Source organism: Somniosus microcephalus, chromosome 6, assembly GCF_052327205.1.
Source record: "Somniosus microcephalus isolate GS21.2 chromosome 6, FLI_Smic_1.0, whole genome shotgun sequence".
NCBI classification, from domain to species: domain Eukaryota; kingdom Metazoa; phylum Chordata; class Chondrichthyes; order Squaliformes; family Somniosidae; genus Somniosus; species Somniosus microcephalus.
In genome coordinates this window covers 44,646,836-44,791,014 of record NC_140992.1, presented here as the reverse complement: position 1 = coordinate 44,791,014, position 144,179 = coordinate 44,646,836, and the positions used below count along the sequence as shown (strand labels likewise).

The 144,179-nt window shown below is 43.2% G+C and overlaps 1 protein-coding gene and 1 long non-coding RNA gene across 3 annotated transcripts; one reads left to right on the top strand and one right to left on the bottom strand.

Moving 5' to 3' along the window:
• Positions 1-7,637: 7,637 nt before the first annotated feature.
• LOC147115668 (uncharacterized) lies at positions 7,638-18,847 on the bottom strand. The gene is made up of 2 exons (XR_015078583.1): positions 18,724-18,847; positions 7,638-7,853 (listed from the first exon to the last, which is right to left on the bottom strand). It is a non-coding gene; the product is annotated as an uncharacterized LOC147115668 (long non-coding RNA).
• A 17,057-nt stretch (positions 18,848-35,904) lies between these two features.
• Positions 35,905-138,035, top strand: ccdc39 (coiled-coil domain 39 molecular ruler complex subunit). 2 transcript variants are annotated; one of them, XM_085990126.1, is made up of 20 exons: positions 35,907-36,103; positions 50,045-50,164; positions 56,964-57,110; positions 59,407-59,565; positions 63,636-63,728; positions 63,952-64,080; positions 66,046-66,237; positions 69,228-69,331; positions 74,834-74,966; positions 88,008-88,202; positions 92,088-92,252; positions 94,805-94,942; positions 101,720-101,928; positions 106,720-106,843; positions 109,936-110,095; positions 112,620-112,726; positions 114,521-114,661; positions 120,810-120,989; positions 123,223-123,314; positions 137,648-138,035. In XM_085990126.1, exons 1-20 carry the CDS (start codon positions 36,014-36,016, stop codon positions 137,820-137,822), a joined length of 2,853 nt encoding a protein of 950 aa, XP_085846252.1. In that variant the 5' UTR covers positions 35,907-36,013; the 3' UTR covers positions 137,823-138,035. The 2 variants fall into 2 exon arrangements, with proteins under 2 accessions (XP_085846253.1, XP_085846252.1); XM_085990127.1 differs by lacking the exon at positions 120,810-120,989 and having other exon boundaries at positions 35,905-36,103.
• The last annotated feature ends 6,144 nt before the right edge of the window (positions 138,036-144,179 follow it).

Below are 144,179 nucleotides of genomic sequence, written 5' to 3'. Positions count from 1 at the left end.
TTCTTCCAACTCAGAACAAGTATTGTAAGCCTAAGCCTACCATTTGAAGAAAGGAACAACCTGAAGCAGTGACTGTAATCTGGAGAAACAGGTGTTTCTCAGTATTAGTGCCATGGAAACTGCAATGTTTTGCTATTTGTTATTGCTTGGGCAAAGAAGACAATACTTGTAATGATCTCTGACGATGTAACAGAACTCACAGCACTTCATAAAGTAATTCACTGCGTGAAATGATTTGAGAAGTTTTGATGAAGTGATTAAGTTCCTGTAATGCAACTATTTATTTCTTTAAAAAGAGCTTCTATAAATCACAATCTTTGCATGGGACCAAAAAAGTTAGAAACCTGCCCAAGGTTTCGCAAGGGCACTGAGTAGTTGCCTACACGCATAGCTTGAGTCGAGAAACTTATAATGGTGGCAGCATGTGTAATGTACCATTTGTTTGAAACAATTTGTGCAATTGCACGTGTACCGGACAAAGACTAGCAGAAGATTCCTCCCACAAATTAATTTGCTGAATGGACTTTAAAGGCTAGGCTTTCCATTTGCCTCCCACCGATTCTTCAGCAGATCTGGGGCGAATGCAGTTGGAAACAAACTCACAGAAACACTTTTCTCCGTCTACCTCCCCACTGTTTATCGTGGGCCAGTTGCGACATGAGAAACTGCACCCAGCCATATATGGATGGGCGCAAGCTAATGAAATACCAATGAAGGAAACCTTTGCACTGTCGGAATGCAGATTGCTGGGGCCACCCGTTAGGCCCCTGCAACCAGCATTCAGAAGTCAGTGGAGCAGGTGCCGGGGCTGATCTGAAAGAGGTTATGCGAGCAGTCTAAACCCAAGACTCCACCAGCCTCATCAGGTCAAAGGAAGCTTCTCTGTAATTTTTTTTTTTTACTATTGGTAGTAGCACGCTGGCAACTCCACATTTCTGTTCCCAGACTAGCACAACTTCCCAATAAAGGCCAGGGAGCCTGCCTCCCAGATGTTAAATGACCCTAGGGTCAGGAAAAACAGAAGTACCTGCCCACCATACGTCCGCCAGCACCATGGCCAAGTGGAAAGCCAAGGCTACATTTCTGAACCCGTTTTAAATTATTGAATTAAATGTTATTTTCAGCCAGTATTGAAAGGAAAATTATTTATGTTGCTGAAACTAATTATTATAAATGTATCTTACTGAAATTAAAACAGTTGAACAGAAATTTGGTGCTAATTGCTTAGTTTATTTTTGATTTTAAGTTTACCACTGAGCCATCAATTGCAATAGCAGATTGTTGTAGCATCTCTATAAACCTGCTGTTGAACTTAACTAAACTCATTAATCAATTTTTCATTCCTTCATAGAACTTGATTAAAAATGTTCAGCTGAAAATGTCAATTCCCCAACTACTACTTATGACTTATTGCCTAAAATTATGTTGAAACTCTCAAACCTGCTCTTTCATTGTCCACTGTTTAGAATAAAAAGTTATTGTCTTTAGATTATAAATGATTTACATTGTTCTAAAAATGTAGTTATATAATATTTATACTTTATGCATTGCAAGTGTAAACCATGCCACGTGACTTTCAGAATAATTTGAATGTATACTGTCATGTAGGTGGTTAAGCAGGGAAATTAAAAAACTCTTTAGCTATATTTGTACTGGCACCCAGATTGACTTAGGCAGGCTTACTCTAAGTGCTGTGCCATGGCTGGTAGCATTTATAATCTGCCACAAGTCAGTCCAGCCATACAGAAACATCAGTGCTGTGCCATCAACGTACAGCCAAGAAAAACCTGAGGTCCTAATTTTCCTCCTTTTATTGCACCTGCACAAAAATATACAGTGTGGTACTTGTATTCAAAATAATAATCTCCTACAGTGCATCATTTCCTTATACATTTAAATGAGCATTTTAGTTGCATCATAAGCAGTATCCTGTTGTCATTAGTCATTTCAATATCTGTTCATGAGAGGAATGATTGGGTGCTGACCACCCAGTAAGTAATCCATCACCTTCCATTATTTTCTGCATTTATCTAACACTCTCTATTCCTTTCTCTCTCTCTCTCTCTCCCTCCCCCCATTAATATACTTCACTTTCATGAGAACCAACATCCCTCATTAACAAATTGTTTTTGAAAAACATCAAAACAGAAATTGGCCCATGCATTGCTAAAATCTGTCAGGAGTAGGTCCCGTCTTCATGACACTTATAATGACAACCAGATGGGCAAAAATAATTCATGTTTAGTAAATGCCCATTTCTGTTGGAACAAGCACATTACCTGGAGGTCACCCACTAGTTTTCTAGTACACTGCAGTCGAGGTTTAGATATTAATCAAGGTAATAGTAAGTTGTAAGGTGCATGTAGCAGGCACACAATATTGTCCATGTGCAGTGGTTGTGCACTGCTACACAAGTGTGAAATTGGAACATAATTTGCATTTGCATGGCACTTTTCAAAACCTCAGGACGTCCCAAAGCACATTACAGCCAATGAAATACTTTGAAAGGATCGTCACTGGTGTAATGTAGTCAGGCTGCAGCCAATTTGTGCACAGCAAGGTCCCACAAACAGCAATGAGATAATAACCAGATAATCTGTTTTAGTGATGTTGGTCGAGAGATAAATATTGGTCCGGACACTGGGAAAACTCCCCTGCTCTTCTTCAAAATAGGGTCATGGAATCCCTTACCGTCTCATCTAAAAGATGGCACCTCTGACAAGTACAGTGCTTAGGGAATGCTGCACTAAGTGTCAGCCTAGACACAGTCTCTGTGGAACCTGAACCCACAACCTTCTGAATCAGACGCTAAAGTGCTACCACTGAGGCAAGGATAATGTAGTGCTATACAATGATTTTGAAACCAAATTTAAACGGTACCAACATAATTTAGTCGTAAAAATCACAGTGCAAAGTTACTGAATCGCACTCCAATTCAACTGGACTAAAACCCATGCAAGTTGCTATCTGAACATTAGAGCAGTGCTGTGTCAGCAACAGTACAATACCTGGAGTCAGTTCAGTGACACACACCGCAATGAATGTCACTGTGTCATAACAAGCACTGTAACCACATTCTATCTTCTTTTCAGTGCAAGTCGAATCCTTAAGACTGACAGCATTTTCCCTGTAAGTAGATTTAACATGTGTGCAGCTGGGTTATAATCATAGCACACAGCAAGTGCTCTGGTTGTCTCTGAAACTTGGAGCACAATTGCACAGGAGCACCCTGTGAAACTGGAGAGGATAATTTGCTCTTAAGGAGGTTTTCCTAATGTGCCTCACTCACACAGACAAGTGAGTATAACAAATAGGTTAGAATGCTGTGCCAGCCATAGCACTTGTGCTGTTCATATTTGGTTAGCAAAGTAAAGGCTAAAGGCAAATTCCAGACTCAAAATCAAAACCATATTTATACACCACACTGAAACTAATATATGAGACCCACAGCTAAAAGGGTAGGGTTGACGTCAGTCTGAGGGATTTATACCAGTCTGCTCCAGACTTCAACCGGCAGAATTCAATCCAACAAATAATTTCGAGTTAAATGAAGTTATCGGATGCTAAAAAGTGATTTGCATCCAGAACATCATACTCTAGGCCCCTACATATCAACAAAGTTTTAATAAAATTCTTTGGTTTTATACATCTTCCTTCCACTTCCCATAAAGGTACTTAAAAACATAAAACACCATCAGCTTGCACGACCGTGTATTTCGGTATCATCTGGTATGGTACAACTACTGCAGATTCAGATTAAGTTTTACCTTGCTGAAAAACAGGAGCATAATATAGTTCATGCAACAAAGTACTGTAACTACCACTTAAAACGTTATCGATTATTATATAATAAATTTGGTACGTGGAGCATGCAATTCATTGAAAACTTATTAAGTACCTGCAGTACCTGTTACTCCCGTTGGTAGCGCTATCATAAGTATTTTCACGAAATGGACGGCGCAATACAACCGCACGCCCAACGACGTCGATCCAATGTGCCTCAGTCATGAAACCGGTGAGCTGTGGATACCACTCCGGACTTTGGGGATTCCGACTGGTTCCAATACCGAGCCAGTTCGCATGAGGAGCTCTCCTGGCTCCAAAACAATAAAAAAAACATTCCCTACCTTTTTGTGGGCAGCCCCTGTAAGCACCGCTGGTTAGACCACTGAACAGTCGGAACAATTGGGCAGAGCATTCGTGGTGAAAGTATCCTCAGTTGATAACTAATTGGGGTCCTTCAACCAGCATTCAGGAAGTCGTCGGCTTCCAGTTTGACAGCTGCCGTACTTCTGGCGACGATCAGGTGCGAGAGATCGTGACCCAAAATTCATCCATCCAACCTCATTTTTTGCCCAAAAACCGAGTGAATCGATGTTGAATTTCTACATAATATCTGCTATTTTATGGTGAGAGTCTATACCCTGTCTTGCCACTGGGTTTCCACAATTTTTTTCCTCAGTAACTGACATTTCAATTGATCAAAATAAGGGTTTTGTTTTCTGTTCTATAAATTTTTTAAACTGTATTAAACTGAGGGGAGAGCAAGAGAAACTGGAATTGGGTGGTCAGAGAGCATGTCTACCTTTGTTTTGACAGAAAAGGTAAATGCTAAGGCACAGATTCTAATTTCGAACACCTACTGGACAAACTGAGGAAAACACAAATAGAGAAATAGGCAGATACTTTTCTTATTCTAATTTGATTTTTTTTAATTGAATTCTGAAAGCAAACAAAGCCACTGTGAGGGAAACAGGATGGGAGCAGAAGAGGAAAAGCAAATAAGGGGACCTTTGGCCTCTTAGGGATGTGAGTGGGGAAAAATGGATGGAAGGTTAGGGTGAGGTGAGTGGCAATGCAGCAAGGGGGAAGGGAGAAAACCGGTTGAGTGGGTTGTTCAAAGGGCAGCGGTGATTGGAGTGAGGGGGTGGCAGGAAGTGCAAGGGGTAGTGGGAAGGTGAAGGGAATGCAATGGGAGGTGAGGGAAAGATTGATGGAGGACCCATTGAAGACCACATTTTCCCTGCAGTCCCATTCCAAATGCAGCCTGCAGCTGTCAGTGGTTCCTTTCCCAATCACATCACGTAATACCATCCACTATTTCCCAGCCAAAAGAGAAGAAGACAGAGAGAGATGCAGAAGAGGACAGAGAGGAAAAAGGAGGGTTCAATTGATGGGTACAGTAGTGTAGTGGCTATGTTATTGGACTAGCAATCCAGAGGCTTGGAGTAATAATCCAGAAAACATGAGTTCAAATCCAACCATGGCAGTTTGAGAATTTGAATTCAGTTTTCAAAAAATCTGTAAATAAAAAGCTGGTATCATTAAAAGTGACCATGAAGCTGTTGGATTGTCATTAAAAAAAAACACTGATTCACTACTGTCCTTTAGGGAAGAAAACCTGCTGTCCTTAACCAGTCTGGCCTATATGTGACTCCAGTCCCACACCATCATAGTTAACTCAGCTGTGACCTAGGCATTAAATCAGGACACGACAAAGGTACACCCAGCCCAGTCGACCCTACAAAGTCCTCCTCACTAATATTTGGGGATTCGTGCCAAAGTTCGGAGTGCTGTCCCAAGACTGGTCAAACATAGTAATACAGAATCATACCGATCAGCCAACATCCCAGACTCCTCCATCACCATCCCTGGGCATGTTCTGTCCCATCGGCAGGGCAGACCCGCCAGAGGTGGGGGAACAGTGGTATACACTGGGGGGTGGGATTGGCCCTGGGAATCCTCAGCATTGAGTCCTGACCTGATAAAGTCTCGTAACTTCAGGTCAAATCTGGGGAAGGAAACCTCCTGCTGATTACCACCTATTGCCCACTGGAGTGGAGCTAATTTACAGAACAAATGGGAAACTGTTCAACCTCCGTCGCCTCCAGTCCAGATCCAAGGTCGTCCCATCCTCTGTTGTCGAATTACAGTATGCAGACGACGTTTGCGTCTGCGCTCACTCAGAGGTCGAACTCCAAACCATCGTCAACACCTTCACCGAAGCGTACAAGAGCATGGGCCTTACACTAAACATCCGTAAGACAAAGGTCCTCTACCAACCTGCCCCGCCACACAGTACTGCCCCCCGATAATCAAAATCCACGACAAGGCCTTGGACAATGTGGACCACTTTCCATACCTCGGGAGCCTACTGTCAACAAAGGCAGACGTTGACGACGAAGTCCAACACCGCCTTCAGTGTGCCAGCGCAGCATTCGGTCGCCTGAGGAAGAGAGTGTTTGAAGACCAGTACCTCAAACCCGGCACTAAGCTCATGGTCTACAGAGCGGCAGTGATACTCGCCCTGCTGTATGCCTCAGAGACATGGACCATGTACAGCAGGCACCTCAAAGCACTGGAGAGGTACCACCAACGCTGCCTCCGCAAGATTCTGCAAATCCATTGGCAGGATAGGTGCACCAACGTCAGTGTTCTTGCTCAGGCCAACATCCCCAGCATTGAAGCTTTGACCACGCTCAATCAGCTCCGATGGACGGGTCACATTGTCCACATGCCTGATACGAGACTCCCAAAACAAGCGCTCTACTCAGAGCTCCGGTACGGCAAGAGAGCCCCAGGTGGGCAGAGGGAACGCTTCAAGGACACCCTCAAAGCCTCCTTGAAAAAGTGTAACATCCCCATCAACACCTGGGTATCCCTGGCCCAAGACTGCACAAAGTGGAGGAGAAGCATCCGGGAAGGCGCCGAACACCTCGAGTCTCTTCGCCAGGAGCAAGCAGAAGCCAAGCGCAAGGAGCGCACGTCAACCCAAGCACCCCACCCACCCGCCCCTTCAACCACCGTCTGCCCCACCTGTGACAGAGACTGTAGGTCCCACATTGGACTAATCAGTCACCTGCGAACTCATTTTTAATGTGGAGGCAAGTCATCCTCAGTTCCGAGGGACTGCCTAAGATTGCCCTTCCTCAGCTGACGAATTAGTGCTCCTCCGTGTTGAACATCACTTGGAGGAAACACGAAGAGTAGCAAGGGCACAGAATATACTCTGGGTGTGGGGCGTCAATGTCCATCACCAAGAATAGCTTGAACTACCACCACTGACTGAGCTGGCCCAATCCTGAATGACAGAGCTGCCTGACTGGGCTGGTGGCAGGTGGTGAGAGAACCCAACATGAGCGAACAACCTACTTGACATAATTCTCACCAATCTACCTGCTGCAGATGCATTTATCCATGACAGTATAGGTAGGCGTGACTGCCGCACAGTCCTGGTGGAGACCAAATCCTGTCTTCACACTGCAGACACCCTCCATTGTGTTGTGTGGCACTATAACCATGCTAAGTGGGATACATTAAGAACAGATATAGCAGCTCAAAACTGATGTGCTGTGGGCCATCAACAGCAGCAGAATTATATGCCACCACAATCTGTAACCTCATGGCCCAGCATATCCCTCATTCCTCCATCACTATTAAGCCAGATGACCAAACCTGGCTCAATGAGCAGTTCGGAAGAACATGCCGGGAGCAGCACAAGGTATACCTGAAAATGACGTGACAACTTGGTGAAGCAACAACACAGGACTACATGCGTGTTGAACAGTGAAAGCTGCATGTTATAGACAGAACTAAATAATCATAGGGTGGAATTAATAATTCACAAGAGATCCAGCTAAATGTAACTTCTGCAGTGATGCACACAGTTTAATGAAATGGTTCCAGTTTAGAACTGAACCTCAGGGACCAAGAACAAACAAATGACTTCAGACATTAAAAACAGCATCCCAGTGCAAATGCAACCATGCCAAGATACCTCAATGTACTCCTCCCACTAGCATTTTGTAATCAAAATGCACATGACTTCAAAATATGGATGTGAATGTAAACTGCTGAAATACAAAGAGAAAAGAATTAGCAATTCAATCTTCATAAAACATAAAGTAAGCTTCAAGATATACTTTACAAGTTAGCTGTCACTTAAAATGCTCTTTTACAGAAAACAAACAGGCAAATAGTCTGAATGTAATAGTGTTTTCTCTTCTTGGTGCGTACTCCATTTTCCCCCAATCTACAAGCCATTTATAGGTATAATTGAAAATTAGCAGTACAGCTGTTTTGGGGGAGTAATTTATCACAGTGCATTGTTCATTACTGACACTTAGCCTTGGCTCTAACAAGGCAATGGTTGCTGGGGTTGAGACATGGAAAGCACTTCTGCTGCGGTGGTGGGTTTTCACTGCTTTGTTGCTAATTGTAGCCTCTTTCTATTGAATTGTGAGCAGAGTAAAAGAGCTTGTTTGCTTGGTGCAGCAAAGCTGCCAGGGCTGCTCAAGCTATTATCAAAGATACTCTTGATCTTTTGAAAGCAGGAAATAGAATTTTTTTCCAACAGAGAAAGTAATTTGCGATGCGTCCATTAGTTCTTCATTAAAGCAAGATTAAATTGCACAGCAAATCACATCTGTGTTTGGATGATTAAAGGGTGGCATTTTAGAGGCCAAAACTAATTACTAGTCAAAATGAATGAGAGTGAAAAAACAGACATGTTTTTACATTAGATAGCACGGCTTGTAATTAGATTCTGGCTAATTCCACTATTTCTTCTCCTTTAATGAGATGAGCCTGTCCTCATCTTTTTGTAGGCTGTGCTAACTGCTCAAAATGCATAATTTTGATATGCCTAGAGTTTATTTTAATGAAATTTCTCAGCTACCTGCCATAAATGATGTTCTTTCTAGTGGTGCTCGATTATTCAGAAAAACATGAACTCTGTTATATTATAGAAACAATCTACTTAAAAGAAATTCTCCTGTTACTGTTCAGTAACTTAGAGATCACTTATTTCAATCTTCAAGTTAATTACATTAGTGACAAATGCAAAAAAAACTGTAAAGCAAATAATAACTTTAATTTACTTTGAAAACTGCTAAATAAAGGTATACCCATGCCTAAATGGCATTTTCCAGTTCAGTGTACAAAGCACATAATAAAGTGACTCTGCTGAAGCACTACTGAAATTACAGTAAGTTAAAGTTTTTGTAACATTACTTCTTTGTATTTGGCAGCTTTAGAAAACAAGAGTATGCTTATGCTTCAAAATACAAATAATTAAAAATTCCACACCTAAACAATTTAAAAAATAACAGGATTATACAACTTTAATTCTTAAATAATTGATAAATCTACCATTTTGCAAATCTTGACTTGCTCCTGACAAACTGGAAGTGATAACATTGCTGAAATATAATCAGTAAATAATACGTCAGCAGCAGGCAACGTCAGGCATAATGAAGGCAAGCAAATTTCATTCTTTATGCTGCTGTATCAAAATATTGGACCTGGTAAGCTAGGAGTGTGAAGATTCTTGTTTCAGTTTTGTTATAAATGTGACTATTGGCTAATTATATTCAGGGATGAATTGAATGAATTAGTAGTGACTTTGGTGTCTCAGAGCCCATTTATAAAAGAATCTTCTAACAATAACCCCCCCCCCCCAAAAAAAAAAATTAAATGACAATTACTCATATTCAATGCAGAAGCTAATATTGAACATCATGGAAATCATTATATTGTAATAGTTCTATCTCTCTCTTTAAATATTAAATCTTGACACAAGCACCTTTTTGGCCAAGTCCAAATAAATGATGATTCTTACCAAGTCCCACTTTTTCTCCTTAGTAGAAAATGATATAAATGTTCTATTTACAAAAGTCTAGTTAAACAAAACTTTTCTGTCTCCCAAACTGTTACCTATGACCAGATCTCAAATCTGGTCACAGGTAACAGATGCTAGTTAGCATTACGGATTTGGGGAATGGATATTAAATATCGTCATCCCCAAATCCTTGGATCATAATGCTAGCATGATTTGCTAAAGAGCCTTTAGCTTTAGAAAATAGCTTACAGTATTACTGGGCAGGTGCTAAGTAATAAGTTTTCACTAAGAGTGTTCCACTATCAATAGGGCATACAGCTGCCCACTAAAATCAGAAACCACATGTCATAACCTGCCTAATATTTTGTGACATTTGCAGTTTTTAAATAAATGTAATCTAAAAGTATAATTTAATAAATATTGATTGCCGTGTTTGGGCAAAAATTTGAAAATTACTGCACCTTCTGTTACAGAAATTACTTGAATAGGAAACAGTGCAGAAATCAAAGGCTTTGGATATCAAAAACACTCTTGGGGTGTATTTTACTCCCTGCTAATTTTATCAAAAAAGTACATTTTAGTACCTGCTTTATATTCACATCTAATTTTTTGCTAAAATTAGCAAATGGAGTAAAATCTTCTTGTTACTCCTTCAACTGGAAGAGCACGAGCTTACCAATTATGCATGACAAGTTCAGTCAGTATATGTTTTATTATATACCCATAAATTAAAGCAATGTTTTGTAAGTTACTCACCACATGAGTATATATTTTTTAACTTGTCGGAAACAACTTTTCACACATTAAAAACTACTGCTTAAACTGTTCACAGAAGAAATTACTCCAAAATAAATCAAATAGACCTTTGGAGTAGACGAGAGGCTACAAATGGTGGAAGAGATGCAACAAGCCAGATGCACCCAAAACAAATGAATGGAGACAAAGGGATACATTTATTGATGTTATAAGATGGTGGGTTGCTTTGTATTTAAGTTCACCAAAATTGGGAAACAATTCTCCTCAGAAAACTTTTCTGCCCTTTATCCTTGGGCTAATAATTTATTAGCCTTCAACTGAAGTCCAAATTTACATAATAATACACTGATGATTAGAAGATTAGATGGGCTCGATTTTCTGCCCATCGGACTAGAAACGAGTGGAAAATCTATGGGCTGGGCTGAGCTTACAGCCCTCCGCCTGGTGGCAATGGGGCAGTAGTGCCTCGAAAATGGTGGGCAATGACTGTGGCCACGGTAATGTTCACTGGGGCCTACTACTGGGCACCTGGAGCACAAAATTAATAAATTTACATTTCCCCCCATTGAAATTAAACAAAGGTAGTTAAATGTTTTTAATAATACAATGGTTGCATCATTCATTCAGGTTCACCGTGCTGGCCCACATGATCCACCCCGACCAGTCCTACATGGTCCCGGGCCGGACCATTCACGACAACATCCATCTGGTCCGGGACCTGGTCCACCATTCCCAGAGGGCTGGTCTGTCGGTCGCCCTCCTTTCCCTGGATCAGGAAAAGGCGTTCGACAGGGTGGATCACGAGTATCTTTTCGGAACTCTGCGCACATTCGGGTTCGGGACGCATTTCATCGCCCGGATCCGACTTCTGTACGCTGCCGCGGAGTGTCTGATCAAAGTTAACAGGTCTTTGACAGCGCCCCTTCACTTCGGGAGGGGGGTGCGTCAGAGATGCCCCATGTTCGGTCAGTTATATGCCATCTGCGTGGAGCCTTTCCTGCGCCTCTTGCGGAAGAGGTTGATGGGACTGGCTCTGCAAGGGCCGGGCGTGGAGGTCGTCCTCTCGGCTTACGCCGATGACGTGCTCCTCATGGTCACGGATCCCGTCGACTTGCGGAGGATGTGAGAATGCCAGCAGATTTACTCGGGCGCATCCTCCGCCAGGATCAGCTGGGAGAAATGTTCGGGACTCCTGGTGGGCCAGTGGCCGGTGGACTCCCTGCCGGAGGAGTTCAGGCCTTTTGCCTGGAGCACCACGCACCTCCTCTACTTGGGAGTCTACCTCAGCCCCGCCGAGGACGCCTGGCTGGCGAACTGGCAAGAGCTGGAGGCCAAAGTCACCGCTTGCCTAGGACGCTGGACAGGACTGCTCCGAGTGTTGTCCTACAGGGTTCGAGCGCTGGTCATAAACCAGCTGGTGGCCACCATGTTATGGTACCGGTTGGTCACTTTGGTCCCTCCCCCTGCGTTTGTCGCCAAGATACAGAGGAAGTTCATCGACGTCTTCTGGGACAAAAGGAAGCACTGGGTTTCTGCCGCAGTTCTGAGTCTCCCGCTTAGGGAGGGTGATCAGGCGCTGGTGTGCCTACGCACCCGGGCGGCGACTTTCCGTCTTCGGACGCTGCAGAGATACCTGTATGTGGAGAATCCTCCCCAATGGTGTACTCTGGCGATGTATTTCTTCCGTCAGCTGCACGGCCTCAATTACGACACGCAGCTCCTGTTTGCGGAATTGGGCGGTACACGTGCCTACCTGCGGGAGCTGCCTGTCTTCTATCAGGAACTGCTATGGGTCTGGAACAGCATCGCCTCAAGGCGCAGTTCTCCCCCGTCAGGAGTGGCGGCTCTCCTTCGGGAGCCGCTGCTCAGGAATCCGCACCTCCACGACCGCCAGCTCGGGTGGTTGACTGGGTGCAGGGCTGTGCGTGGCAGGGTGACTAGAATCAGGGACCTGCTCAGTGGCGGAGGAGCAGGCTGGATGGCGCCAGAAGAGCTGGCGCAGCGCCTGTCATTGGCCAACGTCCGGCGCGCGGCCAAAGCCATCGAGTTGCTGAATGCGGCACTGGGCCCTGACTCCACTAGGTATATCGAGGAGGCTCAAGCACGTGGGGCGATCCCATCCAAACTGACCCACGTTCGGACGGAATTCCCCATTGGCTCGCGGCCCCGAAACCCCTCTTGGGAACCGGCACCTCACAACTTGAGCCGCCTCGGGGAAATGCCCTCCGTGCCCTTTAGCTCTGAGCGGAGGGGTTTCCTGTACGGGCTGCTCCTGCATACTCTCCATTTTGTCATCTTCGCCTGCCGACCGGACACGGCCATCTTGCCGTCCGGCGGAGGCAGAGGTCCCCAATGGGGGCTCTCTATGCGTGAGTCCCCCCCTTTTCTATTGGGGACTTGGCCTGGAGGGTGTTGCACGGAGTAGTCCCGTGCAATAAAATGTTAAGTAGGTTCACGGACTCCCAGGCCGCCTGCCTATTCTGCGGCTTCGAGGAGTCCGTGTTCCATGTTTATACTCAGTGTGAGAGGTTGCAGCCCCTGTTTCATTACTTAAAGGGGCTGCTCCTCGATTTTTGGTTGCACTTCACTCCCACGCTCCTGATCTTCGGTCACCCGGTGCGGAGGGGAGCAGGCAGATCGGAGGACCTACTCGTGGGACTGCTCCTGGGCCTGGCCAAAGTGGCCATTAACAGGTCCAGGCAGCGGGCAGTCAAGGGGGTCATCTGGCCCGATTGCCTGCCTCTCTTCCGCGGCTATGTTCGCGCCCGGGTGGCCCTGGAGATGGAGCACGTGATGTCCGCTGGCACACTTGAGGCCTTCCGAGACCGGTAGGCGCCGCGGGGACTGGAGTGCATCATCACCCTGGGCAATGTAATTTTAATTTGATTTGATAAGTTTTATTTTAAGTTCTAGTTAATTTACAGTAATGTGGTTTTCTATAAAAGAGGATCATTCATTCAGGTGATGTGTTAAAATGGTATTTTCAAATTGACATATATTCTATTGATATTTTACTGTCTTCTGCTACCATAAAAAGGTTATTATAGTACTGGTCACATGATATCCAGGTACTGAATCACTTTTATCTGTACTGCTCTATGCTGCAGTTATTCAGAAACTTAACTCCTGAAAGACTAAAGAACAATACTGACAATTTTGGAAAGTATTTCAAATAACCTCTAGCAATAAATATAAATATTACTTGGTGTATATTATTAAAAATAAATTATGATTGGTGGAGGCACAAGGCAGTAATTGAATCTTTAGGTTTTGATGACATTGAAAAGTGCTTGAAATTCATTATCATGGTTTATGACATCCAGAGCTTCTTCATTCAATTAATATCCAAAGATAAGACTTTTTTTTAAGGACCAAGAATCAGGTACCATTATTTTGTTTTGATCAGGGAAAACTAAAATTTTCATATTACTTGTTATAAGTTAACTTCAGAGGATTAATAATAGTACATATAACATGTTTCCAAATTCAAATTTAACAAAGTGAGAAGTTTGAGAGACTGTAGCCCCAAATTTCCTCAGGAACTAGGACACACCCCAGCGGAGGGGCTGGATAATCAGGTGGGATCTGGAAACATTCCTGTGAAGGGGGCAATTTTCATCTGCCTATTGACCTGTTAACACTGAAATATGGAGTGGGTAGCAGATGAACAATTTTTTCAAAATGTCCCACCCACTGGCCGCCCAAGACCTATCCAACATGATTTTTGAGCACTTCTTGAAATGGGCAGCCAGTGCTCCAGCAGGAGCCTTATTTAAATCGGGATTCTACGCTGGTTGTAGAATTTCTATTGAGGTCTTGGGTGGGCCAAGGCCCTGCCCATCCATAAAGGGTGCATTATGTCAGTAGGAGGTGGGGCCAGCAGGATGGCATCCCCCACTGGAGTTCCTGTGGCCCTCACCTCCTATGCTCTCAGCGATCTGGATACCACAAAAAAATTGGCATCTAGGTCCATGGAGGGTGCAAGTGGGTGCAGGGTGTCCAGACCTGGGTTTTGGCCTTGACACCCCAGAAGTCTGCTAGCAGCAATATAGAATATCAGCCCTCATAATGGGGTCAATTACCAACAGTTTGTAATCTTTTAAGTTGATATGACCAGCTTCTCCTTCACCAATTGGTTGCCAGTGGCACCTCTTCCTTCTCCCCCACCCCAGCAGGCACCCAAGATGCATCCATACTGGCGTATGGTAATATTTAAAGTGGTTGGAACGGAAGTCAGCAGCACACAGGATTTATGTGCTACTGTACTTTAATGTAGGGAAGTGTGAGATCATCATCAAATCCTGGCAACCATAGACCAGTGGGTTCAACCTCTGTGGTGAAGAAGTCAATGGAAAGCATCATTAGAGATGTTATAAATGATCAAGTATAATGTACAGGAATGATAGCGGATACTCACCATGTCTCCAGAAAACAGAAGTCATGTTTGACAAAATTGATAGTTTTTTTAAAGAGATTACTAGAACACTGGATCAAGGAGATGGGATACACATCATCTACTTGGATTTCCCAAAAGGTTTTGATAAAATGCCTCATAAAGGACTGTGTGTGAAAATTAGGTCTCATAGTGTGATGAATGAATGACAAGATGGATAAAAATATTAGCTAAGGGACTGCAAACAATGGGTGTTTTTTAAATAAGGTTGCTTCCCAATGGGTAGTAAGGTACCCCTGGGTTCAGTGCCAAGTCTCTTTCTATGGATTACTGTCATTAATGATCTGGAGGAGTGCATAGACAATACAGCAATTATATTCACAGGTGACACTCGATTGTGCAGTACAGTCAGGAAAGAAATTACAAAAGGATTTGGTGAAATTGGTAAATCGTTTTCAATATAGATAAGTGGGCAGTTGTGCACATAGTTGGACAGAATAGGGGTATAGAATATAACATGAGTCAGTGTAGCATAAAGTGACTTGGACATTGATCACTCCCATAAAGTTCAAGCACAAAGTCCGCAGGCTACAGCCAAAGCAAATAGGGGGTTCCTGGGCAATGTAAAAACTATGGTCACGATGATGGGGAGGCTTTGTAAGATCTCATTTGGAGTACTGTGTACAAATCTTCCCCTCCCCCACCAGCTCAGGAAGTACATTGTGGCTCTATAGAAGGTGCAGAGAAAAGTAACAAGGATGAACCTCAGCCTCAGTTCACTGAAATAAACTTAATGCCATGGGCTTGTATTTTTCAGAGGGAGTAAGGTGCTGAAATTCCTGGGACTGGAGAGGCTGCAAGCCACAGTTACACATGGGGAGCCCTATTGGCCGGATCCCGGCTCCCGGCTCCATTAAGGTTCCACCCCATTTAGACTGGACCTTGAAATTCCGGCTGGGGACCATAGATGGATCTTCTGCCCACCGCTCCCATGTCAATGGGGCATCTGGGGAGTACTCCCTTTAAGCCGTTGAAAGGCCTCAGTGGATCTCACACCAGTTGAGACCTGGCATGAGACCCTTTGATGCTGTTGAAAGGCCCCAAACCTTTACTAGAGTAATGCAATCAATCCTGGAGAGGATCAATTACCTTCTCTAGTTGTAGGAGTAGAAGAGTTTATTTTTAATTTCTTCAACTCATTTGGACCTCAAGCGAATTCTGCTTCACATTAGAAGGTGGATTGACTCGGGGCAGCTGCTTATGGTACACGCTTACAGGCACCAGTGGCCCGTTCATCTATGCAAATTATCCCATTCTTCTAATTTAGGATGGGGTCTCTTGCCTTGAGCAAGGGCAGGCATATGCCTTGGTGCACCATCTTGCCATCCAGAGGAGATGGTGTTCCCCAATGGAGGATTCTCTACACAGGAGTCCTCCCTTTATCTATTGGGTACTTGGCCTGGAGAGTGTTGCACGGGGCAGTCCCATGCAATAAGTTTTTAAGTCAGTTCACAGACTCCCAGGCCACCTGCATTTTCTGCAGCTGGAGGAGTCCGTGTTCCACATATACACAGAGTGTGAGAGGTTGCAGCTCCTCTTTTACTATTTGCTGGGGCGGCTCCTCAATTTTTGGTTGCACTTCAGTCGCACGCTCCTGATCTTTGGTCACCTGGTATGGGGGGGGGGGCGCTGCGGGAGGGGAGCGAGCAAGTCAGAAGACCTCCTCATAGGACTGCTCATGGGCCTGGCCAAGGTGGCTATTAACAGGTCCAGGCAGCAGGCGGTTGAGGAGATCGTTCAGCCCAACTGCCTGCCTCTCTTCCACAGCTACATTTGCACCCAGGTGTCCCTGGAGATGGAGCAAGCAGTGTCCACCAGCATGCTTAAGGCCTTCCGTGACCGGTGGGCACCGGAGGGACTTGAGTGCTTCATCACACCGGAAAATAGAATTTTGATTAAATTTGTTAAGTTTCCTTTAATTTTTGTTTAAGTTAAAGTTCTTATTGGTTGTGCCCCTTTAAAGGGGCAAATGCTACCTCTTAATTGGTGATGGCAATTGCCATGAGCCACTGCAATTAGAAGAGTGAGCAAGGGCAGGAAGGGGTTCCACTTCACCACACCTACGCTGGTGGAGCAGGGCCCAGGTATTTTCAGACCACAGATTTAGAGAGGATCTGATACAGGTATTCAAAATTATTATTAATGGCATAGACAACATGAAAGTAGATACTGTGTGTGCAGTGATGGGGTCAGGTAGAACCAGGAGTTGTCCATATAAACTGAGGAAGCAGGGAGTGAGATTGGCTGTCCAAATGTTTTACTCTTCTCAGAGGGTGATCGACTTGTGGAACAGAATTCTGCAGATAGTGAAGACTAACTCTTTACAGTCCTTTGAAAAGACTGTCGCATTTTGGGATATATTTATAATTTTTCTACAAACTGTATTCATACAAGTTTTTTAAAACAGATAAAAGGTGGTTAAAATGCTAATGAGCTATGCTTTGAAGTTTCCTCAAAGACTAATAGTAATAAGCAACTCTTTAACCTGTATTGGTAATTAATAAACACCTCACACCCATTGTGTTGGGAAATCTCTGGTCCTAGGTGCTTGGTAGGGGCTAACTGGCACAGGCACTCTCCTCTGTTTTTTGGCAAAATAGGTGATGACACCATATGGAAGACAAGACTATTATTCTGGAAAATAACGAATGTGTTTAAGACCTCCCAAGGCTTGCCTGATCATCTGAGGAGTCAGAGAGGAATTTTTGACAGGGGATTCCTAAATTGGCTCCAGATTACTGTCATTTTGCTTTTCCCAGGAGATAGGGAGAAAGAGGGCTGGTACATGGGAATGAGATCAGATAAAAGATGGGGTGAGCTGGTGGCCTTTTCTTGCCTGCATAATGTAACGTAACGTTACCAACACAACATAACATCTACCAGGCACTTTATCCTTTTCTTTAAAGTTTTATAATCAACTATCTAGAATTGTAATTCTAATTGTGAAATGTAGTTTTCCTTTTGGTTATTAAAATGAGATATTTTAAGGATAATGACTTACTGGATGTTTGCAGTGATGTGCAACTTTACCAAGCTTATGGTACTTTGAAAATGTTGCTGGTTATAAAAAATACCTTGAGGCTACATTAAGATTTTCACTTATTTTAATGCAACCAATGCAGTTTTTGGTGTATTTGTGTTCATCAAGGTAAGAGATGTTCTTGTTGTGAAGCGCAGCATTTTCCTATTTTTGGTAACCACTGTTGAAATCAAGCACTCCACGGTCAAGTATACTACAGTTAAATAGTGAGCAAATAGGTATTTTTTAATGCAAACATCATCACATCACTAATGATGATGCTGTCAACCTATGTTTATACTTTGTTTCATCACCAGGAAAGCAGTACCAGTTCTGGGAATTTTGGATTCACTTTGGAAATTGCGAGGTGGAATTGAGGTTGAGACTTAAGGCAGAGGTACCAATATAGTATCTGAACTAGAAGTAGATAGTACTGCCCGGGAAAACACCTTCTGCAATTCTGTGGAAGCTTTAATACATACATAAAATGGAAATGCCCATATTTCCTGATCATAATGACAGTATAACTGTCTGGATCATATTTTGTCATTATTGAGAGTTCTAAACCATAGCAGACTCTTAAGCTAGAATTATAGCCATTTACCACTCCACCCTATTGCAAAAAAATTATATTGAGGGGGGAATGGGAAGGAGTTGATAACACTCCACATAAATAAGATTGGAATGAAAGATTATTTTCTTTGGTCTTCCCTACAGGATAGGAAAAATGAAAATAACTTTCAAGGGCTAGAACTTATGCAGGTCCCAAAGTAATAAGCTAGCCTTGTGTTCTAGAATATATATAATGGCATTTGTAATATCAGTTACACTATTTATGTCCAACTGTTGTATGATGTTTCTTTTCTTAAACTTTACCTTTAAATTTAGTGTTGCTGTACATCCTTCTACCATCTACAGGTTCCGCACTCACCAATGACTGTTCAAAATGAATAAAACACTTTTAAAATACTATTGTTTTCAGCTATTCATAATTGGAAAATTTGTGTTTGTAGCCATCAGGGTTACTAAAGATAGGCAGAAACAGTGGGAACATAGATGCCAAAGTTTATGTCAAAAAATTGGAATAGAAATCTCCAACCTTGCAACATGGACTTGCACATTGATCCATGTGATATTTTTCATTAGGTAATGATCATTTTATTTTCAGCCCATAGGGTTTTGTAATTAATAGGCAATAACAGGATAATGTTGCTGAATTTGTATATAGTCAATTGGATGTATATATACATTTAATAGAGCAGAGAAACTTGGAGCGTCTCTACCATAACTGGATCTGCCACATTTTCAGAGTCTTGTTATATCAGTTCTTCAGTTATGTATACCTTGACGTCTATGTTTGTTACAGTAAATTGCACAAGCCAATCCTCTAAAATTGATGCAGCAGTATTAAAGTTTTACGATTAGAGACACTACATTTCTGCTGAATTAGGATTTCTCTTTGCAGTTTATGATCATTGCAGAAATTCAAACCTCATACCATTTCAGCTAAAGCTTATAATAAGCTTTTTAGATGTTCCTGATGCTTCTGGTGATACTGATACAGTATTTCCATAAATCAGCAGAATTAGCTGGGATCTTCAACAGTGTGGTTAAAACTGGGCAACAGAAGTCCAGAATTTGATGCACTGAATATTATGATAACATTCCTAAATAATTTTTTCTAATCTACTCAAAGCTGATGTACAGTTACATTTTATATTTATACTTTATATCCTGCACCCTATGATGCAAGTGTTGCTTAGTCAGGCCCAAGCAGAATTATTTTCATGTATAACACTATTTCCAAAAATATAAACAGTCTTTGTGCAGGTTACAAATAGTATAAAACAGAAAATATATAAATTAAACTGCATTAAAAGTAACAAGTTGATAAATTTCAATGTTACTGTATTTCAGTATAATAAACCAAAATTAGAAATTTATACATTTTCCTTTATTAGAATTATAATTAACCAATTATAGTTAAATCAGCACTAGTCACAGCATTAGATTAGGTGTGGGAGTTTCTGTAAATTCAGCAGGGTGAGGGTAAAATAATTGCAAATATTAAGAAAATATGTAAAATAATTACTGTGTACAATCACTTTAAGATAAACTTTACTGTCATCCAAAATAATAATCTTTTCATTTTCTAACCTCAAAAGTCATCAGTATAGTGTGTGTATATAATAAAACTGAATGTGTATGCTGCATTTAAAACTAATAGAAAAAAAGCATAGTGCTGACCATTAAAAAGTGAGAAATCTCTTCAGTACACTAGAAAATAATATTAAATAGAATGGCATTTACATTTAGTTTGATAGGTAGGAAGCAAAACGGCTGATACTGCTGAGGGATTCACTAATGATATTAAAGACTACACTGCATTTCAGAATATGTGTTAGTAAGATCCTAATGTCACTTATGTCAGTCTCTAATGCAAACGAAATGAGTCTTTCCTGTAATAAGAAGCTTCATGGAATTAGTTTCCATTTGCAGAAAATTGCAATAGGCAGACACTTTTATCTAAAAATTTCACTCGTGTATAAGCAAAACTCATATATTATTTGGTTACATTCCATCAGAACTAAAAATAACATTGTGCAAATTCTATGCATGCTAATGATGTATAGAAATCCACCTGCTTTCAGATAAAATGAGTTTAATTTTCTGTTGCCAACTGCCTGGTTGGCCTTTCATAAATTACTTATGCACAGCTATTATTAAAAAAGAGGAAAAGCAAATTAGAAAAGTCTTCCTATCTCTCTGCTGGATTTAGGCAACCCGTTGCTCTGACTGCTGGAGTCAGCATTTTGCAAAAAACATGCTCCCTTGAAATTCTTTGCATCTATGTGTGGTTTTGCATCATTGTTGTGATTTTTTTCCACTCAAATTTCTTCTAAATTAGTCTTAAATCTGAACATTTAAAAAAAGAAATCAGGTGAACATACAGCTAGACTCAATTGTCTCCAATTTTGTTGAAGTTTAATTTAGTATTTAATTGAAATACAATCTGTACTCAGATAAATTCATTTTTTAAATTCTATCATTTTTAGGTGGGTGGTATTAATTTAAATTCTCATGGTTTCGTACATTACCTTAGTGTGCTCTGGAGACTTCCTTCTGAAGATAGTTAAGGCTTAGAAAAATGAATCAACGTTTTCAATGAGTTGCCTGGGTTTCTGATTAAATACACTAAACCCCGGTGCTTAATATAACAAGATATTTGGCCAAATGATTGAAGACACCCCCAATCATATAATTTTTAATCCAAAGTTTGACAAAAAAAACTATATAGCATTAAGCTTTAGAGAAGACATTATCCTCACTTGATCAATTGAAAGGGTATGTTCTTAAAAAGAAAATAGTTTAATTTTCCTAATTCCTATTTTAAGTTTCAAACATTATTAAGATTTTACATTGAGCATAAACATGAACATATCACACGGGCTATGTATTTTATAACAGATGGCTGCCAGTGAGTTATAAGACAGATCTGATGACGAAATAAACTGCAAGAGTGAAGCATGAAGGGTAATGAATGCCAACAAAATATCAAGATTCAATTAGTACTTTAAATTCCTGTAGACAGTTTTATTTATAATTTGTCTTATAATTTAAAATAAGTTTTTATAACATTTTTGTTATGCAGTAAGTCTTACAGACATGGATGATGATTTAAGTAAAAGGTTAATAAGTAGCAGTGAGTTAGAAACTGAAGGTAAAAACTAGTGCTCATTCCACCACTTGTATAATGGGGCAAAAGTTGAGAAAAGGGGCTCAGAGAGGTTAGCTATGCCCACTTGACTCATTTTAAAAGTGCATGACGACATGCCTGATTTCCTAACCCAAAATAGCTGTCTATGAGGCCCTGTGTCACTACCAGGCTTCACAAAATGTACACTAATATGTCGGTCCACTGAAGCCATTCGGAAGATTAACTCACAAAATGAGTACCAACTTTAAAAAAAAACTAAACTGTATTTATAGAGTATAAAACATAAAATTGTGAATTTAGAATAGATATAGATTAAAATAGAAAATCATGAGATAATAGCGGTAACTGGAAAGAGGCTGCAGTTGGATCAAGATTGGCAATTAAATATTCTGGTTGTAAAACTTTCAGGAGAGTTGGAGGAGGTAAAAAGAGAGCAGGGTCATGGTATGAACTAGAGACAATATCATAGCATTGCAAGATAAAGACTTAAATCGAGAGGTGGTCCAGACAGAATCCCTTTGGATAGAGCTGAAGAATAACAAGGGATGAGTCGCATTATTGGCAGTATATTATAGGCAATGAAAAACAAATTGAAGATTAAATTTTATGAACACGTTAGATAAGAATGTATTAATAATAGTTATAATTGTACTCATTTTTAATGATCCAAAAATAGACTAGGATAGGGAAAATATTTGTGGTGAGAAAGGAGGTATTTTTGCAATGTGTTTTCTCAGTTAATATGTTGCTGCTCCAACAGGAAAGGAAGCACAGGGATAGGGAAAATGTTTGTGGTGAGATAAGGGCAGTAATGAAGTGGAGCAGCTAGGTGACCTAAAGATAGCGGAACATTTGAGGTGCGAGGCCATGGAGGGATTTGAAGACAAGGGTGAGAATTTTAAATTGAGGCATTGCCGGACCGAAAGCCAGGTCAGCGAGCACAGGGGTGATGGGTGAACAGTACTTGGTGCGAGTTTAGATACGTGCAGCACAGTTTTGGATGAGCCCAAGTTTAATAAATAGCTTTGGTTTATCACCAGGTGACCCACAAACAGGGAGAATTGATTTTGAATTCCAAGGGGGTGATTTTGCCAAAGGGAAGCTTTTGGAGGTGGGACTCCCACTTGTCGGGTTTCAGTCCCGCCTCCAACAACTTCTGGCCAACCCACACTATTTTCCCTTGATTGACCAGGCGGGCTTAGCAGGCCAATTAAGGGAGAGCCAGTTGCAGAGAACATCAATGTATGACGTTTCATCTGTCAAAAACTTTTAAGAACGTAAGAGCATAAGAAATAGGAGCAGGGGTAGGCCATTCAGCCCTTCGAGCCTGCTCCACCATTCAATGAGAGCATGGCTGATCTTCTGCCTCAATTCCATTCACTGGCCTTATCGCCATATCCCTTGATGCTTTTACTAGTCAGAAATCTATCGACTTCTGTTTTGAATATACCCAATGACTGAGCCTCCACAGCCCTCTGGGGTAGAGAATTCCGAAGATTCACCACCCTCTGTGTGAAGAAATTTCTTCTAATCTCAGTCCTGAGGCTGTGGCCCCTGGTTCTAGACTCCCCAGCCAAAGGAAACATTATCCCAGCATCCATCCTATCAAGCCCTGTAATAATTTTGTATGCTTCAATTAGACCTCCTCTCATTCTTCTGAATTCAAGAGAATACAGGTCTAGCCTACTCAATCTCTCCTCATACGACAGTCCCGCCATCCCAGGTATCAATCTCGTGAACCTTCATTGCACCCCCTCCATGGCAAGCATATCCTTCCTTAGGTCAGGAGACCAAAATTGTACACAGTACTCCAGGTGTGATCTCACCAAGGCCCTATATAATTGGAGCAAGAATTCTTTACTCCTGTACTCAAATCCTATTGTAATGAAGGCCAGCATACCATTTGCCTTCCTAATGGCTTGCTGCACCTGCATATTCACTTTCAGTGACTCATGTACAAGGACACCCAGGTCTCCTTGAGCATCTGCATTCCCCAATCTTTCACCATTTAGGAAATACTCTGCCTTTCTGTTTTTTCTACCAAAGTGGATAACTTCACATTTATCCACATTATAATCCATCTGCCATGTTCTCACCCACTCACTGAGCCTGTCGAGATCCCCTTGAAGCCTCTTCACATCCTCTTCGCAACTACTGCCACCTAGCTTTGTGCCATCAGCAAATTTGGAAATGTTACATTTAGTCCCCTCATCCAAATCATTGATATAGATTGTGAATAGCTGGAGCCCAAGCACCGATCCTTGTGGTACCTCACTAGTCACAGCCTGCCATCCTGAAAAAGACCCGTTTATCCCTACTCTTTGTTTTCTGTCTGTTAACCAATTCTCAATCCATGCTAGTATATTACCTCCAATTCCATGTGCCCTAATTTTGTTCACCAACCTCTTCTGTGGGAGCTTATCGAAGGCCTTCTGAAAATCCAAATACACATCTACTGGTTCCCCTTTGTCTACTCCACTAGTTAGATCCTCAAAGAACTACAATAGGTTTGTCAAACAGGACTTCCCTTTCATAAATCCATGTTGACTCTGCCCAATCTTACTACAGCTGTATTAGTTTCTAAGTGCCCAGTTATTGCATCTTTTATAATAGATTCCAGCATTTTTCCAACTACTAATGTGAGGCTAACAGGTCTGTAGTTCCCCGTTTTCTCTCTCCCTCCTTTCTTACATTTGCTATCCTCCAATCTGCAGGAACCGTTCCAGAATCTATAGAATTTTGGAAGATGACAACCAATGCGCCCACTATCCCAATGGCCACTTCTTTCAAAACCCTAGGATGTAGGTCATCCGGTCCTTGAGATTTATTGACTTTTAGTCCCATTAATTTTGCTAGTACTGTTTTTTTACTCATAATAATTTCTTTAAGTTCCTCATTCTCGCCACACCCTTGGTTTTCTCGTATTTCTGGGAGGTTTTGACAGATGAATTGTCATCGTTTGACAGCTCTGTGAAGCTGTCAAACAATAACATTCTCTGTAGTTTGATGAGGTCTTGAATTCAAGACCCCATCAAACTTCTTTCTTTTACAGAAATGAGATGGTAATTGCATTTGAGAATGCAATGGCCATCTGTCATTCCCAACGCGGAGGTCCGAGACTCTCCGAATACACACCGACTGAAGCCTGCAGGAAGAAACAAAGGTAAGTAGACTTTTAATAACAATTTGCACTTACCTCAGATATTCACCTCTCCACTCTTGCACCCATCACTTACCTTCACAGAACACTTTTGCACCCCCCTGACCCCCGCAGACCCCCTGCTCGCCTCGCTGAGCTGGCGGGTTTCGGAGCCTTCGGGAAGCCCGCACTTGTGAGGGCAAAAGGGGGATAATTCTATTTTCTGCCTGTTAACAGGCAGTTAATAGGCTTTAATCCCTTCCCGCCTCCAAGGAGACAGGACCCGGCGTGGGAAGGCCACCCGCCTCCTGAGAAGATGGCATGGAGGCAGGTTGGGCTCCCGCCCCCAGATTCTGCCATTTTACCGGCAGTCCCGCCTCCATACCCGCCTCCCCAGGGCTGGCAAAATTGCCCCCTTAGTTTTATAATAACTCTGAAAACAAAACAAGAACTTATCTTTTGTACTGAAGAGGCAAATGAAAAGAAAAATTCTGCAGAAATTTAAAAAATATACAGTGTAGATTAGCTGAGAGACTGCACCACAAAAATGCAGTGAATGAAACATTGACAAATACACTATGTGTGACAGTAATATACTGTGTCACAATTAAGGGATATGTAGAAAAAATATAAATTTCTATAGCATCTTTCAAATCCACACGATGCCTCAATGCCCTTCACAGCCAATGAATTACTTCTGAAGTTCAGTTCAGTAAGCAAACACACAAACTCCTAAAACAGCAAAGACATAAACAACCAGTTAATCTTTTTTTGGTGGTGTTGGTCAAGAGATAAATGTTGGCCAGGACACCAAGAGAACTCCTTTGTTCTTTTTCAAATAGTGCCTTGGGATCTTTTACATCCACCTATTGTTTGATGGTAATTGTTGAAGACTGTAAAGAATTGGAACCTTTGCATATTGTGCGTGTGCGTTCGTAGAGGTCCCACATTATCAGAGCCTTAGTTTTCAGGTGGTATGTGTGTGACTGATGGCATTTGTTCATTTCATTTGATGAGGGTGGAAGGAGCAGGAAGGATGTTGGAGAGTACTGCTGTTGGCAGGGTTGGTTGGGGTGGGAGGCAGGTTTGGTGGGGGTGGGGGTGGGAGGGGAGTGAACTTCATTGAAACCGCAGCTGAATGAGGTAGTCTCCAGCTGCCAGCTGGTGTTGCTGAAAGTTGTCCCCTTCGTCTTCAGCATCCTTTCCTCAGAATCATGGCTGGCTTCCTGATGTTCAATGTCTATTATGTAATGAGAAAGGATTAATTAGCAATCTTGTGCGAGGCCCCTTGGGGCGGAGCGATCATAATATGATCGAATTCTTCATTAAGATGGAGAGTGAAGTATTTGACTCAGAGACTAGGGTCCTGAATTTAAATAAAGGAAACTACGATGGTATGAGGCGCGAGTTGGGTAGGATTGATTGGGGAATGTTACTCAAAGGGTTGACGGTGGATAGGCAGTGGCAAACATTTAAAGATCGCACGGATGAACTACAGAATTTGTGCATCCCTGTTTGGCATAAAAATAAAACAAAAAAAGTGAATCAACCGTGGCTAACAAGGTAAATTAGGGATAGCATAAGATCCAAGGAGAGGACATATAAATTGGCCAGAAAAAAGCAGTAAACCTGAGGATTGGGAGCAGTTTAGGATTCAACAAAGGAGGACAAAGGGATTAATTAAGAGGGGGAAAATAGAGTATACAGGGAACATAAAAACTGACTGTAAAAGCTTCTATAGATATGTGAAGAGAAAAAGATTGAAGTCAAGCGTAGGTCCCTTGCAGTCAGAATCAGGGGAATTTATAATGGGGAACAAAGAAATGGCAGACCAAGTAAATACATACTTTGGTTCTGTCTTCACAAAGGAGGACACAAATAACCTCCCAGAGATGTCGGGGAACATAGGGTCTAATGAGAGGGAGGAACTGAAAAAAATCAGTATTTGTAGGGAAATGGTGGTAGGGAAATTGATGGGATTGAAGGCCGATAAATCCCCAGGGCCTGATAATCTACATCCTAGGGTACTTAAGGAAGTGGCCCCAGAAATAGTAGATGCATTGCTGGTCATCTTCCAAAATTCTATAGATTCTGGAACAGTTCCCATGGATTGGAGGATAGCTAATGTTAGCCCACTATTCAAAAAAGGTAGTAGAGAGAAAACGGGGAATTATAGACCAGTAAGCCTGACATTGGTAGTGGGGAAAATGCTAGAGTCCATTATAAAAGATGTAATAGCAGAGCACTTGGAAAACAGTGACAGGATCGGACAAAGTCAACATGGATTTACAAAAGGTAAATCGTGCTTGACTAATCTACTGGAATTTTTTGAGGATGTAACTGGTAAAATAGATAAGGGAGAACCTGTGGATGTGGTGTATTTGGACTTTCAGAAGGATTTCGATAAAGTCCCGCATAAGAGATTAGCGTGTAAAGTTAAGGCACATGGGATTGGAGGCAAGGTACTGACTTGGATAGAGAACTGGTTGGCAGACAGGAAGCAAAGAGTTGGAATAAACGGATCTTTTTCTGAGTGGCAGGCAGTGACTAGTGGGGTACCGCAGGGATCGGTCCTAGGACCCCAGCTATTCACAAGATATATTAATGATCTAGACGAGGGAACTAGATGTAATATCTCCAAGTTTGCAGATGACACAAAGTTGGGTGTGTGTGTGTGCTGTGAGGAGGATGCCGAGAAACTCCAGTATGATTTGGACAGGTTGGGTGATTGGGCAGATGCATGGCAGATGCAGTATAATGTGGATAAATGCGAGGTTATCCACTTTGGTGGCAAAAACAGGAAGGCAGATTATTATCTGAACGGCAATAGATTGGGAGAAGGGGAAGTGCAACGAGACCTGGGTGTCCTTGTACACCAGTTGCTGAAGGTAAGTATGCAGGTGCAGCAGGCGGTTAAGAAGGCAAATGGTATGTTGGCCTTCGTAGCGAGAGGATTCAAGTACAGGAACAAGGATGTCTTGCTGCAGTTGTACAGAGCCTTGGTGAGACCACATCTTGAGTATTGTGTGCAGTTTTGGTCACCTTATCTGAGGAAGGATATTCTTGCCATGGAGGGGGTGCAGCGAAGAGTCACCAGACTGATACCTGGGATGGCAGGAATGACGTATGAGGAGAGATTGGGTCGATTGGGCTTATACTCACTGGAGTTTAGAAGAACGAGAGGGGATCTCATTGAAACTTATAAAATTCTAACAGGACTAGACAGACTAGATGCAGGAAGGATGTTCCCGATGGCTGGGGAGTCCAGAACCAGGGGTCACAGTCTAAGGATAAGGGGTAAGCCATTTAGGACAGAGATGAGGAGGAATTTCTTCACCCAGAGAGTGGTGAACCTGTGGAATTCTCTACCACAGAAGGCAGTTGAGGCCAATTCATTAAATATATTCAAGAAGGAGTTGGATATATTTCTTAAGGCTAAAGGGATCAAGGGATATGGGGAGAAGGCAGGGACAGGGTACTGAATTTGGATGGTCAGCCATGATCTCATTGAATGGTGAAGCAGGCTCGAGGGGCTGAATGGCCTACTCCTGCTCCTATCTTCTATGTTTCTATGTCTATACTATAGTCATGTTGGGTGGCGATATTATGCAGCACCCAGCATGCTAGCAGCTTGCTGGAAACTTGGTCTGACCTGTATTGCAGGGCTCTCCCGAAAGATCCAGGCATCAGAAGCACTGTTTCAGGACGCTAATCACCTACTCTATCACAGTATGGGTAGTGCTGTGGCTCTGGTTGAAGCACTGTTCTTCCAGAGTATGAGAGTAACGTACTGAGGTAAACAGGCTGGTACGTTACTATCACACTCATACAAACATACGAACAATGACAGACAGGTAAAGACCATCTGGTCCATTGAGCCTGTCACACACAATTGCAATACCTTGTGTATCACAACATATACACTCCACCCCAGCCGATACCACTGATCTCCTGGGAGAGGCCAAAAACCAGATTAAAAACTCAGGCCAATTTGGGAGGAAAAAAATCTGGGATATTCTTCTCCAACCCATCTAGGCGATTGAAAATAGTCCAGGAGATCACTCTGGCCCTGAATTCCCTGCAGTACCTACCTTCTGTAAGAGGTAATCTCCGCCCCAGCCAGAAACAAATCCAGCTCTCGCTTGGAGGAATTCAGCGAGTCCGCGTCCAACACATGAGATGGCAGCCTGTTCCAGAGGTCCACTGTTCTCTGGGAAAAGAACTACCTCCTGACATCTAACCTAGATGTAGCCTTGTACAACTTAAATTTGTGTCTGCTGGTCCTGCCTAACCTATTTAATTGAAATAAACTGTCAGCTGGAACACCAATCTATTCCCTTCATTATCTTATAAACCTCAATCAAATCACCCTAAATCTATGCTTCTCTAAGGTATAGAGTCCCAACTCTTTCAGCCTATCTTGATAACGAAGATGCTTTAGACTGAGAATTAGTCTAGTGACCCTCTGGTAGAACAGTCATAGGATAGCCATTGTCCCCCAACAGGCATCCATGCACTGGCTATTCCTGCTGAAAAATTGGTGGGACATTTGACCCCTGCAATATGGCAGCATCATCACCTCCCTGTGAACCATGCACACACCTCCATAATCCTCCTGTCACAGTCACTGAGAAGCTGGACGTTCAGCAAGGAATTGCAATTAAGGAATGCAGCCAGCTCATGGGGAGATGCCCTGATGGTATGCAATCTATTACCTCTTACACTTGAGGGAAGCCAGTGATCACCGAGAAGCCAACAGTCGACTCATATTGGCTTCTGCTGTCTATGGGGAAAGAAACGTAAGAGCTTGCCTTCTTAAATAAGGAATTTGTCACCTGCGGAATGCAGGAAAGGATGGCAGATTGGATAATATCTAATATGCGCCATGCCTTCTGTTGCACCTTGGGACCGGCATCCTTTACACTGGCAAGATGCAAAACACTCGACTGTTGTAAAATATACTCAGAAAATATAACAGTGTTAAACATAGTAGGATCAAAATAGTTGTAACGCCATTGAAAAAAACTATTAAATTTAAGTCCTATATTTGATATGCATAAATCTCATTGCTTGAAATATGAGAAAGTCAAAACAAAACATGCGTGAAATAACAGAAATATTTGATTGTTCTGTCATTAAGACCATCCATTTCCACCTTCGCAATATTGCCCATCTCTGCCCCTGCCTCAACTTATCTGCTGCCGAAACCCTCATCCATGCCTTTATCCCCTCTAGGCTTGACTACTCCAACGCACTCCTGGCCGGCCTCCCTGGTTCTACCCTCCATAAACTTGAGGTCATCCAAAACTCTGCCATCAGTGTCCTAACTTGCACCCATCTCCCCTGTGCTTGCTGACCTACATTGTCTCCCAGTTAAGCAACGCCTTGATTTTAAAATTCTAATGCTGGTTTTCAAATCCCTCCATGGCCTCGCCCCTCCTTATCTCTGTAATCTCCTCCAGCCCTATAATCCCCCTAGACCTCTACACTCCGCCTATTCTGTCCTTTTGAACATCCCCAATTTTAATTGCTTCACCATTGGTGGTCGCGCCTTCAGCTGCCTAGGTCCTAAGCTCTGGAATTCCCTCCCTAAATCTCTCCAACTCTCCACTTCTCTTTCCTCCTTTAAGACTCTTCTAAAAACCCACCTCTTTGACCAAGCTTTTGGTCATCTGCCTTAACATCTCCTTATATGGCTCGGTGTCAAATTTTGTTTCTTGATAACACTGCTGTGAAGTGCCTTGGGACTTTTTTATGTTAAAGGTGCTATGTAAATGTAAGTTGATGTTAATTTTTAATGTTCTCTCCTCACTTTCGATTACATTATTATATGAAGAATCAGTGTTGCAGATGTTGTATTTACTGTTCACTTGTGAAAATGTATAGTTTTACATACAACCAAAAACAGTCTCAACAACCATGCTTATTTAATAGAAGCACGAGCTGCCATGTTTCCAAATGGTGTGAAAACACTTTAATAAAAGTATGTACTCAAGGGGCTCGATTTTCATTGAGCCGTGAAGTTGGGCTTGGAGGCGTGCGGGGGGTTAAAAATCGCAAAAATTGGCGGGCGGGGGGACCCCCCTGCCTGGTTCCTGACTCCGAGAAATTTTAACTCAGGCGTGTCTGATGGTCCCGACTCCGTCCCGCATCCAACAGGCGGGACTGGTCTTTAAGGCCCTTAATTACCGCTAAATGGCCTCTATAATCCCATTTTAAAAAGCCCGTGCGAATTTAACCCTTTTCCCACGTAAAACACGCCTGGTGGAAAACACGAATGTGAAACCTGGCGGGAGCACTATTGGATTGCTGACTATCAGGTCAACCATTAAAGAGGAGATTTGATCAGCCATCATTTGCAGGTGGCAGGACTTAGTAGTCTCAGGTCTGGGGCAACTTTTAGAAGGCTTAACCACACCTGTGGAAGGTTGGAGCCTCACACCCATCTCCAGTGCGGCCTCCTGGGAAACCCCTCTCACCACCTTCACTCAGCGCTTCCTCAACGGAGGCATATACCGAAGCATGGGAGCCATTTATTTCCTTCCCATCTGGGCATTAAAGGAGCTCGAGCACCAGCCGCGGCAGCAGCAGAACCAGGAACAACAGCAGCACCAGCAACAGCAGCAGGAGCGCCAGGCTGCTGCTCACCCACCTGAGGCTACACAGGCCAGAAGGGACCAGCACCTGGAAGCCTGTCGGCGCAGGAGATACCCCCAAACAGGGTCTACAGACACAGGGTCACCTATCTCAACATGTCTGAGCAGCAGTGCCAAAGGCGGCTCCGACTTTCGCGAGAGGTAGTGACTGACATCTGCGCAATGCTACAGCAAGAGCTGCTGCCCAGAGGACCAGGTGGACACTCCTTACCAGTGGCTGTCAAAGTCACCACCGCACTCAACTTTTTTGTCTCAGGTTCATTCCAGGGATCAGCAGCAGACATCAGCGGCATCTCCCAGGCGGCCGCACACACTTGCATCACGCAGGTAACTGATGCCCTCTTTGCCCTCGCGCACAATCACATCCATTTCACCAAGGATTGAGCAAGTGTCATAGCGCGAGCGGTTGAATTAGCTCATCTGGCAGCCTTTCCAAGGGTACAGGGCGTCGTTGACTGCACACGTGGCCCTTAAGGCACCCCATCGCAATCCAGGTATTTTTGTTAACCGCAAGGGCTTCCACTCCCTTAACGTTCAGCTGGTGTGTGACCACAAGAAGGAAATTTTGCATGTTTGTGCCATGTACCCCAGCAGCTGCCATGACTCCTTCATACTGCGCCAGTCTAGTGTGCCTCCGCTATTCAATCCGCCAGATCAACTTAATGAATGGCTACTTGGAGACAAGGGCTATCTCCGGAGGACGTGACTAATGACGCCATTGAGGAGACCATCCAACGAAGCTGAGGAGAGCTACAACTCCAGCCACATGTCCACCAGAGCCATAATCGAGCAAACCATCAGTTTGCTGAAGATGCACTTCAGATGCCTGGATAGATCAGGTGGAGCCCTGCAATACTCAGCAGCCAGGGTCTCCAGAATCGTTGTGGTTTGCTGTGCACTTCACAACATGGCACAGCATCATGGCTTGCAGATTCCTGAGGACCAAGTGGCTCCTCACATATCCTCCTCAGATGAGGAGGAGGAGGAGGGCGAAAACGAACATCCTGTAGAGGCCCATCAACCAGCGGCAGCATTACGCGAGAACATTGCTGCCCGGGATGCAAGGAACGCACTCATCCTGGCCAGATTTGCTTAGCCTAGTCAATCAAACATTTTTGCCTCGCAGCTTCTTACCAGAGCATTGACAATGGCCAAGAACCAGAGGATTCCTAGCACTCTGACCACCATACTGACAATTGCAAGTATTCCTAAGGCCTCAATGTGGAAGTCCCAATAGCGAAATGACAGACGCCACAACTGTAACATTTGCCATCAGAATTTTTATGTACAATTACGACGTGATGGCATTTTTACACTAAACACAAAGTTCCACCCAAGTGACTACCCCTGTGACTACTTGTGCTTTATCTTCCTCTTACGCGTGCTCCTACATAATGCTTCCCTTGTGGCTTCAGCAGATGTGGAGGCCCCTTGCTCACTTTCCTGCTGCTCCTGTCTCGACACCTTTAGCGGGCGTCCTCTGGGGTTCCGAGCCTGTGAGGGCTCATCAACAGTCTGCTGCTCCTGTGGCTGTGCAGGGGTTGAGATGTCTATCTCACTTGGGTGTGGACTCCGGTGTGGCTCTGACCGAGGGCTCTGCAGTGGCATGGAAGTGTGAGCACTTGGAGAGGAGCCCCCACTTCCTTGAGGTCTGCCAACACCCTCCCTCTCATGGGTCAGGTCCCCCTCATCGCCTGCAAGTGGCTGGAGAGCACCTTGCTGCACATCAGGGGGACCATGGGGACCCATATCTGCAATGGCAGTCCTACTCAGAAGGACTTCCATGAAGGTCTGGTTTCTCTGTTCAATAGATGCCCATCGCTCCTCAAGAGATGTCATTCTATTCTGAACACTCACCATGTTTTCCATACCCTGGCGACTAAGCTCCTCCATGGCCATAGCCCTCCTCTCCTCTACCGTAGCCATCCTCTCCTCTATGGTAGCCAGCCTTACGACAGAGGTAGCAAGCGTTTCCACGGAGGTAGCCATCCTTTTCATGGTGATGCATTCATGCGCCAATGACTCCACAAAGGCTCAGCTCATGTTCACCATGGACTCCTCCATTCACAGTGACCCTAGAGACAAAACCTGCCAGAGACTCCTGCATCTGTGCCTGGAGTTCCATCACCTCTGATCTTATGGATGGACCCAGAGGCAGAGGGTCAACATGCTGCTGAGCCGAGCTGGCAGAGTCCTGCGCCCTCCGCCTAGGACTCTCCACTGCTGTCCCTGTCTCCACAATCTGCTGATGCTCACTGGTGAGCTGTGATACACCAGGTGACAACACTATATGTCCCGAAGGTCCCACCGAGGTGTGAGTGTCTGCGCTGGTGCTGGGTGCGCTGAATTCTGGTGACGCTGCGCCCTCAGAGGTTGCAGCTTCCTCTGAGGAGGCTGGCTGCTCAGCCTCTTCTTCCTGGCTAGGGGGGATGGATGCTTGTGATGGTCCTGTGGGGGAGTAAAGGAAAGAGTCAGAGATGTGATGCAAAGGCTACATGCACATAGCTTTTTGCAGATGCTCATAAGTGCATCTGTTACAGCTTCACAATCATCATCAGCGACTCATGCAATGTCAAAGAGAGAGATGGGAAACTTTTCTGTCACCAGCTTGCTGTGTTGCACCCATCTGTCCGTCCCCCATGCGCGAATCATCCTCAATGCCCATGATTTCCAGGATGGCCTCCTCCCAGGGGATCAGGTGGGCTAATGAGGCTGTCCCTCCTCCCGTCCTGGCTTGCTCTCTTTTGTTGTGAGCTCTCCTTTCCTGCAATGAGGGAGACAAGTGGAGGTTGACTGAGAATGAAAGAGTGAGTGTAGAGATTGCATAGCATCGATACTTAGGAGACAAAGGTGGAGTGAGGTTGCAAGACCAAGGGCCCTCCCTGTGTGTTGTCAGTTGTGTTCAAAGCATCAGAGTGATAGGGAGTGTGAGGGCTGCATGGTGGAATAGTTATGTGAATGTGAGCATAGAAAGGGAATGGGTAAGGGTGCATGGATGTGAGTGTCAAGTGGGATGTGGAGGAAGAGATTGCTAAAGTTGAGTGCTGGTGAGGAAAGGCAATGGGGATCAGATTGAGGGTGATGGGAAATTCATACTCCCTTTTCCAGTGCGCTGAAGGTCATGAAATCTTTTCCTGCAGTGTATCCAGGTTCTGCGGGTGACTCCCAAGGAGTTGACCTCCTCAGCCACCTGCATGCATCCACACTGCCTTGGTCGGAGTGGGAGGCCTCTTCCTCCCTGATGAAGGGAACAGGACCTCCCTGTTGGCCCTAGCCCCATCGACTAATGCCTGCAGTGCCACCTCGTCAAAGCGAGGAGCTGATCTTGCCCTCCCGCTTGTCATTTTTGCTGCAGCTCCCTCACACTGCACAGTCAAGAAGCTTGGCAGTCTGCAGAAGAAGCAAGGCTTGCTGTGGACCTTAAATGCAGCAGCAATGATGACGTCATCGGAGGGGACTTTCAGTCGTGAAAAACCCATTTGCAAAGGCTTCCCACACGTTGGAAATCAATTGGCCACTTAAGTTAAAATTGCATCAATCTCCCACATCCATTTAGATTCGTGTGGGAAACACGAAATTTGGATAACACACCAACCCGCACCCGAGTTAAAATCCAGCCCAATGTGTTCAGCAATAATGGATGATTTCTTCTGTGCATAAGATACAGTGGAATCCCAAACCCCTTTTCAAAAAAATCAAATCATTTATTATTTCCCTACACTTGGCACACAAAGGCATTCTTCCCCCAATAGGAGCATATGCAGACATTTAACATCTTTGTAAAGAGCAATACTAAATAGTTTTAACAATTTTATATCATCTAATGCCCAAAACAGACTGCAGATGCGTTGATATCAATTTGTTTAATGTCTGCACCAGGGTCATATGTTTCTAATGAAAGGTCAGTGACCGTATGTTTCCCTCTCCACAGATGCTGCCTGACCTGCTGAGTGTTTCCAGCATTTTCTGCTTTTATTTCAGATATGCAGCTTTTGTTTCAGCATCTAAAATGTCTAATGTCCTGAAAGTTCTTTTAAATGTTCAAGCAGATATGAGGATGCAGTAGAAAACACGAATTTATTCCTAATGCACTATTCCCAGACTTGCCAAGTCTCAATCATTTATTCATTTAAAAAATATAACCCTTTTTATTATCTCACTATTAAAAGTAAACACTTAAATTGCCTTATCTATTTTTGTCACTTTTACTCAATTCCTGGACGTTGATTGCTCTGTCTTTCCCTACTGGAAATCGATTTGCTTTTCGTTTTCCTGAAAATTAACACGCAAAGGGTCTAATGGCAGGAGTAATGGGAGGGATAAACAAACAAACTGAAAACACAGTTCATGGGGCCGTCTCGATAGAGACTACTAGGTTTTTCATTGTGAATTATGGAACTAATATTTACACATAGCAGCTGGATAGAAACAGAAAGACAATAACTTGCCTTTCAGCAGTTGCATACAGACCCAGAGCGCCCCCCAGCGGCTTCTCCGCCTGGCCCGTCCCTGCCGGAAGTGCGTCTGTTTACAACCGGAAACTATGCGTCTCTAAGGCGGTTGCTAAGGGCGCCGACAGTAACCCAGGGAGTCCGCTGCTTCAGATCAGCATTTAAACAAATAACTGTTTTCCATTGACAGAAAGCGTAGAAAATGACGGATACTGTTCTGTGCGAAATAAATTGGGACGATGGCTTCGCTATACCAGTGGCAAACGCAGGAAACAAGACTTTGGAAGATGAAGTAAGTAGCGGGGGCATGGTTTAGAATACAAAATAAGGCATGATTGCAAATTGCTTGGTTTTCTCCTTCCCCGAAAGCACTGGCACACTGGGGTAAAATTCCACCTGGGACTGGTCATCCTCTGGTACTTCCATCTTGGCTTTGCGATTCAGTTGTGCTATTCTATGTGAAGAACAGCCATGTTTTTGGCCAGGAATTTGCGGTCAGCGGCAAAGCGAAGGCATCCGCCGCTGGCCCCGAAGTACGCTCCGCACAAAGCTCGCGATCTTTGTGTCGAGAACTTCAGGTTTTCCGACCTTCAATTTGAATCAACGGAGGTTAGTGGGAATCCCATAGTGCGAGCTGCTGTGATGTCATCTAAGCAGCCAATCAAAACGCAGAATTCTCACAGACAGCGAACCAGGAAGTGAAGAAGCGCCTTTGATTCTAACTTTTAAAAAATGTTAGAGAGAGCAAAACAAAGTTTGGGACTCGCACATGGGGAAAAGGTAAAACTGAAATAAAGATGAACAAACTTTTTTTTAAATAATTTTTTTAAGTTTCTTAAAAATTTTAATTGTTATTAAAATGGGTAAATTTCACTGCACAAAATTAAAATTCGTTTTTCAGGCCCATAACACTTGTTTATCAATCAATACGCTGTTAAAACCCTAGTTATACCTAATCCCTTTGGGTCTAACTTTTAGTGGAGAATTTAACAGTGTAATTACTGCGGAAGAGCCGAAGTTTTAGTCAGTTTCCCTGATTTGAGTGATTACACTGATTGCCGGCTCTGTGGGAGGTGAGGTGAGCGGGTGCACCGCGCAGCCTGTGACAGAGCTGTGAATGACAGACCTCAATTTCAGGATTTCTGCATGCACCTGCGCACGCGCCAAATCCTGTAGTTACAGTCAGTTTCAAATGCAGAATGACGCCTAATGCTGCCAGTTCAACATCATCCGAACTGTAAATTCCGAGCCATCGATAGGAGGCATCACAGTCCAGTCGAATCTTGCACTGAGCCTATGTCCACATACATGTACTTTCCAAGAGGGTTCTGACTCCCCATTCGAATTAGTCAGAAGGAACCCTGGCTGATCTTTTTAAACCTCATTTCTGAGGTCAAAGGTGTTGAGATCAATTTTAGTTCTCTACTACCACTATCCCACCTGATATCTGCTAACTCAGCAGAGCAAAGGAACCTGGTGCTTTTATAGCAGTACACTGGGCAATCTGTATTGTCGAAGTCTCGACTCCGAGTAAGACTCTGAAACAAACTGTACCGTCAGATAAGCAAAGCTTTATTTTACTTGCACACAAGTGTATACAAGGAGAGAGCTGCCTGGACAAAGGCTAGGCCAACATCTCTAAAGGACATCAGCGAATGCAGCATATTTATACACTCAAACAAGCAAGCGTTCCATAGATCACGTGTAATGGTATTGTATCATCTTAAACCAATTAAGAGTTTAAACAAGGACAATCAAAAGGTCAGCAGGACAGAAATGTCTTCAGACAAAGTTAGTTAATTATATTCTGTCAGGAGGTTTTGTTTGAATCTTGTTACCAAAAAATGATTTGCTCACTCATGTCTGATTATCATATTTATACAGTGAAGAACACAAGTTCAATATGATCATGCAAAAAGTTAGCTAGTCAACTCTTGTACAAAGCTATTTCAGTATTCATGCAGATAAAGAGAAACGAGATTGACCTTTAACAGAATTGTTTTCATTCTTTGGCCAGATGTCATTAGCAGTGCGGTTACCCAATAGTTCTGCAGTGTATTGTTCTGGCAGGTTGTGATTAACTTAATTGCAATAGGTCAGAAGATTAAGTTAGTTGCTGCTGACTCGGTTTTAGTCCACAGGCAATGGTACAAAAATACATTAGATGTCAAGTATCCCATCATGCACTAGTAAGGGCAAAATCATATTTCCACAGTATACCCACTGAATCTTTATAGGAACCCCATTCTTATGTTGTTGTCAAGCACCATTATTAAAAGTAATATAGGCGCTATAAAGCATAACATCACTTTTGATATAACTGGTGCTGAGAACTAGATTTATCAACTTGACAAAACATGTACATTATGTGGGTTTGAATAAAACTATATGAAATTAATTTGTAATTATGTATCCATCCAATTTATTAAACAACTAAGCAAAGTGTCTGAAATATGAGTGTACCATAATATGAGAATATTCCATACCATATCATTTATAGTGAAATTATTCCCATTAAAGCACAGATCTACATTATCTGAAATAATAAATCTGTCATATATAATTTTATTATATATGAAAATATTTTTTAATGCTTCCATCTTTCATTGTGAAATTGGTTTCTATCCAGTCAGTTAGGTGCAGTAATTCACTTACTAGTACTAACTGAAAACACAGCCATACTCATTTGGAATCAATTTATAAAGTGAATGATTGCTCTCAATTAGCAAGTACAAATGAAAATGCGACAAATTCTATTGCTCTCCAAAGGCACCTTGTCTAACAATCAGTGGAAGGAAATACACTTTTACTAAATTTTGATTTGCTGGCAGATGAAGACCAGTTGACTGTGAAAGATTATTCAAATCAGTGTGGATTTAAGAACATAAGAAATAGGAGCAGGAGTAGGCCATTCGGCCCTTCGAGCCTGCTCCGCCATTCAATGAGATCATGGCTGATCTTCTGCCTCAACTCCATTCACCGGCCCTATCGCCATATCCCTTGATGCCCTTATTAGTCAGAAATCTATCGACTTCTGTTTTGAATATACCCAATGATTGAGCCTCCACAGCTCTCTGGGGTAACATAGAAAGATAGAAGATAGGAGCAGGAGTAGGCCATTCGGCCCCTTGAGCCTGCTCCGCCATTCAATGCGATCGTGGCTGATCATCCAAATTCAGTACCCGGTCCCTGCTTTCTCCCCATATCCCTTGATCCCTTTAGCCTTAAGAAATATATCCAACTCCTTCTTGAATATATTTAATGAATTGGCCTCCACTGCCTTCTGTGGTAGAGATTTCCATAGGTTCACCACTCTCTGGGTGAAGAAATTCCTCCTCATTTCTGTCCTAAATGGCTTACCCCTTATCCTTAGACTGTGACCCCTGGTTCTGGACTCCCCGACCATCGGGAACATCCTTCCTGCATCTAGTCTGTCCAGTCCTGTTAGAATTTTATAAGTTTCAATGAGATCCCCTCTCATTCTTCTAAACTCCAGCGAGTATAAGCCCAATCGACCCAATCTCTCCTCATACGTCATTCCTGCCATCCCAGGTATCAGCCTGGTGAATCTTCGCTGAACTTCCTCCATGGCAAGAACATCCTTCCTCAGATAAGGTGACCAAAACTGCACACAATACTCAAGATGTGGTCTCACCAAGGCCCTGTACAACTGCAGCAAGACATCCTTGTTCCTGTACTTAAACCCACTCGCTACGAAGGCCAACATACCATTTAAAGAATTCCGAAGATTCACCATCCTCTGTGTGAAGAAATTTCTTCTCATCTCAGTCCTAAATGGCATACCCTTTATCTTGAGGCTGTGGCCCCTGGTTCTAGACTCCCCAGCTAAGGGAAATATTCTCCCAACATCCATCCTATCAAGCCCTGTAATAATTTTGTATGCTTCAATGAGATCCCCTCTCATTCTTCTGAATTCAAGAGAATACAGGCCTAGTTTACTCAATCTCTTCTCATACGACAGTCCCGCCATCCCAGGAATCAATCTCGTGAACCTTCGTTGCACTCCCTCTATGGCAAGTATATCCTTCCTTAGGTAAGGAGACCAAAATTGTACACAATACTCCAGGTGTGGTCTCACCAAGGCCCTATATAATTGAAGTAAGACTTCTTTACTCCTATACTCAAATCCTATTGTAATGAAGGCCAGCATACCATTTGCCTTCCAATGGTTTGCTGCACCTGCACATTCACTTTCAGTGACTCATGTACAAGGACACCCAGGTCCCTTTGAGCATCTGCATTCCCTAATCTTTCACCATTTAGGAAATACTCTGCCTTTCTGTTTTTTCTACCAAATTGGATAACTTCACATTTGTCCACATTATATTCCATCTGTCATGTTCTCGCCCACTCACTGAGCCTGTCGAGATCCCCTTGAAGCCTCTTCACATCCTCTTCGCAACTGACACTACCACCTAGCTTTCTATCATCAGCAAATTTGGAAATGTTACCTTTTGTCCCGTCCAAATCATTGATATAGATTGTGAATAGCTGGAGCCCAAGCACCGATCCTTGTGGTACCTCACTAGTCACAGCCTGCCATCCTGAAAAAGACCCGTTTATCCCTACTCTTTGTTTTCTGTCTGTTAACCAATTCTCAATCCATGCTAGTATATTACCCCCAATTCCATGTGCCCTAATTTTGTTCACCAACCTGTGTGGAACCTTATCGAAGGCCTTCTGAAAATCCAGATACACCACATCTACCAGTACCCCTTTGTCTACTCCATTAGTTACATCCTCAAAGAACTCCAATAGGTTTATCAAACAGGACTTCCCTTTCATAAATCCACGTTGACTCTGCCTAATCTTACTATTAGTTTCTAAGTACCCAGTTATTGCATCCTTTATAATAGATTCCAGCATTTTCCCAACTACTGATGTGAGGCTAACAGATCTGTAGTTCCCCGTTTTCTCTCTCCCTCCTTTCTTAAATAGCGGGGTTACGTTTGCTATCCTCCAATCTGCAGGAACCGTTCCAGAATCTGTAGAATTTTGGAAGATGACAACCAATGCTTCCACTATTCCAATGGCCACCTCTTTCAAATCCCTAGGATGTAGGTCATCCAGTCCTTGGGATTTATCGACTTTTAGTCCCATTAATTTTGCTAGTACTGTTTTTTTACTAATAATAATTTCTTTACGTTCCTCATTCTTGTCACACCCTTGGTTTTCTCGTATTTCTGGGAGGTGTTTTGTGTCTTCCTCCGTGAAGACAGAAACTAAGTATTTATTTAATTTCTCTGCCATTTCCTCATTCCCCATTATAAATTCTCCCATCTCTGACTGTAAAGGACCTACATTTACCTTCACCAGTCTTTTCCTTTTCACATACCTATAGAAGCTTTTACAATCCGTTTTTATATTTTTCGCTAGTTTGTGCTCATATTCCATTTTCCCTTTATCAATTTCTTGGTCCTCCTTTGCTGATCTCTAAAATGATCCCAATCCTCAGGCTGACCGCTTTTTCTGGCAACTTTATAAGCTTCCTCCTTTGACTTAATACTAGCTTTAATTTCTTTTGTTAGCCATGGTTGGATCACTTTTCCTTTTGGGTTTTATGCTCTAGAGGAATATATGTTTGTTGCAAATTATGCATTATTTCCTTGAATGTTAGCCATTGTATGTCCACCTTCATACCTTTTAGTGTAGTCTCCCAATCTACCATGGCCAACTTGTCCCTCATACCCTTGTAGTTTCCTCTGTTTAGATTGAGGACCTTAGTTTCAGATTGGGCTACATCACTCTCAAACTTAATGTAAAATTCAATCATATTATGGTCACTTGTCCCTAAAGGCCCCTTTACCACAAGATTATTGTTTAGCCAGAGGTCGTGGTCCATATCGGTACCAACGACATAGGTAGAAAGAGGGACAAGGTCCTGCAAGCAGAATATAGGAAGCTAGGATATAAATTGAAAAGCAGGACCTCAAAGGTAGTAATATCAGGATTACTCCCAGTGGCACGTGCTAGCGAGAGCAGAAATAGGGAGTAAATTAAGGGTACAATTCAAAAACAAAAGTTTCAGGAAACATAAGAGTGCAAATAATTGATACGGGAACAATAACTTTAAAGACCTTTGGCTGACATTATGCCCTGGAATTTGCGGTCAGCGGCGAAGTGACAGCACTCGATACTGGCCTCAAAGAAAGCTGCCCACAAAGATCTAGCGATCTCTGTGGTGTCAATTTCAGCTCTCCCGATCTTTGTTTGAATCTGGCACCAAATCAAGTGAATCTCCAGCAGCCAGCAACAGTGATATCATCAAACAGGCGGAGCAGCCAATCATATTGAAGAATTCTCACAGAGAGCAAACCAGGAAGTAAAATGCACAGATTCTAATTTATTTTTTATAAATTTTTCAGAGAGCAAAATAAAGCTTTGGACATATACATAGGATTAAGGTAGAAGCTGAAATATCATAAACAAACTTTTAAAAATGCATTATTTTCAAAAACATGTAATTCTTAATCATATTAACGGAAAAATTAGACATTCCAGAAATATCAAATTAGTTTTTCTGGGCCAGAACAGTTGTTCGGCAGTAAATACCCCATTAAAAACTCAGTTACACCTCTTTCAACGCGTCTTAACTCTTTCGGGGGGTGAGTGGGGTGGGGGGTGGTGGTTAACAGCTATATTCTAGCATAATAGGGGAAGTTTTCGTCAGGAACTGTGATTTGAGTGTATTGCTGGCTCAGGGGAGTTCCACAGCGCAACCTGTGGCGGAGCAGGGAATGACTGACCGCAACATCTGGATTTCTACGTTTATCTACACACGCACAAAATCCTGAAGTTGCTGTCAGTTTCAGAGGGCTAATGATGGCAAACACTTACACTTTCACTGTCATTACCACCGCACATTCCGGGCCAATAAAAATAAAAGAACCACATTTCCTAGTGTAACCTCTTATTCTTTTGAATGTAAATTATTTACTAAATTTATGAGGTAAATTCTGTTAAATTTGTTGGCATGAACTTTGAAAATGAAACTGGCTTTTTTTTATTCATTCACGGGATGTGGGCATCACTGGCAAGGCCAGCATTGCCCATCCTAATTGTCCTTGAGAAGGTGGTGGTGAGCTGCCTTCTTGAATTGCTGCAGTCCGTGAGATGAAGGTACTCCCACAGTGCTGTTAGGGAGCGAGTTCCAGGATTTTGATCCAGCGATGATGAAGGAATGACTATATATTTCCAAGTCAGGATGGTGTGTGACTTGGAGGGGAACTTGGAGGTGGTGGTGTTCCCATGCGCCTGCTGCCCTTGTCCTTCTAAGTGGTACAGGTTGCAGGTTTGGGAGGCGCTGTCAAAGAAGCCTTGGCGAGTTGCTGCAATGCATCTTGTAGATGGTACACACTGCAGCCACGGTGTGCCGGTGGTGGAGGGAGTGAATGTTTAAGAACATAAGAAATAGGAACTGGAGTAGGCCATTTGGCCCTTCAAGCCTGCTCTGCCATTCAACAAGATCATGGCTGATCTTCTACCTCAACTCCACCTTCCCGCACTATTCCCATATCCCTTAATTCCCTTAGTTCCCCCAAATTTATCGACCTCTGTCTTGAATATACTGAACGACTGAACATCCACAGCTCTCTGGGGTAGAGAATTTCAAAGATTCACAACCTTTTGAGTGAAGAAATTTCTCCCCATCTCAGTCCTAAATGGCCTACACCCCTTATTCTGAGACTGTGACCCCGTATTCTAGATTCCCCAGCCAGGGGAAACGTTTCCCCAGCATTAACCCTGTCAAGCCCCTTAAGAATTTTATATGTATCAATTAGATCACTTCTCATTCTTCTAAACTCTAGGGAATATAGGCCTAGTCTACTCAATCTCTCCTCATAGGGCAATCCCCTCATCCCAGGAACCAGTCTAGTGAACCTTCGTTGCACTCCCCCGAAGGCAAGCATGTCTTTCCTTAGTTAAGGAGACCAGAACTGTACACAGTACTCCAGGTATGGCCTCACCAATGCCCTGTATAACTGTAGTAAGACATCTTTACTTTTATACTCTAATCCCTTTGTAACAAAAGCTACCATCCCATTTGCTTTCTTAATTGCTTGCTGTAACTGCATGTTAACTTTCTGTGATTCATGTACAAGGACACCCAGGCCCCTCTGAATACAAACATTTCCTAGCCTCTCATGATTCAAAAAATATTCTGCTTTTTTGTTTTTCCTACCAAAGTGGATAATTTCACACTTCCCCACATTGTATTCCATTTGCCATGTTCTTGCCCACTCAGTCAACATGTCTATATCTTTCTGCAGCCTCTTTGCATCCTCCTCACAGATTACTTTCCCACCTAACTTTGTATCATCAGCAAACTTGGATACGTTACACTCAGTCCCTTCATCTAAGTCATTAATATAGATTGTAAATAGCTGAGGCCCAAGCATTAATCCTTGCGGTACCCCACTAGTTACAGCCTGCCAACTTGAAAAAGTTCCGTTTATTCCTATTGCCTGGTTTCTGTCCATTAACCAATCCTCAATCCATGCTAATACATTACCCCCAATCCCATGAGTTCTAATTTTGTGTAATCTTTTTTGTGGCACCTTATCGAATGCTTTTTGAAAATCGAAATACATTACATCCACTGGTTCTCCCTTATCCATCCTACTAGTTACATCTTCAAAAAACTCTAACAGATTTGTCAAACACGATTTCCCTTTCATAAAGCCACGTTGATTCTGCCTAATCATATTACGATTTTCGAAGTGTCCTGTTACCACGTCGCTAATAATAGATTCTAGCATTTTTCCTACTACTGATGTCAGGCTAACTGGCCTATAGTTTCCCATTTTTTCTCTTCCTCCTTTCTTAAATAGTGGGGTTATGTTTGCTACCTTCCAATCCTTGGGGACTCTCCTTGAATCTAGGGAATTCTGGAAGATTAAAACCAATGCATCCATTATCTCTGCAGCTACCTCTTTTAAACCCCATGGATGCAGGTCGTCAGGTCCAGGGGATTTGTCTCCACTTAGTCCGATTGATTTCTCCAGTACTATGTCTTTACTTATACTGATTTCTTTAAATTCCTCATTCTCTGTAGATAATTGGATCCCTATTATTTCTGTAATGTTTTTTGTGCCTTCTACCATGAAGCTAGATACAAAGTATTTGTTTAATGTCTCTGCCATTTCCTTATTGCCCATTATAATTTCTCCTGTTTCTGTCTCTAATGGGCCCACATTTACTTTCACTAATCTCTTCCTATTTAGATACCTATAGAAACGTTTACAATCTGTTTTTATGTATCCTGCTAATCTACTCTCATATTCTCTTTTCCCTTTCCTTATCAATTTCTTCATCCCCCTTTGTTGAATTCTAAAATTCTCCCAATCCTCAGGCTTACTACTCTTTTTGGCAACATTATAAACCTCTTCCTTTGATCTAATACTATCTTTAACTTCTCTTGTTAGCCACAATTGGACCACTTTTCCTGTGGGATTTTTGTGCCTTAAAGGAATGTATATTTGTTGTGAGTTATGTATTAATTCTTTAAATGCTATCCATTGCTTGTCTACCGTCATATCTTTTAATGTAGTTTCCCAATCTACCTTAGCCAACTCACCCCTCACACCTACGTAGTTTGCTTTGTTTAGATTTAAGACCCTAGTTTTGGACTTAACTAAATCACTTTCAAACTCAGTATAAAATTCTATCATATTATGGTCACTCTTCCCTAAAGGCCCCTTTATTACAAGGTTATTAATTAACCCTTTCTCATTGCACAACACTAGATCTAAAATAGCCTGTTCCCTAGTTGGTTCCTCAACATACTGATCTAGAAAACTATCTTGTATACATTCCATGAACCCGTCCCCCACACTATTACTGCAAATTTGGTTTGCCCAGTCTATATGTAGATTGTTACATGCGCCTCTAATTTCCTGATTTATACTCTGCCCTACATTACAGCTACTGTGTGGGGGCCTATAAACAACTCCCACCAATGTTTTCTGCACCTTCTGTTTCTTAGCTCCACCCAAACTGATTCTATGGCCTAGATTTTCAGTGTGCCGTGAGGCGGGCTTTTAGGTGTGCAGGGGGCTAAAATCTCGAATTCGGGGGTCCCGACACCATCCCGCCCAAAACCCGCCTCCACGTAAGTTTCAAAGGAGGCGGATACCCGCCCCGCACTGGGACCCGCCGACCCGAGGCGGGAAGGGATTAGTGCCAATTAACTGCCTGTTAACAGGTAGTTAACAGGCAGTTTTTAGTCTAATCCCTATTTTGAGGGGTGTCGTGTGGGATTCCCGACGGCTCCAAACCATGCCAGGTTAGAGTAGGCGGGCCGTCGGGTTGAAAGACTTGGAGGGCTCACGATGTCGGTGTTCAGGTGAGTGATGGGTGCATGAGTGCAAAGGTAAGTGTGTTTGGTGTGTCTAAAGTGTGTAAAGAAGTTTAAATTACCTGTACTTACCTTAACAGCCTTTCTTCCTCTAGGCGTCGGGAGTCCATCACTCAGCCGGCACTGAAAGCAGAATGGCCGCGGCCTGCAGCTTTCAGTGCCGGTGAGAGTTCTAACTGAGTATGCGTAGAAGGACTCAAGTTAGAAGTCAGACTGTCGGTGTTTGACAGCTTCAAACAGCTGTGAAACACTGATATTTCATCTGTCAACACCTCTTGACAGATGAAATTTCAGTCTGTGACGTCACCTGTTGCCGGGTGGCCCTTAATTGGCTTGCTGAGCCCGCCCAGCGGGCTCAACAAGGTCAATCAAGGGAAACTCGTGTGGATTGGCCGGACGTCGATGGAGGTGGGACTAAAACCCAAAAGTTGTAGTCCTGCCTCCTTCCCAACTGCTGAATGAAAATCCAGCCCTACTACTTGATTTTCCGAGCTAAGATCCTTTCCCTCTACTGTCTTATCCCATCCTTTATTATCAGGACTACCCCTCCTCCTTTTCCATTTTGCTTATCTCTTCTAAAAGTTAAGTATCCTGGAATATTTAGTTCCCAACCTTGGTCACTTTGCAACCATGTCTCCGTAATGGCTATTAGATCAAACCTATTAATTTCTACCTGCACTGTTAATTCATCTATTTTGTTGTGAATGCTTTGCGCATTCAGATAAAGTGCCTTTAGCTTTGACTTTTTTCTATTTTTCCCTGATGTCACCTTAGTCACTGATGCCCTATGACCTTTGTTACTCTCTCTGTCCCTTCCTGACCCACTCTGCTTATTTTTACCCAAAACTCTGCTCTGCTCTAGAGCCTTGTCATTTCTCTTGCTGCTTTTAAATTTACTCTTTCCTGAATCCTCCCACCGCCCCCCCCCCCCCTTCATTAGTTTAAAGCCCTGTCTACTGCCCCCGTTATTTGATTTGCCAGGTCACTGGTTCCAGCTCGGTTTAAGTGGAGCCCATCCCAATGAAACATCTCCCTCTTTCCCCAGTACTGGTGCCAGGTGCCCGTGAAGCGAAACCCCTCCCTCCCACACCACTCTTTGAGCCATGCATTTAACCTTCTAATCTGCTTATCCCTATGCTAATTGGCGTGTGGCTCAGGTAACAATCCAAAGATTATTATATTTGAGTTTCTGCTTTTTAATTGGGACCCCAACTCCTCAAACTCTCTCAGCAGAACCTCATGTCAAGTTCTACCTATGTTGTTAGTTCCTTCATGAACCACGACAACTGGATCCTCCCCTTCCCACTCCAAGCTCTTGTCCACTTGTGAGGAGATGTCTTTAGGCAACACAACCTTCAGAACTCCCAGTCGCGGCTGCAGAGAACAGTATCTATCCCTCTGACTATACTGTCCCCTACCACAACTACACTTCCTTTCACTCCCCCCCACTTGAATGGCCTCCTGCACCATGGTGCCATGGTCACCTTGCTCATTCAACCCGCAGGCTTTTCCCTCATCCACACAGGCAGCAAGAACCTTATACCTGTTGGATAAGGGCAAAGGCTGAGTCTCTTCCTGCACGGCACCTGGGGTCCCCTTACCTGCCTGAGTTGCAGTCACACCCTCCTGTCTCTGACCACTAACCAGACCTGTACCATTACCTAACCTAAGGGGTGTGACTGCCTCCTAGATCAAAGTGTCCAGGTAACTCTCCCCCTTCCTGATGACCCGCAATGTCTACACCTCAGACTCTAGCTCAATAACTCTGAGCTAAAGTTCCTCAAGATGCAGGCACTTACTGCTAACGTGGTTGTCCGGCATCACAATGCTCTCCACAAACTCCCACATGCTGCAGTTGAGGCACACCACCTGCATTATGTGACCTTGTTTTATTTAATTAAATTTGTATTCAAGTAACTTAATTTACAGTTTAGTTTCTTGACTACTTATTTGATTTAGATTAAGTTATGGGTAAATAAAATTAAATATCTCCCTGTAACACAAAGCACTACAAGTGGTGGGAGCAAAAAGCAGCACCTCCTTCTTCCTCTTCCCCAAATTCCCACTCTCTCCAAATTCCCAAATAAAACACTCTGTTTAAGTGCACTCCGTTTAATACCACTCTGTGCATACTGCTCTGTGCGCCTGCAGAACTGTTTACTTTTATACTCTAGGAGCCTCACCCAAGTTACAAATGTTGAGGTGGTGGATGGGGCACCAGTCAAGTGGGCAGCTTTGTCCTGGATGGTGTTGAGCTTTTTGAGTGTTGTTGGAGCTGCACTCATCCAGGCAAGTGGAGAGTATTCCATTACTCCCCTAACTTGTGCCTTGTAGATGGTGGAAAGGCTTTGGAGAGTCACTCACCACAGGATACCCAGCTTCTGATCCGCTGTTGCAGCCACAGTATTTATGTGGCTGTTCCAGTTAAGTTTCTGGTCAATGGTGACCCCCAGGATGTATTCACTGATGGTAATGCCATTGAATGTCATGGGGAGCTGGTTAGACTCTCTCTTGTTGGAGATAGTCATTACCTGGCACAAATGTTACTTGCCACCTATATACCAAGCCTGAATGTTGTCCAGGTCTTGCTGCATGCGGGCAGGGACGACTTCATTATCTGAGGAGTTGTGAATGGAACTGAATACTGCGCCATCATCAGTGAACATCCCCACTACAAAGTATTATAATATAAAGATTGTTGAAATGTTTGGGCCTGAATTTGCGGTTGGAGGCTTCCCGCAGGTGGATGCCTCTGAACGGCAAAAAATCTACGTGCCTACATGATGGTCGGGATCACGTGGGCCGGCACAACCAATGAAAGAAGGGGATCCCCATTCATGCTTCTTACGGAATCCCTATAAGCATGAATGGGGATCACATAAAAAACACATTTACATATCAAATACATTTTTTTAAATTACCTATTTAAAATGAATTAAAATACAATTTAATTAAACATTTAAAACAAAAATGTAATTTTTTGAAAAATAAATGTACATTTTTAATGGGGCTAAAAATAACCTTAACTTATTTTACAGATGTTTTAATGTTTAAATAATTGAAATAAATGTATTTTTATATTCATTTAAACTCTTACGCTGGTAAAAGCAGGCCTTACACCTGCGTAAGAATTTCATGGGCATTCGCTGGGCAGCAGTTGGGCAAATAGCCCAACTCTCCGCTCGTGGATGTCCATTTCCCGGGGATGGCAGTGATCTGTTGGAAGTTCCGGGTTTTCGCGCGTGCATTTTGTGCGTGAAAACCCAGAACTTGCAGGGCCCTTACGGGCGCATACACACCACGTACGCATCCGTAGGCACTGGAAAATATGGGCCATATGTATAGCATTTTTGTACAGATATTTTCATGGAATAAGTAAACATTTTGTATAATAACTATTAAGCAATAAAATAAATGCAGTAGTGCAGTGGGTTGTAATTGAGGATGTGCAGTGTAACTGAAGATTGAAGCAATAGGTCAAATCTTCCAATCAAGCTGATGTTCCCAGTTATAGCCTACTATACAGTAAATGTGTTATTGATACTGGGTTATTCTTTCATTAATGATATAAATATTTTGTAGGCTGAAGGTAGCTCAGAAAACACAGGCAGTAATGTAAACATGTAGCTTTATTTTAATGCTAAAATTAAACATTTTTAAAATTCAGTAGGATTGCCAGCAACATTAAATATACTTTGAATCTGCTGAACTGGCTCAGATACTGCTTCATAGCAGATAGTCATACAGCAGCGTCTGTCAAACAGAAACTGAGAACACTCACATAACCAGTCAAATACTTAACACAGACATACAAGGTAAGACATAAAGTGATCTTTTCTGAACTTATTACCATAGGTACAAAAGAAGCAGAAGGAAAAGGCTAACCTGGAAAACCAGCTGACTGATTTTGAGGACCGCATCCATGCAATGACAATGCATCTGCAGAACGTTCGTCAGGAGTTAACTAATACACAGGTATGTATTAGTGACAAAAGATAAGCTTATTCTGACCATTCCAGCAATGTTTCACACTGACTGAAATGGCCAAAGCATGGTGTCATTGTGCTAGTTTACAAGGTTCCTTTCAAATAGGCTTCCGTGAGATTATAAAGGTCTCGGATTTTAAATACAGCTGCTGCCAAATATCTATTTCAACTAAGATTTGCCGTGTAGGTTCAAAAGTTTATATGACAAATCCTATAAAAATCATCCTTGTTTAGAACCATAGCAATACAGATCCCACTTTCCTGAAAAGGAAAACAGTGCAGAAGTAACTCTCTGCACAACAGCACCTCATGTCAGCTAACCAAGGAGCAGCATTAATAATGGTCAATGTCCAGAGCTTAGACTATCCCTTTCCTTCTACCTAAATGAAGGAGCTAATCGAAAAATCACAGGAAGACATGTATTTTTTGTTTGTGGACTTTTTTTTAATACTAATATGCTTATTTTTTTCTGAGTGCATTTGTTAAAATGTGTAACTTTTATGAATCTGGCTTGTTGTGTACAAATAAAAGTTTTGTGAAAATTTTTCTCTGATTTCACTTTGCTTTAATTATGCATAACAGATTAAAATTATTAATATGTAATAGAAACATTGAAGATGGGAGCAGGAGTAGGCCATTTGGCCCCTTGAGCCCGCTCCGCCATTTAATGAGATTATGGCTGATCATCCAAATTCAGTATCCTGTCCCTGCTTTCTCCCCATATCCCTTGATCCCTTTAGCCTCAAGAAATATATCCAACTCCTTCTTGAATATATTTAATGAATTGGCCTCAACTGCCTTCTGTGGTAGAGAATTCCACAGGTTCACCACTCTCTGGGTGAAGAAATTCCTCCTCATTTCAGTCCTAAATGGCCTACCCCTTGACGTAACAAAACTCACTACACACTTGGTTTGAGCATAAAGCAAGGCTTTAATCAACTTGTTTCAGAACATGGAGGTCTAGTTCTATTTCACTAGCTCCTTGTCTTACAAAATGTCCCTGGCAAGCTGGGCCCACGCCCGAGTATTTATACTCCATGGACGGCGCCACCAGCTGGCCGTCCAGCATTATTTCATAAGTAGTTTCTTGATGATGAGATTTATAACATTCTTCCTGCCTAAAAGATTTGGAAGTCCGACGACTTCCTCTTAACGGATTAGGCGGACCACGAATAGCCGCAGTCTTTTAGATTTTTGTTTATGGCCAGAAGGCATGTCTCCCCGGACCGTGTCTTGGTCCCTGGGCCACTTGATCTGTACCGCTGGATCGACAGGGCCCGTGTTGCTCTGATCGACCCGAGGGAGGCTGGGGAGATCGTGACTCCGGGTGCGGGTCCCCACAGGCACAGAAATGGCTTCGTCCTGTTGGTTAGCCGGGGATTGACCGGCATCCTGGTCCGGGGTGGCCATCCCACGGGGAGCGCTTGGCTCCGCGAGCGGATCCGGCGGGGCAGCCGGCAGATCCCTCGATGTCCCAGGTAGGACATCATCCTCTGGGGAGCGCAGAGTGTCGGCATCATCCCCGCAGGTCCCTCCATCAGTTGGGTCCGCGGAACCGGCCGGACAGGGAGCCAGGTCCAGGAGCGAAACGGTGGACTCTCGGCCATCCGGGTACTGCATGTGTGCGTACGTGGGGTTGACATCCGTGAGTTCTACCTCGTCGACAAGAGGATCGGTTTTAGACGACCGGACGAATCTTCGGAGCAGCATGGGGCCAGGAGCTGCCAACCATGACGGTAGAGACGTCCCATGGGTGGAGCGACGCTGGAAGCTGAAGAATTGCTCGTGAGGTGTGACATTGGTAGAAGTAGAAAGGAGAGACCTGATGGAATACAACGCGTCAGGGAGCATAGTTTCCCACTGCTGGTCTGGTAGATTGCGTGACCTCAGCGCAAGACGAACAGCGTTCCAAATGATAGCGTTGTATCTCTCAACCTGTCTGTTACCAATGGGATGGTACGGTGTCGTTTTACTTGTGGTGTTTCCCCGTTGGGAGAGATAACTTTTGAGTTCGCTTGACATGAAGGAGGGACCCCAATCAGAGTGGATGAAATTGGCCGAACCGCAAAGGGAAAAGACTTGATCAAGGCATTTGATCACTGTGGAAGTAAGCATATTGGGACAGGGGAAAGCAAAGGGAAAGCGTGAATATTCATCCACCATAGTCAGTAAGTAGGTGTTCCGCGTTGAGGAAGGCAATGGCCCTTTAAAGTCAATGCTGAGTCGCTGCATAGGCTGCATAGCGTGTATGAGCGAGCCATCCGATGGACGGAAGAATTGCGGCTTTAACTCCGCACAAATTTTACAGGAGGAGCACGTTCTTTTCACATCTTCCGTAGAAAATGGGAGATTTTTAGATCGCACAAAGTGCAACATACGGGTAACGCCAGGATGGCATAAGTCAGTATGAAGATCCGCAAGAGTCGAAGTTGACATAGAAGAGCAGAATGTCCGCGTGAGGGTATCCGGGGCCACATTCTCTTTGCCAGGTCGATAATGTATGGTGTATCCAAAGGCAGCCAATTCCATCCTCCAGAGTTATATTTTGTTATCACAGAATCACAGAAACCCCACAGTGCAGATAGAGGCCATTTCGGCCCATCGAGCCTGCACCGACACATATCCCACCCGATCCCCGTAACCCCTACACCAACACATATCCCACCCTATCCCCGTAACCCCACGTATTTAATCCCCCGAACACTAAGGGTCCTTGATCTTAGTGCGTTTCCGGTTATCCAGCATGAAGGCCACGGAGCGCTGATCGGTTATAAGTGTGAAATGGCGCCGAGCGAGAAAATGACTCCATTTAGGTACCGCTTCGATGATGGCCGTAGCCTCCTTCTTGACAGGAGGATAATGGAGCTCGCTACCCTGCAAAGTTCTGGACAGAAATGCAACGGGTCGACCACCTTGATTCAAGGTAGCAGAGAGCGCCACACCCGATGCATCGCACTCGACCACGAAAGGAAGATTTTCATCAATGGAACGAAGCGTGGCTTTTTCCAGTTGTCGCTTGAGGAGGTTGAAAGCTGAAATAGCCGTTGCCTCCAATGGAAATGACTTAGCGTGAAGCAGGGGCTGGATCTTGTCGGAGAAGTGGGGTATCCATTTCGCATAATGGGCGAACATGCCGAGTGCCCGACGAAGAGAGCCGAGATTCGTAGGGGGAGGGAGCTCCTGAAGCGGACGAAGTCGCTCCGGATCCGGTTTGATGACACTGTTGCCCATCCAGTAGCCAAGGATGTTGACTGATGGTACTGATTTCACAGATTTGGACTCATTTAAGGTTAAGTTGCGATGATGGAGAACGTCAAAAAATTTCTGGAGGTTGGCATCATGCTCCTTCTGGTCATGACCAGCAATGGTGATATTATCCAGATATGGAAAAGTGTCCGTTAAGTTCTCCTGTTTGACTAGGCTATCCATTGCCCATTGAAAGACGGCCACCCTATTGGTGATCCCAAATGGAAGGCGACAAAACTGGTAAAGCCGACCATTGGCCTCAAAGGCTGTATACTTTTTGTCAGAGTCCTTTAATGGTACTTGATGATATGCACTCTTTAAATCAAAAGTTGAAAATACCTTGTAGTTGGCAAGGTTATTGACCATGTCATCGATGCGTGGTAGTGGGTAGGCATCCAGGTCGGTATACTGGTTAATAGTTTGCGAGTAATCGATACAAAGACGTTTCTTGTGTTGCTTCAGAGGATTTTTAACAATGACGACTTGAGCCCGCCAGTAAGATGAACATGGCTCAATGATACCGTCAGCTAGAAGGCGAGAGATTTCTGCCTCGATAAAGGCTCGATCATCTTGGCTGAAACTTCGTGATTTAGTGACTATGGGCTTACATTGGGGGGAAAGATTGGCAAACAAGGAGGGCTCGTTGAGCAAAGCCGCCGAAAGCGCACAAAACGGTACTTTGGAAATAGTAAGCTCTGGCTTTGACCCTCCAAACTCAAAAGTGAGTTTTTTGTGTTGTTTCTGAAAATCCTGTCCCAGGAGCATATCACTGCATAGGTTCTTGAGCACCCCGAGCTGGGTGGAGAAATAAGTGCGGCCACTGAGGATAAGGTCGACAAGACAAAAGCCGGAAGAATTGGTGGTCAGTGTCGTCAGAGCCATTGCAATTTCCCTGTCCGAGGGGTAAATACGCAGTTTTAACTTACTGACAGCCCGCTCACTAATGAAGCTGTCAGAGCTGCATGAGTCGATTAGTGCACTCAAAATGTGTCCATTTACCGAAACTTTTGTGGCTGCATGGGACAGACTTTGGGGAAAAACAGCTGTGATGGGAGGAGGGGCAGTTTTACCCTTGACAGCTGTAACCTTAGTAGTGGCTCTTGGGGGAGGAGCAGTTTTATAGATAGTAGCTGCAAAACTAACGGGAGCCCTCGACCGGTATACCTTAGAAAAGTGGCCTTTCTTACTAATAGTGGCTCTTGACTAGCATACCTTGGAAAAGTGACCTTTCTTGCTGCAATGATTGCAGGTTGCGTTACGAGCAGGACAACATTTCCTATAATGGAACGCACCTCCACAGAAGAAACACTTCCTTCCGGATTGCCAAGATACCGCTAGGGCGGGGTCATCATCAGTGTAGGTTTCTAGGGTAGGGTTGCCATCAGCCAGGTTGGAGTCGTCATCTGTGAGGGCTTCCGCCCGAGGCCTATCGAAGGAGTCACTAAAATTGATAGCAGCAGCCCGTGCACGTGGTGAAAGATAGGTATCTGCATTCCTCTTTGCTAAGTCCAGAGAACATGCCTGGTCATAGGCAGCCTGTAACTTGAGGGTTTTATTCTCCAACAGACGCTGACGTATGAAGGCAGATGCAATCCCATTAATAAAGGAGTCACGAATTAACTCCTCCTGGTACTGCTCAGCTGTAACAGCTTTAAGATTACAATCCTTGCTGAGCCTGTGAAGTTTCTGAAGGAATTCGTCAAGTGATTCCCCCGGTTGTTGTCGAGTTGTGGCCAGTAGATGCCGAGCAAAAATTTCATTTGGGGACTTGACATATAGCTGCTGTAGTATTTGGATAGCGGCATCATAGTCTACACAGTCTTCGATATGATCAAACACATGACGGAATATATAATTAGCAAGTATCTCTAATTTATCAGGAACATTTTCACCACACACCCCGAGGAAGTTGCTGAAAGTACGATACCGGTGTTTCCATACCTTAGCAGCTGTAAGTGAATTCGGGTCCAGGTCGAAATGGGCGGGGCTGAGTAGTTTCTCCATGATGGATCAATTACTTGTCTGAGTTCCCTTCTACGTTTCGAGTCGTAGCTGCCTGTTCCCGAAATCACCCAAAGCGTGGAGTCGATAGCTAGTTGATTAAATTGACGTAATAAAACTCACTACGCACTTGGTTTGAGCATAAAGCAAGGCTTTAATCAACTTGTTTCAGAACATGGAGGTCTAGTTGTATTTCACTAGCTCCTTGTCTTACAAAATGTCCCTGGCAAGCTGGGCCCACGCCCGAGTATTTATACTCCTTGGACGGCGCCACCAGCTGGCCGTCCAGCGTTATTTCATAAGTAGTTTCTTGATGAGATTTATAACACCCCTTATCCTTAGACTGTGACCCCTGGTTCTGGACTCCCCCACCATCGGGAACATCCTTCCTGCATCTAGTCTGTCTAGTCCTGGTAGAATTTTATAAGTTTCAATGAGATCCCCTCTCATTCTTCTAAACTCTAGCGAATATAAGCCTAATCGACCCAATCTCTCCTCATACGTCATTCTTGCCATCCCAGGTATCAGTCTGGTGAATCTTTGCTGCACTCTCTCCATGGCAAGAACATCCTTCCTCAGATTAGGCGACCAAAACTGCACACAATACTCAAGGTGTGGTCTCACCAAGGTCCTGTACAACTGCAGCAAGACATCCTTGCTCCTGTACTCAAATCCTCTCGCTATGAAGGCCAACATCCCATTTGTCTTCTTAACCGCCTGCTGCACCTGCATACTTACCTTCAGTGACTGGTGCACAAGGACACCCAGGTCTCGTTGCGCGTCCCCTTTTCCCAATCTATTGCCGTTCAGATAATAATGTCTTCCTGTTTTTGCCACCGAAGTGGATAACCTCGCATTTATCCACATTATACTGCATTTGCCATGCATCTGCCCAATCACCCAACCTGTCCAAATCGTACTGGAGTTTCTCTGCATCCTCCTCACAGCGCACACGCCCACCCAGCTTTGCGTCGTCTGCAAACTTGGAGATATTACATCTAGTTCCCTCGTCTAGATCATTTATATATATATTGTGAATAGCTGGGGTCCTAGCACCGATCCCTGCGGTACCCCACTAATCCCTGCCTGCCACTCGGGGAAAAAGACCCGTTTATTCCAACTCTTTGCTTTCTATCCGCCAACCTGTTCTCTATCCAAGTCAATACCTTGCCCCCAATCCCATGTGCCTTAATTTTGCACGTTAATCTCTTATGCAGGACCTTATCGAAAGCCTTCTGAAAGTCAAAATACACCACATCCACTGGTTCTCCCTTATCTATTCTACCAGTTACATCCTCAAAAAATTACAGTAGATTAGTCAAGCATGATTTACCTTTTGTAATAGAAGTACAGTATGTGAAGTGGTTCCTAGGATCTGTTTAAATGTGAACTAGTGGACTAAATCGAACATTGCAACATTGATGGAGTGTTATTAACACTCATGGTGCTCCTTTAGCAAATTGAACTTGTTGGTATTTCTCACTGTGAAGTGGAAAAATACTTTTGAACAATACAAAGCTACTGATCGTTCTTCCTTTTAGTCTTTACAAAGAGCACGAGAAAAAGAACTTGAAACTGAACAGCAGTTGAAGATTCTTGTAGAGCGGGAGATGCAACGTCTGAAACAAGAGATTCAGCGGCTTGAAAATGACTTGTCTTTATTGAGAGAGAGAACAAATATTATGGAGGTATGTGTCAATATGGTTGTCAAATACTGCATACTCATTCAGATAGTGACATTTTATGACTAATTTGAACATTGGATGAAATAAGTAATATTCTCTCTCTCTTAGGCAGTCCCTCGGAACTGAGGATGACTTGATTCCACATTAAAAATGAGTTCTCAGGTGGCTGATGAGTCCAATGCGGGACCTACAGTCTCTGTCACAGGTGGGGCAGACGGTGGTTGAAGGGGTGGGTGGGTGGGGTGCTTGGGTTAATGTGCGCTCCTTGCGCTTGGCTTCTGCTTGCTCCCGGCGAAGAGACTCGAGGTGTTTGCCACTTTGTGCGGTCTTGGGCCAGGGATTCCCAGGTGTCGGTAGGGATGTTGCACTTTTTCAAGGAGGCTTTGAGGGTGTCCTTGAAGCGTTTCCTCTGCCCACCTGGAGCTCTCTTGCCGCGTCGGAGCTCCGAGTAGAGCGCTTGTTTTGGGAGTTTCGTATCTGGCATGCAGACGATGTGACCCGTCCATCGGAGCTGATCGAGCGTGGTCAAAGCTTCGATGCTGGGGATGTTGGCCTGAACGAGAACACTGATGTTGGTGCGCCTATCCTGCCAATGGATTTGCATTAGTGTCATGATCAGTGGCAAAAGTGTTATTTAGAGGTACAGAAGGCATTCACTGTATTTAATTCTCCATTTATTAACAGTCAATGGAAAGTAAAATGGAATGGGGTGTTAATGGGCAATTAATCTGATCATGTCAATTTCCTGCTGCTGTTCAGTGTCATCCTGTTTTTATACAAAGAAGCTGTGACTATGTGCCTAATGAGTTTGCACTAGCTATGTAAGTAGCTAAATAAATGCTCTGTCCTTTTGAACTTCTGAAATAACTACAAATATCATATTTCCCATTCTTTAACATTAAGTTATCAAAGCACAGTTGCCAAAAACCACTGGATGCATCTTATTTGGAGAAAAACCTTTGGTTCTCGCAAACTGACATAATTTCTTCTTATGTGGGTCATTTGTAGTCGTCTCTCTATAGTCTTGTTCAAATTGTGCTGATCAAGGTGCATGTAGAACTGTCCAATTGCTTTGTGTACAATCACAAGGGAGTGACGATACGTTCATAACACAAGTCCCCACCTGTGTACCTTCAGCACAGCCTTTCAAAAATATCATCACCTCTTTGTTCAATTTGGAATATTCCTTGCCGCTGAGATATATCATCATCCCATCAATTTAATGGTTGAGCACACAGATGTCCTCAACAGTGTCAGCGTGGCTCATGCTGAATGTCTCCTTTAGCTTTAATTCTGTTTTAAGTTTATCGTTCAGGGTAAACAGTTACTTTCTACAAAGTTCAGCTACTGGCTGTACATTGTCTGACAGATGATGCTGTGTTCTTCAGGCAAACAATCAAAATTTTGAAACAAGTCATTATACTCACTGAACATTGAAGCTGAGTTTTATTTTGTTTCTCTCACTTGGTAAAGAAAATGTTGGCTGCAGTGGGAAACAAAAAAATTGTATCACTTTCCTTGAGTCCAAGAGGAAAACTAATATTTTAAATTTGAATTATCCACCAAGAAATGTTGATGGTAACCACTTGAAGCATTAGTTTAAATCTGACTAACCAATCTGATTAGCAAGTTTTTACTCATTCCAATTCCAGGTTAATGTGAGCACAAAGTCTGGGTAGCATAGAATATTGCAGAGTATTACGTGGCTAATCACGGAGTCTTTAGAGGTTAATAAAAGGACCAATAGGGTGGCAGCATGGTATTTTCAGCAGTGGAACATTTGATTTCCGTGTCAAGGTTCCAACTTTAAATTCCAGCTTTGACTGCCATGCAAACTGAGTTATTCTCACTGCCTATATTTAGTTGGTTCATTATGTCTTGTATGCTATCAGATGTTAGTGATTTTACTTAAATCTCCATGCTTTATGCTGAAATGATAAAAATATAATTATTCCCAGTCTATTGGGCTTTCTCACAAAACTATTGTACGTATTTGCCTACAAAACAATGATGCCTACATTTCAAAAGTAATTAATCAGATGTAAAGTGGTTTGGGACATCCTGAGGCTATGAAAGATGCTATGTAAATGCAAGTGGGCTCATTCTTTCTTAAACATAGGCACAAATATATTATTATACTAGACAGGAATCATTGGATTGCCCCTCTGCAGATTACTAATGGCAGTGGACTGAGCACCATTACATATTTGAATATTACTCGCTAATATGAGCATAAAGTCAGTGTTGGTGTAAAACAGGGAGACTGGAGAAAATATACATAATTGTTCATTATTTTTAGAATAATATCTATAGGTATACGCAGAAAATTGAGGATTTGAAGTGTCAGTTGAACTGGGACAAGCAAGCTTTGGAAGCCTGGCTGGAAGAGTCAGCCAAAACAGATGAAGATGCAATCACCATCCAGAAGTATGCACAAGAAGATGAAGGAAAAATCAGGGTACTTTTGTTGTGTTACTGTTTGTTTACTCAGAAATATAAATGTGTCACATCAGCTATTTTCATAAACCGAAGGAGAAAACACAACACAAGTGTGAACTAAAACAAACACAAGGGAACTCTTCTGATGGATAAGTCAATAAATGCACTTTCTCTTGTGACACATCTGAGGTTTGATCCATGATCTGTGCTAAGTTAGCTGGTCTGTGCCACAGTGGATGTGGGAGTGTTACAACTAGCTTCACTGGTCTGAGACTGGAAAGGCGAAGAAATCAGCTAATTTCTGTTTCACTTACTACACATTGATCATTGCTGGAAAATACATGTGTGCATGTTGGATGAGGATAGAATTGGGCTGTAACATCCCACGGAGTTGAGTAGTCTGCTAAGTCATTTGGGCTAGGTACCTGTGGGCTGTTTCTCTTCCTGGACGCCAGGCTAGCTGACATTGTAAATGGTTCCCTCACCTCAGGTACTGTTTCCCTCCCTTTCAAAAATGCCATTATTACCTCCCTCCTCAAAAATCCCATCTTTGACTCCCTGTTCTTGCAAACTACTACCCCATCTCCAACCTCCAAAGTCCTTGAACGTGTTGTCACGTGCCCATCTTTCCTGCAACTCTCTGATTGAATTTCTCCAATCATGTTTCTGCCCCTGCCACAACACAGCCCTAATCAAAGTCACAAATGACCTCCTTTGTGACAGTAACCATTATCCTTCATTCTCCTCCTCAATCTCTCTGCAGCCTTTGATATGGTTAACCACACCAACCTTGAACGCCTCTCTTCTGTTATCTAGCTCAATGGGACCCACTTGATTTCTCTCTTACCCATCCAATCATAGCCAGAGCATCACCAGAAATAGCTTCTTTTCTGTCTGCCACACTATTACCTCTGGAGTCCCCCAAGGAGCTATCTTGGCTGCCTGCTCTTTATCTACATTACTGGCCCATCAGTCTACTCTCAATCATCAGCAAAGTGATGGAAGCAGCACTTGCTCACCAATAACCTGCTCACTGACGCCCAGTTTGGGTTCCGCCAGGACCACTCAGCTCCAGACCTCATTACAGCCTTGGTCCAAACATGGACAAAAAAGCTGAATTCCAGAGGTGAGAGTGACTGCCCTTGATATCAAGACAGCATTTGACCAAGTGTGGCATCAAGGAGCCCTCATAACACTGAAGTCAATGGGAATCGGGGTGGGAGGGGGGGGAAACTCTCCACTGGCTGGAGTCATACATGGCACAAAGAAAGATGGTTGTGGTGGTTGGCGGTCAGTCATCACAGCCCCAGAACATCGCTGCAGGAGTTCCTCAGGGCAGTGTCCTAGCCCAACCATCTTCAGCTGCTTCATTAATAACCTTCCCTCCACCATAAGGTCAGAAGTGGGGATGTTCACTGATGACTGCACAGTGTTCAGTGCCATTTGCAACTCCTCCGATAATGAAGCAGTCCATGCCCTCATGCAACAAGACCTGGATGACGTTCAGGCTTGGATTGATAAATGGCAGGTAACATTCGCAACACACAAGTGCCAGGCAATGACTATCTCCAACAAGCCAGCATCTAACCACCGCCCCTTGACATTCAACGGCATTACCATCGCTGAATCCCCCACCATCAATATCCTGGGGTTCACCATTGATCAGAAACTTAACTGGACCAGCCACGTAAATACTGTGGCAACAAGAGCAGGTTAGAGGCTGGGTATTCTGTGGCAAGTGACTCACCTTCTGACTCCCCAAAGCCTTTCCACAATCTACACCATCTACAAGGCACAAGTCAGAAGTGTGATGGAATACTCTCCACTTGACTGGATGAGTGCAGCTCCAACAACACTCAAGAAGCTCAACACCATCCAAGACAAAGCAGCCTGCTTGATTGGCACCCCATCCACCACCTTAAACATTCATTCCCTCCACCACCAGTGTACTGTGGCTGCAGTGTGCACCATCTACAAGATGCACTGCAGCAACTCGCCAGTGCTACTTCGTCAGCACCTCCCAAACCCGTGACCTCTTCCACCTAGAAGGACAAGGGCAGCAGGCGCATGGGAACATCACCACCTCCAAGTTCCCCTCCAAGTCACACACCATCCTGACTTAGAAGTATATCGCTGATCATTCATCGTCACTGGGTCAAAATCCTGGAACTCCACCCCTAACAGCACTATGGGAGTACCTTCACCACACGGACTGCAGTGGTTCAAGTAAGCGGCTCACCACCACCTTCTCAAGGGCAACTAGGGATGGGCAATAAATGCTGGCCTTGTCAGTAATGCCTACACCCCATGAACGAGTAAAAAAAACATGCTGTCTCCTGGCAACATCATCCGAAGACATGGGGTCAGCTTCAACATGTACGCTGATGACACCCAGTTCAACCTCTTCACCATCTCTCTCAACTCCTCCACTGCCTCATGTATTGTCAGACTGCTCTAGTCTTCAATAAGCTGCAATTTCCTCCAGTTAAATATTTCTACTGTCTTTGGTCCCTGCCACAAACCCCATACCCTTTCAAGCGATTCCGTCCTCCTCTCACCCACTATCTCAAGTTGAACCAGACTGTTTGCTACCTCGATATCCTGATCCGAGCTTCCAATCCAATATTCTCTTCCATCACCAAGACCACCTGGTTCCACGTCCATAACATCACCTGCCTCCACACCTGCCTTGGCCCATTTGTTGCAAAAGCCCTCATCCATTCCTTTGTCACCTCATTACTTGACAATTTCAACATCTCATGGCCAGCCTCCCATCCTCTATGCTCCCTAAACTTTGGCTTATCCAAAACTCTGCTGCATGTATCCTATTTCACACCAAGTCTCACATCACCCATGTCCTTGCTGACCTACATTGACTCCCAGTCCCTTAACATCTCAAATATAATATTCTCCAGCTCCTGTTTAAATACCTTCATGGCCTCACCCCCTCCTTATCTCTAGAATCTCCTCCAGTCCTACAATGCCCCCCCCACCCAGAACTCTCCCTTCCTCCTACTGTATCTGTTGTGTACCCTCCTTTGCCCCACTGAGTCAAGATGGCGCCCGAGACGGTCCGGCGCTAGCGCGCTCTCCCTGCTTCGGGCGGCCTGCTCTCGCCGCTTGCTCCCGCAACCGGAGCGAGGTGTTTGGCGAGTTGGGCGGAGGCAGCGCAGTGCATCGGGACGCAGCAGCAGCCACGTCGACCCGCTAGGGCACGTCGGCCGGCTGCTCCTCAGCGGGAAGGCATTCCTGGGAGGAGGGGAGCTGAGCATAGCGGCCAGAGGCCGGACCGGAAGCGGGAGAAGCAGGCCCGGGCCATCGGACCGTGGAGCCGGCGACGGTGAGGTGGAGGCCGCGGCGACCGGAGGATGTGTTCGGCAAGTTGGGCGGAGGCAGCGCAGTGCATCGGGACGCAGCAGCAGCCACGACGACTCGCAGTCCGACTGGGAGGAGGGGAGCCGGGAATGGTGGCCAGAGGGTGAGCGGGAGAAGCAGGCCACCACACGTGGAGCCGAGCCGGCAACAGTGAGGAGGAGGCAGCGGGGACGAGGAGACGGAGCGGCTGAGGGACATCGTGCTCCCACTGCCACTGGATGCTAAAGAATTGACTTTCTGGAACACGGCGCTGTAAAAATAGCTGACGTGTCCCTACGGGGAGTAAGCATTCCATTGTACTAGTACATATGGCAAATAAAATTGAATTGAATTGTATTGGCAGCCATACCTTCAGCCATCTAGGTATTATGTTCTGGAATTCTGTCCCTAAACCCCTTCGCTTCTCCACCTCCCTTTCCTCTTTTAAGACCCTTCTTAAAATCCACCTCTTTACCCAATCTTTTGGTAACCCCCTTCTAATATTATCTTCATTAGATTGACATCATTTTTATCTGATTACGTCCCCGTTAAGCATCTTGGGATGTTGTTCTACATTGAAGGGGCTATATAAATTGTTCTTGTCTTTGTTGTTGCTGCTGTTGTTGAACTGTCCTCCAGTATAAATTAATGACTGCAGGAATGGAGAGAGAAAATTTGGGGAAAAAATATTGTACACAGAACAAACTTACTTGATAGTATTTCTGTTTATTACAGACTATTACAGTACGAATGGAGAGGATGACTAATGATGCAAATAAGAAACGTAAACTACTTGACAATGAAATGACTGAAACAATTGCAGCTCAGGTAAGATACACTACATAGAGCAGTATTCTAAGTTTTATTCTTATTCGATAGTACAGTATATTTGCTGTTATGACTATGCTAAATACAATCTTGCATTATATTTAAGGTGCTGAAATGTCAGTATACCTTAATTTAAAACATACTAACGTTAATGTATAGCAGCAAAGGTAAATATGGTAGATTTTTATAGAAAGCAAATTTAGAAACTTGTTTCTATCATTAGATGGAACTGGACAAAATAGCACATGACTTTCGCAGAGCCCACAGTGAGAGGCAAGAACTAATCAGACAATGGCAGAATACTATTGAACAGATGCAGAAAAGAGATCAAGAGATGGACACATGTGCATTGGTAAGGAGCTTCATTTCCACATTTGTAATCTGATTTTCAGTACAATCTCATACTGCCTCCCATATTAAAGAGATTATATATAAAGGGCGGTGGCCTCGGTCATTACATTATTTTGGCATGCTCCCCAGCCTATGCTGAGGAGACCACCTGAAGGATCGGCAGAGATCGGCTGTGGCATGCCTCAGAGATATCGCTAGTGGCCTCAGTACTGCCAGTAAATTGTTCAGAAAAAAACCTTTTTAAATTTGCTGCCTTAGCCAATATAATCAATCACTCTGGCTTTCCAGGGTATTCAATTTAAGCACCCTCTCCTCTGCCATAGCAATGCTGCAAACCGGGGCAAACAGACATCCCTTGTATCCAGCGTTGTCTTGGTTTAAATGACAGACTAGTTGTCGGATACCATATTTCTGATTATTTTAAAATGCCCCTGTCACTTCTTGTTGGAATTCCTGGATATGGCAGAGAACAATGTAAAGTTGGCAGAGCAGCCAGAAGCAATTTTCAGCCATTGTCTGTTGGAATTATGTTGGTTTCCCAGCATAATTACCCTGTTGTGTTTGTGCACATACAATCCCCACCACTTACACCATCCAAGCTTAGCACTGGTAGCTGCCTATATCGGACAAATAGCGCTAACCATCTGCCATTCCCATGGGAGTCAATTACAAAGGCGCCACTTATAACGTATTTAGCACACCGGCTATTTCGGGCAGTTCAATAAATACTTAGCCTGTATTTAGCTATTTCAGCCAAAGTCAGGTCCTGAAGCAGTTTCAATTATCTGTTCGAACCTCATTAAAGTGAGATTACTTTAGTGATGAGATTCTGGATGCAACTGTCAACAATTACAAGAGGCAATTGCTCAGTGAGATTTCCTGTTTTTAAAAAATATGCTGGTTACTTACCTTTTTGGCTTTACCGCATACCGCATGTAGCGGGAAAATCGTGTTAACTATAAGCGTGCCCACTATAAGCGGTGCAGAATGTATATCCATGAATAATATTCAGTGCAATATACATTTTAGCCACATGATGGTGCAAAGTTCTTAGTTTATTTTTCTTCACCATATCAATTTTTAAATTCGCAACAGCAAGTGACAGTACCTTTTAGAGAGTATATTTAACTTTTTGAATGTTGTCCAAGTAATTTTTTAATATTTAAGGAATGTTTTAAAAGCTGCATCCGTGCCCAGTGTGAAGGAATTTTTCTCAAAAAAAACACGTCATACTTCCAGATGGAAGAAATTCTAGGTTTTCATAGAAGGCTGAGCCCGATGGGCCCAATGGACTCACTCATCTGTACTTATCTTTGTATTCTTTGTAATTTTTTGGAATGACAAGAGCTGATTTTCAAGAAACTGCACTACAAAACATTGAAGTATAGACATTGTAAATGATGCATACTGTCTCTCACAATTTTTTTCTATATATACATTGTTTCAATGCAGCAAAGTCCACATTAAAATTTCAAGGAAGGAACAATATTCTCTGCTTTGGATGACATAAAACCATAAACTCATTCATAAAGAACGGGTTTACAATCTCACCAGAAGTACACAAAGCAAATCTTTGTCCAATATATTTTTCCAACAGCAAGTAACATGTTGCAGTATTTATCTCCTTTAGCTTTCATTCATAAGCTAAAAGGTTCTTCAGTCCTTTTGCAACTGTATAAATTTAAGTTTGACTTTGAACCTTTATTATAAACTTCCCATAGAAGAAGCTTTTTCCTCAGTCTCAGCTGAAGCTTTATTATAGTTAAAAGAGTAGCTCAGGATCCCCTCAGTAAGATGAGACGCTGTTAAGAACAACTACTTTGTTGGTTCCCATGACTGTAATTCCTTTGACATTTAATTGAATGTAATTCAAAAATAAGAAACAAAACTCCTTGTATAATTTTGATTTCAATTTAGTTCACAAAATATATTGATGATTGCATAAAACTAAAAAAAACTCTAACAGTTACTTGCAGAGGTGAAGCAGGAAATACGAGAGAAAGAAGCAGCCATCAATGAGAAAATCCAGTTTCTTAAGAATGAGACTAAAAACAATGAAGAATTTGAAAAAAAGATTTCCATAAATGAACGTCACTCAGCTAAACTTCGATTAGAGTATCAAGGCCATGAGACAAACCGTCTTCAACTACAAAATGAGGTAATTACACAATACTGTTTGTATTTTACCACAGTGGGATTATGAGGTGCTTCAATAGTAAAATAAAGGATGCAAGGAGAATAAGGGATATGTACAGGTGGAAGCTAGAAAGATTTGAATTTAGGGAAACGTGGCTGCAAATATCTTTCATGTAGATATTGAGTAATTTCGGCATAGTTATTTAGGCCGGAATTTTCCACCGTGGTAGCGGGCGCGATCGGTGGCGGGGCAGGTGGGAAAGTTGTTATTTTTGCACCCGCTGTCATCCCGCCCCCTCGCGCCTTTCCCCCCAGGCGCGTCTTGCCATCGTGGAGCTGACTCGACCGGCAGTGGCGGGCGACCTAATTGAAATCATTATCAAGTAGTTTACAGGCACTTTAGAGCCTTTTTCCACCCTGCATTTTAAATTTCCCTGCATGGCCACAGGATTCACACAGCTCGGGAACCACGTCTGTCAACCTGAGGCGGGAGTTCCGTGGCCATTGCTCCAGCTGATTACTTGACAGCATCACATGTACAGTAAAAGCTCCCACCTGACAGATGATCACTTTCCTCAGGCAGAAGTTGTTGCTCAGTTCATTTCCATAAAAATTTTGCAGGCTGCAAGTTTTTCCAGCAAAGTCTCCATTCAGTCTCACCTCATTGGAAGAGCACTCTCACCATTGACAGAATGCTTCTGTCATCTGTACTTCACCTGCCATCCATTCCATCAACATGGGTGCCGTTTATACTGTCTCAACTTGGTCCTCAGAATCAGACCACGATGAGCCCCAATACCAGCAGCACCAGGCACACCAGCAGCACCAACAACAACACCAACCTTCTCCGCAATCACCCAATGCTGCACAGGACACGGCATCAGCACCCGAGCACATTGCTGCTCGGGAGGCCTGGGATGGCCTCATCATGGCCAGATTTAGTTAACTTTACGCTGTACACCTATATGGCTGCCACATGATGCGCCAGGTTGGCACCACCCCACACCAACACTATAAATCATCCCTACAATGACTAAGCCATTTCTTTCATACTCATCACCATTGCAGGGGGTACCGTTATGCCTCACCATTCACTGCAACTCACTAAGCCACTTCCAAAGGTGCACACAAGTCTGTCCAAGACCGGAAAGTGTTGAAAATAAAGATTTTTATGTTTGACATCACATTAACAGAAACCTTACAGAAACATTTGATAAAACACCCAAGTGGCTACTCTTGTGTGTTGTTAGTTGGTATAATTGCACTAGGATGAGGCTGTGTGAGGGGTGGCTAGTGAGATGCAGATGTGATAATGTAGATAGAGAGAGAGGGATGGGTGGAGGTGCAAGGTATGTTGGCGTGAGTAAGGATGTGCAGGGGTAGGGTAGGGAAGGCAGACTGATGGGGATGTGATGAGAGGCACAGCAGGATGAGGTTGAGTGTGGCTTTGTACCAACGTTTCCTGATCTAATGAGATCATTGAAACGTTTACGGCACTGCACCCAAGTCCTCCTGATCACATCCCTGCTTGTGCTCCTCTGCAAAATGCAACCAGGCTGTTTTGGGCTCTTGGGGAGGTCTCTTCTGCCCATTGGAAGGGAAGAGGACCTCCTTGCGTGCTCAGACTCCCTCCATAAGCATATGGAGAGAGTCATCAGTGAAATTGGGTGCAGCCCACTGCCTCTGTGCAGTCATTGTCAGTGTTTGCAGCACTCCAGTGCTGTAGTACACTGACAGCACTATGTTAGATGAAATGTTAAATGTAACGTGGCCATGGTCCCTTTGAAGATCCTGGCTGAAAACGCGGCATGAATGACGTCACCAGACCTGCTCCATTTAATTGGGCTGGGTAACGCGCAGGGCGGGCTTTCCAGATGTTACAGTATCAGCTACTGTAGCCTGAGATGCAGATGGTGGGATATGATATTTGAAGATGCATTCACACACCTTGACCACTTGTGTGAGGTCATTAAACTTCTTGCAGCACTGAATCCATGTCCTGGGGACAACAATCGTAGCACTGACAGCTTTTGCTATTTCCTCCGACAGCCTTCTAGCATGCTGCCTGGAAGGCTTCCTGCCCCCCCTGCGGATAGAGGCCTGGCATCTTCTGTGCACCCCCAGGACTAAGGCCTCCAGTGCCACATCTGAGAACCTCCTTGTCCTCTCTGTTGGGCCATGGCTTCAGAGTGGCAATGTGGTGCATCTGCAACAAAGCGCCTCCCCTTTAAGAAGTACAGAGAGCCTAGGCCAAATTTTATTGGCCAGTAGACTGCACCCGATATTGGCCCCCCTGTTGAGCACGAAGCCAACCAGCACTGCGTTGAGTGCGGAGATCAGCGCTCTAATCATTATAATGAGCAGGCAGCACGAATTTTGCTTGCTGCCTACACCACTTTGATCGGGCGCAGGCATATTGCGTTTCGCGCTCCCATACTCGTTTTTGAGCTTTATTCAATCTCACCCCCATTCAGTTCAAAAACCATTTTAATGTCTCAGTGTAATAAAGTATCATTAATTTCACAAAATTTTGATTTCATATTGAAATTGCTCAACATACAAATGAAAAATAGCAGTAGTCTAAAGGTTAATACAGAGTCTGCTATTCAAACTCTGATAAAACCTAACTTGGCATCTTTCTTAAATAAAAACAGAAAATGCTGGAAATACTCAGCAAGTCAGGCAGCATCTGTGGAGAGAGAAACAGAGTTAATGTTTCAGATTGATGACATTTCGTCACAACGTTAACTTTAACTCTGTTTTTCTCTCCACAGATGCTGCCTGACTTGCTGAATATTTCCAGCATTTTCTGTTTTTATTTCAGAGTTCTAGCATCAGCAGTATTTTGCTTTAGTCATTTTTCTGAAGCAGGCTATGAAGAGTATACGCACACAGAAACTTTCTTCACAATTTGCTTATTATCTGTCCTGTATCAGAACGTTAATAGCTACTTTTAAAATATCTATTGTGATTTTCAAGTGCTGTCTAAAGTTTTTACGGTAATATTTACAGCTTGACACCTTAAAAAACAGAGTGGACAGGACTGCAACTGATCTGGAAACTGTAAGAAGCCAAGTAACAAATCTGAAACGACAAAACATGGACAAATCCCACAAGTAAGAGTTTTACTGAGTGTCATGATCTATTTATTTTGTGTATTTAAACATGGTGATGATTTCTCTCATTTAATTGTTTAACAAATTTGCTGATTGTTAAAGGAAAGTGTGAGTGGTGGGATGGGGAATAGTACTTGAGGTACAAAATATATAGAACTCCCTTAATAAATGGGTAAAATACCTTCTATCTTGTATATATCTGTGCAGTCAGCTGGTTTTAACATTTCCTAGCTCAGAAGCATTGACTTCCAGGTTAACATGTCTGTCACCTCCAGACTTGACTATTCTAAAACTCTCCTTTTATGCCTTCCACCCTCTATAAACTTCAGCTTTCCACATGTATTCATTTCCACAAAAGGGCCTGCTCGCCCTTTACACCTGTCCTCACTGATTGACTTTGCCTCACCATTCCCTGGCACATTAAATTCAAATTCCTTATAAATTCCTCCATGGCCGTGATCCACTCAACCTCTGCAATCTCCTCCAGCTCTATATTCCCTTCTAACCAATCCATTCCTCTTAATCCAGACTTCTGTGTACACCCTTTCCCTTTGTCCCACCATTGGTGATAACCTTTAGCCGTCTTGGTCCTACTCTGTGGAGCTCCCTCGCTAAACCTCTGTACCAATCTCTGCACCTTCAAAACGTCCTCAAAACTCATCTCTGACTAAGCGTTCAGTTATCCTTCCTAATCTCTCCCTTCGTGGCCATGTATGATCATCCATGCATATTTGTGAATCGCCTCAGTACATTTGTTATATTAAAAGTGCTATATAAATGCAAGTTGGTGTTGTTAACCTATGGAGCCATTTAAATATACATCCATAACCACTGTTATCTGAACAGAGTAACTCGGTGTAAAACTTAACTCTAAATGAGAGGCTGAATGAGTAATAAAACTGATATCTCCATCATAGTAGGAGACAGTTAATTAATTTTTTCATATTATATAGTATGGGGGAGTATTATGTACTGAAATTGCTCACTGTTCTGTTTTCCTTCTTCTTTAAGGATGATATTAAACGAAACTCCAAGCCAGTATTAATGCATAAATAGAATACTATTGTATCATTTTCTTATCATTGTACTTAATTGCTAAGGTGATGATTTCATTAGCATGCAATCAACAAGTGCTCTCCGAACACTGACAGCAGTGACAACCTGACGTCAGGTCCTACTCTGTGTTACGTTTTTGGTTTTTACACCGAGTATTTTTCTTGAGGTCAGCATCAGAGACCATTCCTATAAGCATGTCTTTATTCCCTCCAAACTAGAAACCTACCCAATACCCAGATAATTCTAGTGAACCCAGTGGTCAAACAGAACACCTTTGTAAATATATTTTGGCTTACTGGATAAGTCACATGGTGCAGTTTCCTTGACTTCGGAGGATAAAAGAATAAACATGCTCTCATGCCATGGCTTGAACTATAAACTACTAGGCAGATTTATTAAACCTTGAACAGATAAAGTAACAGTTGTAAGAACAAGCAATAAGCTTTCAGCAATTATCTAGTATTCTTTAGGATATATAAAACAATGAAGTTGCTCCTCTTATGCTAACACATAATGGCCCGTAATTTCCGATAGGAAGTTTCCTGCGTGCGGAAAAAAATCTACGCTCTTACCTGAGGGCTCCTGAGGTCCGGACACTTCCGCTCCTGGGCCTCTCCACAGTCGAAATGCTCAGGGCCCACGTATCCCAGGGGCGCAGGCAGTTCGCAAGCGTCCCGGGGATCATGTAGGCCAGGCCAGCCAATACGAGAAGGGAATCTCCCTTCATACTTTTGACAGATAGACCTGTCAAATATATGAATGGAGATCACCCCAAAAACACATCAAAACATTAAATAATTTTTTTTTAAATCACGTTTTTAAAATGAGTTAAAAAGTACATTAAATTAAATATTTAACAAAAATTAAATTTTTTGAAAAAAATAATTAAAGTTTTTACAGGGCTAAAAATAAACTTACCTTTTTTAAAAGTATTTTAAAATTATAATTTACTTTTTTCAACTCTTATGCTGGTAAAAGCAGGCCTTACGCCTGCTTTTACCAGGCGTAAGATTTTGAAGTGTTTTCAGCGGGCGGAGGTTCTGCAGAAAGTGGAACTCTCCCCCCACAGAGGCCGTTCTCTAGGGCAGGCATCCGATCTGTCAAGAGCATTCTTGACAGATCGGAAATGCCGGTTTCAGAGCATGCGCTTCGCATGCCTGAAACCGGCATTTCTGATGTCCCTACGGGTGAGTACACAGTGCGTACACACCTGCAGGCATCGGAAAATATGGGCCAATGTAAAACTCAACCTAAAATAAGGAAATAAGGTCCCTGATTGATTTTACATGGTGGTGCACCGCTGATCTACCCTGGAACCCAACCTGCCTCTATCTCTGATGGTTTCAGAATGACTGGTAACTTGGAGCAAGTCAGCCTAAGGTATATTTTCAAAATTCTGGGACAACTTTTGGAAAGAGCAGTGATACCAGGTATCAAGCTCCCTGCCTGGACATCACTGTGTCTCTTTCCCCCTCTTCCTCACCCTTGTTGTGTGGGTCTGTAGCCCCAATTGGCATTCTCATCATCGTGCTACATGTTCATGTTTTTATAAATGGCAAAACCGTGTCTTGGTGATGGAGTGGTTGTGTGGTCAGAAGCTCATCTCGGGGTCAAACACAACACCAAGGTTGTGAACGGTCTGGCTCAGCTTCAGACACAAGGATTACAGTTCTGTGGTTGGAAACCTGCTACACATTAATGGAGTTCTATCCTTTTCTGTTCATATATACATGGGTTCTATCTGTAATGCTCTAGATTTTTGGAAAGCTTGCCAAGTCGTAAAAGTCCTGTGCCCTCTCCAATTGCTGTATCCTTTTTAGTGGGTCAATGATAAAGGTGATTCCTCTGGCAAATATGGTGACAATCATTTTCAGAAATGAAATGCAGCTCATCTTATCTGGCACATGTCTACTATGATGGCCTGGAAGGATCTTATGGCATAGCAGCTTAATGCCATAATGACCTTGACAGCTACAAGAAGAGCTATTCCAGGCTAGTGCAAATGGCATAGCTTAATTTGTAACTCTGCAATGAAGCAGAAGTGCAAAAGACAGTTCCTAGGTGGGAGTGGCATGATCTGTAAACATGAGCCCTTGGGTTGTGGTGGGAGCGAACATACTGCCTGAGGTATCTTTCAATCTTGTTAGCTGCAAATTGTACTGCAGCAAGAATTAGAACGACTTAAGGAAGTGTAGCTTAGCAAAATAAAAGGAAGAACAAAAAATTAGCAAATATTCAATGTGGAAGTAGTAAAATGCTGCAAGCCAAAATAGCGCACTTCAACAAGAACAAGAACAAAAGGTACTTTGTTTTGGGAAGCAATCAAAAGCAGGCCTTGCCAGCTCGTCAGTCATATAATGAATTTATATGGGTCAGGCAAATGCTGTGGGCAGAACCTTGCCTGAAAACAGTTCCGTGTGGGATCTAATTTAACTAATTACATCATGTAATTGCTGGTCACATGCCTCATCTTATAACCCCAAATCGCATGCCATAAAATGTGCCACCTAGCAAATTGGGTGCACATAAGACTGAACACGATAATTTCAGGATGGGATGAGGCCATTGAGTGATTTGAAAATGAGAATTAAAACTTTTGTCAATTCTCTGGGGCATGCAGAAAATAGAGCTAAGAGAGAACAGGGATGATGAGAGTGTAGAAAGGACCTTGTATAAGTGAAGATGCTGGCTGTGGTGTTTTCAATGATTGTAACTTGTCGCGGAGGGTGGGCGGGGGGTTGGTGGTGAGACTGGCTAAGAAAGTATAAGATAAAGCGAGCTTCTAAGTGGTAAAGGCATGAATCAGGATTTTGGCAGCAGTGGGGCAATGTCAGGCAAGAGTGGCAGTGCTGCAAATGTTAAAGTGTAGAGAAAGGAGCTAAGATGGGGCTCAACAGTATGCTGAGATTCCACATCTCCTGACATAGCCTGAGGTGACAGTTGGACAGGCTGATAGGATCAAGGTCAGAGGCAAATAAACGTTGGGGGAGCCAAAGAGGATGACTTTGGTTTTGTTGGAGGAAATTTTGGATCATACAGTTCAATGTCGAACAGCAGCAGGCGAGTATAACAAGAGCCTTTAGATTCATGGAGAAAGCAGAGTAGATGTGTGGGCAAGGGAATAGAAGCCATTGGAGACAATGGCCCTGAATTTGCAGTCGGGCAGCGTTCGCCATCATGTCGCCTTTGAAACTGACCGCAACTGCAAGATTTGGCGCCGGCGCATGCAGAATTGCCGAAGATTTGGTCTGTCGGTGACCACTCCAAAACAGTCTGCGCTGTGCCCCCCACCCCCGCACAGAGCCGGCAATCAGTGAAATCTCGTAAATCATTGAAACTGACGAACACTTCGGCTCTTCCGCAGTAATTACGCTACTAAATTCCCCACTAAAAGTTAGAACCAAAGGGATTAGGTGTAACTGGGGTTTTAACAGCGTATTGAATGCTAAACAAATGCTAAGGGCATGGAAAACTAATTAAAATTTTTTGCAGTGTAAAATTTGTCCATTTTAATGAAAATTAACATATTTAAGAAATTTCTCAATTTTTAAAAACTTTTTTTTATGTTTGTCCATCTTTATTTCAGGTTTGCCTTTTCCCCATGTGAGAGCCCCAATCTTTCTTTTGCATTCTCTAACTATTTTAAAAAGTTAGAATTTTAAGGGCTTACTCACTTCCTTGTTCGCTGTCTGTGTGAATTCTGCCTTATGATTGGCTGCTTAGACAGCCTGTTGACGTCTCAGCAATTTGAACAAGGGGATCCCATTAAGTTCCATTAAATTGAATTCAAGGTCGTAAAACCCAAAGTTCTCGACAGAGGGATTGCAAGATCCTTGTGTGGTGTGTATTTCAGGACCAGCAGCGAACGCTTTCGCCTTGCTGCTGACCGCAAATTCCAGGGCAATATAATGTCTGCATTGTGACAGGTATAAATGGAACCAGGAGTGAGCAGTGCCTTGGAGATGGACAACATAGAAGAGATGCTGAGGAGGATGGAGTGGTCAGCATCAGAAAGGTTGAGGAGAGACAAACAACCACAGTCGCATAAGATGTCATTTGTGACTTAGACCAGGACAATCCCACTGCTGTGGAAAGGGCAGAAGGCAGACTGCAGGGTCTCATACAAGGAGTGGTATATATGTTGTTTTAAGGCTACAGCACATTCCAGGATTTTGAAAAGAAAGGGAAGGTTGCAGGTAAGGAAATAGTTTGAGCGAATGGAGGATTTGAAGATTGATTTCTTGAGTAGGGCATGATAACAGTCTTAAGGAGGTTTCAGTTTGATTTCTCAGTGGAATGAAGAAAGCCTTGAGCTTTGTAAATGTATTGCCTGTCTTATGAAAACAAAATGGTATCCAGTTAGTGTTTTTACCAAGACAACATAGGGTGAGTAGTAGAAATTTATTATGAAGATCACATTTCACTATTGTTTGATGTGACTTGCAGATTAATGAAGGCTAAAGAGGAAAACAAAGCCCTTGAGGGAAAACTAAAATCTGTGACCGAAACAGTGTTGAGTGCTGAGGAACAAGTGGCTAGGATGGAGAAGACACTGAACAGTGAAGAGAAAATTGTAAAGGTGAGGAAATTATAGGTAATTTTAAGGTAAAATCATAAGTTTTTAAGTGTAGGCTTTTTTACACATGCTTTTACATTAGTTTTTTTTACATTTTGCTTGTATAGCTATCTATTTAAATAAAAGCTTTGAGAGTGCCTGTCACAATCCAGATGATACACTTCGTATAAAGCTACCAACAAATCACATTGAATAATCTTAACAAAAATGGAAAGAAATCTCGTTATTTTCTGCTGATTTTTCTGATCATGAGAGAACCTGGAGAGGCTGCTGAGACAACACGGAGAGGAGCCATCCAGCTACGTATCCACAGAAATTTGCAAGAACAACAATTACCTTCGAATTGACTGCAGGATCTATTTAGACTATTTCCCCACGTTAAATGTAACCATAAAAAGACAAGAGGAAAGTAGATCTGAGGGAGAGAAAGCAGAGGGAATTTGCTCTAAATTGGAAGGAATACTTTTTAAAAATTCATTTATGGGATGTGGGCGTCGCTGGCAAGGCCAGCATTTATTGCCCATCCCTAATTGCCCTTGAGGTGATGGTGAGCTGCCTTCTTGAACCGCTGCAGTCCGTGTGGTGAAGGTACTCCCACAGTGCTGTTAGGGAGGGAGTTCCAGGATTTTGACCCAGTGACAATGAAATATCGAAGATATACTTCCAAGTCAGGATGGTGTGTGACTTGGAGGGGAACTTGGAGGTGGTGGTGTTCCCATGCGCCTCCTGCCTTTGTCCTTCTCGGTGGAAGAGGTCGCGGGTTTGGGAGGTGCTGTCAAAGAAGCCTTGGCGAGTTGCTGCAGTGCATCTTGTAGATGGTACACACTGTAGCCACGGTATGCTGGTGGTGGAGGGAGTGAATGTTTAAGGTGGTAGATGGGGTGCCAATCAAGTGGGCTGCTTTGTCCTGGATGGTGTCGAGCTTCTTTAGTGTTGTTGGAGCTGCACTCATTCAGGCAAGTAGAGAGTATTCCATCACACTCCTTACTTGTGCCTTGTAGATGGTAGAAAGGCTTTGGGGATTCAGGAGGTGAGACACTCGCCGCAGAATACCTAGCCTCTGACCTGCTCTTGTTCCCACAGTATTATTGTGGCTGGTCCAGTTAAGTTTCTGGTCAATGGTGACCCCCAGGATGTTGATGGTGGGGCATTCGGCAATGGTAATGCCATTTAATGTCAAGGGGCGGTGGTTAGACTCTCGCTTGTTGGAGATAGTCATTGCCTGGCACTTCTGTGGCGCAAATGTTACCTGCCACTTATCAACCCAAGCCTGAACATCGTCCCGGTCTTGTTGCATGCGGGCATGGACTGCTTCATTATCTGAGGAGTTGTGAATGGCACTGAACACTGTGCAGTCATCAGCGAACATCCCCATTTCTGACCTTATGTTAGAGGGAAGGTCATTGATGAAGCAGCTGAAATTGGTTGGGCCTAGGACACTGCCCTGAGGAACTCCTGCAGTGATGTCCAGGGGCTGTGATGATTGACCTTCAACCACCACAACCATCTTCCTTTGTGCTAGGTATGACTCCAGCCAGTGGAGAGCTTTCCCCCCAATTCCCATTGACTTCAGTTTTACGAGAGCTCCTTCATGCCACACTTGGTCAAGTGCTGCCTTGATGTCACTCTCACCTCACCTCTGGAATTCAGCTCTTTTGTCCATGTTTGGACCAAGGCTGTAATGAAGTCGGGAGTCGAGTGATCTTGGCGGAAACCAAACTGGACATCAGTGAGCAGGTCATTGGTGAGTAAGTGCCGCTTGATAGCACTGTCGATGACACCTTCCATCACTTTGCTGATGATTGAGAGTAAACTGATGGGGCGGGAATTGGCCGGATTGAATACTGCAGTAACTTAAGTATTTGTGAACTATGTGGATGTTTTTGATGACTGGGTTTTGATATTTAGCAATTGACCGAGTGCTCAATTGACAGCCAGCATGGTGAGAAATAAACAAATGACTGGCTTTTGTTCGGGTCAGCAGATATTAAAGCTTGAATTATTGTACTGTGTGTTGATTGGCTGAATTGTACTATATGTGTTATATGAATGTGCATAAAAGTGCAGTAAACCACCAAAAAGTTTTAAGCATAAGAGCAGAGGGAATTCAATTTAAATTGGGGTAACGTACATAGTTAGATTCACTGTTTAGACTTTTATACTGTGTATTATAACGACGCATGTTGTGTGCATCTTGCTGATTTTGGGAGTTCCTGGATGAATTAAGCATCCAAGGCAAATAAGCTTGCATAAAGTGCTTCCACTGCATTCACAAGCTCAAACAGTAATGCTGAGGTTCGGAATGGCATTAAACGGGATATTAGAGACGCGTGCAATAAGGGCACAGCAGTTATCATGGGTGACTTTAATCTACATATAGATTGGGCTAACCAAATTAGTGACAATACTGTGGAGGAGGAATTCCTAGAGTGTATACGGGATGGTTTCCTGGACCAATATGTCGAGGAACCAACTAGAGATCAGGCCATCTTAGACTGGGTATTATGTAATGAGAAAGGATTCATTAGCAATCTTGTTGTGCGAGGCCCCTTGGGGAGGAGCGATCATAATATAATAGAATTCTTCATTAAAATGGAGAGTGAAGTAGTTGACTCCTGTAGGGTCCTGAATTTAAATAAAGGAAACTACGATGGTATGAGGCACGAGTTGGCTAGGATGGATTGGGGAACGTTACTTAAAGGGTTGACAGTGGATAGGCAATGGCAAACATTTAAAGATCGCATGGATGAACTACAGAATTTGTTCATCCCTGTTTGCCATAAAAATAAAACAAAAAAGGTGACCCAACCGTGGCTAACAAGAGAAATTAGGGCTAGCATGAGATCCAAGGAGAGGACGCAGCAAACCTGAGGATTGGGAGCAGTTTAGGATTCAGCAAAGAAGGACAAAAGGATTAATTAAGAGGGGGAAAATAGAATATGAGAGTAAGCTTGCAGGGAACATAAAAACTGACTGTAAAAGCTTCTATAGATATGTAAAGAGAAAAAGATTGGTGAAGTCAAGTGGAGGTCCCTTGCAGTCAGAATCAGGGGAATTTATAATGGGGAACAAAGAAATGGAAGACCAATTAAATACATACTTTGGTTCTGTCTTCACAAAGGAGGACACAAATAACCTCCCAGAGATGTCGGGGAACATAGGGTCTAATGAGAGGGAGGAATTGAATGAAATCAGTATTTGTAGAGAAATGATGTTAGGGAAATTGACGGGATTGAAGGCCGATAAAGCCCCAGTGCCTGATAATCTACACCCTAGGGTACTTAAGGAAGTGGCCCTAGAAATAGTAGATGCATTGCTGGTCATCTTCCAAAATTCTATAGACTCTGGAACAGTTCCCATGGATTGGAGGATAGCTAATGTAATCCCACTCTTTAAAAAAGGAGGTAGAGAGAAAATGGGGAATTATAGACCGGTAAGTCTGTCATCGGTAGTGGGGAAAATGCTAGAGTCCATTATAAAAGATGTAATAGCAGAGCACTTGGAAAACAGTAACAGGATCGGACAAAGTCAACATGGATTTACAAAAGGTAAATCATGCTTGACTAATCTACTGGAATTTTTTCAGGATGTAACTGGTAGAATAGATAAGGGAGAACCAGTGGATGTGGTGTATTTGAACTTTCAGAAGGCTTTCGATAAGGTCCCGCATAAACGATTAGTGTGCAAAGTTAAAGCACATGGGTTTGGGGGTAAGGTACTGTCTTGGATACAGAACTGGTTGGCAGACAGGAAGCAAAGAGTTGGAATAAACGGGTCTTTTTTTGAGTGGCAGGCAGTGACTAGTGGGGTACCCCAGGGTCGGTGCTAGGAGCCCAGCTATTCACAATATATATAAATGATCTAGATGAGGGAACTAGATGTAATATCTCCAAGTTTGCAGACGACACAAAGCTGGGTGGGCGTGTGTGCTGTGAGGAGAATGCAGAGAAACTCCAGTATGATTTGGACAGGTTGGGTGATTGGGCAGATGCATGGCAAATGCAGTGCAGGAAACTCTCTTTTAACTGACACCTAAATATCCGGAAATCTCTCTTAACCGGCAAAATTCAGGAGTAGGTTCAGGTAAGTTTTACTATATATCAGTGGCCGTGCAACTGGGGTTCCTGGCTCTGTGGCCGTATAACCGGGGTTCCTGCACCTGTGCCGTGCAACAGAGACTCCTGGATCTGTGGCCGTGTAACCGGGACTCCTGCACAAGTGCCGTGTAACCGGGGCTCCTGCACCTGTGGCCGTGTATGGGGCTCTCGTACCTTGGTAAGTATACCTCTCTGTAATCTGGACTTTTTGATCAACCGGCACCACGCCGGTCCCGTCGGCTAAAGAAGAGTTTCCTGTATAATGTGGATAAATGCGAGGTTATCCACTTCGGTGGCAAAAACAGGAAGACAGATTATTATTTGAATGGCAATAGATTGGGAAAAGGGGAAGTGCAACGAGACCTGGGTGTCCTTGTGCACTAGTCGCTGAAGGTAAGCATGCAGGTGCAGCAGGCGGTTAAGAAGGCAAATGGTATGTTGGCCTTCATAGCGAGAGGATTCGAGTACAGGAGCAAGGATGTCTTGCTGCAGTTGTACAGGGCCTTGGTGAGACCACACCTTGAGTATTGTGTCCAGTTTTGGTTGCCTTATCTGAGGAAGGATGTTCTTGCCATGGAGAGAGTGCAGCGAAGATTCACCAGACTGATATCTGGAATGGCAGGAATGACGTATGAGGAGAGTTTGGGTCGATTGGGCTTATATTCGCTAGAGTTTAGAAGAATGAGAGGGGATCTCATTGAAACTTATAAAATTCTAACAGGAGTAGACAGACTAGATGCAGGAAGGATGTTCCCGATGGCGGGGGAGTCCAGAACCAGGGGTCACAGTCTAAGGATAAGGGGTAAGCCATTTAAGACTGAGATGAGGAGGAATTTCTTCATCCAGAGAGTGGTGAACCTGTGGAATTCTCTACCAGAGAAGGCAGTTAAGGCAAATTCATTAAATATATTGGCCCAGAAATTCGGGTCCCAATGCGTGAGTACGCACGGGGTACTCACACGTAGGCCCAAGGAAAGTGCCGGTTTCGTGCATGCGTGGGAAACCGGCACTTCCATTCCCCTGAAAGGAGGGGTTCAGAAGTCGAACGCGTGCGCCGGAGAGGCAGCGCGTGCACATTGAACTTACGTTTTTTTCCCAGGTTTCTCCGGGAGGGTAAGCCTCCAGCAGTTACACTTTTAAAAAGCAAGCGCAAGGCCTGCTTTTAACAAGGTAAGTGATGAATTAATTAAATTTAAAACATTTTTTCCACAGGTTTATTATTTTTAAATACTTTAAAGAAAGGTAAGTTTATGTAATAATAATAAATAACTTCCGGATGAAGTTATGTGCACATCACTTCCTGTGAACTGTGAACTCTGTGCATACATCACTTCCTGTGCATACGTCACTTCCTGTGTTTGGACTAGTATAAATACTGAACTGCTCAGTATGGTAAAAGGGCTTCTCCTAGAGGCATGGTGAAGACCGCTCTTGTATATAGTATAATTATAAGTTGCTTAAAGCTTACTTTAAAGTTCCTTGATGTGTGAGACTCCTTTTTACATCAATTTAAGCAACTTAGTATTTACACTTACAAATGCTAGACCTTCAGACAAACTCGGAGTTAAGGATCCAGGGAACCACCCATCATGGAAAACATCCTTAAACCTACTCGTCTGGACTTGGACCCAAACGCACCAGCAGCTGGCAGGGTATGGAAGCATTGGTACCGTACTTTTGAGAATTTTCTTGATGAATGTAAAGTGAATGCTTCTACTAAACTGAGGATACTTATCAACTATGTGACCCCAACAGTGTTTGAATATGTTGATGAATGGGATAATTACGATGAGGTGATCCGGGCACTTAAAAAACTATGCCAAGACCGCAAATGAGGTCTATGCTAGACATCTACTGGCCACAGCCCGACAAGGGCCAGGGGAATCGATTAACGAATTCCTTCAAGAACTTCGCAGGCTCAGCATAGATTGTAACTTTCAGGCAGCCTCGGCTGAGCTGTACCGCGAAGAAATGATTCGTGATGCTTTCATCTGCGGGATTGCCTCTCCATTTATATGCCAGCGTCTACTAGAAAGTAAAACACTTGAGCTACAAAAGGCTTTTGACCTGGCTTGTTCTCTGGATTTGGCAAAGAAAAATGCAGACCTCTATCAGCTGCCCAGATCTCGATCTGCTGCTGTAACTGCAACCAGACGATTCAAGTGGCCTCAGGTGAACCCTATCATGGAGGAATCTAATCCTGATGATAATTCTGATGAAGAAGAGGAGGATGACCCCACTTTAGCAGCCTCTTGGCAATCTAGGAAGGAATGCTTCTTTTGTGGAGATTCTTTTCACCCTAGGAAATTCTGTCCTGCTCGCAATGCGATCTGCAGTCATTGCGATAAAAAGGGACACTTTGCAAAAGTTTGCCAATCAAGAGCCTCTACGAGGGCCTATCCAGCTAAGGCCTACCGAACTGCCCCAATTAGGGCCTATCAAGATGCTCCGGCTGGGACCTATCAAGCTTCCTCTCGAGCTCTCTCCCGAAGAAGCACACCTAGAGTTTCAGCCACTCTCTGTGCAACCGCACCAATTACAGCTGCTTGCCCACAGAACCTGTTTCATGCAGCTACAAAAGTTTCAATTAATGGGCATACCTTAAGATGCCTTAATTGACTCAGGAAGTACTGATAGTTTCATTAGAGAACAAATTGTTGCGAAATTGAAACTACATATCTTCCCATCGGACCAGGCAATTGCGATGGCTCAGTCATCACTTAATACCAGAATCTCCGGCTTTTGTATTATTGATATGACACTTAATGGTCGCATGTATCCCTCCACCCGACTTTCGGTGCTCAAGGACTTATGTAGTGAGCTCATCTTAGGGCTGGATTTTCAAAAACTGCATAAGAAACTCACCATTGAGTTCAGCGGATCCAAACCTGGACTTACTATTTCTAATATACTGTCTAAATTACCGTTTTGTGCATTATCAGCAGCTTCACTTGATGAACCCTCATTATTTGCCAGTATTCCTCCTCGATGCAAACCAATAATGACGAAGTCGCGGCGCTTTAGTCAGGAAGACCAATCTTTTATTGAGGCTGAAATCTCTCGACTTTTAGCAGAGGATATCATCGAACCATGTTCGTCACCCTGTCGGGCTCAAGTCGTCATCGTCAAGAACCCTCTAAAACCTCACAAACAACGGCTATGCATTGATTATTCGCAAACCATCAATCAATATACTGACTTGGATGCCTACCCATTGCCACGCATTGATGATATGGTTAATAAACTGGCCGAATACAAAGTGTTCTCAACTTACGATTTAAAAAGTGCCTATCATCAGGTACCCTTGAAGGTCTCAGATAAGCAGTACACGGCCTTTGAGGCTAATGGACGGCTGTACCAATTTCGTCGCCTCCCATTCGGGGTTACTAATGGAGTGGCTGTCTTCCAACGGGCAATGGATGGCCTGGTTAAGCAGGAAAACTTAAGGGACACTTTTCCCTATCTTGATAACATTACTATTGCAGGTCACTATCAACAGGAACACGACGCCAACCTCCAAAAATTTCGGGATGCCCTCCATCACCCTAACTTAACTTTGAATGAATCTAAATCTGTTGAGTCGCAACCGACCATCAACATCCTTGGCTACTGCGTAGGCGATGGTATCATTAAGCCAGACCCAGAAAGACTTCGCCCGCTCCAAGAGCTCCCGTCACCTAAGAATCCGGCTTCTTTACGTCGGGCTCTCGGTCTGTTTGCATACTACGCTAAATGGATTCCTCATTTTTCAGACAAAATCCAACCCTTGCTGCATGTTAGATCATTTCCATTGGAAACAGCGGCTGTTGCAGCCTTTAACCTTCTCAAAAAACAGTTGGAGAAAGCGGCTCTTCACTCCATCGATGAGAATCTCCCTTTCATAGTCGAATGTGATGCCTCGGAGGTGGCGATCTCGGCTACTCTAAATCAGGAAGGTCGTCCTGTAGCATTTATGTCCAGGACCTTACAAGGTGCCGAGCTACATTATCCTCCGGTTGAGAAGGAAGCCACAGCCATCATAGAGGCGGTACGGAAGTGGAACCATTTCCTAGCTCGCCAGCACTTTACATTAATCACGGACCAGCGATCAGTCGCCTTCATGCTCGATAATCGAAAACGAACCAAAATTAAGAATAATAAAATACAGCTTTGGAGGATGGAACTGGCCTCTTTTGGTTACACCATTCACTATCGACCTGGCAAGGAGAATGTGGCCCCGGATACCCTCACACGAGCATTCTGCTCCACTATGTCATCCTCTAATCTCATAGATGTCCATAATGGATTGTGTCATCCTGGCGTTACGCGCATGCTACATTTTGTACGATCACGAAATCTCCCTTTTTCTACTGGAGATGTAAAGAAAATGTGCTCAGAATGCCAGCTTTGTGCAGAATTAAAACCTCAGTTCTTCCGCCCCTCAGATGGTATGCTCATACACGCAACCCAACCGATGCAACGACTTAGCATCAATTTTAAGGGCCCAGTGCCCTCTTCAACTCGGAACACATATTTGCTCACCATGATTGATGAATATTCACGTTTTCCGTTTGCCTTCCCCTGCTCCAATATGCTGGCATCCACAGTAATCTGCTGCCTTGAGCAGGTATTTTCTCTCTGTGGCATGGCGGCTTACATTCACTCTGATCGGGGTCCATCCTTTGTCAAGGGAACTCAAGGACTACCTCTCAGAACGGGGAATTGCTACAAGCAAAACGACGCCATATCATCCCATCGGAAATGGGCAGGTAGAGAGGTATAACGGTATCATCTGGAATTCCATACATCTTGCTTTAAGATCTCGGGGCCTACCAAACCAGCAATGGGAAGCAGTGTTTCCGGATGCATTGCACTCTCTATACGGTCCCTTCTTTCTACAGCCACAAATACTACACCTCATGAGCGGTTCTTTGGATTCCAGCGTCGCTCATCTTATGGGACATCCCTCCCGTCATGGCTAACTACTCCTGGACCTGTACTACTCCGAAGATACGTTCGGACGTCTAAAAATGACCCTCTCGTAGACGAGGTCGAACTAACCGATGTCAATCCCACCTATGCATACATACGATATCCCGACGGCCAAGAATCTACCGTATCATTACGGGATCTGGCTCCCTGCCCACCAGGACCTAGTGGGACATCGAGTGATGGTATTTTACCAGGAGCCTCTTGGAACCTACCGGGTACCCCTCTCCAGGATCCTGATCTGACACCAACTAGCTTGGTGCCGGTAGAACCCCGTACTCAAAGTTGCGACCCTCCCAGTACCACGCACCAAAGTACTGATCCGCCACAGACCAGCTCTGCACCTCCCTCTGAACAGAGACAGACCAACTCTGCACCTATTGGGGCTCGTACACGAAGCCATGATCTCCCCGACCTTTCACAGGGTAACCCAGGCCACACAGACTCTGACCAATGGCCAACAGCATGTAAGCGGACCAGAGACCCTCTACGACGGGAACCCAAACGGGTGCGACTCTTCCTCGTTCGGCGGCTGCGGAATAAAAGGAAGACCACAGCCTTCTAATCTCACAGGAGGGAAGAATGTAATAATAATAAATAACTTCCGGATGAAGTTATGTGCACATCACTTCCTGTGAACTGTGAACTCTGTGCATACATCACTTCCTGTGCATACGTCACTTCCTGTGTTTGGACTAGTATAAATACTGAACTGCTCAGTATGGTAAAAGGGCTTCTCCTGCTTAAAGCTTAATTTAAAGTTCCTTGATGTGTGAGACTCCTTTTTACATCAGTTTATTTTTAGCCCCATTAGAAAATGTAATTAATTTTTTCAAAAATTTAAATTATTGTTTAAAATAGTTATTTCATGTAATTTATAGTTTATTTTAAAAATGTGATTTAAAAAAAAAATTTATTTGATGTTTTGGGGCTTATAGTATTTATAGGTTTGACAGCTCTTCTTGTCAAATTTATGAATGAAGCATTCCCTGCTACCATTGGCTCTCCATGGCCCACGTGATCCCAGGGGACGCTTCGAAATAACTGCGCCCCTGAGATACGCAAGCACTGCGCGTCGGCAGTTGGAGGAGGCCCAGGATCGGAATCCCACGCGGGCCCACAGCACAACGGCCGGCGCGCTAGGTAAGTGCAGGTCGGGGGCTTGCACCCACGGGAAGCCCCCGACCCGTATTTCTGGGCCAATGAAAAAGGAGTTCGATATATTTCTTAAGGCTAAAGGGATCAAGGGATATGGGGAGAAAGCAGGGACAGGGTACTGAATTTGGATGATCAGCCATGATCTCATTAAATGGCGGAACAGGCTTGAGGGGCCAAATGGCCTCCTCCTGCTCCTTCTGTGTTTCTATGTTTCAAATTTACTTAGCTTGAGTGACACTAAGAGACACTTTGCTGCGTACAGGAGGTGGAGGGAACACAGATTCCTAGAGGTGGTTATCTACAGCCAGATAGAGTGATAGAGGATGAATTGTAAGCATCCATTGAGGTGGGAAAACAGTAGGAAGGAAATGCAGGGCTTCACTGAGGGCATTGCCTTGGCAAATAAGTTTCAACACTAAGTATTGTTCCAAGGATGACAGGTTGTCGGGGCGGGGGGGGCGGCCGAGGGCGGGGGGGTGGGGTGAGGGCAGGGTGCAACCTTGTGGGAAAAGTGGTTGCCCAAGGTGAGAGGAAAGAAATGATAATGAGAGATTTGGTAGTGAGAGTAGACAGTTGATTCTCTGATGCAAATGTGAGTCCTGAATGCTCTCCAGGTTTTACAGTAAGGGACATAATAGAACAGGTGCAGAAGCTCTTGGAGCAGGAGAGGTATCAGCTGGATATTACAATTCAAGTTAGAATTAACAATGTAAGGAAGAAACAGGATCCAGGACCTGCAGAAAGGATTCCAGGAGTTAGGAAGTAGAATAAGAAGCAGAATCTCAAAGTTATTAATCTCAGGACTACTACAATTGCCACTTGCTACACATGGGAATGTAATTTGTGGCCCCTACGGGTGCGTACGAGGCGTGTCGCGCCTGTAAGGGCTGCGCAAGTTCCGGGTTTAGGCATGCGAAGCGCATGCATGAAAACCCGGAACTTGCGATCTGTCAAGAATTTTCTTGATAGATCATGCACATCCCTGGGAAAAGAGCATCCGCTGGCAGAGAGTTGGGCTATTTGCCCGTGAAATTCTTAAGCCTGGTAAAAGCAGGCGTAAGGCCTGCTTTTACCAGCATAAGATTTTTAAAAAACATAAATTTTTATCATTTATACATTAAAAAACCTGTGCAATAAGTTTATTTTTAGCCCCTTTAAAACATTGAAATTTATTTTTCAAAATTTATTTTAAATATTTAATTAATTTTAAATGTCATTTAAAAAAATTTATTTGATGTATAGATGTATTTTTGGGGGTATTCCCATTCATGCTTATGGGGTTTCCGTACACACGGAATTCCCATAAGCATGAATGGGGATTCCCTTTCATTCGTTGGGCCAGCCCATGTGATCCCAGGGGCGCTTGCAAACCGTGTGCACCCCTGGGATATGTGGGCCTCTACCCTCGGGTACCCGGAGATGCCCAGGACCACGAATCTCCATACCGCCCGGACCACCAGGCACGCGGACATTTTATTTGCGGATCGGAGGCATTTTCCCGCAGGAAGCCTCCGAACGCAAATTCAGGGCCATTATAGGAACAGCCAGATTAGGCAGGTAAATGCTTCAGGAGGGAAAGGATCAGATTCCTGGGGCATTGGGACCAGTTTTGGGACAGGACAGAGGGCACAGTCTATACCTGAACAAAGCTGAGGCCAATATTCTCAGGGAGGTTAACTGCAGCTGTAGAGGAGGGTTTAAACTAATAGGGTAGGGGCGAGGAGCACCAAGGAGCCCTAAATTGCGGTCTGTGCGAAAACCCTTCAGTGGGTGGAGTCATGCTTGACTCACAAGAAGATAGCTCACTACTTCCCTGGATGGGTGCAACTGCAACAACATTCAGGAAGCTTAATACCATCTAAGACAGGGCAGTTCACTTGATCGGTACCCCGGCCACTAGCTTCAATATCCATCCCCTCAGCCTCTGGCACACTGTGGCTGCAATACATATGATCTACAAGATACACTGCAGTATGGTTATTTTGACAGCACCTTCCTCTGCTGCAACCTCTACTGTCAAGAAGGACACAAGCAGGAATATCATGGGAATCCCATCACTACATGTTCCCATCCAAGTCACACATTACTTTGATTTGGAAATATACCACTGTTTCCTCATCGTGGCTGGGTCAAAACTTTGAATTCTCTACTAAGGACTGCAGTGATTTAAGGAGAAAGCCCACTATCACCTTCACAAGGCAACTAGTGATGGGCAATAAAGACACAGCTTTGTCAGCCTCACCTAAGGCTCAACAACAAAACTGAACTGAAATATGGCTGCAGCTGGGTTAGAATTGGGAATTAAATATTCCTGGGTATAAAACGTTCAGGTGGGAATAGGACAGGAAGATAGAGGGAGGAATAATGCTATTAATCAGAGACAATATCATACCTCTGGAGCATAAAGATTTATCTAAGGAAGTGAGCTTTGGATTGAGTTGAGGAATAACAAGGGATTGGTCACGTTACTGAAGAGTGAAAAGGAAATTGAAGATGAAATTCATAGACAAATTTGAGAGGCATGCAATATTATTTATTCTTAGAATGTGGCAAGGTCAGAATTGTCACCTGTCCCTAATTACTCTGATGTGGTGGTGGTGATGGGCTGCCTTCTTGCATTGTAGCAATTGTTGCAACGGAGTTGCTTGATAGACCACATCAAAGGCCAATAAGAATCAACCACGTCTGGCCAGATTAGTGTTGTAAAATCCAGCATAATTTTTGAACCGGTTTATATTTGGTTAGTGCAGTGAGTCATTCCGCAAATGTCAATAGATAATATCTGTTCTTTTGTATCAATCTTTGACTTTTTAATCAATAGGAACTTGAGGATCAGATGAAGTACCTGAAAGACCAGAAATTTAAGAAGAGCGAAGAGTTATGCTCCATGAATGATGCGGTGAGAACAGTTACAAACCAAATATCAGGAAATAAGGCAACACTCCGCAACCTCAATAGCCAAATTGACAAGCTTGACCATGATGGTATCAAGCAGCAAGAAGTAATTTACAGTCAGGTAAAAACAGGAATATTGTTACCCATGTTGCTTTGCTGTATAGCGTTACTGTTGACAAATATTTCTACCAGATATTAATGTTACAACTGTTTTCATGTATATGTACTTGTATGTGTAACAATATTAAAAAAGGACTCAGTTTACAGTTTTGGACAAATAGACCTACATATTTCAATTGGAATAAAAAAACTATTACAGTAACCCACTTCTACAGTAGTTGAAAAGATCTGCAATTGAAAGTTCTACTTGATACCCTAACCAATTAATATTCAAAAATAAAATGTATGGAACACATATGATTTTAGCATACAGTATAAAGGGATTAGGAAACAGATGACGGGCAAGCATAATTGGAAAGAGAACTTGGACCAATGGAATGTTACAATTTATTTTATACAATTCATAATAATTGTGCCTGATGTGTGATAGTTTATATCTCCAGTAAACCATAGCTGGAACTATGTTACCACAATCTAAGAATAATCTACCTCTATTATTTTTACCAAAATAAACTCCAATATCTGTTTGAAGAAATATAAAAGTTGTTCCAAAATTCAATGCTTTGGCAGTTTCAAAAATAAAATATTGTGACACACCAACATGACTTACTTCCACCTGATGTTTTCATAGGCTCCATTTAGTTTGTAATTTTCTTGGTGAATTTTGTGCTCATCATAGTGAAGTTGTCAGAACTTGAAAACAGAATGCATTCCCCTTTGGGTCATCCAGTACCAAAGTCAAGTACTGTTAATTGAGTTAGCTCCCTCTACTCCGCCCAGCAATGTGAAAAGCCCCAACCTTAGAAGAGCACCCTCCCATTGTGACATTTTTTTCCACTTCCCACGCCAATAATCCTGTGGCCTCTTGAGTAAAATTGTCAATTAGAGCCAAACTGGGGACATTTTTGTACTTTAGGCCCATATACACTCGGAACTGGATCAACGTTGCCCTTGGAGCCAGCAGACAGAGAAGACTTTCATTCCATCATTCTGGCCTGAATTCAAATCCAGATCACCACAGTGAAAGGCCATTGTAGTAATCCATTATACCATTCAGTCCTTCAGTCAGTGGTTTATTTATGAGATCTTGATGTTGTATTTTTCAGATCTTGATGTTGTATTTTTCATTTTTTTCTACCCTTATCCTAAATATATTACCTTTTGCATGTTAGGTTATTCTCACAGATGAGTATTTAGCTCCCCATAGCTTTGAAAGTACCTTTATTGGCCCTAATATTTAAGTAGGTTTTAGTAACGTGCCCAAGATTACAAAACTTTCTTTAAAATTTCTTTGGCAAATGGATCTATTCTGTGCCTCCACAGAATCTCTTTCATATCTTTAAAAAGCAGAGCTTCACAGCATTGGACCTTGCTTCAGTCTTTAATTACCAAGCAAGCTTGTTGAACAATAGATGATCCAGTGAATAAACAACAACATCATTCATTAAATTTACAGTCGACATTATACTAAACTAGCTCCTTGAAAGGAAAATAATAAATATTGCATTCTTTATACTAAACTATTATTTTAATGTTGACTTTGTATAGCTAATTATTCTTTCCTTATTGTGTTACCACTGTGGGAGCTAACTGGCCTGACCTATCTCTTTGAAAGTTCCAAACAGACTCCGTGAGGTAGAAATAAAAACAGAAAATGCTGGAAATACTCAGCAGGTCAGGTAGCATCTGTGAAGAGAGAAACAAAGTTAACGTTTCAGGTCGATTTTGTCAGAACTGGAAAAAGCTAGAGATGTAACAGATTTTAAGCAGGTGCAGGGGCAGGGAAAGGGGCGAGGGGAGGAAAGAACAAAAGGGAAGATCTGTGATAGGGTGGATGCAGGAGTGATAAAATGATAAAAGTTATGATTATACAAAGCAAAAGGAGATTGTAATGGGACAAGTAAAGAAACAAAAGATGGGTCTAGAAGAGGTGCAAATGGGAATGGCAGAATCATCAACAGCTGCCATCTGAAAAAACAGGTAGAGATTATGGTCTGAAATTGTTGAACTCGATGTTGAGCCCAGAAGGCTATAAAGTGCCTAATCGAAAGATGAGGTGCTGTTCCTCGAGGTGATTAAGAGTGCTTTGGAGTTGGTGGAGCACTTCTGCTACTCTAGGTTCCACAGCAACAATTTCTGATTTTTTTTTTTAAAAACACCTTTCGTTAACAGCCGCAGGAGCCACTGAAGAATCTTGAGCGGAACAGGCCCAGCTCCTCCTCCGCTCATCGTAAGCAAGTTCGGCAAGGGGACCTAAAACAGGGGTTAGGTTCCTCATTTACATATGTAAGGGGCCGAACATCTGTTTGAGGCGGCCACCAGGGACGCCTGAAAAACGGGCTGATGATTGGCCCGAATACATGCGCAGATTGGGCATGGGCCGTCCCACCAATGTTCCCTTTAATTTTTGGGGGGGTCTGCGAGGCCCATTCAAAATACCACACATGTGCAATTTTCCCCATTTAAAAGCCAGTGAGCCGACTGCGCAGGAGTTTCAGAGCGTTGTGCGGTTGTGCAGCTTAAAGGGAACATTGTGTCCCACTGCTAAATTTGTCACTGTTGCACCCATTTTACGTCTGAAAAACGGGCGCAACGCACACCAATTTCTACCCCAATGATTCTGAACAGTGTTCAATCTTAAATACTTACACTTGAATAACTGCCAGTTAAATTCAAATGTAAAAGTCAGATAATTGAGAAAATCATATAGTATCTTTTTGTTTCAATGTGGCTTGGCTCCTATATCAAGCCTGTAGCCTTGGAGACAACTGAAACAAAACTTTGCAACATTTGTATTGACTCAGGCTGGGGACTTGATTTTTAATGCAGCTGGTTTTAAACTCCGAGAATGTTGATTGAATTACAGGGATGGCAAGCAATTAGAAAGGGAAATGGCATGTTGGCCTTTATTGCAAGGGGGTTGGAGAACAAGAGAAAAGAAGTCTTGCTACAATTGTATGGGCTTTGGTGAGACCACACCTGGAGTACTTTGCACAGTTTTGGTCTCCTTATCTGAGGAAGGATATATTTGCCTTGGAAATGGTGCAACGAAGGTTCACTAGATTGATTCCTGGGATGAGAGGTTTGTCTTATGATGAGAAATTGAGTAGAATGGGCCTATACTCTCTGGAGTTTAGAAGAATGAGAGGTGATCTCATTGAAACATAAGATTCTGAGGGGGATTGACAGGGTAGATGCTGAGAGGTTATTTCCCCTGGCTGGAGAGTCCAGAACTAGGGGCATAGTCTCAGGATAAGGGGGTCAACCATTTAAGACTGAGATGAGGAGGAATTTCTTCACTCAGAGGGTTGTGATTCTTTGGAATTCTCTACCCCAAAGTGCTGTGGATGCTCAGTCGTTGAGTATTTTCAAGGCTGAGATAGCTCGATGTTTGGACTCTAGGGGAATCAAGGGAAATGGAGATCGGATGGGAAAGTGGAGTTGAGGTCAAAGATCAGCCATGATCTTATTGAATAGCGGAGAAGGCTCGCGGGGCCATATGGCCTACTCCTGCTCCTAATTCTTATGTTCAAATACCTTGCTTGTAATCTATGCCTTACTTGACATTGTGTTGCTTGATGTTGATATAAAAAGCAGAAAAATGTTCCATTCCACAACAGTGACATTCTCCCTCATCTTCTTATGTATAAGTTAACATAAAAGATTGTGATTAATCTTTTATTTTTATTTCCCGTGAAATGTCAAATAGCGCAAGTGAATCATCATACAGTATATATCTGGCTGCCACATAGACCATTTTGAAATTAATTCGAAGGCTGGCCTCAAATTCTAGGAATGTTTATGCCTTAAAACAGAATGTCTTTTTTGTAGAAAAAAAATCCATGATGCTTGACTGGTTGATGAAATATTCCTTTTCTGTTGATAGGATTTTCAGATCCAGCAGCTAGAGCGAAGGTTGGCTAAGTTAGAAGGAAACGTGAACAGTAATGAAAAAGAGCTGCTGGGGGATAAGGTGGCAGAACTCACAAAAAACTTGGAAGAGAAGAAAAGCATAGCGAACCTATTGAATGCACAGCTTAAGAAACTTCAGGTAATTAATCTGTGCTTGTTCATCATAAACAACCCATTTTGTCAACCTTAACTCTTTCAGTGTTTTTCCTGAGTATTTTGATCTTGTTCCTCTTTTCAAAAATGTTTCTAATTTTAAGTAGTGCCGTTTTCAATAAATGACACCTTAATTCGAATATTGAGTCACTTGGCAAGCATAGATAAGTAGTGCTATACAGTAAAATATAGATTTAAACATACATGGAATGTAACACAAGACTATGCTGAACACCTTGTCAATATTATTTGAATGTTTAATAAAAAGGTAATGGTTTAAACCATAACTGCAGATTGCATCATTCTGAAAACTGGTTTGGAAGAGTTACTGAATGAACATATCAAGCTGAAAATAAAGCAGCCTTGGTTAATGGCTGTATCGCCATGATTAAGTAATCTCCTTATAATGATGGGTTGAATAAGTTCCAAGTTAGTTCCTATCGTAATGTCATCAAGTAACAGCTTAAACTATAAAAAAAGGGAAAAAAGCTTTTTAACTGCTAATTTTAAAGGATTCCCGAGGTGAAACTCCCTCTATGTATATTATGAATCAAATGAGTATCCAGTGTTTCGATACAAATTCAATTATTTTAAGAATTAAAAAAAGAATTAGCATTTATATAGCGCCTTTCACAAGCTCAGGGCGTCCCAAAGCACTTTACAGCCAATGCAGTATTTTTAAAATGTCATCGCTGTTGTAATGTAAAACGTGGCAGGCAATTTTGTGCACAGCAAGTTCCCACAACAGCAGTGTGCTAATGACCAGATAATCTGTTTTAATTATGTTAGTTAAGGAATAAATATTGGATAGGATAATGGGGAGAACTTCTCTACTCTTCGTCGAAATAGTGCCATGGGATTTTTTATGTTCATCCGAGAGGGTAGACCCTCTCATTCAATAGATGGCACCTCCAACAGTGCAGCACTCCCTCAGTACTGGACTGGAGTGTCACCGTAGATTTTGTGCTCAAGTCTCTGGACTGGGACTTGAACCCATAACCTTCCGACTCAGGCAACAGTGCAACCTCTGAGCCACAGCTGACATCGTGAAATTTATATTAAACTAATGTTACAGTAAGCCAGAAAACATGTATACTTAGCCTTTATCAGTTTTCACCAAATCAGCCTTGGGTTTGTTGCACAGACTTAGAAATAATAGAATTAATTTTACAAAATCTGGAAATAAAAAAATGGTATCAGTAAAAGTGACCATGAAGTTGTCGGACTGTCATAAAAACCCAACTGGTTCACTAATGTCCTTTAGGGAAGAAAATCTGCTGTCTGGCTTAAATGTGACTCCAGTCCCACACTAGTGTAGTTGACTCTTAACTGTCATCTGAAGTGGCTCAGCAAACCACTGAGTTGTATCAAACCGTTACAAAAAAATAACAATCAGACTGCAGTGGTTCAAAAGGAAGGCCCACCACCACCTTCTCAGGGTATCTAGGGATGGGCAATAAATGCTGGCCTTGTCCGAGAATGATTTTTTTTTTTGAATAGAGCTGTTCCAGGGTGTATGGGGGCTGCCCAATAAACCATGTCAAAAAGCAGAGATAGAAATCATTGGCTTCCATTAGAGGGAAATACACAATTAAAAGGAAGATATTATTTCAATTTGGAGATATCTTCAATTTTTATTTTCTAAATGTGAGGCAGTACCTTGTACAGATATACTTTCCTTACACCAGTGTTTATCACTAGCTTTTTGTCAACTGCCCACAATCCCAATGTATTGCGTAAAGGCCATTTTCATTAATGCTGCAACACCAAGTAATTATGGGACATGTATTCGTACCCACAATTTCCCACAAATTGAGTTCCTGACTTCAAATATACCACCTTGGACAGTAGGCAAATAGAAGCTGAGCATTTCTCCTTTGGAAGGAAATATCGTTTTCTCCTTTGGCAAGAGAAAACAGAACCCTTTCACTTGCTCTATACATATTGTGATAGACCAATCTCTGAATAACATTCCTTTCCTTTTCTTCATTGGATAGCAAGAAGAGAGGAAATAATGATGAATGGCAGATCTGGTGACATCCTACAGCTGGATGTACCATTTGTAGAGGTCCAGAGACATAGGTGAAGGAAAGGCACCAATATTTTCACCAGCTTAATGTCGCTGCTGAATTATCCTCATCTTGCTTTCTCCTCTGACCATCCATAACTGAATCTCTCCAGGTATCGCTGTCAGATACAATTACAAAAATAAAAATTAACAAATTTGCAGTAAAGCTTGCTTGTTAATTACTTTGTTGGGGAGGCGCAAGTTGCAGATAACCAGGCTTTCTTTAATTAAAATGGTTGCCATGTCTTTAATTATCAACTTTAGCAAGTATTTTAAAAAAATCATTTTTTCCAGATTTCATGGCAGAAATATTTCATGCAGCATTTTAAAAGTCAAAAGTTTAAGGATTGCATTTGGTGCAGTATCTGAAAATTAAAATGTCGCAGTTTGTACAAATATCATCTTGCACTGTGTGGATTACACGGGAAACAGTCCTCTCATCAGTTTACAATTTGTTTCCCACCCTGCAGAATGATAGTCATCATTTGAGGAGAGATCTGGACAAGTGCAGGGAGGAGAAAACTGATTTGACCAGCAAAATAGACGACATCCATCTTCACATTGATACTGGAGAAAAGGAGCTAAAAAAGAACAAACTTGCTGAACAAGTAGGATAAGAATGGGCAAAAATATTGGTTCACACAGTTACATTAGTGGGTCAAGTGAAGAACTCGGTGCACCCTTTAGCAACCCTCAAAAATCTAACAAACGCTGTTCATCACAGAGCACTGGGAGAGATGCAGCTCTCTCAGCATACACTGTAATTTTATTTATTTTTTAAAGATCAGAGAGAGATACATTTGTTTAGCATTGTGCCACAGGATGAGATGACACGGAGCATGCTTCTGGTTTGCCAGCAAAGAGAATTTCTGATTTTGGTTATGCTATCTGAAGAGGGCATTGAACAAAGACTAGAAAAAATCAGAGTTACCCAGGATTTCTTTTGCACCTCATAGCAACCAGATCAATGTCAGCATTAATGCAGGCCTGGGACCAGATTGACCCTAATTTTCAGGCACATGAGGAAAAAAGAAACCTACAGCCTGACATCCTGTTTCACGGACATCAGAAAAGCATATTTTTTGCCAAAATCATTGAAACTTTAGTGAAATTGTGGAACTACGTGGCTTCCAAAAGTGCAATTTAATTAGCAGCCAATCATGATGCACCAGTAATAATAGTCCTTTCACTCTTGTCAAGCAGCTAAAGAGCCACTTAACCATTATAAATGTCAAAAATTATGGTAATGCTGTGAAGTGTGCAGTTATTGGAGAAAATGGCTAAATGCCAGGAGGGAAAGGTTGTTTTAACATCAAGGCCCTGCTGGTGCTGATAAGCACAGTAATTTGAGAAGAAATCTGGACAGGGCCACAGAGGAGGAGTGACATGAGTACCTTTTTGGTGGGAGAGTACAGCCTCTATCATGCAAAGAAAGTGTGAAATGTAGCAATATAAGACCAACAGCATCAACATTGTCTTCATTGTTCTGAGAACCTGGAAGGAGATCCAAAATAAGATGTACTGTACAAATTAAAGATGAGTACATCTATGCATGAAAGAACATTGTAGTTGTAAAAGTTATACACAAGAAATGTTATACTGAGAAACGCTAAGAATTAAACAAGCAAGGTATCAGAAGTAGAAATAGCAGGCTTATTGGAATTACATTATACATGCTGTTATAACTTTTGGGTCTCCCTCAAATAGTCTCTTGAGTTAGCATCACCAGTCTCTCCTGTGAGCAAACCCACATCCCTCACAGTCAGAAGTTTATCTTCACTGCTCAATATCCAGATGTAGAATAACATAACTGGGTGGGGCGGGCGGCAAAGTCCATTTGAACTTTTTTTTGGGTGCGTGACCCCTTTAACGGGTTGCACGGCCCATTCAAATTCCCGTGCATGCGCGTTTTTTTTCTATTTAAAATCTGGTGCGCCGACTGCACAGGTGCTCCAGACAGCTGTGCAGCTTAATGGGAACATTGGCGGGGGGGTTGTAAAAATGAGACCCCTCCCTTGTTATATGAACTGGATATTGTGATCCTCGCATGTGCCATCACTTTTCTTGACAGATCGGTATTGCCGGTTTTCAGCGCATGCGCTTCGCATGCCTGAAACCGTCACTTGCGAGGTCCCTAAGGGTGTGTACACAGCTTGTACACACCCGTAGGGATCGGAAACTACGGGCCATAGTGTACCAAATGCTCTCTTCACAAAGCAAAGAAACTGAGGGGACCAATAGCCACACCTAAAGAGCAGTACTTACGAGAACATTGAGTGTCACCACCCCTACTGGAAGCAGGCACCAGCACAAATACATGCACTGAAGGAGGTATTAATGTAGAGGAAGCACAGGTTGACCATTGGTGGTGGTTAGTAAGGGGCAAACTGGTGCACGGTGAAGGCCCAAAATATTGGATGGCCTTACAGAGTTGTATACGGAAACAGATCTTTGTGAGACTGCTTTGAAATTAAGCTTGGTACAGTACAGTACTGACTTAACATAAGAACATAAGAAATAGGAGCAGGAATAGGCCACTTGGCCCCTCGAGCCTGCTCTGCCATTCTATAAGATCATGGCTGATCTTGGGCTCAAAGCCACTTCCCTGATCGCTCCCTATAACCCTTCATTCACTCCCTTATCTTGTAAAAATCTGTCTATCTCCACCTTAAATGTATTTAATGACCCAGCCTCCACGGCTCTCTGGGGCAGAGAACTCCACAGATTTACGACCCTCGGAAGAAATTCCTCCTCATCTCAGTTGTAAAAGGGTGACCCTTTATTCTAAAACTATGCTCGAGTTCTAGATTTCACCACGAGGGGAAACATCCTCTCTGCATCTACCATGTCGAGCCCCCTCAGTATCTTATATGTTTCAATAAGATCACCTCTCGTTCTTCTGAATTCCAATGAGTATAGGCCCAATCTGCTCAACCTTTCTTCATAAGTCAACCCCCTCATCTCAGGAATCAACCGTGTGAATCGTCTCTGAACTGCCTCCAATGCAAGTATATCCTTCCTTAAATAAGGAGACCAAAACTGTACGCAGTACTCAAGGTGTGGTCTCACCAATACCCTGTACAGTTGTAGCAGGACTTCCCTGCTTTTATACTCCAACCCCCTTGCAATAAAGGCCAACATTTCATTTGCCTTTTTGATTACTTGCTGCACCTGCATGCTAACTTTTTGAGTTTCATGCACAAGGACCCCCAGGTCCCTCTGAACTGTAGCATTTTGTAATCTCTCTCCATTTAAATAATAATTTGCTTTTTTATTTTTCCTGCCAAAATGGATAACCTCGCACTTTCCCACATTATACTCCATCTGCCAAATGTTTGCCCACTCACTTAGCCTGTCTATATCCCTTTGCAGATTCTTTGAGTCCTCTGCACAACTTGCTTCCGCACCCATCTTTGTATCATCCGTAAACTTGGCTACATTACACTCGGTCCCTTAATCCAAGTCATTAATATAGATTGTAAATAGTTGAGGCCCCAGCACCGATCCCTGTTTCACCCCACTAGTTACCGTTTGCCAACTGGAAAATGACCCATTTATCCCAACTCTCTGCTTTCTGTTAGTTAGCCAATTCTCTATCCATGCTAATATATTTTCCCAACTCAGAGCTCTTACCTTATGCAGTAACCTTTTATGTGGCACTTTATCGAATGCCTTCTGGAAATCCAAATACACCACATCCACTGGCTCACCCTTATCCACCCTGCTCGTTACATCCTCAAAGAACGCCAGCAAATTTGTTAAACATGACTTCCCTTTCATAAAACAATGCTGACTCTGCTTGACTGCATTATGATTTTCCAAATGCCCTGCTACTGCTTCCTTAATGAAGGACTCCAGCATTTTCCCAATGACAGATGTTAGGCTAACTGGTCTATAGTTTCCTGCTTTCTGTCTCCTTCCTTTCTTAAATAGGGGTGTTACATATGCGGTTTTCCAATCCACTGGGACCTCTCCGAGTCCAGGGAATTTTGGTACAGGTATATTGCAACCAATGCATCCACTATCTCTGCAGCCACTTCTTTTAAGACCCTGGGTGCAGGCCATCTGGTCCAGGGGACTTGTCGTCTTTTAGTCCCATTATTTTACCAAGTACTTTTTCTTTAGTGATAGTGATTATCTTTAGTTCCCTCCTCTCTATGGCCCCTTGATTGTCCATTATTGGGATGTTGTTAGTGTCTTCTATCGTGAAGACAGATAACAAAACATTTGTTCAGCGTCTCTGCCATTTCCCTGTTCCCCATTATTAATTCCCCATTCTCATCCTCTAAGGGACCAGCGTTTACTTTAGCTACTCTCTTTTTTATATACCTGTAGAAGCTCTTACTTTCTGTTTTAATATTTCTTACCCGTTAACTCCCATAATTCATCTTCTCTTTTTTTTTAGTCATCCTTTGCTGTTTTTTAAAAAAATTCCCAATCCTCTGGCCTCCCACCAATCTTAGCAACATTGTATGCCTTTGTTTTCAATTTGATACCATCCTTTACTTCCTTAGTTAGCCACGGATAGTGCTCCTTTCTCTTAAAATCTTTCTTTCTCACTGGAATATATTTTTGTTGAGAGTTATAAAATATCTCCTTAAATGTCCGCCATTGCATTTCAACTGTCTTACCTTTTAATTTATTTTTCCAGTCCACTTTAGCCAGTTCTGCCCTCATGCCATTGTAATTGCCTTTGTTTAAGATCAGGACACTAGTTTGAGATACAACTTTCTCACCCTCCAACTGAATTTGAAATTCAACCATGTTATGATCACTCTTTCCTAGAGGATCCTTTACTAGGAGATCATTTATTAATTCTGTCTCATTACACGGTACCAGATCCAAGATAGCCTGCTCCCTGGTTGGTTCCATTACATACTATTCTAGGAAACCATCCCGAATACACTCTATGAACTCCTCCTCAAGGCTACCATGGCCAATTTGATTTGACTTGCCTCCTTGCATCACATGGAACGTGGAGGAATCAATACTGTTATATTAGCCATCTCCCACGAGTGACGTCATGGAGCAATGGCTATCTGTATTGAGCATGTGGTAACAACACTGATATGTACAGCACGTTACTGTCAAAAGTATGAATGGGGATCACATTTAAAAACACAGTAAAACATTAAATAATTTTTTTAATTACATATTTAAAATGAATTAAAATTACATTAAATATTTTAAACAAAAATTTAATTTTTGATAAAAAAAAGTTTTTTACAGGGCTAAAAATAAACTTACCTTTTTTAAAAAGTATTTTAAAATTATAAATTAGTGATAACATTTTATTTTTCTATTTTTTTAAAACTCTTATGCTGGTAAAAGCAGGCCTTACGCCTTCTTTTACCAGGTGTAAGATTTTTAAAGGCTTTCAGCAGGCGGAAGTCGTGCAAAAAGCGCAACCCTCCACCCACGGAGGCCCTTCTCCCGGGCATGCATGTGATCTGACAGATCGCAAGTGCCGGGTTTTAGCGCATGCGCTTCGCATGCCTAAACTCTGCACTTACACGGCTCCTATGGGTGTGTACACACCTCGTACGCACCCATAGGGGTCGCAAAATACGGCCCATTTTTTCAGAAAACTTTCCTGGATATACTCTAGAATGTCATTGCCTTTAAGACTTGAACTATTTTGCATCTCCCAATCTATGTGAAAATTAAGTTCCAGTAATAAAGCTAGCAGACAGGTACAAAAAGCAATCAAAAAGGCTAATGGAATCTTGGCTCAAGGGGGCTGGATTACAGAGGGCAGGAAGTTATGTTTCAGTTGCATAGAGCCTTGGTTAGATCCCATCTGGAGTACTGCGTTCAGTTTTGGACACCACATCTCAGGAAGGATGTATTGGCCTTGGAGGGGGTGCAGCTGAATGGTACCTAAGTTGAGAGGGTTAAAATATGAGGACAGGTTGCATGAAATTAGCTTGTATCCCCTTGAGCATAGACGATTGAGGGGTGATCTGATCGAAGTGTTTAAAATGTTAAAAGGATTCAATAGGGTTGATCGAGAAACTATTTCCCTTGGTGGGGGAATCAAGAGTGAGGGCACAAAATCTTACCGTTAGAGCCAAGACATTTAGGAGGCAAATCAAGAAGCACATTTTGACATAAACGGTAGTAGAAATCTGGAATTCCCTTCCTCCAAAAGGCTAGATGCTGGTATAATTGGAGCTTTCAAGACTGGGATTGATAGATTTTGTTAGGTAAGAGTATCAAGGAATATGGAGCTAAGGCGGGTAAATGGAGTTGCGTTACAGAACAGCCACGATCGAATTGAATGGCGGAGCAGGCTCAAGGAGCTGAATGGCCTACTCCTTTTCCTATATCCTATATTTTCTTTAATTGATGCTGTCTCTTATTTCTGGTACAAAGCAGTCTCCTTGATCGGCACCCCAGCCACTGGCTTAAACAGTCACTTCCTCCACCATCGATGTACAGTTGCAGTATTTACTATCTACAGGATGAACTTCTGTAACTCGCCGTTCCTTCATTGTTACAGAGTCAAAATCATGGAACACCCTACCTGACAGCATTGTGGGAACACCTTCACCACACAGACAGCAGAGGTTCGAGAAGAATGCTGACCACCATCTAGGGGCAACTAGGGATGAGCAATAAATGTATGCCAGCAATACCCACATCCCAAGAATGAATATTAAAAAAACATTTTCCTAGCTATGACAGCTATTTATCACAGTGTCCCAAGGCCCTAGGAAGGCAAGTTTCTCAACAAACCTTTCAAAATGGATAGTGGAGTGCATTCTCCATTGTTACCACCTCTGTCAAGAAACCTCAAAAATAAAAGGTTATTCCACTCATACTATTACTGCTTCTTGAGCATCCTTAATACAGATATCCATTGACCGTATAATTAAAGCCACCCCATATATTTAACAAACATTACAGCTTGGACATAGCAGTGGATGATAATGCCTTTGGAACAGCCACACTGATAGCTAGGACCTCTTTGCCCCCCCACCTCTTCCCCGCCCCCCCCCCCCCACCTGGTCCCAGGTATTACTGTACTGGGTTAACATCAAGTTGAGTGTGGAGGATGGAGAATGAGAACGATAGAGTACCTACCATGTAGATTCTTCTTCATTACCCCTGCCCATGACTATCTCCTTACGCCTTGCAGGGAGCTCATGTATGAATTATTAGTTTTTTATGTTATTGGTCAAAAACAAACTGCTGTGCTAATGCTTGTCTTTTATACCGAGGGAAAGCAAATACCTTGTGGGTTGACACCATCCGATGTATCCCTGCATTGGCATTGGTAGATGGATTTGGCTATGACTGTTCATGATTAATTCTTCACTAATGTAACAATTAATTTTAAAGTGCAATTCACAACAATACTGACTTTTCTACTCATCCTTTAGGATTTAATGATTGAAGATAACCTTTTAAAGCTAGAGGTCAAGCGTCTACGGGACATGCTCCACAACAAAGCAGATGATGTGCTGTCTTTGGAGAAACGAAAAATGCAGCTTGAGACAGCAATGAAAGAGAGGATTGAAGAAATCAAAATTCACATGGATGTACTGCAAATGCAGATCAAGCACATTGAGCAGGAACAGCAAGGTATTAGGTAGGTCGTCTCTCAAATTTACATCATACATTCAATTCATAATTTTATCAGCAGCATTTATCTTTTAGTTATAAATACAATAACACATATTTGTTCTATTATGTGCATACCTATTAAGTAGTTTGAAATGTACTTAGAAGAGATTGTGTTGTGTACCTGATTTGAATACAGCAATTACAATGCACCCAGTTCACTCCTATTATAACTTCAAATTTAGTCATTGCCTCTCAACACATAATCCAGACTCGGACATAATATATTGCTTAGTTATTTGTTGTCCATGCTCAACTAAGTGAGTGTTGTCATTTGATGGCCTAATTTTACCTCAGACTGCGACACATTCCAAAAGATTATTTCACCTGCTGAATGATTGAATTAATCATTGAATGAGCTGAGATGTACTTGACAAATTCATAATTTGTTCATATTTAGTCTTTAGAAAGCCTGATCATGGCCCAAAATCTTTGAAAATGCAATTATTTATTACTCTATCCTGCCTGTTGAAGTCAGAAATTATCAACCCTCATTATAACTAATTTTCTCCTTATCCCAGCTGACCCTCTTAATTTCAGGAGAGACACTGACACTTTGATAAGAATCCTTAATAAATAGAGCTATAATACAAGTCTTCATACATGTAATAATTCAGCTTGATGCAAGTTCTTTCTGAATAAATACTGGCAACCAGGATTACACGCTGAAAAAATAAATACATCTGTTACTTAAAATAATCATTTTTAAAACCCCAAAGATGAAGTGAGGGTTTCAAAGTTGAAAGGTTACAAAGAACTTACAGCACAGAAACAGGCCATTTGGCCCATCTTGTCTGTGCCGGTGTTTAGGCTCCACACGAGTCTCCCCCCACCTTACTTCATCTCACCATATCAGCATAATCTTCTATTAATTTCTCCCTCATGTGCTAGTCATCTCAACTACTCCATGTGGTAGCGCGTTACACATTCTAACCACTCTCCGGGTGAAGATGTTTCTCCTGAATTCTTTATTTGTGGCTATCTTATTTTTTCTCTCTTTTTGCCTGTCCTTTCTGATTCTCCCAGTGTCCTCTTCTGTTTCTCTCTTTCTGTGTTTTCTTTTCTGATTCTTCCTCTGATCCAATCTTCCCTCAGTAACGGTAATTAGCCTCCAATTTAACTGGAAATGTATGAACATAGAAAAGAGTAGGGCATTCTGCCCCTCAAGCCTGTTCCGCTATTCAATTAGATCATGATTTAACTCCATCTACCTGCCTTGGTTCCATAACCTTTAATACCCTTACCTATAATTAGCCTCTAATTCAGCTCGGCATGTGCTAAACTTTGCTTTCTTAAAGGCACAGGCCAGGTTGAACACAGCTCTTGCTGAGCAGCAGAATAATACACCGTGCACTATATGGCATAATGATTCAGTCTTTAGGTCACGTTTTGGAATTTCTAGCTAGTTAACAATGGAAGGGCCTTGACATGTTATATTAAGTCAAGCTTACCTCACGAGGCATTAGATTCACAGAATGCCAAGAGAGGCACAGAGGAAAGCTGTAGGATTATTTAAGTGGGAGTCAAGCCTAAGAGTAGGAAAGACAAAGAGTGCTGGGGGGAGGGGGGGGAGGGGGGGGCGGGGAGGGGGGGAATTGTATTAGAGCTGGATGGACCAGTTTGCGAAATGGTATCTCTCACCTACCACTTCTACTTGAGATAATTGGAGTGAATTTAAATGTTCCAGTCGACCATCTTCACCGATTATGTTCAGATGACCAATTCATTCGAGGAGCTAGCTTCCAGGAATCCCCACCAGAGGGGAGGTGGTCAATTTGATTGGAAGTTCTACTGGCCAATCCCCATGTAAGGATCAGCAGGCGAGGTAGAATGGTCAATAGCATATAGGTATGGTAGGCTATGATAACGGTAAGGGTTAAATTGGATTAAATCACACTCTGGATGCACAGAAATACAAGACCAGGAAGTAAAGTGTAGGGTGATCTGGGCATGAACTCTTAATTAGTTGCCACCCTCAGGTACTCTACCTGTAATGATCAGTAACATGTCATTCTAGAATGGTACACTAGGTGGAGCTGTATGTTTAGTAGTGGGGCTACCCACAAGGCGGTAGTCAAGATGGATGCTTGTACACTAGTCCACATGGCTGAATAAATGACTAGCTCAAGCTAGCTGTTCATAATGAAAACGTCTATTTATTTATGAACATAACACTACCTTCACAAACCCTAATTCTTCAGCACTCTCTGTCTTTCCTGCTCTCATGCCGTCATCCCAAGCTTGACTCCCACTTAAATAATCCAACAGCTTTCCTCTGTGCCTCTCTTGGCATCCTCTGAAAGGCCCACTGAGGCACTCATCGATGCCTCCTAACGAGCAGCAACCCCAATCGCCCCATCCTATTCTCTCCCCGCCTTCCCGCCCTGTGCGCCTGCCGGCAGCTAATCTTGCCAACCTCTTGCCCGTTCCTCGCATGGATCCCAGCTCTGACCCTGTAGACTCTGCTAGTGGATCGGCCATCATCGCTCCTCTCCACATCTCCCTCCAGAATGTACGTTCACTTGTGAATAAAGCCCTTGCCATCCATGAGCTTGTTGTGGTTGATCACATTGACATCATGGCCTTGACGGAGACATGACTGAGGGATGATGACACCTTTCCCCTTTAATGAAGCTTCCCCCGCCTGTCTATACTTTCCAGCACTTGCCCCGCTCAAACTGTTGCCGTGGTGGTGTAACCCTTACCTCTAAATCACAACTAGGTCTGTCTCCCTACTCCTCTGGCAACTTCTCCTTTGAGCATTGCACCTTGTTCCACCCTTCATGCCTCTCGTTGTTCCACCCACCGAAGTATCATTCCAAGTTTCTCACTGAGATATCTTCTCTGCTTTCCTCCCTCAGCCTCTGCACTGAGCGACTTCTCATCTTCGGTGATTTCAACCTCCATCTCAACTCTTCTTGCTCTCTCTCCTCTGACTTTACTGCCCTCCTTTCCACCCGAAACCTCTCCCTCCATATAAACTCTCCTCCTCACATACCCCTTCTATCTTGTCATCTCACATGGCCTTGCCATTCCCATCCGTACTATCACTGACAAGGCAATCTCTGATCATTCCCTTGTATCGCTCTCTACCCATATTCCCCTTCCCCCTCCCAACCCCACTTCTTTCTGTGTCCGCCCCTGGAAAAAATTCTCCCTCAAGTCACTTAGCACTGCACTTTCAAATTTCAAACTATCTAGCCTTTGGCCTACAATTCATCATAACATTTCTGCAACTACCGATTTGCTAAATCACACCCTCTCCACCACCTTTAATGCCCTCGTCCCCATTAGAACTATTACTCTCCCTCACCCAAATCGTTCCCCTGGTATACCCCTCATCTTCATATTGGGAAGACTGAAGCCATTGTCTTTGGTCCCTGCCACAAACTCCATTCCCTGACCACTATTTCCATCTCTGGCAACTCTCTTAAGCTGAGCAAGACCGTTCACAACTGTGGTGTTTGAGTTTCCGACCACATATCCGCTCCATAACCAATACTGCCTACTTTCCCCTCTGTAACATCGCTCGACTCCGACCCTGCCTCAGCTCATCTACTGCTGAAACCCTCATCCACACCTTTATTACCTCTAGACTTGACTATTCCAATGCTCTCCTGGCATCTCCCAACTTACATCCTACATAAACTTGTACTCATCCAATACTCTGCTGCCCATATCTTAACTCGCTCCAAATCTTGTTCACCCATTACCCCTGTGCTTCCTGACCTTCATTGGCTCCTGGTTCGACAATGCATCAATTTTAAAATCCTCATCCTTGTTCTCAAATCCCTCCATTGTTTCGCACCTCCCTATCTCTGTAGCCTTCTGCAGCCCTACAAGCCTTCGAGATGTCTGTGCTCTTCCAATTCTGGCCTCTTGTGCCTCCAACCGCAAATTCCGGGCCAAGAGATTATGGTGGTTTTACAATAATACTACTACTTTTGACATGAGTAGTTTTATTACTGCAATATCTGTTTAATTCATTGTCTGAGAACTTGGAAAGTCAGCCAGTTCAGAGACTGGAATTTTCCTGAATCTGCTGGGAAACTAAGTGGGAAAAATACAAATTTGCAATAAAAAGTTGCTGAAAGGTTCAAACCTTCTCTTCTTAGCACGCCTTCCCGGATGCTTCTCCTCCACTTTGTGCGGTCTTGGGCCAGGGAGTCTGATGTGCCTTCAATAACCACAAAACTAGAAGTTATAGACTTTAACAAGTTGGCTTTTAATCACTAAGATCAGAGCTAACATCTCAACACACCGACTGGCTCACAGGAATGAGTCATACAGATCCTGGGATCTTTAAGTAAGAGAAGTCAGGGGCGGAGCCAAGAGCCAAGACCTGGAACCTTCCAGGTTAGTCAGGAAAGAGGAAGTGAAACTATACACCATGTGGGGGAGGGTAATATACATGAGTGCAAAACGAATACAGGCAAGACAAACAGATTTCATTACAGAGTCCCAGGTGTCGGTGGGGATGTTACACTTTTTCAAGGAGGCTTTGAGGGAGTCCTTGAAGCGTTTCCTCTGCCCACCTGGGGCTCTCTTGCCGTGTCAAAGCTCCGAGTCGTGCGCTTGTTTTGGGAGTCTCGTATTGGGCATGCGGACGATGTGACCCATCCATCGGAGCTGATCGAACGTGGTCAAAGCTTTTGAAAAATACAAATTTGCAATAAAAAGTTGCTGAAAGGTTCAAATACACTTTTGTTTACTGCATTTTGCTTCATATTATTTTATGTTGTTTTTTCTCTTAAATCAGTGCTGAATTACATGAAAGGCTTTCAAAAATTGATAAAATGAAGAAGAGGTACGAACTTCTGATGGTAACAATGCAACCTCCCGAGGGTGAAGAAGAACGGAGTCAGGCCTATTATGTCATTAAGGTAAAAAGTACATTATGTATTTACAGATGTAGCATTTGGGGAAATGGAAAATGTTGATATATTTTTCATTGTCATAAAGAAATCATAGATACTCCTCCAACCTCTGAATAAATATTGCAATAATTCAATACAGTGAGAAAATAATAAACACTTTCAAAGGAAGGTCATTTATTTTAACTGTGTTAAATATATGCACTATTCCAGTTAATTTATTTTCTTCTCTATGATTGTACAGTTTTCTTTTCTTGCCAATTTGCTCTCCGTCCTCCACTGAAGGTGTTGACTCCTTGCAGAGGTTTGGTTCCATGGCCTCTGCAACCTTACCAATATTCATGTATGAGCCTCGAGTGTTTTCAGTTTATTCGACCAGGCAGGTGCGAAACAATGGGGCATGAAACCTGATTATGTCCTGAAAGTACTAGCAGTTATTCCATGCAGAAATAGGGATTTTACTCTCCCTAACCAAGGAACACTGAGACCAACAGTAGTGTCCCTCTCACCATTCCTGCTGAAATGAGCTAACTGCACAGACTGAGGATGAAACTTGGTCCATTTTTCTGGAAGTAATATCATGAGACATCATGCATTTGATTGCATGAATTGATGAAGACCAGTGATATCTAACCAGCCAATGAGATGTGTAGAATTGTCAAAGTGAACTGTTCAATTTTTTTTCTGTTTACATGTGATTAACAGCCTCAGTTTGATAGCCAGGCTCAGATGTAGGGATCTGTGGGTTGATACTGATGTCCTATAATTCACCACACTGGTGTGCTAACAGACCTTGTTACTGGATCGCGATAATGCTAGGGATTTATGAACAATGGAAATCAAGTGGGCCACAGACAATGGGCTGGATTTTCCAAGCCCGAGGAGGTGGGCATGGAGGCGGGACAGTTGGTAAACTCGGAGAAAGTGGGGGCGGATGGCAAACATGCCCCCATCCCGCCTCCGTGCCCTTTTGCCAGGAGGCGGGAAGATGTGCAGCTTCGGGTCCCGTCTCCTGGAAGCGGGAAAGGCATTTAATCCTTTTAACTGCCTGTTAACAAGTAGTTAACAGGCAGAAAAAAGGATTAGTGCCATTTTACCTTCACAGGTGAAGGTTTCCCGACATCGGAGAACCCCGCCGGGTTGGAGGAGACGTGGAGGAGGTCCGTGATGGTCGGAGCACCTGGAAGTAAGGTGTAGAGGTGAGTGATGGGTGCAAGTGTGGAGTGGTAAGTATGTAAGGTGAGTGATAAATTTTAAAAAAGTGTGCACTTACCTGGTTTTCTTTCTACAGCCTTTAGCCGCGCTGTATGGGGAGAACCAACATCCTGCTTGTCAATTTCACATAATGGCTGAAGGAACCTCCGTTCTAATAGTCATGTGAAATTTACAAATTTGAAAGATTTGATGAGTCCTCACCACAAAGGCTCATCAAACTAAAGAGAATGGCAGTGTTTGACAGCTTCACAGAGCTGTCAAGCGCTGTCATGTCTTCTTTCAGGAAGTCTTGACAGATAGCACGTCTGACATTGACATGATCTGTCAGTGATTTCCTCCCTATTTGGCCTGCTGAGCCCGCAGAGCGGGCTTAACAAGCTCAATCAGAGGAAAATCCCTCTGATTGGTCAGGCGAGGATGGAGACGGGACATTGACACGACAAGCAGCAGTCCCGCCTCCATTCACAAAATCCAGCCCAATGTCTCAATTATTTGATTTAACTTACATCAGTTAATGAGTCCTTGGGTTATAAACTTTTTCCGGTATGAGAACAACTTCATTAGTCAGTAAAGATTCCAAGCCACAAAAATTACATTGGTCACTATGAGTTTATAAAATAGGTGATCAAAATGGAATATAGGAATTCTTAGATTGAAAAAAGACCAAGGTCCTTCTAGTTTGCCTTCTACCATCCTGGTAGTAATATGATAGAACAATAATGGCTTGTTGTTGACTAATCATGGCACTCAATCTCCTTCAATTCGTCTGCAACAGACCCAAACATGAGGTAAGGAAACCAGTGTTGAAAAGCTTTGGGAACCTTAGGTACAGAGTCACCTGTTCCTCCCAAGCATGCTGCACTTACCAAAATGGTTTCTGGTCATTTATTTTAAGTCCTCAGAATCAAATATTTTAACTTTCAAGTCAATGGTAAACATTGATCGGAACTACTTTTAATATGAAGTATTTTGGTTTCCCAATCTGCACAATTTAGAAAAATTCCTATGTATGAAATATTTAAAACTCAAGTCTATTTCACCCATCCCTAAACAAGTCTATTTCTCCCATGGCCTACTCCTGCTCCTATTTTTTATGTTCTTATCCCACTGAGTGGATTCACAGGAGCAATGCAGAATGGCATTCTTTCCAATCCTGCCTGCTGACTGAAGGCCATCTGACCTGAGAAATTTCAGTGATGGCGAGCACCGTTTATTAACTGGCTGTTAGGTTTCCTGTCTCAGATGCCAAATTGCATTATTATGGATCCCCTTTTTCGCAGGTTCCCCAATTGAGTGGTTCCATCCTACCTTTAGAAGCCAAAAGTAGCAGATCCTTGCAGCAGAAAATAAATTTGCTTATCTCCCAGATAGCAAGTATTTTTCTATAATTACTTAGATTTGTGCAGGGGGGGGGTCACATAATTTCCTTCTCATTTGCCCTTAACTTCTGAAATAAAGGGCATATTTTCAGCTTTTCAGTCAGAATGTTGTGGTTTCTAACACCTCCTCCAAGATTTGAGCACATAATTGAGGCTGACACTCCAGTGCAGTTCTGAGAGAGTGCTGCATTATCAAAAATGCCGTGCTTCAGATGAAACAATAAACTAAGGTTCCAGCTGTCTGTTTCAGTGTTTCAGGAGGACATTAAATATTCCACGGCACTATTTCAAGTCCAAGAAGTTTCCCTGATATCCTCGTCAACATTCCTTCCCCAACCACCAAACAGAATAAATGGTCATACTTTGTTGCTGTTTGTGGGATTTTGCTGTGTGTAAAATGGCTGCCATGTTTGCCTACATGATAACATTAGTCATTTCTGAGACATAATAAAGTGTAATATAAATGCAAGTTTTTTTTCTCATTTATTTTTACCTTAATACATTTAGGCTGCCCAAGACAAAGAGGAACTTCAGAGGCAAGGGGATGAGCTTGATGCTAAAATTTCCAAAGCTGAAAAAGAATTAAGAGCCCTGGAGAATACATTGCAACTCCTCAACAATCAAAACACAACATACCGCAAATCTTTCAGCAGGGTCACAGAAACAAGTATGTCCTTTCCCACAGCTTGTAAAAAAGACAGTAATTATTGCTTTTTTTGAGAAAATAAAACTATGTTCAAAATGTTGAAGATAGTAGTATCAATGCAAAATTACTACTTCAGTTTTGCTAATGCTCTGTCGCATTGAAAGAATTCCAAGAAAAATGAAAGACACACAAGGTACAATGGCCCAGATATTCCGATTGCAGGCCTCCCACGGGCGGAGGACTGCGATCTGGAAAAACCTGCGCCCTTAACCGAGGGCTCCCGGGACGCACACACTTCCGATCCTGGGCTTCTCCAAACTGCAAGTGCGCAGGGCCCACGTATCCCAGAGGCGCAGGTAGTTCGCAGTGTCCCTGGGGATCACGTGGGCCATGGGGAGCCAATCACAGAAGGGAATCTCCCTTCATACACTTGACAGGAAGACCTGTCAAATATATGAATGGAGCTCACCCTAAAACATAGTAAAACTTTAAATAAAAAATTTTTTAAATCACATTTTTAAAATGACTTGAAATTACAATAAATTAACTATTTTAAACAAAAATTTAAATTTTTGGAAAAAATAATTAAAGTTTTTTACAGGGCTAAAAATAAACTTACCTATTTTTAAATGATAAATCAGTGGAAATTTTTTTTTACCAGGCGCAAGAATTGTAAGGGTTTTCTGCGGGCGGAGGGTCTCCAAAAAGTGGAACTATCCGCCCACAGAGGCCCTTCTCCAGGGCAGCCGGAGGATCTGTCAAGTGCTTTCTTGACAGATTGGAAATGCCGGTTTCCAGCGCATGTGCTGTGCATACCTGAAACCGGCATTTCCGATGTCCTTACGGGTGAGTACACAGCGCGTACCCACCCATAGGGATCGGAATATCCGGCCCAATGTTATTTTAGAACTCCCCTCCCAGACAGCGATTTTCTGAAAACAGGGTATGAATTTGAAACTCGCTGTGTCCAACTGTTTGGCACAGAACAGGGGCCAAAAGCACCAAATTTACCGTGGTGTCTCCAGTGTGCCAAGGATGCCTACAATAGTTCTGACCCCAAGCTAGGCCAGGTGATTTTTCAGGCATCTTTTCAGGCATCTCTGGCAGCCACCTAAAACAAGGGTCAGACAACTTGTATATGTCAATGAGTGGTCTAATGCCTGTTTTAGGACCCGTCTGGAAAATTGGGTTGCCCTGAGCAGAGCAGGTGTGGATGCGACGGCCACCAAAAAGTAAGTTGAAACATTTTTTACAGCTTGATGCGGAGCCAGGAGGATTGCTTCTTCCGGCTCCACACCACCGCTGTCAGCCCGCAATAGTCTCCCACACCCCGGAACGTCCTTGAGGGCCGCAGCCGGCGACCCAAAGTGGGAGGCTGGCAATGGGCGAGCAGCCACTGGAGGAACGACAGGTGCTGGCAGCTTGTCCAAACTATTCATGAGAGACCCGAGGCCTAATTTCGGGCACGTCTCGGGCCTCTCAGGTGGGGCATGTGCTTCATGATACGAAAATGGGCCATAACCAATTTTCCTTCACATAATCTGCAGTGATTTCTGTCTTGCAGTTATGGGGCCGTATTTTCCGATCGGAGGCTTCCTGCGTGCAGAGGCCTCCAATCTGGAAAAAATCTACGGACTTACCTGAGGGCTCCCGAGGTCCGGACACTTCCGTTCCTGGGCCTCTCCAACTTGAAATGTGCAGGGCCCACGTATCCCAGAGGCGCATGCGGTTCCAAGCATCCCTGGGATCATGTGGGCCATGGGGAGCCAATCAAAGAAGGGAATCTCCCTTCATACGTCAAATATATGAATGGAGATTACCCCAAAAACACTTAAAACATTAAATGCATTTTTTTTAAATCACATTTTAAAAATTAGTTGAAATTACAATAAATTAAATATTTTAAACAAAAATTAAATTTTTTGAAAAAAAATTAAAGTTTTTTACGGGGCTAAAGTATTTTTTAAATGATAAATGAGTGAAAACATTTTTTTTTACTTTTTTCTAATCTTATGCTGGTAAAAGCAGGCCTTACACCTGCTTTTACGAGCCGTAAGATTTCTAAGGGTTTTCTGCGGGCGGAGGCTCTCCTGAAAGTGGAACTATCCGCCCACAGAGGCCCTTCTCTTGGGCAGGCGGAGGATCTGTCAAGAGCATTCTTGACAGATCGGAAATGCCGGTTTTCAGCGCATGTGCTCTGCATGCCTGAAACCGGCATTTCCTATGTCCCTACAGGTCCGTAGGGATTGGAATATCCGGCCCATGATCTTTTATTTTATTTCTTCAGTACTTATTGGCAGAATTTGGGCTCTATTGTCTGTATTGTATCATTCCTATATCACATGATTTAGGAATATTTTGTTTACTCTTCAAGATGCTTTGGAGCCCAAAGTTCAAACCCCAGTCTTGGCAAACACATAGGTTTCCAACAGAGAATGTGTTTAGATCACCTTGTTTGAAAGGGAAATAGAAAATATGTGCGCCACTGAAGTATTCGTCCTGGCATGACAAGTAACAGTACAACTTTTTTATATAACATTGATAGGTGAAGAGTACGAGGATAAATTAAAACTGGAGGAACAAAAACGAACCGTTAATGAAAAATACAGATATAAGCGCAGGCAGATACGGGAGCTTCAGGAAGACATTCAGGTAATGGTTTAAAATAGTGATGTTCCCAACAATGTAGCTGAAACATTGGAAAGCTGATTGAATTGTACTCTTACAGAAGTTTGCAGATAAATTCAGTTCTCATGACAACTCTTGACAGGTAAATGATTCCTTATTAAAAACCCAGAAATGATTCAGAAATGCAAATCAACAAGTTGCATTTTACTGTCAAATATGAAGCTGCTCACGCTCATGGTCTGTTCCACTGGATGATGTCATAGATTAATCGGATAATTTAAAAAATGACATTCTAGAGGGCAGAATTATTATTTGCATGAATATTAAGGAAACAGATTTAAAATTTTAACATGGAATGAATTACTTGTCAGTTTTTTCAAGTATTGATTGTTACAACTTAAAATTATTACTAAAATCCCTGATGGTCGTTCCAATATGCTGAATATTTCATATCTGATGGGGTTGTTAAATGAAAATTGTGCAAATGATTTATTAATATACAAATATCAATGTTTCAAAATAAGCTCCTACTATATATTGGAGGAACATCAGCGAGGACTTTTAGTTTTTGTTTTTTTGTTTGGTACACCAGTTTATGATACTTATGTCCCTCTTAATATGGTGAAGCACACACCGATTGATCAAGATGAAGTTATGTGAGAAGTCACACAACAGGTTACAGTCCAACAGCTTTATTTGAAATCACAAGCTTTCGGAGCGCTGCTCCTTCGTCAGGTGAAGTCACCGGCATCTCCACATCAAGATGAAGTTAGACTGCAGAAAGTTAGTCTTGTCCACAAGCAGTGCTAATCAGGTTCAACCAATTAAGAAATAAGAAACCTTGCATTTCTTTAGTGCTTTTTACCTCTTCAGGACATCCCAAAACATTTTACAGCCAATTATTTACATTTGAAGTGCAGTTACTGGTGTTGTATAGGCAAAATGTGACAGCAGTTTATGCAAAGCAATATCCCAGAAACAACAATAAGACAATAATCCAGTTAGTCTGTTTTGATGGGGTTGGTTGAGGGATAAATATTGGCCAGGACACAGGAAGAACTTCCCTGCTTTTCTTTGTACAGTGACACAGGATCTAGTACATCCACTGAGGAGATAGATGGGGCCTCAGTTTAATATCTCATCCAAAAGAAGGCATCCATAACAATACAGTACTTCTTGGGAACTGCACTGAAGTGTTAACCTAGATTATGTGCCAAATTTTGGAGTAGAGTTTAAACCCATGACCTTGTGTTGGAAAGCACAGTTACAGGCAGTGATTATCCAGCACAATTTGTTTGATTATCAGTCCATCCATAGGAGGACTTTCCAGTACACTATTAAGAATCAATGAAAGAACTTTAATTTATATAGCACCTTTCACAACCTCAGAATCTTCCAAAGTGTTTCATAGCCAATAAAGTACTTGTTCATTGCAATCACTGTTGTAATATAGGAAAATGCTGTAGCCAATTTGCATACAGCAAGGTCCTACATACAGTAATAAGATACATTACCAATCAATCTGTTTTAGTGAGAGACATATTTGGCCAGAAAACTGGAAGAACTCCCCTGCTCTTCTTCAAATAGTGCCATGGGATGTTTTATGTCCACCTGAGAGTAGGAAGGGCCTCGGTGTAACATCTCATTCAAAAGACAGTGCAGCACTCCCTCAGTACTGAAAGAAAGCTGTAAATATTTCTGCATGGATATATTTTAAGGATCAGGAAAAACATCATGACTAAACGAGCAAGTTTTCTTTACAATCATCCTCCCCACCCTCCTCCAAAATGAAAGGTGACTTTGTGGTTTTTCCCTCAGAGTATGAGAAACACCTTAGACAATCTGCTAAGGGAAGAATCAGCAGGCCATGTAATGGCTGAAGAGAAACAGGACAAAACCATGCATTTGATAAAGGAGCTGGATGATCAGAAACTCAAACTGGGAAGGGTGACAAAACAGGTGTGTATATCTAAATATTACTGTTTGTCGCATTGTGTCAGGGTCGGATTCTTTCAAACTGCTTTTACGCTCTGAAACCATTGTACTTTACAAATTAGTATTCCTTTTAAGTTGTTTAAACCTTGCCAATTGTTAATGTGCTTCACAGCAACATAAAATCTTAAATATTTATCCAATGAGTGTTGCAACTTGACAAAATAAAAATAGGTTACATGCTTGAATTTCAGGCAAATTAATATAATCTAGTATTTTGTATAATATTGTACAGTTGATCTGCAAGCAGTGGTAAATACAGTAATTATAGATACTAAACAGACACAAGCAAAGCTAGAAAATTATAGTTGTTTATCAAATTGAAAAGCAAGCAACTTCCAAGTAAACTTTTTAAATCTCCATCTCCAAACATTCATTTCATTCACTGCCTTGATCAACTGCAATAACCCTCACCCATACAAAGGCGTATCCTGTTATTCTTTTTCAGAATTAATTTCCTCAATTATTTTATTTGGAAAAAGTTTAAAGTCCAATTTGCTACGGGGTAGTAACTTTCAAAACATTTGTACTGGCCGCGCTAGATGTGCTCCTATCTAGTTATCCAGCAAGTTAAACACTTATTCAAAAATAATTCTTCGTGAAGCCGTTTGATGTTTTGAAGCTTTACTTGAACAAATTTGTGAAACTGTAAACAAAGACAAAGTATGTTTTGTACATGAACTGAGTACTATACATTCGATATTACATAAGATATAAACATATTTACAACAGTAGAATAGACTAATTGTATAACTAACTAACATTTGGACTAACTTCTATAACTATCAAATATTAACCTTTTATAAACATAGGCCTAGAAATTCACTTTGGGCCCGCCAGCTGGCATGCGCCCAAAAGTTAGCGCTGAGCGCGGAGCCAGTTGCGCGCGTCAGATATTCAGTTTTTGCGCCCCAAGTCGGAACCGGGCGCTATTCCAGGGTGTGCCCGCCCCCGCTTGGGGTGCTGAAACTGAATTTCAGCGCTCTAGGCGCCGCTGCGCCACCCGCTGCGGAGCGGCAGGCTGCGGTACTGCAGGCCTCCTTCTCTTAAGGGGGAGGTGCCTGCAACGGGGAGATCGCCGCTGGATAGTGCCGGCAAATGAGCCCGGCACCACGGAGAAGTGCCGGGTTCGCGGAAAGCAGCCGGCAATGCCGCGGGGGGGGGGTGGTGGAGGAGGCCGGGGAAGGAGGTATGGGCAGGCGGCCGCCGAAAAAGCGGCCGGCCGCACCTCCACCTAAAAGCGCCCCACTAAGGCTACAGTACGGCCCCGTTTTCTGATCGCTGTTTGCGGCCGCTGCGGAAGAGGCGGCCGCAACTAAATATGGGGGTCGGGCCGGTATCGGGGCGGAACCGGGGCACTGCGCACACTGATGACGTCATCGGTGCCGGCGCAGCGCTAACGGCTACCGCCGCCATTACCGCTGCGCTGAATATCAGCGCAAACTCCTCTATTGGCGCAGAAGCCCTCTTTGGGCGGTAACTGGCCGCAAAGCTGGCAGCGCCTTACTGAATTTCTAGGCCATAGTGTTATCAAAATACTACTCTGACAACGTTGCTATTATGCTAAGAAACAAAGATACTAACAGATATTACGCTTGGCCTAACATATGAAATCAGATTACATTGGATTGTGAAACCCTTATGGAATCCTCCATTACTCCCAGGTTCTTCCTGGAATTCTACTTCCTGTGTTACACAGGAAGAAAGGTACGAAGGTCAAATGACCTCTCACAGGAAGAAAGGAACGAAGGTCAAATGACCTCTCACAGGAAGAAAGGAACGAAGGTCAAATGACCTCTCACAGGAAGAAAGGAACGAAGGTCAAATGACCTCTCACAGGCAGAAAGGAACGAAGGTCAAATGACCTCTCACAGGCAGAAAGGAACAAAGGTCAAATGACCTCACACAGGAAGAAAGGAACAAAGGTCAAATGACCTCTGTTTCATACAAACTCACTGCTAACACATAACCACCACCAGAGGGTGCTATCTGCACACACAAAATAGTCCATCGGTCCAGAACACTCCCCGTCTGGGGTCGTTAACGACTCCACATAGTCCGAACTCTACTTGTCACTGGAGTCCTCTGGTGACAAAAGAAGAACCACCTCAGAGACAGTCCGTCGGTGTCGATGATAGGATGCAGCTTCATTAGACTGCTGTGAGGGGGTAGGTTGCATTCTGCTACGCACAGTTCCAATCTGGGTATGGTGAGGTCTGGCTGGGGTGCCAACTTGCCTCTATCAAAGACAAAGCCGATTTTTGCTTTGTCCTTCTTGAGTGGTGACCTTCAGATAAGCCACACTTGCAATGGCCTTAGCGGATGCGTCTGCAAAGACACAAAGCTCTTTGAATTGGGCATTTAAGGAAGAGAAAGACGAATAGCAGCGAGGTAGTCGGATCTCCTGTAAGTCTTGGAGTGAGTCTCTCCATCTGTCCCACTCTGCTTCCATCTCTTCAGGGAGAGGTGAATCCCACTCTTCAGCACGTGTGGAGAGTTCCCTGAGGAGCAGCCTGCCTTGTATGGTGACAGGGGCTAAGAAGCTGAGCGGGTCGTATAGGCTGTTGACTGTAGAGAGCACTCCTCTACGTGTGAAGGGTTTCTTGGCGTCTAAGACTTGGAACGTGAACGTGTCTGTTGCTATGTTCCACGACACCCCTAGGCTACGCTGTAGGGGGAGGTCATCAGTGAAGAGGTCTAGATCCTTGACGTCCTTAGCACGATCTTCAGGGGGGAATGCCTCCATCACTGCTGGTCTGTTAGAGGCTATCTTATGCAGCCTGAGGTTGGATAGTGCAAGTAGTTCCTGGGCTCGTCCGAGGGTACCGATGGCCTCTGCTTCGGTCGGGAATGACTTCAGTGCGTCGTCGACATAGAACTCTCGTTCGATGAACCCTCTCAAATCACTGCCAAAGTCGTCGTCTTCTTCCTTGGCAGCCCTCCTCAGTCCGTATATGGCGACAGCAGGGGACGGGCTATTCCCGAAGACATGGACACGCATTCTGTAGTCCACAACGTCTCTATTGGGGTCATTGTCCCGATACCACAGGAAGCGGAGGCAGTCTCTGTGGTCTTCTCTCACCACGAAGCAATGAAACATATGCTGGATATCGGCAGTGGTGGCGACGGGCTCTTTCCTGAATCTCATGAGCACTCCCAAGAGGCTGTTGTTAAGATCGGGCCCTGTGAGGAGTACGTCATTGAGACTCCCTGATATGGTGCACTGGAGTCAAACACCACGCGGATCTGTTCCGGCTTTTTGGGGTGATAGACTCCGAAGGAAGGGAGGTCCCAACACTCTTGGCCTTCCTGGAGTGGAGGAGCTATCTCTGCATGATCGTTGACAAGCATTTTCTTGACAAATTCTAGGAAGTGTGCTTTCATCTTTTCAGATTCCTGGCGACGTCCTACAGGGTACACATTAACGAGGCATATCTTGGAGCATGCTCTTGCGCTCACTCCTTCTCCACACACCTCGGTGCACCTGGATGTAGTCTCCGGACCAGCAGCTCCCTCTCTCTCCCCGCCGTGCTCTGAAGCGGGAGGAGGCGTCTCTGACTTCCAAGGAGCTGTGCCTGGGTGTCGTGCTGAAACGTGCCGATCACTTTCACATTCAGTGCATTTTGCATCAACCTTGCAGTTCTTGGCGAGATGGCTCGTGGAAGAGCAGCACTTGAAACATATACAGTTCTCTTTAAGATATTGTTTCCGATCTTCCAGGGACATCTCCCTGAAGCCTCTGCACTTCTTTAAAGGATGGGGCTTGTTGTGGATAGGGCATTGTTTGCTCATATCCTCAGGTTTCTTCTGAATCTTTGTGTGCTCAGTTGAGGACACTTGCATTTTGTGGACAGATTTTGGTGTCTTTCCATGTCTGTCGAACTTGTCTCTTCTGGCAAGTGCTGGGTGGGAGGAGAAGAAGTTGAAGCTGGGGTTGTTCCTGGCTTTGGCTTCTTTATGGATGAATTTAACGAACGCAGAGAATGGTGGGAACGCCACGTTGTGCTTTAGCTTGAACTTTGATCCAAACATTATCCACTTCTCCTGCAGGTTAAATGGAAGCTTCTCAATGATGGGACTTACCCCTCTGGAAGTGTCTAAGTACGATAGACCGGGTAGGTAGCCGTCCTGCTTTGCGGCTTCGAGTTCCGACAGCAGATCTCCAAGGTCGCGGAGCTTCTGGGGTTCCTTACTCGTCAACCTCGGAAAGTTCTCCAACCTGTCAAAGAGAGCCCTTTCAACGGCTTCGGGCGAGCCATAGCTTTCTTCCAGCCTCGCCCAAGCCTTCTTCAACCCCTCTGGCAGCTGTCCCACATTGGCCGCTTTTATCCTGCAGGCCTGTCCGGAGGACTCTGGGCCGAGCCATTTGATAAGGAGGCCGAGCTCTTCTCCTGCCGACAGGTCTAAGCCCGATATGGCACCGTGGAAGCAGGACTTCCAAGCCCGATAATTCTCCGGCCTGTCATCAAACTTGATTAACCCCGAAGTCACCAGCTGGGTGTGTGCAAGGTATTTGGCGAGGTCGTAGGTGCTGGGACCTGTGCCAGGGTTGCCTTGGCTAGGGGCTCTGTTGGGGGTCTCAAGGAACCGAGAGGGGATTTGCCTCTGACTTTCTCTATTCAGCGTCCTATTCCTCTGCGCCGTGTCTTCCGTTCTGCTGGGGGAGACTCTGCGGCTTGAGGCACGCCGTCTGCTTTGACCTTGATTGGCAACTTGTGGCATGTTATACGAAGTGCTTGCGTCTGTAGAGATGTGCAGGCCTCCATCCCTTTCTCCTGTAAACTGTATGTCGGCATGGTCGCTCACGTAATCTATGGTGCGCTGTCGTGGACTCTGCCACGGAACGGGAATTAAAGGTTTGTAAGCTGTCTCGGGAACAGCTCCCTCCAAAATTGCCTCAAATACTTGTGCCTTGGCTAATGCAGCATCTATCTCTTTTTGTTGCTGCAGAGCATCTAATGTGGCTTGGAGACGGGCCTGTTCAGCTTGTCATTCAACCTGGTGACGGGCCAGGTCAGCTTGGTGTCGGGCCTGTTCGGCTTGTGATTCAGCTTGGAGACGGGCCTGTCTTACTTTTATTTCTATTTCACTGTCCGCATGCGCAGCTCTGGCTTGAGCTGCTACTAGCTTAGCCCGTGCTTTGGCGATGGCTATGCTTACTCTAGAACCACCCGATGACCGTGAACCAACTTGCGATCTGTAGTAACCGGAGCTTATAGACCGATTGTCACGTTCTACAGTTTTGTCTGCCTGTTTGAGGTCTTCTACTTGCTGCAAAGCATTTTCGTTATTATCTTCTGACATGTTGATGTGAGGTAGATGTACTCTGGGTTCCTCCTGCTCTGCTCTTCACAGCTAGCCGTATTGCTATCTTTTCACTGATATCTTTTCACTGTACTGGCCGCGCTAGACGTGCTCCTATCTAGTTATCCAGCAAGTTAAACACTTATTCAAAAATAATTCTTCGTGAAGCTGTTTGCTGTTTTGAAGCTTTACTTGAACAAATTTGTGAAACTGTAAACAAAGACAAAGTATGTTTTGTACATAAACTGAGTACTATACATTCGATATTACATAAGATATAAACATATTTACAACAGTAGAATAGACTAATTGTATAACTAACTAACATTTGGACTAACTTCTATAACTGTCAAATATTAACCTTTTATAAACATAGTGTTATCAAAATACTACTCTGACAACATTGCTATTATGCTAAGAAACAAAGATACTCACCGATATTGCGCTTGGCCTAACATATGAAATCAGATTACATTGGATTGTGAAACCCTTATGGAATCCTCCATTACTGCCAGGTTCTTCCTGGAATTCTACTTCCTGTGTTACACAGGAAGAAAGGAACAAAGGTCAAATGACCTCACACAGGAAGAAAGGAACAAAGGTCAAATGACCTCTGTTTCATACAAACACACTGCTAACACATAACCACCACCAGAGGGTGCTATCTGCACACACAAAATAGTCCATCGGTCCAGAACAACATTTTCTAGCACTGATAGGAATTATTCTTCGACTATTTATCCAAGAGTAACTGTGATATTTGTACTCTAAAATAAATTTTTAATGTTGGATCAATTTTCAAAATAAATAGTGCGCTAAAGTGGTCAGAGATGTTCGTTCCGCCAAGAAAAGTCTGGGAGAAACCCAAGAGGAGCAAGATATTGATCTGCGTGAACTGCGAGACTTTAACAGGTCATTGAACAAATTATTAGCAGATGCAATGGATGATTGTCCAAGTTTGGCTGCAGATCTTCAACTTTACTTTGATCAGGTAAAACAAACCAATACATTGCATGCACTGCGCATGCGCGGGAAACCGACACTTCCGGTCCCCTGAAAGAAGGGGTTCAGAAGTCGAACACGTGCGCCGGAGAGGCAGCGCGTGCGCATTGAACTTACGTTTTTTTTCCAGGTTTCTCCAGGAGGGTAAGTCTCCAGCAGTTACACTTTTAAAAAGCAAGCGCAAGGCCTGCTTTTAACAAGGGTAAGTGGTGAATTAATTAAAATTAAAACATTTTTAAATACTTTAAAGAAAGGTAAGTTTATTTTTAGCCCCGTTAGAAAATGTAATTCATTTTTTCAAAAATTTAAATTATTGTTTAAAATAGTTATTTCATGTAATTTATAGTTTATTTAAAAAATGTGATTAAAAAAAAAATTATTTGAGGTTTTAGTGATGTTTTGGGGCTTATAGTATTTATAGGTTTGATAGCTCTTCCTGTCAAACTTATGAATGAAGCATTTCCTGCTACCATTGGCTCTCCATGGCCCACGTGATCCCAGGGGACGCATCGAACTAACTGCGCCCCTGGGATACGCAAGCACTGCGCACCGGCAGTTGGAGGAGGCCCAGGATCGGAATACCACGCGGGCCCACAGCTCAACGGCCGGCGTGCTAGGTAAGTGCAGGTCGGGGGCTTGCACTCGCGGGAAGCCCCCCGACCCGAATTTCTGGGCCAATGAAAAAGGAGTTCGATATATTTCTTAAGGTTAAAGGGATCAAGGGATATGGGGAGAAAGCAGGGACAGGGTACTGAATTTGGATGATCAGCCATGATCTCATTAAATGGCGGAACAGGCTTGAGGGGCCAAATGGCCTACTCCTGCTCCTATCTTCTATGTTTGTATGTTTCTATTGTGCAGCTACAATTTTAAATGCTGGATTTTGAGTGGAGGTGGTATGAATCCTTGGCCTGGATTTTGCAGTCGACGGCGTACCTACGGAGTACACATCTGGCATCTGAACAGAATGCACACTTACCTCTTGCTGGCAGACGCTGTGTAGTCGAGGGCAGCGTAACGGCCCACCGATCCCGGGGCGGAGCGTGTGCGGAAGCGTACCTGGGATCACGTGGGCCGGTGCTCCAATCAGGAAACAGAGGCAACATGTATTTGGAGAATTTATCTTTGAAGCCTTATATTTGGAGAACTGACCATTGATGCTCTCTCAGAGAAAGAATAAAAGGAAATAAAAACAGGAAAAGAATAAATAAATCCAAGAAAAAGGAGGCGGCAAATTCCAGTAGTTTAATGGCACTCGGGAGAATCAGGGTGTGTTCAGTTAAATTAACATCTGCTACATTCCCATTTCTTTTAAAGAAACACAAATTTAACAACATCCACTATAAGTTATCAGATGATTCTGTGTGTATGCCTGTCAATTTGTGCTAATATTCCACATTTTCTCCGGGTGCCGTCCCAAATGAGACACTCAAGTTCTACAACTGTTCCTGGATGTCATCTAATTGGGAAAAAAAGCATTTTTTAATATTCCAATACAGTAATAAAGCATCAGATGAAGATTTTTTATTGACGGGTACCCCCTTACGCTGTGGAAACAGGCCCTGCACCTGTTTCCGCCAGCCGTTAAATTTTCATACGTAATTGCTGGGCAGTTGGTGGGCAATTAGCCCAACTCTGCGCTAGCAATTAGGTTTTCAATGTCGGTGCGGATGATCTGTCAAGTCAGAACTTGACAGATTGCAAGTTCGGGATTCAGCGCATGTGGAAATCCCAAACTTGCTGTCCATTTCAAAGGCGGTATGACAGCATACTCTCTGAGTACGCCATCACACTCACCGCAAATTCTGCCCTCTTATGTTTACAGGTGGGACTTACAGACTGGGGCGAGGGCATCTGGTTTAATGCTTCTGCACAATACAAATAGGGCGCACCTTAGCTTAAGAATAATGAAATGATTTCCCTTCTGAAATTCAAAGTTAGTGGTTAAGAAACTACCAAACTTAATCCAATAATAATAATTACAGCTATAGCTTTCCTCTGATTTCCGACATTTGTTAAATATTGATTAAAATTTCACGTAGCAATTATGCTAAACATGCTATAATTGGGTTTAGTATATTATTTATAAAATAATTCTATTTGTATTTATATATAAATTCTGAACTGTATAATGTAATAGAAAATCTGTTAAGAAAAATACCAACTTAGCAATAATAGGTATCTGCGTTCAATAAAACCTAATTGTAGATATTTTGATTTAGGCTGGTTTACCGTTACCAACTGCTCCAACACCACCGTGTAATCATCGCAGTTCAAGATCACCATCTGTTCACAGCTCTGTATCATCTGTGAGGTTAGTGTTACACAAGTAAACATGTGTCGTTAAGCAAACATGCTGTAACCAAATAAGAGCCCATTTAAAAATTAATTCATGCCATGATTCCTCACACATCAAGTCCTTGACTGCAATTGGGCTATTTTGGGGTGGGTGTGGGGGGAGGAGAATTCTTCAATTACATCATTCAGTTACATCGTGTTTACAGCACAGAAACAGGCCATTCAGCCCAACTGGTCTATGCCGGTGTTTATGCTCCACACGAGTCTCCTCCCACCCCTCTTCTTCTAACCCCATCAGCATATCTGCCTATTTTTTTTCCCTCATGTGCTTATCTAACTTCCCCTTAAATGCATCTATGCTATTTGCCTCAACGACTCCTTGTGGTAGCGCGTTCCACATTCTTACCACTCTTTGGGTGAAGAGGTTTCTCCTGAATTCCCTATTGGATTTATTGGTGACTAGCTTACATTTATCTCACCTAGATTTTGAATCCCCTACAAGTGGAAACATCTTCTCTATGTCTACCCTATCGAAACCCTTCATCATTTTAAAGACCTCCATCAGGTCACCTCTCAGCCTTCTCTTTTCTAGAGAAAAGAGCTCCAGCCTGTTCAATCTTTCCTGATAGTTATAACCACTCAGTGTTGGCATCATCCTTGTAAATCCTTTTTGCACCTTCTCCAATGCCCCGATATCCTTTTGATAATATGGAGACCAGAATTGTGCACAGTATGCCAAGTGCAGTTGAACCAAGGTTCTATACAAGTTTAACATGACTTCCCTGCTTTTCAAATCTATCCCTCTAGAAGTGTTTCCCAGTACAGGAAACTCTTTTTTATCCGGCACCGACGGGACCGGCGTGGTGCCGGTTGATCAAAAAGTCCGGATTACAGAGAGGTATACTTACCAAGGTACGAGAGCACCGTACACGGCCACAGGTGCAGGAGCCCTGGTTACACGGCACTTGTGCAGGAACCCTGGTTACACGGCCACAGATCCAGGAGTCCCTGTTGCACAGCCACAGGTGCAGGAACCCTGGTTATACGGCCACAGATCCAGGAGTCCCTGTTGCACGGCCACAGGTGCAGGAACCCCGGTTACACAGCCACAGATCCAGGAACCCCGGTTACACAGCCACTAATATATAGTAAAACTTACCTGAAACTGCTCCTGAATTTTGCCGGTTAAAAGAGAGTTTCCTGTACTTGGATTGCTTTTTTTTTAATGGCCTTATTAACCTGCGTCGCAACTTGTAGTGATTTGTTTATCTGTATCCCTAGGTCCCTTTGCTCCTTACCCCATTTAAACTCGATGGGCTGGATTTTGTCAATGGAGGCAACTTGGAGGCGGGACTGCTGCTTGTGTCAATGCCCCGCCTCCATCCTCACCTGACCATTCAGAGGGATTTTCCCCTGATTGAGCTTGTTAAGCCCGCCCGGCGGGCTCAGCAAGCCAATTAGGGAAGAAGTCACTGACAGATCACGTCAACGTCAGACGTGCTATCTGTCAAGACTTCTTGAAAGAAGAAATGGCAGCGTTTGACAGCTCTGTGAAGCTGTCAAACACTGACATTCTCTTGAGTTTGATTCGTATTTGTGGCGAGGACTGAAAAAACATTGTAAAAAAGTAAATTTCAGATGTCTGATGGATCGGAGTATCCATCAGCCATTACCTGAAATTGACAAGGTGGATGTCTGCTCTCCCGATCCAGCACGGCTAAAGGCTACAAAAGTAAAAAAAGGTAAGTGAATACTTTTTTAAACTTATCACTCACCATGCATACTTAGCACTCCACACTTGCACCCATCACTCACCTCTACACTTTACTTCCAGGTGCCTCCGACCGCCGCAGACCTCCTCGACGTCTCCTCCAACCCGGCGGGGTTCTCAGAGGTCGGGAAGCCTTCACCTGTGAAGGTAAAATGGCACTAATCCCTTTTTCTGCCTGTTAACAGGCAGTTAAAATGATTAAAAGCCTTTCCCGCCTCCAGGAGATGGGACACGAAGCTGCACATCCTCCCGCCTCCTGACAAAAGGGCATGGGGGCAGGTTCGCCACCCATCCCCAATTTCTCCAATTTTCCGTGCTGGCCCGCCTCCATGCCCGCCTCCTCGGAGCTTGGAAAATCGAGCCCTTATTATCCAACCAATATGTGGCTTCCTTATTCTTCCTACCAAAATGCACTACCTCACACTTAACTATGTTGAAATTCATTCAGCAATGAAACCCCCTTTCTGCAAGTTTATTAATGTCTTCTTGTATTTTGTCACAATCTTCTTTTGTATTAATACCACCCCCCAATTTGGTGTCGTCCGCAAATTTAGAAATTGTACTTCCAAATCTCTAGTCCAAATCTTTAAATTAATTAAAATTGAAATCGCACTATGTAACGACTGGGAACAAATCATGCCAAACCCCTCCAGATTCTAGATCCGGAGCACGGTCTTCAAACAGAAATTTGTTTTCTTAATGCTGCGTTTTATCTTAAACAATAAGATGAAAAATTAATAAGATTAAATTTAATAGTATACAGCAAATGTAAATTCTAAAGCTAGGTACTTTAAAAAATAGAAATATTGGAAATCATTTTCCCCCCTTCTCTCCTTGATGAAGTCAATAATATACAGTTCTAATGATGCCAGCCACTCCCAGAGAGCATGCCCAAGTGAACCAAGATGATCTAGGCTCTGAAGTGGGGGCATTAGAGCCAAGCCAAATCTTATCCTTATCTAACTTTACAAGTGCACTTGGGAGTGGACACCAGTTATGTTTCCCTTGATGGTTCGTTTTCCTGGATAAAATATCCAATTGTTAGTATTCTTGGGAAGTAAATTTGAAGTGAACAAAATCAATTCGAATTAAGGAGAATCCAGTATATAGGTGGTTTGAGGTTCCTCCTCCAAGATTGCTTCTCAAACTTCACCATACATTCCACGAGCTTCTTCACCCAAGTGAGAGGTAAGTCAGCAAATTTGGCTGATTCTGAGGAATGCTTATTAACACTGCCTGTGTTGGACGAGAGACTGGCCCAATCTGCTTTGCTGTTCCAGTACAGCGATGACATTGGAATCTTTGAAGGTGGCAGGATAAATTGATACGGCTGTTTTATAAAAAAAAAGCATACAGGATCCTTGGCTTTATAAATAGAGGCTATGCTAAACTTTTATAAATCATCGGTTAGGCTTCAGCTGGAGTATGGTGTCCAATTCTGGGCATCACACTTTCGGAAGGATGTCAAGGCCTTGCCGAGAAGTTTTAACAGAATGCTACCAGGGATGAGGGACTTCAGGGATTGTTCTCCTTAGAGCAGAGAAGGTTAAGGGGAGATTTAGCAGAGGTGTTTAAAATTAGGAAGGATTTTGATAGAGTAAATAAGGAAAAACTATTTCCACTGGCAGGAGTGTCAGTAACCAGGGGACACAGATTTAAGGTAATTGACAAAATTGGTGAGAGGAGGAGAAATGTTTTTACGCATCGAGTTGTCATGATCTGGATTGCACTGCCTGAAAGGGTAGTGGAAGCAGATTCAGTAGTAATTTTCAAAAGGGATTTGGATATATTCTTGAAAAGAAAAAATTTGCAGGGCTACGGGAAGGAGCAGGGTAGTGGGAATAATTGGATAACTGTTTCAAAGAGCCAGCACGGGCAGAATAGGCTGAAAGGTCTCCTTCTGCACTGTATGATTCTATGATCCATGTAACAGTGTGGAAGATTGTTCAGGTATGCCCTATCCACAAAAAAACAGTATTAATCTAACCTGGCCAATTACTGCCCTAACAGCTTCCTCCCAATAATCAGTAAAGTGATGGAAGGAGTCATCTATTATGACATCAAGTGACACCTATTCACCAATAACCTGCTTGCCAAAGCTCAGTTCAGGTTCTGCCAGAACCACTCAACTCCAGACCTCACCACAGCCTTTATCTAGACATGGAAACAAGAGCAGAATGTCAGAGGAAAGGTGAGCGTAGTTACCCTCAACATCAAGACAGCATTCGACTGAGTATGGCAGCAAGGAGCCTTAGCAAAACTGAGGTCAATAGGAGTCAAAAGGGTAAACCCTCCACTGGCAGAAGTCAAAGGAAAATCATACAAGTTATTGAAGGCCAAACATTGCAGCCCAGGACATGGTTGCAAGTGTTCTTCAAAGAAGTCCCTCGGCCTAACCATCTTTAATTGCTTCAGTGATCTTCCCTCAGTCATAACGTCAAGAGTGATCACCAATGATTCTACAGTGTTCAGCTCCATTCAGAATAATATCTACAGCAAGAGTTGGATGATATCTGGGCTTGGGCTGACGTGTCAGGTAACATTCATGCCATACAAATGCCAGGCACTGACCATCCCCAACAAGCAAAAGCCCAACCACCTCTCACTCACCTCAATGATGCTACCATTACAGAGTACTCCCACGGCGGTGGGGGAGAGTGTGGGGAGGCTTGAGCACATAATCTAGGTTGACACTTCTGTGCAGTACTGAAGGAGTGCTGCACTGTTGGAGATTGGAGGTGCCATCTTTCAGATGAGACATTAAACTGGCCTCTCAGGTGGACAATAAAAGATCCCTCAGCACTATTCAAAGAAGAGCAGGGGAGTTCTCCCGGCATCCTGGCCAACATTTATTCCTCAACCAACACCTAAAACAGATGATCTGGTCATTTATTTTATTGCTGTTGTGGGACCTTGCTGTGCACAAATTGGATGCTGGTTTTCTAACATTACAAGTGACTACACTTCAAAAGTACATATTTGGCTGTAAAGCGCTTCGGGATGTCCTGAGGTCATTAAAAGCGTTATATAAAATGAAAGTTTTTTTTTACTTCAACAGCACCTCCCTCCCCAGTGACCTCTACCACTGAGGACAAGAGTAATGATATTGTAGATATATCATCAATTCCACATTCACCAACTCGCACACTATCCTGACTTGCACATATGTTGCTGTTCGTTCGTTCGTCGTCGCTGAGTCAATGTCCCAGAATTCCCTCCTCAACTCCATCATAAGAGCACTATCACAAGGATCAGTGGTTCAAAGATAAGAACCACCACCATCATCTCAGGGCAACTAGGGATGGACAGTAAAAGCAGCCTTGCTAGCATTACTCACATCCCCAGAACAAACTTTTACAAATCTGCATAAATAGTCATTCTTGTGAAAACCTGCATTGTTCAGATGATGGATTGAGTCATCCTTTTAGGTGGACTCTGAGGAACTTCATTGTTCAATGACTATTTCTGCAGCAACAGTGCAAACTGAAAGATTTAACAATTCTAAATCTGCTCCTTCTAATCATGTTTGTGGAACTCTACCATTAACTCCACTTCGATCTGTGCTAAATTACTCATGTCAGTGGTTTGTATCAATACTTTAGTCATTTTCTTTGTTGTGGTGTTTAGCTGGCATTGGAGCAGCTGCAGAACCAAGTTCTTAAAGCCAAAGATAATTTGACTGTAGAAGATTCATCTGAGGTGATTGGCTGAGAATTGTACTGAAAACACAAAATTCAAAAACACTGCAATGCAGCAGTGTAGCGATTTGGGTAACGGTAAGCAGTGTGTGAAAGGAAGGGACAGAGAGTTTAAAGGTAATCGTACATCAGCGAATAAGATGAAATCAAGGAATAACGGTAAAAGGTTAAACCTAATGGCTCTTTACCTGAATAAATGAAGCATTCGGAACAAGATAGACAAATTAGTGGCGCAAATAGTGATCAATGGGTATGATATAGCCATTACAGAGACATGGTTGCAAGGTGACCAGCGTTGGGAACTAAATATTTCAGGGTACTTGACTTATTGAAAATACAGCAGCCTGCAAGGGGGGGTGGGTAGCCCTGATAATTAAGGATGGCATAAGGACAGTAGTGAGAAAGGATCTTGGCTCAAGACCAGGAAGTAGAATCATTATGGGTGGAGATCAGAACTAACAAGGGGCAGAAAACAGTAGTGGGAGTAGTTTATAGGTCCCCCCCCCCTAACAGTAGCTATACCATTGGGCAGAGTATTAATCAAGAAATAATAGGAGCTTGTAACAAAGGTAATATAATAATCATGGGGGACTTTAATCTGCATATAGATTGGGTATATCAAATTGGCAAGGGAAGTCTGGAGGACGAGTTCATGAAATGTATTCGAGACTGGTTCCATGACATATTGTTCCAGGAAACTATCAGGGAACAAGTTATTTTAGATCTTGTATTGTGTAATGAGACAGGGTTAATTAGTAATCTTATAGTAAAGGATCCTCTCGGAAAGAGTGATCAGAATAGGATAGAATTTCACATTGAGTTTGAAAGTGACATTCTTAAGTCCGACACTAGAGTCTTAAACTTAAACAAAGTCAATTACGTAGGTATGAGGGGCGAATTGGCTAAGGTAGATTGGGAAATTAGATTAAAAGGTATGACAGTAAATAAGCAGTGGCAATCATTTAAAGAAATATTCCAAAATTCTCAATGAATATACATTCCATTGAGAAATAAAAACTCCACAGAAAAAGTGATCCATCCGTGGCTAACTAAAGAATTTAAGGATAGTATTAAAAGAAAAAAAGACTTGCATTTATATAGCGCCTTTCACGACCACCGGACATTTCAAAGTGCTTTACAGCTAATGAAGTACTTTTGAAGTGGAGTCACTGTTGTAATGCAGGAATTAGATTAAAAGAAGAGGCTTATAATGTTGCAAAGAATAGTAGTAAGCCTGAGGATTGGGAGAGCTTTAGAAACCAGCAAAGGATGACCAAAACATTAATAAAAAGGGAGAAAATGGAATATGAGTAAATTAGCAAGAAATATAAAAACAGATTGCAAGAGCTTCTGCAAGCATGTAAAAAGGAAGAGAGTAGCAAATACAATAGAGATGGCAGGGCAGGTGATGTGTTGCAGCTGTAGCATTTGGGAGCTGGTGGACACCAGTGTGATCCACAGCAACCACATCTGCAGTAAGTGTCTGCAGCTCGAGGAACGTCAGCTCAGAGTTGATGAGCTGGAGTCTGAGCTTCGGACACTGCGATGCATCAGGGAGGGGGAGAGTTACCTGGACACTTTGATCCAGGAGGCAATCACAACCCTTAGATTAAGTACTTCAGATTTGTTCTGTGGTCAGGGTCAGGAGGGTGTGACTACGAGTGAGGCAGGCATGGGGAACCAGAAGGTAGCATTGGAGGAGCCTCAGCCCTTGCACTTGTCCAACAGGTACAAGGTTCTTGCAGCCTGTGTGGACGAGAGCAGGGACCGCAGGGAGGTTGAGCAAACCGACCACAGCACTGTGGTACAGGGGGCCATTCAAGTTGGGGGAGTAAAAAGGAATGTATTAGTGGTAGGGGACAGTATGGTTAGGGGGATAAATACTGTTCTCTGCAGCCAAGAGTGTGAGTCCCAAAGGTTGTGTTGCCAGGGTTAAGGACATCACCTCGGGACTGCATTTAGGGTTAGGGTTAGAATCCAGTTGTCGTGGTCCACGTAGGTACCAACGACATAGGTAGGACTAAGAAAGAGGTTCTGCTGAGGGAGTATGAGCAGAGCCACAAAGGTAATAATTTCTGGATTACTACCTGAGCCATGAGCAAATTGGCATAGGGTCAATAAGATCAGAGAGATGAATGCGTGGCTTAAAGATTGGTGTGGGAGAAATGGGTTTCGATTCATGGGACACTGGCACCAGTACTGGGGAAAGAGGGAGCTGTTCCGTTGGGAAGGGCTTCACTTGAACCATGCTGGGACCAGTGTCCTGGCAAATCGAATAACTAGGGCTGTAGATAGGGCGTTAAATTAAATAGTGGGGGCGTGGGTTCAGGTGAGGGGAAATTTAGAAAGTTAAAGAGAAAAGACAAGGCAATAGTGCAGAGTAGTGATAGGAGTAATGATAACCAGAGTCTGACAGGAAGGGACAGAACGTACAAACATCAGACTGCGCCGGCAAATATGGTAAGAGTTGGGGAAAATGGCATAAAGACAACATTAAAGACTCTTTATCTGAATGCACGCAGCATGCGTAACAAGATAGATGAGTTGACGGCACAAATAGAAATAAATGGGTATGATCTGATAGCCATAACAGAGACGTGGTTGCAAGGTGACCAAAGCTGGGAACTGAATATTATGGGGTATTTAACATTCCAGAAGGATAGGCAGAAAGGAAAAGGAGGTGGGGTAGCTCTGTTAATAAAGGATGAGATCAGTACAGCAGTGAGAAATGATATTGGCTCAGAAGATCAAGATGTAGAATCAATTTGGGTTGATATAAGAAATAAGAAGGAAGTCACTGGTGGGTGTACTCTATAGGCCTCCTAACAGTAGCTACACAGTAGGACAGAGTATAAATCAATAATTAATGGGGGCTTGTAAGAAAGGTACTGCAATAATCATGGGTGATTTTAATCTTCATATAGATTGGACAAAACAAATTGGCAAAGGTAGCCTTGAGGATGAGTTCATAATGTGTATTTGGGATGGTTTCTTAGAACAATACGTTGTGGAACCACCCAGGGAGCAGGCTATTTTAGATCTGGTAATGTGTAATGATGCAGGATTAATTAATGATCTCCTAGTAAAGGATCCTCTAGGGAAGAGTAATCATAACATGATAGAATTTCACATTCAGTTTGAGGGTGAGAAACTTGGGAATGAAACTAGTGTCTTAAACTTAAATAAAGACAATTACAAAGGTATGAAGACAGAGTTGGCTAAAGTGGATTGGGAAAATAGGTTAAAGAGTAAGACGGTAGATAAGCAGTGGCAGACATTTAAGGAGATATTTCATAACTCTCAGCAAAGGTATATTCCAGTGAGAAGGAAAGAATCTACGAGAAGGATGAACCATCCGTGGCTAACTAAGGAAGTTAAGGATGGCATCAAATTGAAAGAAAAGGCATACAATGTTGTGAAGATTAGTGGTAGGCCAGAGGATTGTGACATTTTTAGAAACCAGCAAAGGATGACTAAAAACATACTAAAGAGGGAGAAGATAGATTGAGAGTAAACTAGCAAGAAATATTTTTTAAAAAGACAGTAATAGCTTCTACAGGTATATAAAAAGGAAGCGAGTAGCTAAAGTAAACGTTGGTCCCTTAGAGGATGAGACTGGGGAATTAATAATGGAAACAGAGAAATGGCAGAGAATTTGAACAAATATTTTGCATCTAACTTCACAGTAGAAGACACTAAAAGTATCCCAATTATAGTAGATAATCAAGGGGCAAAAGGGAGGGAGGATCTTAAAACAATCTCTAGTACTGGAGAAAAAGTACTAGCAAACTAATTGGACTAAAGGCTGACAAGTCCCCTGGACCTGATGGCCTGCATCCTAGGGTCTTAAAAGAAGTGGCTGCAGAGATAGCGGATGCATTGGTTGTAATCTACCAAAATTCCCTGGATTCTGGAAAGGTCCCAGCGGACTGGAAAACTGCAAATGTAAAGCCGCTATTCAAGAAAGGAGAGAGACAAAAAGCAGGAAACTATAGGCCAGTTAGCCTAACATCTGTCATTGGGAAAATGCTAGAATCCATTATTAAGGAAGTAGCAGCAGGACATTTCGAAAATCATAATACAATCAAGCAGAATCAACATGGTTTTATGAAAGGGAAATCATGTTTGGTGAATTTACTAGAGTTCTTTGAGGATGTAACGAGCAGGGTGGATTAAGGGGAACCAGTAGATGTAGTGTATTTGGATTTCCAGAAGGCATTCGATAAGGTGCCACATAAAAGCTTACTGCACAAGATAAAAGCTCACAGTGTTGGGGGTAATATATTAGTATGGATAGAGGATTGGCTCACAAACAGAAAACAGAGAGTCGGGATAAATGGGTCATTTTCAGGTTGGCAAACTGTAACTGGTGGGGTGCCACAGGGATCAGTGCTGGGGCCTCAACTATTTACAATCTATATTAATGACTTGGATGAAGGGATCGAGTGTACTGTTGCCAAATTTGCTGACAATACAAAGATAGGTGGGAAAGCAAGTTGTGAGGAGGACACAAAGGGCTCGATTTTCAAAGCCCCGTGGAGGCGGGTTTGGAGGCGGGAGTGGTGGGAAAATTGCAGAATCGGGGGGCAGGAACCCATCCCGCCCCCAACCCGCCTCCGTGCCAATGTCCCAGGAGGCGGGTACCCGACCTGTGCTGGGAGCCGCCTCCCCGAGGCGGGAAGGGGATTAGTGCCAATTAACTGCCCGTTAACAGGTAGTTAACCGGCAGTTTTTTGCCTAATCCCTATTTTTAACCCTGAAGTGTGGGCTTCCCGATGGCTCCGAACCACGCCAAGTAGCAAGGCGGACCGTGGGTCTGAAGGGGTTGGAGGGGTCGAGATGTCCATTGTGCAGGTGAGTGATGGGTGCATGTGTGCAGAGGTAAGTGTGTGAGGTAAGTGCAAAGTTTTACTTACCTTTACTTTCTCCTGCAGGCTTCCTCCCTTCAGTTCTCGGGAGTCCCTCAGCTCACCAGCACAGAAAGCAGAATGGCCGCTGAACTGTCAAAAGCTGCTGCCTCTGCAGCTCTTGACAGATGAAATGTCAATCGCTGACGTCACCAGTAACCAGGTGTTCCTTAATTGGCCTGCTAAGCCCGCTGGGTGGGCTTAACAAGGTCAATCAAGGGAAAATAGCGTGGGTTGGCCACAAGTCGATGGAGGTGGGACTACAACCCAAAAAGTGGGAGTCCCGCCTCCAAAAGCTCCCCATTGACAAAATCCAGCCCAAAGAGCCTGCAAAGGGATATAGATAGGTTAAGTGAGTGGGCAAAAATTTGGCAGATGGAATATAACGTGGGAAAATGTGAGGTTATGCACATTGGTAGGAAGAATAAAAAAGCAAAGTATTATTAAATGGAGAGAGACTACAGAATGCTGCGGTACAGAGGGACCTGGGTGTCCTCGTACATGAAACACAAAAAGTTAGCATGCAGGTACAGCAAGTAATTAGGAAGGCAAATGGAATGTTGGCCTTTATTGCAAGGGGGATGGAGTATAAAAGTAGGGAAGTCTTGCTACAACTGTACAGGGCGTTGTTGAGACCACACCTGGAGTACTGCATACAGTTTTGGTCTCCTTATTTAAGGAGGGATATACAGTAAACTCTTTCTTATCCGGCACCTATGGGACCAGGATGGTGCCGGTTGATGAAAAATTCTGGATAACAGAGAGGTATACCTACCAAGGCAATTTTTAACACAAACAAAAATAAAAACCACTGACTAACTCGGCCACCGCGGGAGACTCGGACTCTGCAAAACGAGTGCTGGATGGATTCGGCAAGATTACCGGTTATTTATTTTGCCGGTTATTAAAGTATTCCAGATGATTAAGTGCCATTTAAACAAGAGTTTACTGTACCTGCATTGGAGGCAGTTCAGAGAAGGTTCACTAGGTTGATTCCTGAGTTGAAGGGGTTGTCTTATGAGGAAAGGTTGAGCAGGTTGGGTCTATACTCATTGGAGTTTAGAAGAATGAGAGGTGATCTTACTGAAACATATAAGATTTTGAGGGGGCTTGACAGGGTAGATGCTGAGAGGATGTTTCCCCTCGTGGGGGAATCTAGAACTAGGGGGCATAGTTTCAGAATAAGGGGTCGCCCATTTAAAACGGAGATGAGGAGGAATTTCTTCTCTCAGAGGGTCGTGAAACTTTGGAATTCTCTACCCCAGAGAGCTATGGAAGCTGAGTCATCGAATATATTCAAGGCAGAATAGACAGATTATTGAAAAACAGGGGAGTCGAGGGTTATGGGGAGCCGGCAGGAAAGTGGTGTTGATGCCAAGATCAGATCAGCCATGATCTTATTGAATGGCAGAACAGGCTCGAGGGGCCGAATGGCCTACTCCTGCTCCTATTTCTTATGTTTTTATGTTCAAAAGTAAGCGTTGGTCCCTTAGAGGCTGAGACAGGAGAAATTATATTGGGGAACAAGGAAATGGCAGAAACTTTAAACAAATATATTTTAGCAGTCTTCACAGTAAAAGACACAAAAAGTATACCAAAAATAGTGGGGAACCAAGGGGCTAATGAGAGCGAAGTACTTAAAGTAATTAATATCAGTACAGAAAAAGTACTTGTGAAACAAATGGGACTAAAAGCTGACAAATCCCCTGGACCTGATGGCCTACATCCTAGGGATCTAAAAGAGGTGGCTGCAGAGATAGTGGATGCACTGGTTGTGGTCTTCCAAAATTCCCTAGATTCAGGAACTGTCCCAGCTGATTGAATAGCAAATGTAACCCCGTTATTCAAGAAAGGAGGGAGAGAGAAAACGGGGAACTACAGGCCAGTTAACCTGACATCAGTTGTCGGGAGAATGCTGGAATCCATTATGAAGGAAGTGGTAACGGAGTACTTAGAAAATCATAATATGATTAGGCAGAGTCAACATGGTTTTATGAAAGGTAAATCGTGTTTGAAACACAGAGAGTTAGCATGCAGGTGCAACAAGCAATTAGGAAGGCAAATGGCATGTTGGCCTTTATTGCTAGAGGGTTGGAGTACAAGAGTAAGGAAGTCTTGCTACAATTGAACAAAGCTCTGGTGAGACCACACCTGGAGTACCGTGCACAGTTTTGGTTTCCTTATTTAAGGAAGGATATACTCGCCTTAGAGGCAGTGCAACGATGGTTTACTAGATTGATTCCTGAGATGAGAGAGTTGTCCTATGAGGAGACAGTGAGTAGATTGGGCCTATACTCTGGAGTTTAGAAGAATGAGAGGTGATCTCATTGAAACATATAAGATTCTGAGGGGGATTGACAGGGTAGATGCTGATAGATTGTTTCCCCTGGCTGGAGAACTAGGGGGCATAGTCTCAGGATAAGGGGCCGGTCTTTTAAGACTGAGATGAGGAGGAATTTCTTCACTCAGAGGGTTGTGAATCTTTGGCATTCTCTACCCCAAAGGGCTGTGGATGCTGAGTTGTTGTGTATATTCAAGGCTGAGATTGATTGATTTTTGGACTCCAGAAGAATCAAGTGATATGGGGATCCGGCAGGAAAGTGGAGTTGAGGTCAAAGATCAGCCATGATCTTATTGAATGGCGGCGCAGGCTCAAGGGGCCGTATGGCCTACGCCTGCTCCTAATTCTTATGTTCTTATGTAACCCGGGTTATAACAAGGCCTTTGTATAGTGGGGATGAAGAATTGAGCTAATTTCTCAAAGGGATAGCATTCTCGATATCGCTTGGCAGATGACATAATATTCATTCGTATCTGACAGGTTAATTGAGGAAAATGCCGTTTCCTATTAAAAATTTAAAGGGGAAATTGAGGGAAATCTAGTTTGTGAATGGGAACAGCCATATTTCATAAGCCGCCTTCTAGAAGGTTTCTGGATAAGTATGCCTTCTGGACACCAGGAGAACTCCCCTGCTCTTCTTTCACATCCACCTGAGAGAGCAGATGAAGCCTCAATTTAACATTTCATGAAAAGGCAGCAGCTCCAACAATGTTGCATTCCCTCAATCTGCCAGCCTAGATTATGAGCTTAAGTCTTGAATCCACAACCTTTTGACTCAGAGGCGGGAATGCAACCACTGACCCAAGGCTGAACATATCTGCAACACAATTTCAACTGCCAAGATTACTGGGCAAATATCTATCAGCAAAGTACAGCATGTTGGACAGTTAGACTTTAGGTTTTTTAACATTACGCTGGTAAGCATGCCATAAAAAAAAAAAAATCCTTGATTCTGGGCCATAACATTAATAAAACACCTAAAATGACACAGCAACCACGTTCACATTTTTCACAAAGAAAAGCTTCAGATTCTATTTCCAGATTGTATTTCTCCACTATGTGGCACTGACCTGTTGGTTATCATGCTCTGTTTTATTTAATAAGTTTGTGCTTATCATGGGAAGATTGTGTTGTGTTAAATGTAACTAAAGCTCTACACTGCTCTAAACTCAGAAGAGCTCCCCTGTTCCATTTTCCGAACCAGCCATCCTTGGGGGCAGGGGTGGGGGGTGTCTTTGTGCAAGACTGCTAGTTATGGAAAGTTTGGTGCTGGAGACTCAAACATCATCGACTAGTTCCACGCAATCTGTGATAATGTTCATTCTGCTATCAAATATGGCTATCATTTTAAACTGATACATCTGGCACAAAATCTCATACCATATGACATTGAAATTAGATTGAAGAAGAATATTTTGAGCAGGTTCAATATTATAATTACACTCACTGAACTGATTCAAAACAAGGTGTCAGATATGAAAGGATATATCTATTGGGGCCTTCCAACCTTCCAAACTTATTGATTTTGAAAGTATTTCTATTTCTTATGAAAAGTTTTGGATTAATGAAATTTGGGTATACAGGAAGACAGAGGTAACCAGTGGACAAATGTGTTTTTTTTGTCTTTTTCAGAACTATTGCCTCTTCTCGAAGCAGTATTAGCTCACGGAGTGGACAAACTACTGTGACGACTATTAATCTAGGTCTGGGTCTAACTTCTCCACCACATACTGCATCGTCCCATGGAACTCAACCCAGCAGTGTAAAAAGTGGGTCTTCCAGTGCCCACAGCCAGAAGAGCCAGTAACAGACTCCTGAACTGAGAAGTTATGATTTACCAAGATTTTAAATGAGTTAATTTGTTAAAAGCACTATAGAACAAACAAAATTATAGCAGTGAGTCTTCAAAATTCCTCAACACAGAATTTATTACATTATAAAAATCCGTGGTGTGCAGTATAAGCAACAATACATGTAGCAATTTCTCAAGATTGAAAATAAATTCATAGATTCAAAACTGTTTTTCAGCTTTACTTGATAGTGACCACTCTTATTCTTACATAGAAACATAGAAGATAGGAGCAGGAGTAGGCCATTCGGCCCCTCGAGCCTGCTCCGCCATTCAATGAGATCATGGCTGATCATCCAAATTCAGTACCCTGTCCCTGCCTTCTCCCCATATCCCTTGACCCCTTTAGACTTAAGAAATATATCTAACTCCTTCTTGAATATATTTAATGAATTGGCCTCCACTGCCTTCTGTGGTGGAGAATTCCACAGGTTCACCACTCTCTGGGTGAAGAAATTCCTCCTCATCTCTGTCCTAAATGGCTTACCCCTTATCCTTAGACTGTGACCCCTGGTTCTGGACTCCCCGGCCATCGGGAACATCCTTCCTGAATCTAGTCTGTCTAGTCCTGTTAGAATTTTATAAGTTTCAATGAGATCCCCTCTCATTCTTCTAAACTCCAGCGAGTAAAAGCCCAATCGACCCAATCTCTCCTCATACGTCATTCCTGCCATCCCAGGTATCAGTCTGGTGAATCTTCGCTGCACTCCCTCTATGGCAAGAGCATCCTTCCTCAGATAAGGCGACCAAAACTGCACACAATACTCAAGGTGTGGTCTCACCAAGGCCCTGTACAACTGCAGCAAGACATCCTTGTTCCTGTACTCGAACCCTCTCGCTACAAAGGCCAACATACCATTTGCCTTCTTAACCGCCTGCTGTACCTGCATGCTTACCTTCAGCGACTGGTGCACAAGGACACCCAGGTCTCGTTGCACTTCCCCTTCTCCCAATCTATTGCCGTTCAGATAATAATCTGCCTTCCTGTTTTTGCCACCAAAGTGGATAACCTCGCATTTATCCACATTATACTGCATCTGCCATGCATCTGCCCAATCACCCAACCTGTCCAAATCATACTGGAGTTTCTCGGCATCCTCCTCACAGCACACACACCCACCCAGCTTTGTGTCGTCTGCAAACTTGGAGATATTACATCTAGTTCCCTCGTCTAGATCATTAATATATATTGTGAATAGATGGAGTCCTAAGACCGATCCCTGCGGTACCCCACTAGTCACTGCCTGCCACTCGGAAAAAGACCCGTTTATTCCAACTCTTTGCTTCCTGTCTGCCAACCAGTTCAATATCCAAGCCAGTACCTTGCCCCCAATCCCATGTGCCTTAACTTTACACGCCAATCTCCTATGCTGGACCTTATCAAAAGCCCTCTGAAAGTCCAAATACACCACATCCACTGGTTCTCCCTTATCTATTCTGAAATTTTTTGAGGATGTGACTGATAGATTAGTCAAGCACGATTTACCTTTTGTAAATCCATGTTGACTTTGTCCGATCCTGTCACTGTTTTCCAAGTGCTCTGCTGTTACATCTTTTATAATGGACTCTAGCATTTTCCCCACTACTGATGTCAGGCTTACCGATCTATAATTCCACGTTATCTCTCGACCACCTTTTTTGACTAGTGGGGTAACATTAGCTACCCTCCAATCCATGGGAACTGTTCCAGAATCTATAGAATTTTGGAAGATGACCAGCAATGCATCTACTATTTCTAGGGCCACTTCCTTAAGTACCCTAGGATGTAGATTATCAGGCCCTGTGGATTTATTGGCCTTCAATCCTGTCAATTTCCCTAACACCATTTCCCTACAAATACTGATTTCATTCAGTTCCTTCCTCTCATTAGACCCTATGTTCCCTGACATCTCGGGGAGGTTATTTGTATCCTCCTTTGTGAAGACAGAACCAAAATATGTATTTAATTTGTCTGCCATTTCTTTGTTCCCCATTATAAATTCCCCTGATTCTGACTGCAAGGGAACTACGCTTGACTTCACCAATCTTTTTCTCTTCACATATCTATAGAAGCTTTTACAGTCAGTTTTTATGTTCCCTGCAAGCTTACTCTCATACTCTATTTCCCCCCTCTTAATTAATCCTTCATTAATTCTTGTACTGCATTTTATTTTTTATAAACCAATTTAGTAGCAGTAAATAGCTATAAAACTACCCGGTAATTGGAAATTGGAAATGAATTGTATGACTAACCAAACACATTTTGGAAGAAAGGTTTGGAATATAATTGTGCCTCGCTATTGATTTATGAGCTGGAACTATGTGGGGATCAGTCCAGAGATTCTTGACTGTACTGCCACCAAAATAACTCTGAATCTAAGTGGTACATTAATTGGAATCAAGTTCCAATTGCTCTGCACATTAGCTCCCACCTCCACTCTATAAGAGGAACAAATATTACAAGACATTACAGGTAGTAGTAACCTGAAACCAAAGTGATATTTTCCTAAGTGATCCAACAGTAAAAGATGTTATTTGAGGTATATGAATAAAGGTACCTAAAAATAGACAATCTTACCATGGGTGCAGCTGTCGTTACTACATTACCATACCGATCCATCACTTGTATGGTAAGGAGGGAAAAAAACAAAATACATTAGCTGGTTTCGGTTGCTAGTTTAGCAAAGCTGTAAATGAATCCTCCTTTAAGAAAAATATGTTTCTATCACTTAGTGGCTTTGCTTTGTATATGTATACATGTGTACACACGGGAAAGGCTTCATATTACACAAGTAATGATATTTATATAACCCAGGTTGTGTCCCACCAATGCAAAGTTTCAGTTTCTACTTACTTTAACATAATATTTCTGCTGAAGAGGACAGGCACAAAGCAACAGCAACACAAAAGCGCCAAAGACAACTAAGAAAAAAAATGGGATTACTATAGGCAAGAACTGATTAATATTCTTTCAATTTAGTACTCTAAATAAAATATGATTGCCAGATTTTGCCAAATGTTGTTCATCTTAACTTCAACTTGCAAGTCAACTATCTTTACCATTTTATTTTTTTTCCTGCTCATCAGGTTATGTTTTCTTCTATTATTTGAGATAGGAGAAGGTGTCTCTCGGTGACATCATCCGGCAACACAGCGCGAGTTTCCACATGTACATTGATGATACCCAGCTCTACCTCTGCCCCACCTCTCTCGAACCCTCCACCGTCTATATACTATCAGATTGCAGGTCCGACATCCAGCACTGGATGAGCAGAAATTTCCTCCAATTAAATATCGGGAAAACAGAAGCCATTGTTTTCGGTTCACGCCACAAACTCTGTTCCCTTGCCACTGATTCCATCCCTCTCCCTGGCAACTGTCTGAAGGATGACAAAGTCTGTTCGAAACCTTGGTGTCATATTTGATCACTGTTAAGTCTGTGTCATAGAGTCATAGAGTTTTACAGCGCAGAAAGAGGCCCTTCGGCCCATCGTGTCTGCGCCGTCCATCAATCCCTGTCCAGTCTAATCCCATTTTCCAGCATTTGGTCCATAGCCTTGTATGCAATGGCATTTCAAGTGCCCATCCAAATGCTTCTTGAATGTTGTGAGGGTTCCTGCCTCTACCACCCTTTCAGGCAGTGAGTTCCAGCTTCCAACCACCCTCTGGGTGAAAAAGTTCCTCCTCAAATCCCCTCTAAATCTCCTGCCCCTTACCCTGAATCTATGCCCCCTTGTTATTGACCCCCCTACTAAGGGGAAAAGTTCCTCTTTATCTACCCTATCTATGCCCCTCATCATTTTGTACACCTCAATCAGGTCCCCCCTCAGCCTCCTTTGCTCCAAGGAAAACAACCCCAGCCTGTTTAGTCTTTCTTCATAGCTGAGGCGCTCCATCCCAGGTAACATCCTGGTGAATCTTCTCTGCACCCTCTCCAAAGCAGTCACATCCTTCCTATAGTGAGGCGACCAGAACTGCACACAGTACTCCAGCTGTGGCCTCACCAGCGTTTTGTACAGCTCCATCATAACCTCCCTGCTCTTATATTCTATGCCTCTGCTAATGAAGGCAAGTATCCCATATGCCTTTTTAACCACCTTATCTACCTGTTCCGCTGCCTTCAGGGATCTATGTACATGTACACCAAGGTCCCTCTGACCCTCTGTACTTCCTAGGGTCCTACCACTCATTGTGTATTCCCTTGCCTTATTTGTCCGTCCAAAATGCATCACCTCGCACTTTTCCGGGTTAAATTCCATTTGCCACTTTTCCGCCCATCTGACCAACCCGTTAATATCGTCCTGTAGCCTGAGGCTTTCCTCCTCGCAATTTACCACCCCACCAATTTTCGTGTCATCCGCGAACTTACTGATCATACCCTTTACATTCTCATCCAAATCATTAATGTAGATCACAAACAGCAAGGGACCCAGCACCGATCCCTGAGGTACCCCACTGGACACAGGCTTCCAGTCAGAAAAGCAACCTTCGACCATCACCCTCTGCCTCCTGCCACTCAGCCAGTTTAGGATCCAACGCGCCAACGCCCCCTGGATCCCATGGGCTCTTACCTTCTTGACCAGTCTCCTATGCGGGACTTTGTCAAAAGCTTTACTGAAGTCCATGTAAACCACATCCACAGCATTCCCCTCATCCACACACCTAGTCACCCCCTCGAAAAATTCAATCAGATTGGTCAGACATGATTTACCCTTGACAAAGCCATGCTGACTATCCCCGATTAATCCTTGCCTCTCCAAGTGGAGACTAATTTTGTCCCTCAGAATTTTTTCCAATAATTTCCCTACCACAGATGTTAGGCTCACTGGCCTGTAATTCCCTGGTTTATCCCTGCTACCCTTCTTGAATAATGGTACTACGTTAGCTGTTCTCCAGTCCTCTGGTACATCCCCTGTGGCCAGAGAGGTTCTGAAAATTTGTGTCAGAGCCCCTGCAATCTCCTCCTTTGCCTCACACAACAGCCTGGGATACATCTCGTCCGGGCCTGGGGATTTATCCACTTTTTGGCCTGCTAAAACCGCTAGTCCCTCCTCCCTCTCGATGCTAATATGTTCAAGTATGTCACAGTCCCCTTGCCCGACTTCTATGTCTACATCGTCTTTCTCCATAGTGAACACAGAGGCAAAAAATTCATTTAAAACCCCACCTACTTCATCTGGCTCTACACACAGCTTGCCACTTTGGTCCCTAATGGGCCCTACCCTTTCCCTGGTTATCCTCTTGCCCTTAATATACTTATAAAACATCTTAGGATTTTCCTTTATTTTGCTCGCCAGTGTTATTTCATGGCCCCTCCTCGCCCTCCTAATTTCCTTTTTAAGTATGCCCCTGCACCTTTTATACTCCTCTAGGGCTTCCTCCTTCTTTTGTCTTTTGTAACTGCCAAAAGCCCCCCTTTTTTTCCTAATGCATTTTTGTATATCCCTTGTCATCCAAGGTTCCCTTTGCTTGTTGGTCCCACCCTTGACCTTTACAGGAACATGTTGATGTTGTACTCTCTCTATTTCCCTTCTGAAAGCCTCCCACTGTTTTGATGTGGATTTTCCTATGAGTAGCTGCTCCCAGTCCACTTTGGCCAGATCCTGCCTTATCTTATTAAAATCGGCCTTCCCCCAATTTAGAACCCTTATTTCTAGTTGTGATCTAGTTGTAATTACTAACACAGACTACAAGATTAAAGTTCAACAGGTCTTTACTGGTTGGAGGTCAGGACTACTACTAAATACAATATTACTACACAGTGCTTATATACCGGTGGTCACCACCGGTATTGCGTATACAGCAGCCAGAGAAAGTAGTACATCTCTTAAGGTGGAACAGGCTTAAGTTCTCTTAAGGTGGAACAGGTTACATACACCACAATCCTCCCTTTTTAGCTTAACAGTCATATCCCCATTTAACATAACATAATAACATATATAGCTTCAGGTATAAACAGTTCAAAGGTTCAGTCTCTCAGGAGGCCTTCTGATTCGGTTTGGATAACGCCTTTCAGTGGTCTCTGATTCCTGTTGCTGAGGTGACTCCTCTAGTTGGTCTCCCATGCATTGGGTGTTATCATCATCAGGTACATTCCCTGCCGAGGTAGATGCTTCAGGTTCATTAACGTCTTCTGTTAAGTATGTGTATTGTATTGAACAATTAACACAAAGACTTAAACGTATAACTCAAACAGGTCTTTACTGGTTGGAGGTAGGGGCTATACATAGGTCTTTACTTCATGCCCACAGGCGGGAACTGAGGGGAATCAGTACCCACAGTACTATTTATACCCCTATGGCCAGGAGTGGTACTGCGTATCACTACGCCCAACAA

Excerpts from the sequence above, each read along its gene's own strand:
- ccdc39 (XM_085990126.1), top strand. The coding sequence starts at position 36,014 with ATGACGGATACTGTTCTGTGCGAAATAAATTGGGACGATGGCTTCGCT. Across the intron at positions 101,929-106,719 it reads CAGGAACAGCAAGGTATTAG|TGCTGAATTACATGAAAGGC; the intron begins GTAGGTCGTCTC and ends CTCTTAAATCAG. Across the intron at positions 120,990-123,222 it reads TTCAACTTTACTTTGATCAG|GCTGGTTTACCGTTACCAAC; the intron begins GTAAAACAAACC and ends ATTTTGATTTAG.